General features: G+C 37.5%; 5 protein-coding genes and 1 long non-coding RNA gene across 10 annotated transcripts; 2 read left to right on the top strand and 4 right to left on the bottom strand.

The window, feature by feature from the left end:
- Nucleotides 1-15354: 15354 nt before the first annotated feature.
- LOC102076696 (A-agglutinin anchorage subunit) lies at nt 15355-19076 on the bottom strand. The gene is made up of 9 exons (XM_025904476.1): nt 18868-19076; nt 18288-18452; nt 17711-18046; nt 17200-17319; nt 16680-16790; nt 16500-16583; nt 16293-16321; nt 15994-16062; nt 15355-15898 (listed from the first exon to the last, which is right to left on the bottom strand). Exons 2-9 carry the CDS (start codon nt 18346-18348, stop codon nt 15776-15778), a joined length of 933 nt encoding a protein of 310 aa, XP_025760261.1. The 5' UTR covers nt 18349-18452; nt 18868-19076; the 3' UTR covers nt 15355-15775.
- A 14449-nt stretch (nt 19077-33525) lies between these two features.
- LOC109200537 (uncharacterized) lies at nt 33526-43227 on the bottom strand. Its single transcript, XM_025904477.1, has 10 exons — nt 42891-43227; nt 38107-38433; nt 37599-37709; nt 37419-37502; nt 37211-37239; nt 36912-36980; nt 36695-36816; nt 35004-35216; nt 34808-34923; nt 33526-34631 (listed from the first exon to the last, which is right to left on the bottom strand). Coding segments are annotated over exons 1-8 (804 nt in total). The 5' UTR covers nt 42952-43227; the 3' UTR covers nt 33526-34631; nt 34808-34923; nt 35004-35215.
- Nucleotides 43228-51170: 7943 nt separating this feature from the next.
- LOC106097568 (uncharacterized) lies at nt 51171-73336 on the bottom strand. Of its 2 annotated transcripts, XM_025904475.1 has the most exons (8): nt 73164-73336; nt 72587-72922; nt 66939-67058; nt 66302-66481; nt 66115-66201; nt 66013-66041; nt 65637-65768; nt 65097-65397 (listed from the first exon to the last, which is right to left on the bottom strand). In XM_025904475.1, exons 1-8 carry the CDS (start codon nt 73222-73224, stop codon nt 65284-65286), a joined length of 1059 nt encoding a protein of 352 aa, XP_025760260.1. In that variant the 5' UTR covers nt 73225-73336; the 3' UTR covers nt 65097-65283. The 2 variants fall into 2 exon arrangements, 1 of the variants encoding a protein (XP_025760260.1); XR_002060700.2 differs by lacking the exons at nt 65097-65397; nt 65637-65768; nt 66013-66041; ... (3 more) ...; nt 72587-72922; nt 73164-73336 and adding exons at nt 51171-51303; nt 51549-51577; nt 51651-51738.
- A 9285-nt stretch (nt 73337-82621) lies between these two features.
- LOC109200536 (sterile alpha motif domain-containing protein 3) lies at nt 82622-87415 on the top strand. 3 transcript variants are annotated; one of them, XM_025904474.1, is made up of 10 exons: nt 82900-83070; nt 83688-83713; nt 83805-84000; nt 84169-84327; nt 84486-84573; nt 84769-84924; nt 85390-85596; nt 85861-86032; nt 86159-86238; nt 86343-87415. In XM_025904474.1, exons 3-10 carry the CDS (start codon nt 83852-83854, stop codon nt 86637-86639), a joined length of 1308 nt encoding a protein of 435 aa, XP_025760259.1. In that variant the 5' UTR covers nt 82900-83070; nt 83688-83713; nt 83805-83851; the 3' UTR covers nt 86640-87415. The 3 variants fall into 3 exon arrangements, with proteins under 3 accessions (XP_019211677.1, XP_019211678.1, XP_025760259.1); XM_019356132.2 differs by lacking the exons at nt 82900-83070; nt 83688-83713 and adding an exon at nt 82622-82871; XM_019356133.2 differs by lacking the exons at nt 82900-83070; nt 83688-83713; nt 84769-84924 and adding an exon at nt 82622-82871.
- Nucleotides 86826-88323, bottom strand: LOC112844875 (uncharacterized). Its single transcript, XR_003217633.1, has 2 exons — nt 88213-88323; nt 86826-87973 (listed from the first exon to the last, which is right to left on the bottom strand). It is a non-coding gene; the product is annotated as an uncharacterized LOC112844875 (long non-coding RNA).
- A 10097-nt stretch (nt 88324-98420) lies between these two features.
- LOC109200538 (uncharacterized) lies at nt 98421-99908 on the top strand. Of its 2 annotated transcripts, none has more exons than XM_019356139.2 (2): nt 98421-98561; nt 99020-99908. In XM_019356139.2, exon 2 carries the CDS (start codon nt 99026-99028, stop codon nt 99665-99667), a length of 642 nt encoding a protein of 213 aa, XP_019211684.1. In that variant the 5' UTR covers nt 98421-98561; nt 99020-99025; the 3' UTR covers nt 99668-99908. The 2 variants fall into 2 exon arrangements, with proteins under 2 accessions (XP_019211684.1, XP_019211683.1); XM_019356138.2 differs by lacking the exon at nt 98421-98561 and adding an exon at nt 98820-98928.
- Nucleotides 99909-116295: the final 16387 nt, after the last annotated feature.

Below are 116295 nucleotides of genomic sequence, written 5' to 3'. Positions count from 1 at the left end.
AAAGAATTTAAACACCATTAGATAACCTGTTATTCTGATAGCTGGTCTTCCTAACGTCACTCAGTAAATTCAAAATAAAACAGCTTTCTTATCTGAGCCTTCCTGAAAATATTTGATTGTTTAGAGAGCTGTATAAACTGCCTTATAAACAAAGACTGAAGCAAGCATACAAAAGAATATGTTTTTCATTACTTCCCTCTTGCAGAACTAATAAAGTGTCCTTCTCCACCCTCATCTGCCCGCCTATTTTTCCTGCACCAGTAGGTGACATTATTGAACTGAAAAACAGGGGACATGAAATACAGACACCATGACTTTATCTCAGTGTGTTACCTTAAACTGTACAACAAAGAACACAAAGAAAAAACAAAGAAAGGAAAAATATGTGATTTTACTGTATGTATTTGTTTATTGCTGCATCCTTCACTGGCTTTCAGTGAGATTCAGAATCCACTTTAAAATTCTGTTATTAACATATAAGGGTCTACATGGACAGGCCCTGCTTATATAGCAGAGCTTCTTACAGCTTATCAATGCAGTCGGCCTCTCTGATCATCTAACCAGGACCCTCTAACCTGATTTTGAAACCAGAGGTGATGTTCTGAGGTTGTAGCGCCCAAACTGTGGAAGTCTTCCTCAGTCAATCAGGTTGGCTGACTCTTTATTGTTTTAATCCATTCACTTCATTTGTAACCATAGTTTTAAACCATGCATGCATCTATGTGTGTATATTGGATGAATGTCTGTCTGTATGGCTGATTATGTGTGTGTTTATGTTTCTGTATGTTTTAACATGTTATTATTGTTATAATAAATCAAACTGCACATGAAAGAGGTTTGGCTTCTAAATATGAGAATAAATCAAAACTTAAATGTTTTAAACAGCAGTGGATTCATTTCTGTGCTGAGTTGATGATGTCATTGATCAGTGGAGTCTGACAGAAGCAGAAGAGTCTCCAATGTTTTCATAATTCATAAAGTCTGGACCTTCTTGTGTCCTGTTGCTGTTTTGTACTGTCTGCAGGTGTAACGACCAACATCCTGATCTGTGACCTTCTTTATAACCAGAGAACAGTCTGCAGAAAGACTCAGTCTGTCTGATTTAGGTTTGACTTGTTTAGTCTGTCAAAATTCAAAGATTGATACTGAGCTGTTTGATTCACTAAAGATCAGGTAGTACTGTTACAGTTATGCTGATCTTCTATCACGTTATAAGAAATATATGAATATGAGTGTTGTGTTTATAATGTGAAGTTTATTTAAATACAACACAAGTTTAATTTTCACCTTGAGTTTCCAAGAGTCAGTCAAGTCAAAAAGTTAATCATGTCTCTCTCAGTCTCTGTTCTTGCTCTCACGTTCACAAATGAGACTCAGAGATGAATACAGCATCAACTTCCTGCTCACTTCCTCATAGTGACATCACTCCTTTTTCTCCTCTTGCTGAATTAATTCAGTTCATAGTGTTTAAGCAGCCACATCTTCCTCTCTCTCTTAATGTAGATATTAAATGACTAAAAACTTTTTAAAACTTTTCAGTATCTTCTGTAATTAATTTATTTTGCAGACTTTCCTGCAGGATCGCAGAACAGTGTAAAATGTTTTGATCAACAGGAGAAAGAGAAGTTAAATGTGTGAAGACTGTTAGATGAAGTGTTTGGATTAATGCAGCTGTTCTGTACATTTGGTTTATTATTAGAAACAGTGTTCATGGTGATGTTTGTCTGCACACATGAAAAGAGGTCAAGATTCAAACTTATTACACATCAGAAATTGAGTCGTGATGTTCACAATGATGACACTGCAGCAGTGACCACTGTTAGCAGCTAGATGAGATGTATTAGTGGTCTGAGAGCTGATTGTTCCTCTTTACACCTCTGAAGTCGTTTTTTTCTGATAAGTGAAGAGGAAGTGTTTAGCATTCACTAACAAATTCAAACTGTACTTACCAAGAAGCTGGAAAGCCAGTCAGCACAGCACAATAAGAAAGTTAGCCTGTTAGCATCAGAGCTCTTGAACAGCATCAACAACTTGAGCATTTTGGTGCACACTAATCTTTAAAACTAAGTGTGCACAATCAGACATGTTATTGTCAACCTTATTCTTTTCTTTTAATGTTTTTAAAGTGTCTGAAAGCTGAAATTGAGTGCAGCACACAGGCTAGAGAGCACTGCGTAGCCAAGTATGAACAAACTGTGGATTACAGTTTTTTCTGATTGTTTAAGCACATTTTTTGTAACTATTGGCTATTTTTGCAAAACTCTACACACAAATAAGAAAACCTGTCACCCAATTATCAAAACATTGTAGTTCTCTTGCAAAAGCGAACACAGCTAGATTAACTCTTCACACCTTCGTAAAAATGGTGTTTTCGTATCAAACAGTACACACAAGCCATCATCTACTAAGCACACAATCCGGCAACTGCACACTGATGGTATGAATACAAAACACATCTGACTTTTGCTTTCTCTGTGCACAAGGTAGGCCATGTCAGTTTGAGCTCATACTTTTGTCATAGATCCGTAAGCATAGAGGGATCCAAATTTCAAGACTGGTTTTTATTCACACACATCAAACAACACAAGTGTTTATTTCCAAGTATAGGATTATTTGCAATCACCATATTGACTATATGGGTTTCTTGGTCTGCAGTGAACATGCTTCTCTGCCCCAGCATCTGGTCGTCTAGCAATTCTGTAAAGTAACAATTTCAGTATTTTTACATCTATGCTATTGTTGTGTTTCTCATTAGCATGGCAGTGCTACAAGTCTTAGTGCAAAGTGACTGTACTAACCAACTGTCATTTCAAAATGTCTTATGATGCTTGCTACAGTGTAGCGGCTCAAGTTAGGCTGAACCCGTTGGCGAGCTTCCTCAGCGTCACTCCATGGTTGATTACATCGTCCACTATGTAGCTCTGATGTCATCAGCATTCTATTTCTTACTCTTCTTACCCTTCCTCTCCCCCTCCTCTCCCCCTCTCGTCCTCCTCTCCTCCTCCTCGTCCTCCTCTGCTCCTCCTTGTCCTTGTCGTCCTCTTCATCCTACTTCTTCCCCTCCACGTCTCTTCCTCGGCCTCCTCTACTTCTCACTCTTCCTGCTCCCTCCATTGTACTCCACACACAGAGCTTACCTGTAGCTTATTCATAGTGCTTAGGCTGATTGCAAGTGAACTAATATCTAAAAAGTTTTCACATGTGAAAGTGTGCCAGACAGTTGGCAAATAGTGTAAATAATGGCCATAAATGTGTATAGTTTTGCTAGGAGTGTGTTGAAATTTGGTAATTGAGTGTAAGCAGTGAGTTGTGTTTAAAGTCTGCAAGTGTGTCTTACAAAATGGCAAACTGAGTGCAAAGCAGTGTTTGTGCTTTTGTTTTGCAAACTCAGTGAGTGGTTTTGCTATAAGTATGATAGTTTAGAATTGTGCTATAAGAATCACAGTTAGGGTTTAAGCATTCAGAAAAAACTGTAATAGAGAGGACACCAAAGTTAGGGTTTTGCTCAGGCCGGAGCTCATTTACTTCTGAGCTGCGCATGCACGGATCCTAAAGCTGGAGTCTCTCTGGTTGTTCCACAGCAGTGCAAGATCACCATCTACTGGCATAGTGAGATATAACCTGGTCTGGCAACGCAAACAATGTCAAAATAAGTCACAATAATAAACAAAAAATAAGGGGGTATTTGGTTTTCTTACAAAAATAAACATGTAGCCTTTTCCAACCTGCTACACTGTACAAAAATTTATATTACACCCAACATTAAATCATATGACATTACTTTAAAAGGAACAAAAGGAAGTTACTCTGTGATTCAAACATTGATGCAGCATCCAGAAAAACAATAGGAAACATTTTATGAGTAACATCCTATTTCTTTGGTTGCAGGTTAAATCAACAGACAGGTACACAGGTGCGTAGTCACTTAAATCTATGCCCAATTTCACAGTGTTTTTTTTTTTTTTGTCTTTCCCAAATATTATAAATAATCTGTTCTTGTATATAAAGACTGGGGTGAAGAAAATCCCTTTGATAGGGATGTAAGTTTCTCCATATATCAATTAGACCAACCTCCTCAAATAATGTATTAATTTTCTTAATTAATGTTTATGCATCCTGTGCGTTTTTATTAGAAATATCTAGTTTTTGTTGTACATGTATATTTAAATATCCTCCACAAATTAGAAGACCTACTGTCTCTGATATCATCATATCTATGATTTCTTGAGGAAATAAATTTCACTTCCGCTCTTTATGTCTTTAAGACATTCCTGCAGTTTAACTAACTGGTGTGTGTTATCCAGTGTTGAAAAGAGGAAACTCTAATGGAGTGAAATCTGGGGAATCTGGGGAATGAAGTCTAATAGACTAAGTTTCATCATCCGAGCGACATACGATGTGCTGCCTCCCCAATAAATTGCAGCTGTGGTTTGGACAGGACCCATCCTGCCCCCTGTGTACAGTCCCAGCAACACTCAAGCACATCTTGGTTGGTTGTAGGACTAGCCTTACTCAGGGCAGATACACATGGAGACACAACCAGGTCCTCAGTTGTCTGGCTGAGAAAGTTGAGCACTAAAGAAAATCCATCAACGCTCAACCTTTCACGAACCAAGAGGAGCGTCAGTTTTCATCAGCATTTGTCCGGGAGAGGGACAGCCGAGGACAAGCCCCTCAACCCTGGACCTGGGCCCACTGAAGATCAGGGATTGGCAGATGCAGTGTACTTGGATCAGGGCTAATTTTTCCCACAGAGATTGTAACAACTACTCTGCAACCAGACCTCATCCTTTGACGAGGACCTCCCAAAAACTTGCGTACGTCTTTGAGCTGGCAGTACCATGGGAGGAAGTAATTGAGGAACCATTTGAGCGTAAGAAGCTGCGGTATGCCAACTTGGCAGCTGAGACGAGGACAAAGCTGGAAGATCAAGGTGCGCCCGGTGGAAGTGGGGTGCAGGGGCTTTGTTGTCAGTACAACAGCAAAACTGCTTGGAGAGATTGGGCTCAGAGGACAGACACAACGGGAGGCTATAATAGAATTAGCTAACACTGCTGAGAGGACCAGTTAGAGAGGCTATGGCTAAAAGAGCTGACATCACTTGGGCAGCTAAGGCAGTCAGCTAACCGCGAGACACACGCCCAGGATTGATCGAGTCGTGGTGGGCCTGCCTCAGCAGGGGGCGTCAAAGGGTAAAACCTAACATTAGAAATTTGCTGGTTGACTGATACAGCTGTCTCAGGGCCTCCTGGGGACTGTGCAGGTAATCTCATGGTAGTGAAACCAAAGGAGGAACGAAAGAAAAGAAAAGAAAAATATTCAACTCTTCTTCCCTTTTCTGGGAGGCATGGGGAGGTAGAGCATACAGCCCGATCCAGCGGGGAGGTGTGGGAAGCCAGATCAGGCGCCCCCCTTCTGGCTCTCCTCTCTGCTCTCTCCTATCTTGTCCCTTTTGTCTTACTTTTCTCTGTCACCTTTTCTATTCCTTTGAAGAAGTGAGGCTCCTTAAATGTCATAGAGGAAGTTTACTGCTCAGTTGCAGTGAATAGATAGAATAATTGTAGAAAACTAGAGTTGGGTGTCATCTGCATAGCAGTAAAAATGTATGCTATGTCTTCTGATGATACTGCCTAAAGGAAGGATGTATAATGTAAACAGAATTGGTCCTAGCACTGAACCATGTGGAACTTCAGTGTGTGAAGAGGACTCTGCATTTACATGAGCAAATTGGAGTCTATTAGATAGATGTGATACAAACCTCTGCAAGGCAGTACCTGTAATGCTCTAATCGCGCTAATAGGATATTATGGTCAACAGTATCGAACGCAGCACTGAGGTCTAACAGGACAAGCACAGAGATGAGTCCACTGTCAGAGGCCATAAGAAGATCATTTGTAACCTTCACTAAAGCTGTTTCTGTGCTGTGATGAGCTCTGAAACCTGACTGAAACTCTTCAATCTGCCACTCCTCTGCAGATCAGAGGAGTGGCAGATTTTTATATGAAAGGAAGGTTGGAGATTAGCCTATAATTAGCTAAACAGCTGGGTCTAGAGACGGCTTTTAAGCAACGGTTTAACTACTGCCAGCTTGAAGGCCTGTGGTACATAGCTGATTATTAGAGATAGGTTGATCATATTTAAGATTGAAACAATAATTAATGGCAGGACTTTTTTTGAGCAGTCTTGTAGGAATGGGGTCTAAAAGACACGTTGATGGTTTGGAGGATCTTTCTGAAGTTAACTCAGAAAGATCAATTGGAGAAAAAGACTCTAAATGAATATCAATGGTACTCAAAGTAGCTGTAGATAATGTCACATCTGTGAGATGATTATGAGTAATTTTTTCTCTAATGGTTAAAATTTTATTTGTGAAGCAGCTCATGAATCAATCAATCATTACTAGTTAACGTTAAAGGAATGGTTAGCTCAACAGTGCTTTGACTGTCAGCCTGGCTACAGTGCTGAAGAGAAACCGAGAGTTGTTCTTATTTTCTTCAATCAAGGATGAATAGTAAGATGTTTTAGCTTTACAGACGGCTTTCTTATGAAACAGTTTCTTATAAAGGCTTTCTTATAAAGCACATTATAAAGCAGCAGACTATCATCATCCCAACATTCATGCAGCATACAGAAAAACAACTTGTAACCTTGCATGAGCAACATCCCATTTCTTTGGTTTGTTAATGGTGGAATAGAGGTCACTGGGATCAGTGGAAACTTCAGAGGTAGAGGAGGAAGCTTTCACAGTGATGTAAGTCATAGTGTTGCCACCATCATCATCACCAAATGACTATAAGAAAACACTATTTGTCATTAAAACCTTCCTTTCATGTTCGGGTCAAATCTGACGATTTACAACTTAAAACACTCATAAATATTGTGTTTTACATCTGATTGCCTCAAGGCCTTATGACATCCTCCACACTATGCACTTAAACATATAAAAGTGATGATCACCTCTTTCATTGAATTTTGAGTGTTTTAATCATCCTTGTTACATCTGTGGTGTTCCCGGTCAAAAGTGACCGAAATACAAAATGAATGGGAATCCACTCATTCACATTCAGCTTTATTGATGGATTTGCAACAGTTAAAAACAGGTGAAAATCATTTGTTTTGCAAAACTCTAAATTAGCTGATCACAATAAAAGAAACACAATAAAACAGCATATTTTATATATGTGCAAAACACCAAAATGAACACATGTCTGTCGATATAATGATAATAATCAGGTCACAGTTACTCATCAGCCTGATAGCAGTTGGAAAATGGCTCTGTATCCTCCTCATGTAACAGAGGCCTTAACATCCAGCAGGCTGACAACAATACCCCATCAGCATTTTGCTATTGAGGGGTAAAAAATTGTTCTTTCACCACGCATCATAAGCATCCTGCTGCACTCTCTCCTTTCTCATCTGTCCAACATTTCTGTAGCCTCTGCACCAGTAGGTGGCAGTGTTGCACTGAAAAACAAAGGTTTATGAATTTATTTGTTAGGACATGACAGAGAGAGGCCATGACAGTAGCTCAGTGTGTTACCTGTAATTGTACATTAAAAAAATTCATTTGAATAACACTTCCATCTGCTCACCTTTAGTTTTTGTATATGCATAAAGAAAGCTGACACCTGATTTTGGTACTCAAAAAAACGAAAAACAAAACTGGCATTGAAACATTTAAAATGAAGCTGAAAAGGAACCAGTGACTGAATAAAAGTCTTTTTTTCTTGGTTTTTGTTAAAATCAGTTTACATTTGCAGTTTTTTTTCTCGAGACTAGCTTGTAGTCTATTGTGGTTCAGGTGTGTGAGGAGTCAGAGAGAAACAGAGCAAGAAAACAAACAAAAAAAACCCCTTGTATTAAAATATTCAAGTCATTTAAGTCTTTTACAGCCAAAACAAAGACAAATAGGTAAAGATAACATAAACGTTATGAAATTGAAAACAACATTGGTTATTGTGTCACAAATAAACATAAAGAGTAAAACAATCAAATACATCAAAATAAATTTAAAGAGCAACAAAGCTGGCCTCCCCCTTCATGTCTGAAGCAGTTTACTTTGTCATAACCTGACTTCTCAGTCAACCTCCTGAATGCAACATCCTCAGTCTGAGAGTCTTTTCTTTATGTAACTGGACAAACTGTTTCAGACACACAGAGTTTAAGTTATTTTTAACTAGCTAACCAACTGCACATGAAAAAGATTTTGATTCTTAATATGTGATAAAAGCAAAATGTAAATGTTTTAAACATCAGAGGATTCATTTCTGTGATCAGTTGATGTTGAAGTTGTTGGTCCGTGGAGTCTGACAGAAGCAGAAGAGTCTCCAATGTTTTCATAGTTCACTGTACCTTCATCCTCATCATTATCCACCTGTGGAAAACAACATAACACACCTTAGATTATCTCTCATATTCATACATTATGATACTTTTTTCTGATATTTTCCATTTTGTGTTAATATTTTTGTTACATTTTTGAGATTTGTAAAGATAATGCAGTAGGTTCAAAACTGGTGCATGTTTGGTATGGTTGGAATGGTTATGTTTGGAAAATCAAACATTCCCCCCTTTTTTTATTATTGTGACCTGTTCTATACCTCATTATGTCAGTAGATGGAGCACTTCAAGCCCTTCAGCTCAGAAATAAATGTGAATATAGGTTAAATTATCTGAATTCATATACATTTTTTTTTTTTTTTTGGTTTGGTAAGAATGCTTTAAATAACTTATTTACTGTTGTTACTGAAATATATTTTTATTTGGAGAGTAATTGGGATTAATTTGATTTGTACTGTCTATATGAGTGAATGACTGAATTGTAGCTCAGAAATAAAAGAGCTCCGGCCTGAGCAAGACACTTGCTTCGGTGTCCTCTCTATTAATCCACAGTTTTTATATGAATGGCTTTGCAGTGCTCCCAGGCCTGTGTGTCACTTGCTGTCGGTCCAGATTTCCCCCTAACAGTAACAAAACTTAGAGTAAATTGAGTGTTCAGACTCACAGTGTTTTCTTCAGTCTGTGTTTTGTTTCCTGAAATGACAAAAAAAAAAAAAAATTGTTACAGCAAACAGTAAAACTCAAATCTTTTTATGTATAAAGTTTCATCTGTGATGTTCTCACCTTTAGTTTTTGTCCACATGGTGACTGTAACAGCAGATATTAAGAGTGCTGCTAAACCCACAGACACAATGATGCATCTCAACAAATACAGACAATCTAAAAATGATTAAGAACATTTTGGCTTCAACTTTTTGTTGAGTGCGAAACTCAAAAGATTTCAAATGTGATAAAAACAGTCAGTTTTCTAACATGTAGTGATAAGATTTGAGTGTTTTTTTAGACTGTGGAGTTTCTACAGTATTCATTCTTATAAGTTAAACGTAATGCTGAATTTTCCCACAAAGATTCAACTGTCAGTCTGACATTCAGAGAGAAATTCAGTCACTACCTCCTGATGGATTATTTGATGTCTCTTCTAACAGTGTTGATGTTGTGGATTTTCTAGTTAATGATGTTTTTGTGGTAAACTCCACTGTTGTTGGTTGTGTTGTTGCCGGCTCTTCACAAAAAGAAATACAATAACAACATTAAAGACACCAACAGTAAGAAAAGACTTGAAAGTAAGTGAACAACAACAGAGAGGAAACAGTGGTGAGATGTTTAACAGTCTAACAAGTCTCATTTTTGATGATGTCTCATGTCTGAGGATATGTTCTCTTTATCTTCATACAGCCACTCAACTGTGAGTCTACAGTGTTCATATGTCAACACAGAGCTGTTCAAGATGCTTTATCATTGTTCTCATGTACATACACTGGTGAAGATGGAGATATTGTAAGAGAAAAGCAACAATAGAAAAATGAACTTCATCACTGTGATCATAATTATTGTGGTGTTTCAGTTTGTTGTTCTAACAGGACAGTTTGAGCTGAAAACATTAAGATGTAAATACTCACTGTTAATAACAGACAGATGAATAAAACAGTCTGGACCTTCTTGTGATCCTGTTGGTGTTTTGTACTGTCTGCAGGCGTAACGACCAACATCCTGATCTGTGACCTTCTTTATAACCAGAGAACAGTCTGCAGAAAGACTCAGTCTGTCTGATTCAGGTTTGACTTCTTTATTCTGCCCAAGGTTAAAGAGTTCTACTGAGCTGCTTGAATCACTGAAGATCCAGGTAGTACTGATACAGTTATGCTGACCTTGTATCACATTTTTACAAGGCAGAGTAACATCATGTCCACGTTCAGCTGTGACAGTTTGAACAGTTTGATGTTGCTCAGTTGTTCCTGTTGAGAAAAAGAGAGAGAGAAATGTGAAACATCAAATATGTTATGAATATGAGTGTTATGTTTATAATGTAACATTTATTTTAAATACCACATAGGTTTATGATTCGACTTTAGTTTTTAAGAGTCAGCTCAAGTCAAAAAGTTAATCATGACTGTCTCAGTTAAAGGAAGAATAAAGAAGTAACACTTGTAATAATAATGCAGTTTATTAATTGAATGTGTTTCTATGTACACTTACCTTTAAACTGAAGCATCAGTATCAGTAATGAAGACATTTGAATCCATGTGAATGCAGCCATCGTGCTTCTCTGTCTCTCTCAGTCTCTGTTCTTGCTCTCACGTTCACAAATGAGACAGTCTCAGAGATGAATACAGCATCAACTTCCTGCTCACTTCCTCATAGTGACATCACTCCTTTTTCTCCTCTTGCTGAATTAATCCAGTTCATAGTGTTTAAGGATCTGTATCTGTATCTCCCCCTCTCTTAATGTTGATATCAAATGATTAAAAGTTTTTTAAATATTCAATAACTTTTATATTTAATCTGTAATTATATATATATATATATATATTTATATTTTGTAGTTACCAAGTTCAATTTGTAGCATTCTAGCAGCAGCCTGATAAGAACACAGATGAGATGTGTTAGTGGTCAGAGACCTGCTGCTTCCTCATTTCACCTCTGAAGTCATTTATTTCTGAGAAGTGAAGGGGAAGTCTGAGAATGTGGCTACAACAGCAGCTCTGGAGCTTTCATGATGACCAGATGAACCTAAAACAGATAAATGGTTAACACATCGATGAGGATTAGACTGACGTGTCTTTAGGTTTCCCATCATTTTCAACACATAGCAGATCATTTTATCTTGTTTTTTTGATGTAATTTGAATAATAGGCACTAATTCTTCTGCAAAACAAGCAATAATATTATTACATATATTTTCTGTTTATCTTTGGTTCAGTGTTATTATCATACAGCCAATACAAAGAGACATAATTAAAGATAAAATTAAAAAAATTGTAATATGGAGTATAAGATCAGTTACTGTCACTTTTACACACATTTAGTAGTAATCTCTCCACAGTTAAACCATCACTGTGGGACGATCACTACTGTCATGGTTCATGTGTTTGTATTTATCCTAATATAGTGCAGTGTTAATTTATTTATATCAGCAAGTAAAATACTTGCTGTGGTGTGTCATGTGTGGGTCTGTACATTTAATATGTCACCTGACAACAATGTTGTCATTTCCTGTTTCTTTTAAAAGAGTGATTTAAAAACCTTTTAAATATATTTAATGAGTAAATATGCACTAGACCTCATATCACTGGCCAAAATCTGTAGATGACTCTTACAGAACTAAACTAGAAGCAGGTTCTCTCCAGTAAGTTTCTGCGCGACTGTGGTTGTTTCAGGTTTACTCAAAACTTTTTGTTTATGATTTAAATTTTTCCTCACACCCCCTTTTTAGTACTTTTAGCAGTTACTGAATAGTTGCATTTACCTGAAGAAAAAAGTAATTATGTTCATATTTCTGGACGGAAATGAACACAAAAGACGGACTGACTCGTTAAAAAGCCTTTATTTCTACTGATGAAATGTCCAAAACACAAAGTCCACTGATAGAATAAACAGAGTTCAAAACCAACTGTGAAATCACAGGCAAGATAAGAAACATTAAGGTAAAGAGTGAAAGAAAGACAACACTACTTATAAATGAGAGTATCATAATTACAGGAAGTGAACACGGCTGGTTGATGAAATGTAAGTGAAACTAATCAAAGACAATTTAATTAGTAAAACTAAACACAAAGACAATAAAACAGGAAGTGAGAACCATAACTAAATGTGGGAACAGACACATGAATGAACCTAACATAAGAAAATTGGCACAAGAAGATGTGACAGGAAACTCTAAGGGAACAAATTCAAGAGTAAAACTGAGACTAAACTATAACAAGAACTAAAGTCCAAAATACTCAATATTATGTTTATATAATGAATAAAGGCAGCAAACAAGACACATAATAAACTACTGTAAACTATGTCATTCAGTAACACAGATCATATTTACAGTGCACATACAGGTATATTTATACTAGAAAGTTTAGTATGGACTAAAAAAGCTCAGACTCTGTTGGCATCAGAGCCCTTAAAACACTCACTGCTACTTGAGGAGTTTGGTTAATAACAACTACAACTACAACTAAAACAAACTAATCAAACTGTAGAAAGTAAATCAACCAACTGCAGAGACTGTTTGAGTTTACTGAACTGAGACGCTACATGTTGTAACAGCTGAGATGAAGTAGTTTAATCAAAGCGCTCTGTGAAGGCATCAAATTAAAGATGAATATTTAGCTCTAATAATGTGCTTAAACTAAACAACAGTAATTTTCTTTTAAAAAACATGACATGTGATGTGTATAACTTTATACCAAATATATTTTTCAAAGGGAAGAAAAAGGAAGTTACTCTATCAAACAAACATTCATCAGCATCAAGGAAAAACAGCACGCGACCTTTCATTAGCAACATACTGTTTCTATGGTTTGTCCGTGGTGGAAGAGAGGTCACTGGGATGAGTGGGAACTCCAGTGGGAAAGGAGGAAGCTTTCACAGTGATGTAAGTCACACTGTCGCCACCACCATCATCATCATGATCATCATCATCATCATCATCACCACCAGGAAACTATAAATAAATATTATGTGTTATTAAATACATAAACCTGGCAGGAGCTTTAAAATCACAAGCTTCCTGCTAACATCATCTCTGTAAATATCAAAATCATTCCTGGGTTTTATTCTTGGTTTTCTTTGTGAAGCTGATAGAGACGTACGAAACACCATCATCATCTTCATTCTTCACAGTGAAGACAACATAATGACTGCTCAGTAATATGTGGATTTATAACAGGTGAGTTTCACATTTATTTAAGCAAATTCATTTTCAGCTTATCCTCATCACATCATGGCTCCTTCCTCTTTTCTGTTGAACTAGATATAATACTGAGTGTTACTTTATACTGAGAGTAGTGTGTGATCTTACCGTCTCCTAACTGGTTCCTGGACCAGACTCAGTGTCTGCAGGGTTTAAACTCAGTCACTGCAAAACTTTTGTGACCAAAGTAGTCATCAGAGTCATCTCGCAAGAAAAAACATCAGCTGCAAATGAAAAATAAAGATGTAACAATTATGATAATAATGCAGTTTATTAATTGAATTTGTTTTCTATGTACACTTACCTTTAAACTGAAGCATTGGTTTCAGTAATGAAGACATTTGTATCCATGTGAATGCAGCCATCGTGCTTTCAATGTAATCTGACTTTGACCAATGAGACAGTCTCAGAGATGAATGCAGCGTCAACTTCCTGCTCACTTCCTCATAGTGACATCACTCCTTATGCTGAATGAATTCAGTTCATTGCTTTTAAGCATCATTACTTCCGTCTCTTTCTTAACGTAAATATTAAATGAGTAAAAAAAAACACATCAAAATGCTTTAAGTTGATATGTAATGCATTTTGCAGATTGCCTTGGGTTTTTTTTTAAAGGACTGTACAACAGTGTAAAATGATCAGTAATAGAATAGAGGAAGTTAAATGTGTGAAGATAATTAGTTGACATGTGTCTATTATTGCAGCTCTTGTTGACGGTTTATTTTTGAAAACAGTTTTGATGGTGATGCTTGTCTGAACGTGAAAGAGATCAAAACTCTTTACACCATTGCAGATCACTTTGTTTTATTTGTTCATTTTTAATAAAATTTGAAATCATATAGTAGGAACATCCTGCGATAGACTGGCGACCTGTCCAGGGTGTGCCCTCCTTCTCGCCCAATTTTTTTTTCTGTTTATTTTTAGTTCATTCTTATTATAATTCAGGCAACACAAAGAGAAGTAGTTGCAGAAAATACTGAAGTTGTAATATGGAGCATAACATCGGTCTGTATTTATCTTTTGAACTGAGCTCAAAGCTCAAGAAGTACAAAGGAGGAGAGATAAAAATTAAAATACATAGATGACAAAATTAAAACAACCAGTGATTTTGATCTGTGTGTTGCATTTAATTGTAAAATTAAAAATCAGAAACTGGAGCTTTAAGAAAAATAAAAGAAAAAAGGTGTGAATCTTAATCTGTGCTCAATTATTCTTAATTCAGCTGTAGTTTCATAATAATTTCAGTTTGCAGCATTCAGTTTTTTTCCTGATCTTTGGGACCGGATAAACAGATGCAGTGGGACTGTCAGACCACTGCATCTGACAATGCGCTTGAAGCTCAAAACGCAAATATACTGATTATGCAGAGTAACAGAAATAGTAAAATATTTGTGTTTTATCTCAGACACACAGCTACACGCTGCTCTGACTCAGTTGACTCTGAAAGTATTTCTTTGCCTTCTCAGATGAAGCCCCAGCTCTGCTAACAAGCACTCAAACTGATCCACTGACATCCTGGAATGTGTGAATATGATGCAGCTTCGACTTGTGGATAAAACCACGAAATTCTCCCTGCTGCTGCCTGTGTGTGAGAACTGGATGAATATGAGGGGCCGTACAAGCCAAAATTCATTCTTTCACTCTCACACACATATATTTTCACTCTCACATACATATATTTTCATTCTTTCACTCTCACACACATACATTCTTCTTTCACACACATACATTTTCACTCTCACATACATACATTTTCACTCTCACATACATACATTTTCACTCTCACACACATACATTCTTCTTTCACACACATATATATTTTCACTCTCACATACATATATTTTCACTCTCACATACATACATTTTCATTTATGCATTCCTACATTTTGCTCTCATTTACATGCATTCAATATGCATTTAATCTCACAAATAATATATGTATGTAAGAAGAGAATGCATACATGTCAGAAGAAAATATATGTATGTGAGAGTGAAAATATATGTGTGTGAAAGAAGAATGTATGTGTGTGAGAGTGAAAGAATGAATTTTGGCTTGTACGGCCCCTCATAGATGAACTCAGACTCTCCATTTCATCCTTTTGTTGTTTAAAAACATGCAGACTAGCTCATCATCACTTCATTTTTTTCACATTGCATTTTTTAAGATTACTTTTTCGCAACGACCTATCGTGTTTGGTGTGTAATGTAATACTGTCATAGATGATGATGAGAATATGTTTAAGGCATTAAAAAAAATTTAAAATTAAGGAATGGGAAGATTTAGATCTACTAATGTGCTTAAGAAAACAACAGGTAAGTTATTTACTTAAAAACATCTCACATGACTTAATTCAGAAGCTAAATAAACTACCTTGTCTGTACTGACTTGAGTTAAGCTTTCAGAAAAGTGCTTACCTATATATTACACACAAATATTACATTTTAATTTAAAAAATGTAAAGAAATTTACAATCGAAACATTGATGCAGCATCAAGAAAAACAACATGCAGCCTTTCATGACCAACATACTATGTCTTTGGTTTGTTGATGGTGGAATAGAGGTCGCTGGAATCAGTGGAAACTCCAGCAGGTGGAGAGAAAGTCTTCACAGTGCTGTAGGTCATAGTCTCACCATCATCATCGACGCGGGGCTGTAAGAAAACATCGCAAAATCTTCTTAAAGACGAGAACTTTGAAAAGTCTGAACTTACTACTGACATCATTTCTATGAATATCTAAATCTTACCCGGTCTTTATTCTTGGTTTTCTTTGTGAAGCTGATGGAGGCGTAGGAAACTTCATCATCGGCTTCAGCCTGCACAGTGAAGACAACATTATGACTGCTCAGTAATATAAATTTAACCTGAAGAAAACTTAAATGACTACAGGAGGAACTGATTTAAGTTATTTGCCAGCTGAAGTTATGTCACTGGTTTTTCTCTTTATCCTTTTCACTTTATGAACTGAAGTCAAAACTAAAGGTGTAAAATGATTCTGTTATGGAGCAAAAAAACGGCATTTGAGTATTTGAAGATTTGAACTCACAGTGTTGTCGCTCTGTTGTGTTTTGTTTTCTGAAGAAGGGAAAACAATTCTTTAACTTCCCCATTAAAAATCAATGTTTTTTCTGTTTTTAATAATCATAATCTACAGAAATGTAAAACAAAACTGTATTCAACCATATATTTATTTTAAATATTTAAACTTCCTTATTTCCATTTATGATCAACTTTAATCTGTGAGTCTTCTCACCTTTAGTTTTCTTCCATATGATGATCACCACAACAACTAACAGTGCTGCTAAACCCACAGGAACGATGATAAACCATGACTGAACTGAAAATATTATTAATATAAGTTAAACATAATCCTGAATTTTCCCACAAAGATTCAACTGTCAGTCTGACATTCAGAGAGAAATGCAGTCACTACCTCCTGGTGGATTATTTGATGTCTCTTCTGACGTAGTTGTTGATGTGGATTTTCTTGTTGATGATGTTTTTGTGGTAAACTCCACTGTTGTTGATTTTGTTGTTGCCGGCTCTTCACACAAAGAAATGCAAAAACAACATTAAAGACACCAACAGTAAGAAAAGACTTGAAAAAGTTAACAACATCTCAACAAATACAGAAAATCTGAAAATGATCAAAAACGTTTTGGCTTCAAATTTCTGTTCAGTACAAAAGCCAAAGATTTCAAATGTAATAAATACAGTCGGTTTTCTAACATGTAGAGATGACGGTTGATGTGTTTTTGGACTGTGGAGTTTCAGGCTGCAGTATTTATTTAAAAATACAAAATCAAATATTCTAAATAAACACCAGCAATGAAAATGTTAATAATCAACTAAATGTGTTCAAAAATATATTAGTAATAAAATTTCATTTTATCTTTTATAGAAGCTAAACAGTCGATACAGATTTTAAAAACAGAGAGTGATTCAGTCACTACCGTCTGGTTGATTTGATGTTGTTGTCAGCGATGTCTTTACTTCCTCTTCTGTTGTCCATATATTTGTTATTGTTAATGTTGGTTTAATTGTTGATTTGGTTGTCGTTTTCACATCTTCAACTAAAGAAATGCAATAACAACATTAAAGACACCAACAGTAAGAAAAGACTTGAAAGTAAGTGAACAACAACAGAGAGGAAACAGTGGTGAGATGTTTAACAGTCTAACAAGTCTCATTTTTGATGATGTCTCATGTCTGAGGATATGTTCTCTTTATCTTCATACAGCCACTCAACTGTGAGTCTACAGTGTTCATATGTCAACACAGAGCTGTTCAAGATGCTTTATCATTGTTCTCATGTACATACACTGGTGAAGATGGAGATATTGTAAGAGAAAAGCAACAATAGAAAAATGAACTTCATCACTGTGATCATAATTATTGTGGTGTTTCAGTTTGTTGTTCTAACAGGATAGTTTGAGCTGAAAACATTAAGATGTAAATACTCACTGTTACTAACAGACAGATCAATCGTAAAGTCTGGACCTTCTTGTGATCCTGTTGCTGTTTTGTACTGTCTGCTGGTGTAACGACCAACATCCTGATCTGTGACCTTCTTTATAACCAGAGAACAGTCTGCAGAAAGACTCAGTCTGTCTGATTTAGGTTTGGCTTTTTTATTCTTCCCAAGTTCAAAGAGTTCTACTGAGCTGCTTGAATCACTGAAGATCCAGGTAGTACTGATACAGTTATGCTGACCTTGTATCACATTTTTACAAGGCAGAGTAACATCATGTCCACGTCCAGCTGTGACAGTTTGAACAGTTTGATGTTGCTCAGTTGTTACTGTTGAGAAAAAGAGAGAGAGAAATGTGAAACATCAAATATGTTATGAATATGAGTGTTATGTTTATAATGTGAAGTTTATTTTAAATATAACACAAGTTTAAGTTTCAACTTTAGTTTCCAAGAGTCAGCTCAAGTCAAAAAGTGAATCATGACTGTCTCAGTTAAAGGAAGAATAAAGAAGTAACACTTGTGATAATAATGCAGTTTATTAATTGAATGTGTTTCTATGTACACTTACCTTTAAACTGAAGCATCAGTATTAGTAATGAAGACATTTGAATCCATGTGAATGCAGCCATCGTGCTTCTCTGTCTCTCTCAGTCTCTGTTCTTGCTCTCAGAGATGAATACAGCATCAACTTCCTGCTCACTTCCTCATGGTGACATCAGTCTCTTTGTCTCCCCTGTGTCCAGAGGAATTAATTTATTTAAGTCAGCTTGATAACCTCCCTCTCTCTCTTATTGTAGATATTAAATGACTGAACAACTTTTAAACATTTTTACTTTTAGACTTCATGCGATTTGCATGAAATCTTGTCAACCTTTTCAAAGGACTGTACAGAAGTTGAAGATATCTTGATCAAAAATAGGAGAGAGGAAGTTAAAGGTGTGAAGACTGTTAGTAGAGATAAGTGTTTGCAGTACTTTAGCTCTTCTGTGCATATAGTTTATTATTAGAAAACAGTCTCATGATGATGTTTGTAGACACACATGAAAAGAGGTCAAAAGTCAGAAAACTCTTTCTGCAACAGAAACTCTGTTGATGTTAACAATAAAACATGGTGATACTGCTACAGTGATCATTAGCATTAGCATTACCATTAGCAGCTAGAACCCAGGTGAAATGCATTAGTGTCCTGATACAGTGTGGCACTTCGTTTCTTCTTAGAAGTGAAGGGGAAGTGAGAATGTGGGTACAACAGCAGCAGAGCTCAGAGTTTAATACTGAAGATGAAAGAACAGGAAGTCAAACTGGAGACAATAATAACCACCAGCTTGTCCTGTGGTCTGAGGTTGAAGGATCATGTGTTTGAGGTATCAGAGACAGAGCTCCAAAAATCTAATGATACTGATCACAGGTTTTTTTTCTATTTATTCATTATTTAGTCTTCTTATCATACAGCCAAAATGAAGAGAAATAGTTATAGAAAACATTAAAATTGTAATCAGGAGAATAACGTTGGTTACTGTTGTCAGGGTTCCTGTCATGGTCTCCGTGTCTCCCTGGCTGACCTAGGTTGCAGGCCACATGTTGTTTTGAGTTTGTCTCTCTCTCTCAGAGAGCTGAGAGCTCAGCTGGGCTCCCGCCCTTGGCTCACACACCTGCTGTGAATCCACCTGATTACCGGGACTCCTGGGCTGCTATTTAAGCTGAGGGCTCAGAAGGTGTCTTTGCTGGATCGTTGAGTTATTCTCGTCAGTACAGCCCCGATAAACTCTGTTTCTTGTGTTGTTTCTCAGTTTATGCTAACCGCAGCTCTCCTGTACATAGGTTCCTGGACTCGTCCTTATCCCTGATCTACTTCCCTGGCAGCGTGTAGTGGAGTGGAGTGAGAGTGAGAGTGCTGAAGACAAGTAGCAAAGAAGCGAATGAGCAGAGCGTGTTTGGACTTTCTTCCCTTTTCCCCAGGACCATTGAATATCCCTGCCCTGTACACTGTATATACTTTCACGTGGTGTGTTTGTAAATAAACTTGTGATTGCAATCCTAGTTCAGCTGGTCTACGCCTGAGTCCGTTTCCGCCTGCGTGACAGTTCCTGGGTCGTTGATCCAGTGTTTGCAGTTTGTTTTTGTTCTCTGATTATTTTCCACATGTTCACATTTGCTGTTTTATTATGTTATCCATCTGTCTGTGTGCATTATGTTCTGTTCCACTTCCTACGTATCATTAGATTAAGTTCAGCTGTGTACTCACAGGTCTCTAGTCATCATCATTAGCCAGTGTATTTACAGTTTTTCTCGATTGCTTAAACACTATAACCAATCTTGTGAACCCAAATTTCAAAACCATAATGCCACTTTCAAAAAAGCACACCCATTTCCTTGAACTATAAACACTTTGCACCTGCTTTAACACATGAGTCAGATGTGGTGAACTGTTACTGCAAAACTCTACACACAAATTTGTCAGTGCTTACACCATGTGGTCACTTAGAAAGCACTAGCAGTCAATAATGTTAATTCACATCAGCACAGCTTTAGTTCAACTAGCACACAATTAACAAAGTGGAAACACTAGGAGTCAAAATGTATCACACACCAGTAAGAAACTTTAATGGATAAATAAAAGGGCCAAAGTCAACTCATTCAGGTTTGAAACAATGGATCCAAAGACATGAAAAGGAAGAGGTCGAGGAGGAGGAGGAGGTCTAGGACACCAGGGAGGAGTAGGTAGAGATGGAGGAACATAATTGGCCATTGGGCTATTGTAAATGTTCCTGGTCACCGTGGAGAAAATGTCACTATGTGCACAGCCATCAGCCAACGAGGGCTACTCCACCGCCATGCCATTCTTGGACACTATAACACTATGCTCCTCCTTCCTTTTCTTGATTGTCTGAGACAACATATGTCCAGCAGGACTACAGGGAACCAGCACAGCCAGAGCAGCCTCACTACATTGTTGTTTGGGATAACGTCAGCTTCCATTGTGCTGCTATGGTTCATGACTGGTTTACCAATAACCCAAGGTTGTCTAACATGTTTCTGCCTGCATACTCTCCCTTTCTAAACCCGATAGAGGAGTAATTTGTGGCATGGCGGTGGAAAGTGTGCGACAGAGAACCTTATGTCCGTGCGCACCTCTTCCAGGCCGTGGAGAACGCCTGTCTAGACATATCAGTAGATGCATGCCAGGGGTGAATCAGGCATGCAAGAGGATTTTAACCCCGCTGCCTGGCTAGCGCCAATATACCCTGTGATGTGGATGAGATTCTCTGGCCTGACTCAGACCAAAGACAGGATGCTGAGGTGGAATAATGTTTCTGGTGTGTGTTGTACTGTATGCTACATGAATAAGAATGTGCCACTGTATATACATTGGTTGCGTCTTTTGTGTTCATCACGTGAAAAGGTTTTTGAGGGGAAGAACCACAAGCAACATAACTTGCCAGTTTTGTAAATGTTGTTTTACATTTATTGCACCAATGTGTACGACTATGGTGTCGTGTGTGTGTTTTTGAGGTCTTGTGTGTGATGTCTGTGGGCAAAGTTTGGTTTTTCAGTGAATGGTTTTGAGTGTAGAGCTTCATTTTGACCTGACAATACAATGTTTGGGAAATTGGGTGAGACATTATGGATTTGTGTTTATTGTTTGGGGAATACGAGGCATAGTTTCAAGAAATGTGTATAAGCAATCGAGGCAAATGTAAAAGAAGTGAGAAAGGTGAAACCCATTTTTATCTGGTGTAAGACCAGGGAGGCAAACACAGAGCAAACAAACATTTTTTGTTATTTCTGATTTAGTCTGATTATAACACACCCAAAAGAAATATTTACAGATAATAATAATGTTAACACATTAAAAGAAATTTAAACACCATTAGATAACCTGTTATTCTGATAGCTGGTCTTCCTAACTTCACTCAGTAAATTCAAAAATAAAACAGCTTTCTTATCTGAGCCTTCCTGAAAATATTTGATTGTTTAGAGAGCTGTATAAACTGCCTTATAAACAAAGACTGAAGCAAGCATAAAAAAGAATATGTTCTTCATTACTTCCCTCATGCAGAACTAATAAAGTGCCCTTTCTCCACCCTCATCTGCCCCGCCTATTTTTCCTGCACCACTAGGTGAGATTATTGAACTGAAAACAGGCGACATGAACTACAGAGGCCATGACTTTATCTCAGTGTGTTACCTTAAACTGCACAACAAAGAATACAAAAGAAAAAAGAAAGAAAGGAAAAATATGTGAATTTTACTGTATGTATTTGTTTATTCCTGCATCCCTTCATTGGCTTTCAGTGAGATTCAGAATCCACTTTAAAATTCTGTTATTAACGTATAAGGCTCTTCATGGACAAGCCCCTGCTTATATAGCAGAGCTTCTTACAACTTTTCAATGCAGTTGGCCTCTGATCATCAGGTCTCTAACTGTCCCTGATTTTGAAACCAGAGGTGATGCTTTGAGGTTGTAGCGCCCAAACTGTGGAAGTCTTCCTCAGTCAATCAGGTTGGCTGACTCTGTTATTGTTTTAATCCATTCACTTTATTTGTAACCATAGTTTTAAACCATACATGCATCTATGTGTGTATATTGGATGAATGTCTGTCTGTATGGCTGATTATGTGTGTGTTTATGTTTCTGTATGTTTTAACATGTACACTGACCTTCAATGTGCAGCTTTTATTTGAACTGTGAAGCTTTAACTCTGTGTTTTGAAAAGTGCTCTATAAATAAAGTTATTATTGTTATAATACATTAAAATGAATGAAAACAGGTTTGGCTTCTAAATATGAGAATAAATCAAAACTTAAATGTTTTAAACAGCAGTGGATTCATGTCTGTGCTGAGCTGATGATGTCATTGATCAGTGGAGTCTGACAGAAGCAGAAGAGTCTCCAATGTTTTCATAGTTCATAAAGTCTGAACCTTCTTGTTGTCCTGTTGCTGTTTTGAACTGTCTGCAGGTGTAACGACCAACATCCTGATCTGTGACCTTCTTTATAACCAGAGAACAGTCTGCAGAAAGACTCAGTCTGTCTGATTTAGCTTTGACTTCTTTAGTCTGTCAAAGTTCAAAGATTGATACTGAGCTGTTTGATTCACTAAAGATCAGGTAGTACTGTTACAGTTATGCTGACCTTCTATCACGTTATAAAGAAATATATGAATATGAGTGTTGTGTTTATAATGTGAAGTTTATTATAAATACAACACAAGTTTAATTTTCACCTTGAGTTTCCAAGAGTCAGTCAAGTCAAAAAGTTAATCATGACTCTCTCAGTCTCTGTTCTTGCTCTCACGTTCACAAATGAGACTCAGAGATGAATACAGCATCAACTTCCTTCTTACTTCCTCATAGTGACATCACTCCTTTTTTCTCCTCTTACTGAATTAATTCAGTTCATAGTGTTTAAACAGCCACATCTTCCTCTCTCTCTTAATGTAGATATTAAATGACTAAAAACTTTTTTAAACTTTTCAGTATCTTCTGTAATTAATTTATTTTGCAGACTTTCCTGCAGGATTGCAGAACAGTGTAAAATGTTTTGATCAACAGGAGAAAGGAGAAGTTAAATGTGTGAAGACTGTTAGATGAAGTGTTTACATTAATGCAGCTCTTTTGTACATTTGGTTTATTATTAGAAAACAGTGTTCATGGTGATGTTTGTCTGCACACATGAAAAGAGGTCAAGATTCAAACTTACACATCAGAATTTGAGTCGTGATGTTTGCAATGATGACACTGCAGCAGTGACAGCTGTTAGCAGCTAGATGAGATGTATTAGTGGTCTGAGACCTGATTGTTCCTCTTTACACCTCTGAAGTCGTTTTTTTCTGAGACATGAAGAGGAAGTGTTTAGCATTCACTAACAAAATTCAAACTGTACTTACCAAGAAGCTGGAAAGCCAGTCAGCACAGCACAATAAGAAAGTTAGTCTGAAGGCATCAGAGCCCTTGAACAGCATCTACAACTTGAGCATTTTGGTTCACACTAATCTTTAAAACTAAGCTTGCACAATCAGACATGTTATCATCAGTCTTATTCTTTTCTTTTTATGTTTTTAAAGTGTCTGAAAGCTGAAATTGAGTGCAGCACACCGGCACTGCGTAGCCAAGTATGAACAAACTGTGGATTAATAGAGAGGACACCGAAGTTAGCGTCTTGCTCAGGCCGGAGCTCATTTATTTCTGAGCTGCGCATGCACGGAGCCTATAGCGCGAGTCTCTCTGGTTGTTCCACAGCAGTGCAAGATCACCATCTACTGGCATAACGAGATATAACCCTGGTCTGGCAACGCATAACAATGTCAAAATAAGTCACAATAATAAACAAAAAATAAGGGGGTATTTGGTTTTCTTACAAAAATAAACATGTAGCCTTTTCCAACCTGCTACACTGTACATAAATTTATATTACACCCAACATTAAATCATATGACATTACTTTAAAAGGAACAAAAAGGAAGTTACTCTGTGATTCAAACATTGATGCAGCATCCAGAAAAACAATAGGAAACATTTTATGAGTAACATCCTATTTCTTTGGTTGCTGGTTAAATCGACAGACAGGTACACAGGTGCGTGGTCACTTAAATCTATTGCCCCAATTTCACAAGTGTTTTTTTTTTTTTTTGTCTTTCCCAAATATTATAAAATAATCTGTTCTCGTATATAAAGAATGGGGTGAAGAACAATCCCTTTGATAGGGATGTAAGTTTCTCCATATATCAATTAGACCAACCTCCTCAAATAATGTATTAGTTTTCTTAATTAATGTTTATGCATCCTGTGCTTTTCATTAGAAATATCTAGTTTTTGTTGTACATGTATATTTAAATATCCTCCACAAATTAGAAGACCTACTGTCTCTGATATCATCATATCTATGATTTTCTTGAGGAAATAAATTTCACTTCCGCTCTTTATGTCTTTAAGACATTCCTGCAGTTTAACTAACTGGTGTGTGTTATCCACTGTTTCATCATCCGAGCGACATACGATGTGCTGCCTTCGCCAATAAATCTGCAGCTGAGGTTTGGAAAGGACCCATCCTGCCCCCTGTGTACAGTCCCAGCCACACTCAAGCACATCTTGGTTGGTTGTAGGACTAGCCTTACTCAGGGCAGATACACATGGAGACACAACCACATCCTCAGTTGTCTAGCTGAGAAAGTTAAGTGCAAAAGAAAATCCATCAACGCTCAACCTTTCACGAACCAAGAGGAGCGTTAGTTTTCATCAGCATTTGTCCGGGAGGGGGACAAGCCGAGGACAAGCCCCTCAACCCCGGACCTGGGCCCGCTGAAGATTGCCAGGGATTGGCAGATGCAAGTGTACTTGGATCAGAGGCTAATTTTTCCCACAGAGATTGTAACAACTACTTTGCAACCAGACCTCGTCCTTTGACGAGGACCTCCCAAAAACTTGCGTACGTCTTTGAGCTGACAGTACCATGGGAGGAAGCAATTGAGGAAGCATTTGAGCGTAAGAAGCTGCGGTATGCCAACTTGGCAGCTGAGGCAGAGGACAGAAGCTGGAAGATCAAGGTGCGCCCGGTGGAAGTGGGGTGCAGGGGCTTTGTTGCCAGTACAACAGCAAAACTGCTTGGAGAGATTGGGATAAGAGGACAGGCACAACGGCAGGCTATAAGAGAATAAGCTAACACTGCTGAGAGGACCAGTCACTGGCTGTGGCTAAAAAGGGCTGACATCACTTGGGCAGCTAAGGCAGTCAGCTAACCACGAGACACACGCCCAGGATTGATCGAGTCGTGGTGGGCCTGCCTCAGCAGGGGGCGTCAAAAGGGTAAAACCTAACATTAGAAATTTGCTGGTTGACTGCTACAGCTGTCTCAGGGCCTCCTGGGGACTGTGCAGGAAATCTCATGGTAGTGAAACCAAAAGGAGGAACGAAAGAAAAGAAAAGAAAGATATTCCACTCTTCTTCCCTTTTCTGGGAGGCAGTGGGGAGGTAGAGCATACAGCCTGATCCAGCGGGGAGGTGTGGGAAGCCAGATCAGGCGCCCCCCTTCTGGCTCTCCTCTCTGCTCTCTCCTATCTTGTCCCTTTTGTCTTACTTTTCTCACCTTTTCTATTCCTTTGAAGAAGTGAGGCTCCTTAAATGTCGTAGAGGAAAGTTTACTGCTCAGTTGCAGGGAATAGATAGAATAAACTGTAGAAAACTAGAGTTGGGTGTCATCTGCATAGCAGTAAAAATGTATGCTATGTCTTCTGATGATACTGCCTAAAGGAAGGATGTGTAATGTAAACAGAATTGGTCCTAGCACTGAACCATGTGGAACTTCAGTGTGTGAAGAGAACTCTGCATTTACATGAGCAAATTGGAGTCTATTAGATAGATGTGATACAAACCACTGCAAGGCAGTACCTGTAATGCTCTAATCGCGCTAATAGAATATTATGGTCAACAGTATCAAATGCAGCACTGAGGTCTAACAGGACAAGCACAGAGATGAGTCCACTGTCAGAGGCCATAAGAAGATCATTTGTAACCTTCACTAAAGCTGTTTCTGTGCTGTGCTGAGCTCTGAAACCTGACTGAAACTCTTCAAATAAGCCATTCCTCTGCAGATGATCTGTTAGCTGTTTGACAACTACTCTTTCAAGGATTTTTGATATGAAAGAAAGGTTTGAGATTGGCCTATAATTAGCTAAGACAGCTGGGTCTAGAGATGGCTTTTTAAGCAACGGTTTAACTACTGCCAGCTTGAAGGCCTGTAGTAGCCGATTATTAGAGATAGGTTGATCATATTTAAGATTGAAGCAATAATTAATGGCAGGACTTTTTTGAGCAGTCTTGTAGGAATGGGGTCTAAAAGACACGTTGATGGTTTGGAGGATCTTTCTGAAGTTAACTCAGAAAGATCAATTGGAGAAAAAGACTAAATGAATATCAATGGTACTCAAAGTAGCTGTAGATAATGTCACATCTGTGAGATGATTATGAGTAATTTTTTCTCTAATGGTTAAAATTTTATTTGTGAAGCAGCTCATGAATCAATCAATCATTACTAGTTAACGTTAAAGGAATGGTTAGCTCAACAGTGCTTTGACTGTCAGCCTGGCTACAGTGCTGAAGAGAAACCGAGAGTTGTTCTTATTTTCTTCAATCAAGGATGAATAGTAAGATGTTTTAGCTTTACAGACGGCTTTCTTATGAAACAGTTTCTTATAAAGGCTTTCTTATAAAGCACCTTATAAAGCAGCAAACTATCATCATCCCAACATTCATGCCGCATACAGAAAAACAACTTGTAACCTTGCATGAGCAACATCCCATTTCTTTGGTTTGTTAATGGTGGAATAGAGGTCACTGGGATCAGTGGAAACTTCAGAGATAGAGGAGGAAGCTTTCACAGTGATGTAAGTCACAGTGTTGCCACCATCATCATCATCAAATGACTATAAGAAAACATTATTTGTCATTAAAACCTTCCTTTCGTGTTCGCGTCAAATCTGACCGATTTACAACTTAAAACACTCATAAATATTGTGTTTTACATCTGATTGCCTCAAGGCCTTATGACATCCTCCACACTATGCACTTGAACATATAAAAGTGATGATCACCTCTTTCATTGAATTTTGAGAGTTTTAATCATCCTTGTTACATCTGTGGTGTTCCCGGTTGAAAGTGACCGAAATACAAAATGAATGGGAATCCACTCATTCACATTCAGCTTTATTGATGGATTTGCAACAGTTAAAAATAGGTGAAAAACATTTGTTTTGCAAAACTCTAAATTAGCTGATCACAATAAAAGAAACACAATAAAACAGCATATTTTATATATGTGCAAAACACCAAAATGAACACATGTCTGTCGATATAATGATAAATAATCAGGTCACAGTTTACTCATCAGCCTGATAGCAGTTGGAAAATGGCTCTGTATCCTCCTCATGTGACAGAGGCCTTAACATCCAGCAGGCTGACAACAATACTCCATCAGCATTTTGCTATTGAGGGGTAAAAAATTGTTCTTTCACCACGCATCATAAGCATCCTGCTGCACTCTCTCCTTTCTCATCTGTCCAACATTTCTGTAGCCTCTGCACCAGTAGGTGGCAGTGTTGCACTGAAAAACAAAGGTTTATGAATTTATTTGTTAGGACATGACAGAGAGAGGCCATGACAGTAGCTCAGTGTGTTACCTGTAATTGTAGATTAAAAAAATTCATTTGAATATCACTTCCATGTGCTCACCTTTAGTTTTTGTCTAGAAAGGTGACACCTGATTTTGGTACTAAAAAAAAACGAAAAACAAAAAACAAAACTGGCATTGAAACATTTAAAATGAAAATGAAAAGGAACCAGTGACTGAATAAAAGTCTTTTTTTCTTGGTTTCTGTTAAAATCAGTTTACATTTGCAGTTTTTTTTCTTATAAGTTATGTTTTGTCTTTTTTTCTCTCTGCTTTTTTACCTTCAATCAGCTTTTATTTGCTCTTTCTTGTTCTCATTCTCACTGGACTGGTTTAAAGAAGTTCACTCTTAACCAGCTTATTAGTTGTTCAAGCATTCTGCAGGATGCAGATTACATGAAAATTACAACCAGGACTCAGCCATGAAGCTCCGCCTCCCATCACACACCAGAACAGTGACACAGGGTTGAAACTGAACAGCAGAGCTCACGTAACATCTGCTTCCATCTTTTTAAATTCAGCAAAAAGAGAGAAAAGAGTTCAGTACAAACAGATCTGCTCAAACTAGTTTAAGGTTTAATACTGAAGATGAAAGAACAGGAAGTCAAACTGGAGAGAATAATCGAGACTAGCTTGTAGCATATTGTGGTTCAGGTGTGTGAGGAGTCAGAGAGAAACAGAGCAAGAAAACAAACAAAAAAACCAACGTTTTTTAGAAAAAATTCAAGTCATTTAAGTCTTTTACAGCCAAAACAAAGACAAATAGGTAAAGATAACATAAAAGTTATGAAATTGAAAACAACATTGGTTATTGTGTCACAAATAAACATAAAGAGTAAAACACTCAAATACATCAAAATAAATTTAAAGAGCAACAAAGCTGGCCTCCCCCTTCATGTCTGAAGCAGTTTACTTTGTCATAACTCGACTTCTCAGTCAACCTCCTGAATGCAACATTCCCAGTCTGAGAGTCTTTTCTTTATGTAACTGGACAAACTGTTTCAGACACACAGAGTTTAAGTTATTTTTAACTAGCTAACTAACTGCACATGAAAAAGATTTGGCTTCAAAATATTAAATAAAATAAAAATGGAAATGTTTAAAAAAAATCAGTGAATTCTTTTCTGTGATCAGTTGATGTTGAAGTTGTTGGTCCGTGGAGTCTGACAGAAGCAGAAGAGTCTCCTGTGTTTTCATAGTTCACTGTACCTTCATCCTCATCATTATCCACCTGTGGAAAACAACATAACACACCTTAGATTATCTCTCATATTCATACATTATGATACTTTTTTCTGATATTTTCCATTTTGTGTTAATATTTTTGTTACATTTTTGAGATTTGTAAAGATAATGCAGTAGGTTCAAAAATGGTGCATGTTTGGTATGGTTGGAATGGTTATGTTTGGAAAATCAAACATTCCCCCCTTTTTTTATTATTGTGACCTGTTCTATACCTCATTATGTCAGTAGATGGAGCTCTTCAAGCCCTTCAGCTCAGAAATAAATGTGAATATAGGTTAAATCAGTGGTTCCCAAACTTTTTTTGCCAGGCCCCCCTTTGTTTTACAAGAAAAATGTTCACCCTTGTGCAGGTGAAGCCAAAGGGAAGATATGCTTCACCATATTTTCTAGTCTTTGGCTTGGAAGGAAGTTGGTTTGGAAACATATTCAGCGATGCTTCATCTCCTGCTTTGCGTTTGTGTGGGAGCCCCATCAAAAACCTGTCCATTATGCTAGCAGTGTCCAAGCGTTCTTTTCTCTTTTTTTTTCTTTTCATACCGCGCCCCCCCCTGCAATGGCTCTGTGCCCCCCCTAGGGGGCAGGCCCCACACTTTGGGAACCTCTGGGTTAAATTATCTGAATTCATTTACTTTTTTTTTTTTTCGGTTTGGTAAGAATGCTTTAAATAACTTTATTTACTCTTGTTAGTGAAATGTATTTTTATTTGGAGAGTAATTGGGATTAATTTGATTTGTACTGTCTATATGAGGGAATGACTGAATTGTAGCTCAGAAATAAAAGAGCTCCGGCCTGAGCAAGACACTAGCTTCGGTGTCCTCTCTATTAATCCACAGTTTTTATATGAAGGGCTTTGCAGTGCTCCCTAGTCTGTGTAACGCTTGCTGTTGATCCAGATTTCCCCGTAACAGTAACAAAAATTAGAGTATATTGAGTGTTAAGACTCACAGTGTTTTCTTCAGTCTGTGTTTTGTTTCCTAAAAAACCAAAACAAAAAATTGTTACAGCAAACAGTAAAACTCAAAGCTTTTTATGTATAAAGTTTCATCTGTGAATGTTCTCACCTTTAGTTTTTGTCCACATGTTGACTGTAACAGCAGATATTAAGAGTGCTGCTAAACCCACAGACACAATGATGCATCTCAACAAATACAGAAAATCTGAAAATGATCAAAAACATTTTGGCTTCAACTTTTTGTTGAGTGCGAAACTCAAAAGATTTCAAATGTGATAAAAACAGTCAGTTTTCTAACATGTAGTGATGAGGTTTGAGTGTTTTTTTAGACTGTGGAGTTTCTACAGTATTTATTCTTATAAGTTAAACGTAATACTGAATTTTCCCACAAAGATTCAACTGTCAGTCTGACATTCAGAGAGAAATTCAGTCACTACCTCCTGCTGGATTATTTGATGTCTCTTCTAATGGTGTTGATGTTGTGGATTTTCTAGTTAATGATGTTTTTGTGATGGACTCCATTGTTGTTGATTTTGTTGTTGCCGGCTCTTCACACAAAGAAATGAAAAAACAACATTAAAGACACCAACAGTAAGAAAAGACTTGAAAAAGTTAACAACATCTCAGCAAATACAGAAAATCTGAAAATGATCAAAAACATTTTGGCTTCAAATTTCTGTTCAGTACAAAAGCCAAAGATTTCAAATCTAATAAATACAGTCGGTTTTCTAACATGTAGAGATGACGGTTGATGTGTTTTTGGACTGTGGAGTTTCAGGCTGCAGTATTTATTTAAAAATACAAAATCAAATATTATAAATAAACACCAGCAATGAAAATGTTAATAATCAACTAAATGTGTTCAAAAATATATCAGTAATAAAATTTCATTTTATCTTTTATAAAAGCTAAACAGTCAATACAGAATTTTAAAAAAGAGAGTGATTCAGTCACTGCCGTCTGGTTGATTTGATGTTGTTGTCAGCGATGTCTTTACTTCCTCTTTTGTTGTCCATATATTTGTTATTGTTAATGTTGGTTTAATTGTTGATTTAGTTGTTTTCACATCTTCAACTAAAGAAATACAATAACAACATTAAAGACACTGACAGTAAGAAAAGACTTGAAAGTAAGTGAACAACAACAGAGAGGAAACAGTGGTGAGATGTTTAACAGTCTAACAAGTCTCATTTTTGATGATGTCTCATGTCTGAGGATATGTTCTCTTTATCTTCATACAGACACTCAACTGTGAGTCTACAGTGTTCATATGTCAACACAGAGCTGTTCAAGATGCTTTATCATTGTTCTCATGTACATACACTGGTGAAGATGGAGATATTGTAAGAGAAAAGCAACAACAGAAAAATGAACTTCATCACTGTGATCATAATTATTGTGGTGTTTCAGTTTGTTGTTCTAACAGGACAGTTTGAGCTGAAAACATTAAGATGTAAATACTCACTTTTATTAACAGACAGATGAATCTCAAAGTCTGGACCTTCTTGTGATCCTGTTGCTGTTTTGAACTGTCTGCAGGTGTAACGACCAACATCCTGATCTGTGACCTTCTTTATAACCAGAGAACAGTCTGCAGAAAGACTCAGTCTGTCTGATTTAGGTTTGGCTTCTTTAATCTGCCCAAATTCAAAAAGTACTACTGAGCTGATTGAATCACTGAAGATCCAGGTAGTACTGATACAGTTATGCTGACCTTGTATCACATTTTTACAAGGCAGAGTTACATCATGTCCAGCTGTGACAGTTTGATAAGTTTGATGTTGCTCAGTTGTTCCTGTTGAGAAAAAGAGAGAGAAATGTGAAACATCAAATATGTTATGAATATGAGTGTTATGTTTATAATGTGAAGTTTATTTTAAATACAACACAAGTTTAAGTTTCAACTTTAGTTTCCAAGAGTCAGCTCAAGTCAAAAAGTTAATCACGACTGTCTCAGTTAAAGGAAGAATAAAGAAGTAACACTTGTGATAATAATGCAGTTTATTAATTGAATGTGTTTCTATGTACACTTACCTTTAAACTGAAGCATCAGTATCAGTAATGAAGACATTTGAATCCATGTGAATGCAGCCATCGTGCTTCTCTGTCTCTCTCAGTCTCTGTTCTTGCTCTCACGTTCACAAATGAGACAGTCTCAGAGATGAATACAGCATCAACTTCCTGCTCACTTCCTCATAGTGACATCACTCCTTTTTCTCCTCTTGCTGAATTAATCCAGTTCATAGTGTTTAAGCATCTGTATCTGTATCTCCCTCTCTCTTAATGTTAATATCAAATGATTAAAAGTGTTTTAAATATTTAAGACCTTTTATATTTAATCTTTATTTATATATATATATTTTTACATTTCATAGTTACCAAGTTCAATTTGTAGCATTCTAGCAGCAGCCTGATAAGAACACAGATGAGATGTGTTAGTGGTCAGAGACCTGCTGCTTCCTCATTGCACCTCTGAAGTCATTTATTTCTGAGAAGTGAAGGGGAAGTCTGAGAATGTCGGTACAACAGCAGCTCTGGAGCTTTCATGATGACCAGATGAACCTCTGACAGATAAATGGTTAACACATCGATGAGGATTAGACTGACGTGTCTTTAGGTTTCCCATCATTTTCAACACATAGCAGATCATTTTATCTTGTTTTTTTGATGTAATTTGAATAATAGGCACTAATTCTGCTGCAAAACAAGCAATAATATTATTACATATATTTTCTGTTTTGGTTCAGTATTATTATCATACAGCCAATACAAAGCGACATAATTAAAGATAAAATTAAAAAACCTGTAACATGGAGTATAAGATCAGTTACTGTCACTTTTACACACATTTAGTAGTAATCTCTCCACAGTTAAACCATCACTGTGGGACGATCACTACTGTCATGGTTCATGTGTTTGTATTAATCCTAATATAGTGCAGTGTTAATTTATTTATATCAGCAAGTAAAATACTTCCATTGGTGTGTCATGTGTGGGTCTGTACATTTAATATGTCACCTGACAACAATGTTGTCATTTCCTGTTTCTTTTAAAAGAGTGATTTAAAAACCTTTTAAATATATTTAATGAGTAAATATGCACTAGACCTCATATCACTGGCCAAAATCTGTAGATGACTCTTACAGAACTAAACTAGAAGCAGGTTCTCTCCAGTAAGTTTCTGCGCGACTGTGGTTGTTTCAGGTTTACTCAAAACTTTTTGTTTATGATTTAAATTTTTCCTCACACCCCCTTTTTAGTACTTTTAGCAGTTACTGAATAGTTGCATTTACCTGAAGAAAAAAGTAATTATGTTCATATTTCTGGACAGAAATGAACACAAAAGACGGACTGACTCGTTAAAAAGCCTTTATTTCTACTGATGAAATGTCCAAAATACAAAGTCCACTGATAGAATAGACAAAATTAAAAACCAACTGGGAAATCACAGGCAAGATAAGAGACATTAAGGCAAAGAGTGAAAGAAAGACAACACTACTTATAAACGAGGGTATTATAATTACAGGAAGTGAACACGGCTGGTCAATTTAATTAGTAAAACTAAACACAAAGACAATAAAACAGGAAGTGAGAACCATAACTAAATGTGGGAACAGACACATGAATGAACTTAACATAAGAAAATTGGCACAAGAAGATGTGACAGGAAACTCTAAGGGAACAAATTCAAGAGTAAAACTGAGACTAAACTATAACAAGAACTAAAGTCCAAAATACTCAATATTATGTTTATATAATGAATAAAGGCAGCAAACAAGACACATAATAAACTACTGTAAACTGTGTCATTCAGTAACACAGATCATATTTACAGTGCACATACAGGTATATTTATACTAGAAAGTTTAGTATGGACTAAAAAAGCTCAGACTGTTGGCATCAGAGCCCTTAAAACAGTCACTGCTATTTGAGGAGTTTGGTTAATAACAACTACAACTACAACTAAAACAAACTAATCAAACTGTAGAAAGTAAATCAACCAACTGCAGAGACTGTTTGAGTTTACTGAACTGAGACGCTACATGTTGTAACAGCTGAGATGAAGTAGTTTAATCAAAGCGCTCTGTGAAGGCATCAAATTAAAGATGAATATTTAGCGCTAATAATGTGCTTAAACTAAACAACAGGAATTTTGTTTAGAAAAAGGAAGTTACTCTATCAAACAAACATTCATCAGCATCAAGGAAAAACAGCACGCGACCTTTCATTAGCAACATACTGTTTCTATGGTTTGTCCGTGGTGGAAGAGAGGTCACTGGGATGAGTGGGAACTCCAGTGGGAAAGGAGGAAGCTTTCACAGTGATGTAAGTCACACTGTCGCCACCACCACCATCATCATCATCATCACCACCAGGAAACTATAAATAAATATTATGTGTTATTAAATACATAAACCTGGCAGGAGCTTTAAAATCACAAGCTTCCTGCTAACATCATCTCTGTAAATATCAAAATCATTCCTGGGTTTTATTCTTGGTTTTCTTTGTGAAGCTGATAGAGACGTACGAAACACCATCATCATCTTCATTCTTCAAAGTGAAGACAACATAATGACTGCTCAGTAATATGTGGATTTATAACAGGTGAGTTTCACATTTATTTAAGTAAATCCATTTTCAGCTTATGCTCATCACATCATGGCTCTTGCCTCTTCTCTGTTGACCTAAACATAACACTTTGAACTGGTAGTATGGTGTGATCTTACCGTCTCCTGACTGGTTCCTGGACCAGGCTCAGTGTCTGCAGGGTTTAAACTCAGTCACTGCAAAACTTTTGTGACCAAAGTAGTCATCAGAGTCATCTCGCAAGAAAAAGCATCAGCTGCAAATGAAAAATAAAGATGTAACACTTGTGATAATAATGCAGTTTATTAATTGAATGTGCTTTCTAAGGACACTTACCTTTAAACTGAAGCATCGGTATCAGTAATGAAGACATTTGAATCCATGTGAATGCAGCCATCGTGCTTTCAGTGTAATCTCACTTTGACCAATGAGACAGTCTCAGAGATGAATACAGCATCAACTTCCTGCTCACTTCCTCATAGTGACATCACTGCTTATGCTGAATGAATTCAGTTCATTGCTTTTAAGCTTCCTTACTTCCTTCACTCTCTTGACATGGATATTAAATGAGTGAAAAAAACACATCAAAATGCTTTAGGTTCATATTTAGTGCATTTTGCAGACTCCCTTATAACGCCTTTAAAGGACTGTACAACAGTGGAAGATAATCAATAATAGAATAGAGGAAGTTAAATGTGTGAAGATAATTAGTTGACATGTGTCTATTATTGCAGCTCTTGTTGACGGTTTATTTTTGAAAACGGTGTTCAGGGTGATGCTTGTCCACACATGAAAGAGATCAAAACTCTTTACACCATTGCAGATCACTTTGTTTTATTTGTTCATTTTTAATAGGTTTACCCTGCCTCGCGCCCTATTTTGTTTTTTTTTCTCTTTATTTTTAGTTCATTCTTATTATAATACAGGCAACACAAAGAGAAGTAGTTGCAGAAAATACTGAAGTTGTAATATGGAGCATAACATCGGTCTGTAATTATCTTTTGCACTGAGCTCAAAGCTCAAGAAGTACAAAGAAGGAGAGATAAAAATTAAATATAGAGATGAAAAAATTAAAACAACCAGTGATTCTGATCTGTGTGTTGCATTTAATTGTAAAATTAAAAATCAGAAACTGCAGCTTTAAGAAAAATAAAAGAAAAAGGTGTGAATCTTAATCTGTGCTCAATTATTCTTAATGCAGCTGTAGTTTTATAATAATTTCAGTTTGCAACATTCAGTTTTTGGAACCAAGCTCGATTTTTTTTTCCTGATTTTTGTGAACGGATAAACGGATGTGATCACTATACTGATTATGCAGACTTACGGAAATAGTCAAATATTTCTGTTTTACCTCAGACACACAGCTACACGCTGCTCTGACTCAGTTGACTCTGAAATGATTTCTTTGCCTTCTCAGATGAAGCCCCAGCTCTGCTAACAAGCACTCAAACTGACCCACTGACATCCTGGAATGTGGATGAATATGATGCAGCTTCGAGTTGTGGATAAAAACCACGAAAATCTCCCTGCTGCTGCCTGCGTGTGAGAACTGGATGAACTCAGACTCTCCATTTCATCCTTTTGTTGTTTAGAAACATGCAGACTAGCTCATCATCACTTCATTTTTTTCACATTGCTTTTTTTAAGATGACTTTTTCGCAACAACCTATCGTGTTTGGTGTGTAATGTAATACTGTCATAGATAATGATGAAAATATGTTTAAGACATTTAAATTTAAAAAATTAAGGAATGGGAAGATTTAGATCTACTAACATGCTTAAGAAAACAACAAGTTGTTTACTTAAAAACATCTCACATGACTTAATTCAGCAGTTAAATAAACTACCTTGTCTGTGCTGACTTGAGTTAAACTTTCAAAAAAGTGCTTGCTGCATGGTGGTTATCTATATATTACACACAAATATTACATATTACTTTAAAAAAAATTAAAAGAAAGTTACTCTACAATCAAAACATTAATGCAGCATCAAGAAAAACAACATGCAGCCTTTCATGACCAACATACTATGTCTTTGGTTTGTTGATGGTGGAATAGAGGTCGCTGGAATCAGTGGAAACTCCAGCAGGTGGAGAGAAAGTTTTCACAGTGCTGTAGGTCATAGTCTCACCATCATCATCGACGCGGGGCTGTAAGAAAACATCGCAAAATCTTCTTAAAGACGAGACCTTTGAAAAGTCTGAACTTACTACTGACATCATTTCTATGAATATCTAAATCTTACCCGGTCTTTACTCTTGGTTTTCTTTGTGAAGCTGATGGAGGCGTAGGAAACTTCATCATCGGCTTCAGCCTGCACAGTGAAGACAACATTATGACTGCTCAGTAATATAAATTTAACCTGAAGAAAACTTAAATGACTACAGGAGGAACTGATTTAAGTGATTTGCCAGCTGAAGTTATGTCACTGGTTTTTCCCTTTATCCTTTTCACTTTATGAACTGAAGTCAACACTAAAGGTGTAAAATGATTCTGGTATGGAGCAAAAAAACGGCATTTGAGTATTTGAAGATTTGAACTCACAGTGTTGTCGCTCTGTTGTGTTTTGTTTTCTGAAGAAGGGAAAACAATTCTTTAACTTCCCCATTAAAAATCAATGTTTTTTTCTGTTTTTAATAATAATAAGCTACAGAAATGTAAAACAAAACTGTATTCAAAAATATATTTATTTTAAATATTAAAACTTCCTTATTTCCATTTATGATCAACTTTAATTTGTGAGTCTTCTCACCTTTAGTTTTCTTCCATATGATGATCACCACAACAACTAACAGTGCTGCTAAACCCACAGGAACGATGATAAACCATGACTGAACTGAAAACATTAGTAATATATGTTAAACATAATCCTGAATTTTCACACAAAGAGTCAACTGTCAGTCTGACATTCACAGAGAAATTCAGTCACTACCTCCTGATGGATTATTTGAGGTCTCTTCTGACGTTGTTGATGTTGTGGATTTTGTTGTTGATGATGTTTTTGTGGTGGACGTCACTGTTGTTGATTTTGTTGTTGCCGGCTCTTCACACAAAGAAATGCAATAACAACATTAAAGACACCAACAGTAAGAAAAGACTTGAAAGTAAGTGAACAACAACAGAGAGGAAACAGTGGTGAGATGTTTAACAGTCTAACAAGTCTCATTTTTGATGATGTCTCATGTCTGAGGATATGTTCTCTTTATCTTCATACAGACACTCAACTGTGAGTCTACAGTGTTCATATGTCAACACAGAGCTGTTCAAGATGCTTTATCATTGTTCTCATGTACATACACTGGTGAAGATGGAGATATTGTAAGAGAAAAGCAACAATAGAAAAATGAACTTCATCACTGTGATCATAATTATTGTGGTGTTTCAGTTTGTTGTTCTAACAGGACAGTTTGAGCTGAAAACATTAAGATGTAAATACTCACTGTTAATAACAGACAGATGAATCATAAAGTCTGGACCTTCTTGTGATCCTCCTCTTGTTTTGAACTGTCTGCAGGTGTAATGACCAACATCCTGATATGTGACATTCTTTATAACCAGAGAACAGTCTGCAGAAAGACTCAGTCTGTCTGATTTAGGTTTGGCTTCTTTATTCTGCCCAAGGTTAAAGAGTGATACTGAGCTGCTTGAATCACTGAAGATCCAGTCAGTACTGCCACAGTTATGCTGACCTTGTATCGCATTTTTACAAGGCAGAGTAACATCATGTCCACGTCCAGCTGTGACAGTTTGATGTTGCTCAGTTGTTCCTGTTGAAAAAGAGAGAGAGAAATGTGAAACATCAAATATGTTATGAATATGAGTGTTATGTTTATAATGTGAACTTTATTTTAAATACAACACAAGTTTAAGTTTCAACTTTAGTTTCCAAGAGTCAGCTCAAGTCAAAAAGTTAATCATGACTGTCTCAGTTAAAGGAAGACTAAATAACACTTGTGATAATAATGCAGTTTATTAATTGAATGTGTTTCTATGTACACTTACCTTTAAACTGAAGCATCAGTATCAGTAATGAAGACATTTGAATCCATGTGAATGCAGCCATCGTGCTTCTCTGTCTCTCTCAGTCTCTGTTCTTGCTCTCACGTTCACAAATGAGACAGTCTCAGAGATGAATACAGCATCAACTTCCTGCTCACTTCCTCATAGTGACATCACTCCTTTACTCTCCTCTTACTGAATCTGTATGATACAGATCTGAAGGCATCTGTATCTGCCCCTCTGTCTTAATGTAGATATAAAATTTGCTAAATCCTTTTCAACATTTAACAACTTTTATATTTAATGTATTTTGCAAACTCCCCTGTTTTCCCTTTAAAGGGACTGTTCAAAAGTGGAAAACGTGTTGATCAATAATAGAAAAGAGGAAGTTAAATGTGTGAAGACTGTTAGATGAGGTAAGTGTTTACATTAATGCAGCTCTTCTGTACATTGGGTTTGTTATTAGAAAATAGGTTTATTATGATGTTTGTCTGCACACATGAAATAGTTGATTACTCAAATTATTCACACACTAGAATCTGAGTCTTAATGATTGTAATGAAACATGATAAGCAGTGAGCGCTGTTAGCAGCTTGATAAAAACACAGATCAGATGTGTTAGTGGTCTGAGAGTGTTTGTTCTTCATTGAACCTCTGAAGTCATTCTTTCTGAGAAGTGAAGGGGAAGTGTTTTGGTGAGAATGTGGGTACAACAGCAGCAGAGCTCTGGAGGTTTCATGATGACCAGATGAACCTCTGACAGATAAATGGTTAACACATCGATGAACGTGACACTAAACTGTCTTTAGGATTCACAGCAGTTTCTACACACAGCAGATCACCAACTGTTGCACCTGTAAGAAAACTGTAAGAAAATATATAAAAAGCAAACAGCACATCAGGAAAATACAAAGACACACATGTACATGGTCAATTTTGCTATAAATGTGTGTGTGTGTGTGTGTGTGTGTGTGTGTGTGTGTGTGTGTGTGTGTGTGTGTCTCACAAGACGGACTTAATAATGAGGGTCAGAAGCCACAACAACACCCCTGGACCCAGAAGTAGACGAAGAACAATCCAGTTCAGCAGGGCCATCCAAAGCACCCCAGGAGTACTTGAGACCCAAGCCCACACGTCCAGATGACAACCATGTGCAGAAGGAGGAGGGAGGCCCCAGAAAGAGTTCCTAAAAGTTCTCAAGGACAGTGACCAGCAGGGAGTGGTGGGGAGGAGCAACCCTCACCCATCATAACAATGTCCCACAGAGCTCAGCAAGTCTCAGACTTAGACCCAGCCACACACACACACACACACACACACACACACACACACACAGTGTTTCAACAGCAATGGGCTCATTTTTGTCACAAGATGATGTTTGAGTTGTTGATCAGTGGAGTCTGACAGAAGCAGAAGAGTCTCCAATGTTTTCATAGTTCACTCCATCTTCACCCTCATCATTATGTTCCTGTGGAAAACAACACAACACACTTTAGATTCTCTCTGATATTCATACTTTGTGATGTTGTTTTCCTGTTTTGTTCGATGTTTTCAGTCTTATGCATTTTTATTACATTTTTTACATTTCTTATGATTACAGTTAAGCTTGGAACTTATAAATATTATTATTATTTTATTAATTAGTGTTATTAACTTAAATATTACTAACATATTTCTCATATATTGGCTTCTTTTCATTGTCTTCTGTTATATTCTGGAATTAAATTTAAAATCCTGGCCTCACATAAAATGTCTTGAATAATCAGTAATACTGATACGGTATCACCCTCATAAGAGCACTTCCCTTTCAGATTGTGAGCTTCCTTGTGGTTCCTTGAGTATTTTACAGTCGAACTGGAGGAAGAGCCTTTGAAGATTAGGCCTAAAACTTTCCTTTTTGCTCAATCATATAGTTAGGGCTGGATCAGGTGACCTTGAATCCTCTCTTAGTTATGGTGCAATGGCTGCTGGGGGATTCTCATGATGCGTGGAGTATTTCGTCTTCAGTCACCTTTTCACCCGCTATGTGTTAATAGCCCTCTCTGCATTTAATGATTGCTTGTTATTAATCTCTGGCTCTTTTCCACAACATGTCTTTTGTCCTGTGGCAGATGGACACGACCAGTTGTGGCAGTTGGTGTTTTGTGTCATGTGTACTCAACACCTTTTGTTTATGGTTTAAAACAACTAATAATAAATTTCATGAACTTAAGAAAGTAAATCAAGCAGCTGCAGAGTCTGTTTGAGTTTACTGAACTTAGACATACCTGCTGTAACATCTAAGTGAATCAGCATCAATCAGCTTTTATTTGCTCTTTCTTGTTATCACTCGACCTGGGCTGGTTTAAAGAAGTTCACTATTAGCTAGCTTATTAGTTGTTCAAGCATTCTGAAGCCATGAAGCTCCGCCTCCCAGCACACGCCAAAACAGTGACATAGGGTTGAAACAGAAAAGCAGAGCTCATGTAACATCTGCTTCTATCTTCTAGCTTTGGTGTCCTCTCTATTATTCCACAGTTTTTATATAATTGGCTTTGCAGTGCTCCCTAGTCTGTGTATCGTTTGCTGTCGGATTTCACCTAGATCTGGCACCAGTAATAGTAACAAAAGTTACAGAGGAATATTGAGTGTTCAATCTTTTCTTAAGTCTGTGTTTTGTTTCCTGAAATAACAAAAATAAAAAATAAAAATAAAAAATTACAGTAAAACTCGAAGCTTTTTATGTATGAAAGTTTCATCTGTGAATGTTCTCACCTTTAGTTTTTGTCCATATGTTGACTGTAACAGCAGATATTAAGAGTGCTGCTAAACCCACAGACACAATGATGCATCTCAACAAATACAGACAATCTGAAAATAATAAAAATATTTTGGCTTCAAATTTCTGTTCAGTACAAAAACCAAAGATTTCAAATCTAATAAATACAGTCGGTTTTCTAACATGTAGAGATGACGGTTGATGTGTTTTTGGACTGTGGAGTTTCAGGCTGCAGTATTTATTTAAAAATACAAAATCAAATATTCTAAATAAACACCAGCAATGAAAATGTTAATAATCAACTAAATGTGTTCAAAAATATATTAGTAATAAAATTTCATTTTATCGTTTATAGAAGCTAAACAGTCGATACAGATTTTTAAAAAACAGAGTGATTCAGTCACTACCGTCTGGTTGATTTGATGTTGTTGTCAGCGATGTCTTTACTTCCTCTTTTGCTGTCCATATATTTGTTATTTTTAATGTTGGTTTAATTGTTGATTTTGTTGTCGTTTTCACATCTTTACCTAAGGAAATACAATAACAACATTAAAGACACTGAGAGTAAGAAAAGACTTGAAAGTAAGTGAACAACAACAGAGAGGAAACAGTGGTGAGATGTTTAACAGTCTAACAAGTCTCATTTTTGATGATGTCTCATGTCTGAGGATATGTTCTCTTTATCTTCATACAGACACTCAACTGTGAGTCTACAGTGTTCATATGTCAACACAGAGCTGTTCAAGATGCTTTATCATTGTTCTCATGTACATACACTGGTGAAGATGGAGATATTGTAAGAGAAAAGCAACAATAGAAAAATGAACTTCATCACTGTGATCATAATTATTGTGGTGTTTCAGTTTGTTGTTCTAACAGGACAGTTTGAGCTGAAAACATTAAGATGTAAATACTCACTGTTAATAACAGACAGATGAATCGTAAAGTCTGGACCTTCTTGTGATCCTGTTGGTGTTTTGAACTGTCTGCAGGTGTAACGACCAACATCCTGATCTGTGACCTTCTTTATAACCAGAGAACAGTCTGCAGAAAGACTCAGTCTGTCTGATTTACGTTTGGCTTCTTTATTCTGGCCATGTTCAAAGAGTGATACTGAGCTGTTTGAATCACTGAAGAGCCAGGTAGTACTGATACAGTTATGCTGACCTTGTATCACATTTTTACAAGACAGAGTAACATCATGTCCACGTCCAGCTGTGACAGTTTGATGTTGCTCAGTTGTTCCTGTTGAGAAAAAGAGAGAGAGAAATGTGAAACATCAAATATGTTATGAATATGAGTGTTATGTTTATAATGTGAAGTTTATTTTAAATATAACACAAATTTAAGTTTCAACTTTAGTTTCCAAGAGTCAGCTCAAGTTGAAACTTTAACCATGACTGCCTCAGTTAAAGGAAGAATAAAGAATCCAGTTTATTAATTGAATGTGTTTCTATGTACACTTACCTTTAAACTGAAGCATCAGTGTCAGTAATGAAGACATTTGAATCCATGTGAATGCAGCCATCGTGCTTCTCTGTCTCTCTCAGTCTCTGTTCTTGCTCTCAGAGATGAACACAGCATCAACTTCCCGCTCACTTCCTCATAGTGACATCACTCCTTTTGTCTCATGTTGCTGAATGAATTATTTCACTTCATAGCTTTTAAACATCCTTAGCTCCATCTCTCTCCCAGTGTACATATACAATGAATAATTTTTTTTAAATTATTTTTTATATTTAATCTTTTTTGCAGACTCCCCTTTCGTCCCTTTAAACAGACTGTACAACAATGGAAACATTTGTGATCAACAACAGAAACAAGGAAGTTAAATGTGTGACTGTTAGATGAGGTAGGTGTGGCATTAATGAAGCTGTTGTTTACATGTTGACTTATTATTAGAAAACAGTGTTCATGGTGGGTTTTTTCAGGACACATGAGAAGAGGTCAAAATACAAATTCTTCACAAACCAAAGTTTTATTCTTAATGTTCACAAGGAAACAAGATAATATTGCAGCAATGACCACTTCCGCTCGATAAGAATACTACTGAAACAGAGAGAGGGTGGATAAATCTAGAGCTAAGGAGAGGCTACATACCCACACAGTAGCATGGACCTCACAGCACAAGCATACTCCCAAACTATTATAAGAGTGTTTTATATGATTATGAAGAATGTTTTGTCAGTTATGTTTTCAAATATTAAGATGTCAAACAAAGGGAGAACACACTATGGCTCATGTTCAAACAAAGAAAGTTTGTTCATCAAAAATGTATCGATCAGTGATCAGAATGTCCCAAAGCTGCCCGGGGCACAGAGCAATAAGCATCTTTTAAAGTGGTGTAACTGTGATCCAGTATGATGCTGTCCCTGGTGGGGCAGTCTATATGCTGTCTGTATTTAGGGAGTTCGTGGTTTAGGTTTGCTCTGTTAAAATCCCCAAGGATAATTGTAAACGAATACGGGAATTTGCTTTCCAGGGTGGTAATCTGGTCAGCCAGCTCGCACAGTGCGTTGTTCGCGTTGGCCTGAGGAGGGATGTAAACTCCGACCAGCATGAAGGAAGAAAACTCCCGCGGTGAACGAAACAGTTTACAATTGATGAAAAAACTTTCCAAGGAGTGCCGTGCGTAATCCTCGCCGACGTAGTTTCACCAGCGCACCAGCGCGAGTACCCCGTCTACGTCTCCTCCAGGAGCCACAGAGAGCTTCTGCGCCTCCAACTAAAATCTCCAAAAAAACTTTCTGGGTTTGTGAAAAATGGATAAGAACTATAGTGAGACAACTGCCTGATGTTTAGCAGTTGATCTCCGGAGAAAGTGATGTGGTCTGAGTGACCAAAGGTGCAGAAAATAAACAAAAACAAGAAAAGTGCGAGAGAGCGCAGTACCGAGGCTGCCATCCGCGGCGCCATCTTCGCCATTGATATCATTGACATGATAGAAGCTGTAAACTCAGCTCTGTAGAGTTGAGTTTACTCTCATCTGAGCCTTCCTGAAAATACTTGATTGTTTAGCTTGTTGGATAAACTACCTTAGAAACACAGACTGAGGCCAGCATAAAAAAGAATATGTTCTTCGTTACTTCCTCTCATTCCCCCACTTCTCTCATGTGTCCCACCTTTTTTCCGACACCAGTAGATGGCAGTATTGAACTGAAAAACAGGGGACATGAACTACAGAGACCATGACTTTATCTCAGTGTGTACACCAAAGAACACAAAAGAAAAAAGAAAGAAAGGAAAAATATGTAAATTTTACTGTATATATTTATTTATTCCTGCATCTCTTCACTGGCTTTCGGAGAGATTCAGAATCCACTTTAAAATTCTGTTATTAACATGAAATGCTCTGCAGGGACATGACAGGCCCCGCTTATATAGCAGAGCTTATAACACCTTTTCAATGCAGTCGGCCTCTCCAATCGTTGAACCACGGTCCTCTAACTCACCCTGATTTTGAAACAAGAGGTAATGATGTTTTGAGGTTGTAGCGGTCACACTGTGGAAATCTTCCTCAGTCAATCAGGTTGGCTGACTCTGTTATTGTTTTAATCCTTTCACTTCATTTGTGACCATAGTGTCAAACCACACATGCATCTATGTGCGCATACTGGAATGAATGTCTGTCAGTATGACTGATTATGTGTGTGTTTATGTTTCTGTATGTTTTAACACTTGTACACTTATGTTCTAGACTTTTAGTCAAGACCGCCTAAACCAAGACCAAGACAATACCAAGACAGACCGAGTCAAGACCAGGACAAAGTCGAGACGAGACCAAGACTGAGACCGATGCAAAAAAGTCTTTAAACTGCAGCCAGATGCTGCTTCGTTTACGGCTGTCAGGCATATTTATGTGTATTTGCGATGCACATGCACAGCCCTCCTCACCGTCTCACTCACTTACTGAGAGGACAGACGCACGCTCCACTTGACTGTCGCGTCTCTCACCCTCTCTGTTTTTCACCTAATGATATTATCCTATATCCTCACATGTGATTGGCCAAAATATGGAGCGATTGGAGCATAGCTGAGCCACTGTGTGAGAGCTGAGCAGCGAAAGGAAAATAAGTGAGGAGCCGGCTCTCGCTCAATGGGAGTCGACTCTTCTGATTCACTACAAAGCACTCTCTAAGCACGGGTCTTAGAGCTGAAGCTTTTGCGCATGACACATTATCAAACGTTACGTTGTGTGTCATGGATACTGTTAACTCCAAATCTCCCGACCACTATGTTGATCTGAGACAGCAAGACCGAGACAGCGAGACCAAGACGAGACCAAGACGTAAAAGTGGTCTCGAGACATCCAGCTCTATTATCTTTAGTGTGCAGCTTTTAAATTCAAATTCAAATTCAAATTTTTATTTGTCACATACACAGTCATACACAGTACGATATGCAGTGAAATGCTTACACAACTGCTCGTGACCTAAGGAAAAAAAGAAAAGGCTATGAATAAGATAGGAAATAAATATGAAAATTAAAAAGGGTAAATTTAACTAGGAAGGAATAAAATAAAATATATATATGAATTTGTTGAAAATAAAATAACTGTACAACACAAATTAGAATGAAGGGTAAATTTAGCTGGGAAGGAATGAGATAAAATATATATGAATTAAAGTTTAAAATAAAATAACTGTACAGCAAAATACACAATACAATACAAATTAGAATGAAGGGTAAATTTAACTGGGAAAGAATAAGATAAATATATATGAATTAAAGTTGAAAATAAAGTAGCTGTACAACAAAATACACAATACACAGTATAGAAATATATAAGAATGTATGAAGAAATATAAATATATATACAATAACAGTAGCATTTTACAAGTATTAAATGGAAATGGAGAAATGTAATGTCCAGTGTTGTGCAAACCACATTGTAGGTGTCTTGTGCAGTGCAAATATGCTTAAAGTGATTAAGTGTAAACAAAGTCCAGACTGTCCAGTGTGTGTGTGTAAGAACCATATATGTGGGTCCGTTCTATGTGGTGGTGTGATGATTGAGAGACCGTATCGCCTGCGGGAAGAAGCTCCTCCTCAGTCTCTCTGTGTTGGTCTTAAGGGAGCGGAATCGCTTTCCTGACCTCAACAGATAGAACAGTCCGTTGTTGGGATGGCTGCGGTCCTTCACGATCTTCCTGGCCTTGGTCCAGCACCGCCTGCTGTAGATTGAGTGCAGGTCAGGGAGCTCGGAGCGGATGGTGCGCTCAGCTGATCGCACAACCCTCTGTAGAGCTCGTCTGTCCTGCATGGTGCTGTTCCCGAACCAGGTTAAGATGTTTCCCGTCAGGATGCTCTCTATGGTGCACGTGTAAAAGTTCCTGAGCACCTTGGAGGGCAGTCGGAAGTCTCTCAAGCGTCTGAGGTGGTAGAGACGCTGTCGGGCCTTTTTCACTATGGTGTTGATGTGACAGGACCATGACAGGTCCTGCGTGATGTGAACTCCGAGGTATTTGAAGCTGTCCACTCTCTCCACTGGGCCCTCGTTGATGACGGGGGTCTGGTAGTTCCTCTCCTGCTTAGTACTGAAGTCCACTATCAACTCCTTTGTTTTACTGACGTTTAGAAGGAGGTTGTTCCTCTGGCACCAGGTCTCCAGATTCCTAACCTCCTTCAAGTAGGCCGTCTCATTGTTATCAGAGATAAGGCCCACCACGACGGTGTCGTCAGCAAACTTGATGATGGTGGTGGAGCTGGTAGTGGCCACACAGTCATATGTGTACAAAGAGTACAGCAGGGGGCTCAGAACACACCCCTGGGGGGCTCCAGTGCTGAGAGTGGTGGAGGCTGAGACATGTCCGCCCATCCTTACTGCCTGTGGTCTGCCAGTTAGGAAGTTGGAGATCCACTGACACATAGATGAGCTGAGTCCCAGGTGCTCCAGTTTGGTGGTGAGTGTGGAGGGAATTATGGTATTAAATGCAGAGCTGTAGTCGATGAAGAGCATTTTAACTTTTATTTGAAGTGGCGTTTGAAAAGTGCTCTATAAATAAAGTTATTATTGTTTTAATACATTAAAATGCACATGAAAACAAGTTTTGGCTTCTAAATATGAGAATAAATCAAAACTTAAATGTTTTAAACAGCAGTGGATTCATGTCTGTGCTGAGCTGATGATGCCGTTGATCAGTGGAGTCTGACAGAAGCAATTCAATTCAATTCAATTCAATTCAATTCAATTCAATTTTATTTATATAGCGCCAAATCACAACAAAAGTCACCTTAAGGCGCTTCATAGATACAGAGAAAAACCCAAAAATCACTTTGGCGACAGTGGGAAGGAAAAACTCCCTTTTAACAGGAAGAAACCTCCGGCAGAACCAGGCTCAGGGAGGGGCGGGGCCATCTGCTGTGACCGGTTGGGGTGAGAGAAGGAAGACAGGATGAAAGACATGCTGTGGAAGAGAGACAGAGGTTAATAACAGATATGATTCGATGCAGAGAGGTCTATTAACACATAGTGAGTGAGAAAGGTGACTGGAAAGGAAAAACTCAATGCATCATGGGAATCCCCGGCAGCCTACGTCTATTGCAGCATAACTAAGGGAGGATTCAGGGTCACCTGGTCCAACCCTAACTATATGCTTTAGCAAAAAGGAAAGTTTTAAGCCTAATCTTGAAAGTAGAGATAGTGTCTGTCTCCCAAATCCAAACTGGAAGCTGGTTTCACAGAAGAGGGGCCTGAAAACTGAAGGCTCTGCCTCCCATTCTACTTTTAAATACTCTAGGAACAGCAAGTAGGCCTGCAGAGCAAGAGCGAAGTGCTCTAATAGGGTGATATGGTACTACAAGGTCATTAAGATAAGATGGGGCCTGATTATTTAAGACCTTGTATGTGAGGAGCAGGATTTTGAATTCAATTCTGGATTTAACAGGAAGCCAATGAAGGGAAGCCAAAACAGGAGAAATATGCTCTCTCTTTCTAGTCCCTGTCAGTACTCTTGCTGCAGCATTTTGGATCAGCTGAAGGCTTTTCAGTGAGTTTTTAGGACATCCTGATAATAATGAATTACAGTAGTCCAACCTGGAAGTAATAAATGCATGAACTAGTTTTTCAGCATCACTCTGAGACAGGATATTTCTAATTTTAGAGATGTTGCGCAAATGGAAGAAAGCAGTCTTACATATTTGTTTAATATGTGCGTTGAAGGACATGTCCTGGTCAAAAATGACTCCAAGGTACCTCACAGCATTACTGGAGGCCAAGGTAATGCCATCCAGAGTAAGAATCTGGTTAGATACCATATTTCTAAGATTTTCAGGGCCGAGTACAATAACCTCAGTTTTATCTGAATTAAGAAGCAGAAAGTTAGCGGCCATCCAGGTCTTTATGTCTTTAAGACATTCCTGCAGTTTAACTAATTGGTGTGTGTTACCTGGCTTCATGGACAGATAGAGCTAAGCAGAAGAGTCTCAGAAGAGAACTTGAAAATTATATACTGTGCAAAACAACATACGAAGTCAAAATTGAAGGGAAGGACATTATCACTTACTTTGAAACCAAAGAAAAATCATTTTTGTGCCATTTTCAACCTTTATATCTTACTGGGGAAGATCCAGATTCATAAATGTAATTTTCAAAACTTATCCCCATTATTTAATTTGTTTTTAATTACTTAAACTCTCTTAAATGAACTTTAAATAAAAAAGGTTTATCACTGATTGAAATTCACTCAGAAATTTTCAACAAAGCTGTCACAGATACAATTTTCAAGTACAAAGTACGAAGCTATTATGAAGTCTGTCACATCCCATCCAAAGTCTGTCATTCTTTTAAAATCTTTATTTATTTATCGTTTCTTATTTTCATTATGTTGCTTATTGTTCCTCTTATTTGTCCTGTATGTCTTTTTTTTTTCTTTTGTCCTGTATGTCTACTGTACAAAGTGAACTGGAATGACTGACTGTTCACTTTACAATTTTCAATAAAGTTCTGGAAGAAAAAATAGCAGAAGAGTCTCAGATGTTTTTACAGTTCATAAAGTCTGGACCTTCTTGTTGTCCTGTTGCTGTTTTGTACTGTCTGCAGGTGTAACGACCAACATCCTGATCTGTGACCTTCTTTAAAGGTTTAGGTTTTAAATTTGACTTCTTTACTCTAAGTTCAAAGAGTGATACTGAGCTGTTTGATTCACTGAAGATCCAGGTAGCACTGATACAGTTATGCTGACCTTGTATCAAGTTTACTATATGAAGAAATATAAGAATAAGAGTGTTATGCTCTTGCTCTCAGTTTCACAAATGAGACAGTCTCAGAGATGAATACAGCATCAACTTCCTGCTCACTTCCTCATAGTGACATGAGTCATCTTGTCTCCTTTTACTGAATGAATTCAGTTCATAGTGTTTAAGCAGCCACATCTCCCTCTCTCTCTTAATGTAGATATTAAATGAGGTAAGTGTTTACTTTAATGCAGCTCTTCTGTACATTTGGTTCATTATTAGAAAACAGTGTTCATGGTGATGTTTGTCTGCACACATGAAAAGAGGTCAAGATTTAAACTCTTCACACACCAAAATTTGAGTCGTGATGTTCATAATGATGACACTGCAGCAGTTAGATGAGATGTGTTAGTGGTCTGAGACCTGATTGTTCCTCGTTACACCTCTGAAGCCATTTTTTTCTGAGACATGAAGAGGACGTGTTTAGCATTCACTAAAAAAAGTTCAAACTGTACTTAGCAAGAAGCTGGAAAGCCAGTCAGCACAGCACAATAAGAAAGTTAGCCTGTTAGCATCAGAGCCCTTGAACAGCATCTACAACTTGAGGATTTTGGTTCACACCAATCTTTAAAACTAAGCGTGCACAATCAGACATGTTGTCATCATTTGTATTCTTTATTTCTTTTGTTTTTAAAGTGTGAAAGCTGAAATTGAGTGTTTTTTCTGTCAAATATGTTTTTTGAATGTCACAAACAGGAAGTTTGATATCATCATAGACACAGTGAGATACACCGCTCCTTTTTTGTATTGTTAAAAATGTCATGCACCAAATTAAACAAAAAAAAGTTACTGTGCAGTGTCACTTAATATACAGGTAAATGTCACTAGATGACAGTAACAATGAAGTCTTCTTCATTTCCAGGCCAATCCTGAAGCATAACGATTGTTACCTCAGTACAAATATACAGTCAGTTACATGTTTTAAAGATTTCTTCAGTAACTAAGGAGTTACATGATGTATTAACTGAGGTTAAGTAGTTCACTTAAAGTTTTTTGTGAAGACATCAAATAAAAGATGAATATTTAGATATATTAATGTGCTTCAGCCAATAATTCTTATGATATATTAAAAAAAACATTTCTTTGGACTTACTGCAGTAGCTAATTCTGACTCAATTCACACTCATGCACACCACTGCTTGATCCATGGTCTACATACCTTTGGATTACACTCAACATTAAATCATACAAAATTACAAATTTACTTTAAAAAGAACAAAAATGAAGTTACTCTATCATCCAAACATTGATGCAGCATCAGAAAAACAATAGGAAACATTTTATGAGTAACATCCTATTTCTTTGGTTTGCTGATGGTGGAATAGAGGTCACTGGGATCATTGGTAACACCAGCAGGTGAGGCAACTGTTACTGTGCTGTAAGTCACAGTGTCATCATCATCACCAGCCTGTATCAAAACATTATAAGATGTTCTTAAAGATAAAAGCTGACATGGAATTTAAAAATCACAAACTTACTGCCAACATCATCCATAGAAAAGTCAAAATCTTACCCGGGCTTTATTCTTGGTCTTCTTGGTGAAGCTGATGGAGGCATATGACACACCATCATCAGCATCAGTCCACATCGTGTCCTGATTGGTTCCTGGACCAGATTCAGTGTCTGCAGGGTTTAAGCTCAGTCCCTGCAAAAATACAGTTTTATATTTAAAATCTGCTCAATGTAAACAACAACTTTGTCATAAACAATATTTAATTTACTGATTCAACTTATTTGCAAATCATTTTCCTTCCTTTCAATCTTTGAACTATTTTACACTGAACTCATCACTAAAGGTCATTTAAAGACTCAATCTGGTATAAAACTATAGAGTTCAAAGATGATGACATAAATGACTGAATAAGAACTTATTGGAAGATTTGAACTCACCGTGTTGTTGCCACATTGTGTTTTGTTTTCTGAAAAGAGGAAAAAAGATGAATTTACTTATGAGTCAACTTATCATAAACTTTAATCTGTGAATGTTTTCACCTTTAATTTTCTTCCATCTGATGATCACCACAACAGTTATTAAGAGAGCTGCTAAACCCACAGGAATGATGATAAACCCTGAATGAACTGGAGAGATTATTAAACATGTTAAACATGATACTGAATTTCTCTACAAATAGTCAAGTCTCAGTCTGACATCCAGATTGCGAAAACAGAGAGATTCAGTCTCTACCTCCAGCTGGAATATTTGATGCTGTTGTCAGTGTCCCTGCTGATTTCTTTAATTCCTCTCTTGTTGTCCTTGTGTTTCTTTTCACGGTTGGTTTAATTGTTGATGTTGTGGATTTTGTTGTCGATGATGTTTTTGTGGTGAACTTTACTGTTGTTGATTTAGTTGTTTTCACATTTTCACATAAAAGAAATACAATAACAACATTAAAGACACTGACAGTAAGAAAAGACTCACCTTTAGTATTTGTCTACATGTTGACTGTAACAGCAGATATTAAGAGTGCTGCTAAACCCACAGACACAATGATGCATCTCAACAAATACAGACAATCTGAAAATAATAAAAACATTTTGGCTTCAAATTTCTGTTCAGTACAAAAACCAAAGATTTCAAATCTAATAAATACAGTCGGTTTTCTAACATGTAGAGATGACGGTTGATGTGTTTTTGGACTGTGGAGTTTCAGGCTGCAGTATTTATTTAAAAATACAAAATCAAATACTCTAAATAAACACCAGCAATGAAAATGTTAATAATCAACTAAATGTGTTCAAAAATATATTAGTAATAAAATTTCATTTTATCTTTCATAGAAGCTAAACAGTCGATACAGATTTTAAAAAAACAGAGCGATTCAGTCACTACCGTCTGGTTGATTTGATGTTGTTGTCAGCGATGTCTTTACTTCCTTTCTTGTTGTCAATGTGTTTATTGTCACGGTTGGTTTAATTGTTGTTGTTGTGGATTTTGTTGTCGATGATGTTTTTTTGGTGGACTTCACTGTTGTTGATTTTGTTGTTACCGGCTCTTCACACAAAGAAATACAATAACAACATTAAAGACACAAACAGTAAGAAAAGACTTGAAAGTAAGTGAACAACAACAGAGAGGAAACAGTGGTGAGATGTTTAACAGTCTAACAAGTCTCATTTTTGATGATGTCTCATGTCTGAGGATATGTTCTCTTTATCTTCATACAGCCACTCAACTGTGAGTCTACAGTGTTCATATGTCAACACAGAGCTGTTCAAGATGCTTTATCATTGTTCTCATGTACATACACTGGTGAAGATGGAGATATTGTAAGAGAAAAGCAACAATAGAAAAATGAACTTCATCACTGTGATCATAATTATTGTGGTGTTTCAGTTTGTTGTTCTAACAGGACAGTTTGAGCTGAAAACATTAAGATATAAATACTCACTGTTAATAACAGACAGATGAATCCTAATGTCTGAATATTCTTGTGATCCTGTTGCTGTTTTGAACTGTCTGCAGGTGTAAAGACCAACATCCTGATCTGTGACCTTCTTTATAACCAGAGAACAGTCTGCAGAAAGACTCAGTCTGTCTGATTTACGTTTGGCTGCTTTAATCTGCCCATGTTCAAAGAGTGCTACTGCACTGCATAAATCACTGAAGATCCAGGTAGTACTGATACAGTTATGCTGACCTTGTATCGCATTTTTACAAGACAGAGTAACATCATGTCCACGTCCAGCTGTGACAGTTTGAACAGTTTGATTTTGCTCAGTTGTTCCTGTTGAGAAAGAGAGAGAGAGAAATGTGAAACATCAAATATGTTATGAATATGAGTGTTATGTTTATAATGTGAAGTTTGTTTTAAATACAACACAAGTTTAAGTTTCAACTTTAGTTTCCAAGACTCAGCTCAAGTCAAAAAGTTAATCATGACTGTCTCAGTTAAAGGAAGAATAAAGAAGTAACACTTGTGATAATAATGCAGTTTATTAATTGAATGTGTTTCTATGTACACTTACCTTTAAACTGAAGCATCAGTATCAGTAATGAAGACATTTGAATCCATGTGAATGCAGCCATCGTGCTTCTCTGTCTCTCTCAGTCTCTGTTCTTGCTCTCAGAGATGAATACAGCATCAACTTCCTGCTCACTTCCTCATAGTGACATCACTCCTTTTCTCTCCTCTTGCTGAATTAATTCAGTTCATTCAGCTTTTAGGCATCTGTATGTGCCCCTCTGTCTCAATGTAGATATAAAATTTTAACATTTAATAACTTTTATATTTAATCTATTTTGCAAACTCCCCTGTTTTCCCTTTAAAGGATTGTTTAACAGTGGAAAATATCTTTATCAATAATAGAAAAGAGGAAGTTAAATGTGTGAAGACTGTTAGATGATGTAAGTGTTTACATTAATGTAGCTCTTCTGTACATTTGGTTTGTTATTAGAAAATAAGTTTATGGTGATGTTTTTCTGCACACATGAAATAGTTGATGACTCAAATTATTTACACACTAGAATCTGATTCTTAATCATTGTAATGAAACATGGTAATACTGCCGCAGGGGCCACTGTTAGCAGCTCGATAAGAACATAGATGAGATGTGATAGTGATCTGAGACCTGTTTGTTCCTTGTTGAACCTCTGAAGTCATTCTTTCTGAGAAGTGAAGGGGAAGTGTTTTGGTGATAATGTGGGTACAACAGCAGCAGAGCTCTGGAGGTTTCATGATGACCAGATGAACCTCTGACAGATAAATGGTTAACACATCGATGAACGTGACACTAAACTGTCTTTAGGATTCACACCAGTTTCTACACACAGCAGGTCCTTATACCTTTTTTAATGTTGTGTAAGTATAATTCAGCTATCAAAAATAAAAGCAGATGTTTGCACATGTTTGGAAATGTTATAATACAAGTTCAGTACAAACAGAGCTGTTCAAACCAGCAGAGTAAAAGTTTAATACTGAATATGAAAGAACAGGAAGTCAAACTGGAGACAATAATAGATGGTAGTTTGTACTGTGGTCTGTGGTGGATGGATCAGGTGTGTGTGAGAGAGAGAGTTTGAAAACACACAATAAAGTGGTTCACAAATATGTTTTTCATTTATTCGTATTATCATCCAAAACATGAAAAAGAAAAATGTAACATTGACGTTATAATTTGAATCATAACATCTTTTACTATTTTTAAATGTCTTTAAAACTCACCTCCTCTCCACATCTCAAAAAGAGAGAGAAGAGCTCAGGGATAAAAATAAAGTATAAAGACAAACAATCAAAAGAGAAAAATTTATGAAGCAATAAAAAAACCTGTGATTCTGATCTCACTGTTTTACCTTCAGTAAACATCAGCAGCTACAGATTTACACAACAAAAGATCCTGTTTATCATAACTAAATGAAGGATAAAATATTGTTTTAAGTTAGATTTATCTAAAAACAAATCTAACTGCACATGAAAAAGGTTTTAGCTAAACATGAGATAAAATCAAAACTTTTTTTTTGTTCCTTTTTTGAAACCTCTTTTCTGACAGGAGAAACATGATCTGAATGCTCTGTTGTGCCAAACACATTTGTTTTGCCCAAAGGAGCAATATGAAATGTCTGTAGCCTTCCGTTCTTAGTTTTTCTTTCTTTTTTGCTTTTATTTATTTTCATTCTTATTCACTTTGTTTATGTGTAATTTAGCAATACCAGAGCTGACAGGCAATGAAAGGTAAGAAGGGGTAAAGAGAAGGGAAAAGGGAAAAGGGAAAAAGAGAGTGACACAAAAATAAAAAGCAGAGAAATCTTAGAAAAGAGACAAATAAAAGTACAAAGCACTCATAGTTAAACTCAGCAGATCACCAACTGTTGCACCTGTAAGAAAACTGTAAGAAAATATATATAAAGCAAACAGCACATCAGGAAAATACAAAGACACACATGTACATGGTCAATTTCGCTTTAAATGTGTGTGTGTGTGTGTGTGTGTGTGTGTGTGTGTGTGTGTGTGGTGTGTGTGTGTGTGTGTGTGGTGTGTGTGTCACAAAACGGACTTAATAATGAGGGTCAGGGGCCACAACAACACCCCTGGACCCAGAAGTAGACGAAGAACAATCCAGTTCAGCAGGGCCATCCAAAGCACCCCAGGAGTACTTGAGATCCAAGCCCACACGTCCAGATGACAACCATGTGCAGGAGGAGGAGGGAGGCCCCAGAAAGAGTTCCTTAAGTTCTCAAGGACAGTGACCAGCAGGGAGTGGTAGGGAGGAGCAACCCTCACCCATCATAACAATGTCCCACAGAGCTCAGCAAGTCTCAGACTTAGACCCAGCCACACACACACACACACACACACACACACACACACACCACACACACACACACACACACACACAGTGTTTCAACAGCAATGGGCTCATTTTTGTCACAAGGTGATGTTTGAGTTGTTGATCAGTGGAGTCTGACAGAAGCAGAAGAGTCTCCAATGTTTTCATAGTTCACTCCATCTTCACCCTCATCATTAAGCTCCTGTGGAAAACAACACAACACACTTTAGATTCTCTCTGATATTCATACTTTGTGATGTTGTTTTCCTGTTTTGTTCGATGTTTTCAGTCTTTTGCATTTTTATTACACTTTTTTAGATTTCTTATGATTACAGTTAAGCTTGGAACTTATAAATATTATTATTATTTTATTAATTAGTGTTATTAACTTAAATATTACTAACATATTTCTCATATATTGGCTTCTTTTCATTGTCTTCTGTTATATTCTGGAATCAAATTTAAAATCCTGCCCTCACATAAAATGTCTTGAATAATCAGTAATACTGATACGGTATCACCCTCATAAGAGCACTTCCCTTTCAGATTGTGGGCTTCCTTGTGGTTCCTTGAGTATTTTACAGTCGAACTGGAGGAAGAGCTTTTGAAGATTAGGCCTAAAACTTTCCTTTTTGCTCAATCATATAGTTAGGGCTGGATCAGGTGACCCTGAATCCTTTCTTAGTTATGCTGCAATGGCTGCTGGGGGATTCTCATGATGCGTGGAGTATTTCGTCTTCAGTCACCTTTTCACCCGCTATGTGTTAATAGCCTCTCTGCATTTAATCATTACTTGTTATTAATCTCTGGCTCTTTTCCACAACATGTCTTTTGTCCTGTGGCAGATGGACACACCAGTTGTGCAGTTGGTGTTTTGTGTCAGGTGTACTCAACACCTTTTGTTTATGGTTTAAAACAACTAATAATAAATTCATGAACTTAAGAAAGTAAATCAAGCAGCTGCAGAGTCTGTTTGAGTTTACTGAACTTAGACATACCTGCTGTAACATCTAAGTGAATCAGCATCAATCAGCTTTTATTTGCTCTTTCTTGTTATCACTCGACCTGGGCTGGTTTAAAGAAGTTCACTATTAACTAGCTTATTAGTTGTTCGAGCATTCTGAAGCCATGAAGCTCCGCCTCCCAGCACACGCCAAAACAGTGACATAGGGTTGAAACAGAAAAACAGAGCTCATGTAACATCTGCTTCTATCTTCTAGCTTTGGTGTCCTCTCTATTATTCCACAGTATTTATATAATTGGCTTTGCAGTGCTCCCTAGTCTGTGTATCGTTTGCTGTCGGATTTCACCTAGATCTGGCACCGGTAATAGTAACAAAAGTTACAGAGGAATATTGAGTGTTCAATCTTACAATGTTTTCTTTAGTCTGTGTTTTGTTTCCTGAAATAACAAAAATAAAAAACAAAAAAAATTACACTAAAACTCGAAGCTTTTTATGTATGAAAGTTTCATCTGTGAATGTTCTCACCTTTAGTTTTTATCCACATGTTGACTGTAACAGCAAATATTAAGAGTGCTGCTAAACCCACAGACACAATGATGCATCTCAACAAATACAGACAATCTAAAAATAATAAAAATATTTTGGCTTCAAATTTCTGTTCAGTACAAAAGCCAAAGATTTCAAATCTAATAAATACAGTCGGTTTTCTAACATGTAGAGATGACGGTTGATGTGTTTTTGGACTGTGGAGTTTTGGCTGCAGAATTTATTTAAAAATACAAAATCAACTATTCTAAATGAACACCAGCAATGAAAATGTTAATAATCAACTAAATGTGTTCAAAAATATATTAGTAATAAAATATCATTTTATCTTTCATAGAAGCTAAACAGTCGATACAATTTTTAAAAAAACAGAGTGATTCAGTCACTACCGTCTGGTTGATTTGATGTTGTTGTCAGCGATGTCTTTACTTCCTCTTTTGTTGTCCATGTATTTGTTATTGTTAATGTTGGTTTAATTGTTGATTTTGTTGTCGTTTTCACATCTTCAACTAAAGAAATGCAATAACAACATTAAAGACACCAACAGTAAGAAAAAACTTGAAAGTAAGTGAACAACAACAGAGAGGAAACAGTGGTGAGATGTTTAACAGTCTAACAAGTCTCATTTTTGATGATGTCTCATGTCTGAGGATATGTTCTCTTTATCTTCATACAGCCACTCAACTGTGAGTCTACAGTGTTCATATGTCAACACAGAGCTGTTCAAGATGCTTTATCATTGTTCTCATGTACATACACTGGTGAAGATGGAGATATTGTAAGAGAAAAGCAACAATAGAAAAATGAACTTCATCACTGTGATCATAATTATTGTGGTGTTTCAGTTTGTTGTTCTAACAGGACAGTTTGAGCTGAAAACATTAAGATGTAAATACTCACTGTTAACAACAGACAGATGAATCATAAAGTCTGGACCTTCTTGTGATCCTGTTGGTGTTTTGAACTGTCTGCAGGTGTAACGACCAACATCCTGATCTGTGACCTTCTTTATAACCAGAGAACAGTCTGCAGAAAGACTCAGTCTGTCTGATTTAGGTTTGGCTTCTTTATTCTGCCCAAGGTCAAAGAGCGTTACTGAGCTGTTTGAATCACTGAAGATCCAGGTAGTACTGTTACAGTTATGCTGACTTTGTATCACATTTTTACAAGGCAGAGTAACATCATGTCCACGTCCAGCTGTGACAGTTTGAACAGTTTGATGTTGCTCAGTTGTTCCTGTTGAGAAAAAAAGAGAGAGAGAAATGTGAAACATCAAATATGTTATGAATATGAGTGTTATGTTTATAATGTGAAGTTTGTTTTAAATACAACACAAGTTTAAGTTTCAACTTTAGTTTCCAAGAGTCAGCTCAAGTTGAAACTTTAACCATGACTGTCTCAGTTAAAGGAAGAATAAAGAATCCAGTTTATTAATTGAATGTGTTTCTATGTACACTTACCTTTAAACTGAAGCATCAGTATCAGTAATGAAGACATTTGAATCCATGTGAATGCAGCCATCGTGCTTCTCTGTCTCTCTCAGTCTCTGTTCTTGCTCTCAGAGATGAACACAGCATCAACTTCCCGCTCACTTCCTCATAGTGACATCACTCCTTTTGTCTCATGTTGCTGAATGAATTATTTCACTTCATAGCTTTTAAACATCCTTATCTCCATCTCTCTCCCAGTGTACATATACAATGAATAATTTTTTTTTAAATTATCTTTTATATTTAATCTTTTTTGCAGACTCCCCTTTCGTCCCTTTAAACAGACTGTACAACAATGGAAACATTTGTGATCAACAACAGAAACAAGGAAGTTAAATGTGTGACTGTTAGATGAGGTAGGTGTGGCATTAATGACGCTACTGTTTACATGTTGACTTATTATTAGAAAACAGTGTTCATGGTGGGTTTTTTCAGGACACATGAAAAGAGGTCAAAATACAAATTCTTCACAAACCGAAGTTTTATTCTTAATGTTCACAAGGAAACAAGATAATATTGCAGCAATGACCACTTCCGCTCGATAAGAATACTACTGAAACAGAGAGAGGGGATAAATCTAGAGCTAAGGAGAGGCTACATAGACCTCACAGCACAAGCATACTCCCAAACTATTATAAGAGTGTTTTATATGATTATGAAGAATGTTTTGTCAGTTATGTTTTCAAGTGTTCTCACACTATGGCTCATGTTCAAACAAAGAAAGTTTGTTCATCAAAAATGTATCGATCAGTGATCAGAATGTCCCAAAGCTGCCCGGGGCACAGAGCAATTAGCATCTTTTAAAGTGGTGTAACAGTGATCCAGTATGATGTTGTCCCTGGTGGGGCAGTCTATATGCTGTCTGTATTTAGGGAGTTCGTGGTTTAGGTTTGCTCTGTTAAAATCCCCAAGGATAATTGTAAAGGAATCCGGGAATTTCCTTTCCAGGGTGGTAATCTGGTCAGCCAGCTCGCACAGTGCGTTGTTCGCGTTGGCCTGAGGAGGGATGTAAACTCCGACCAGCATGAAGGAAGAAAACTCCCGCGGTGAACGAAACAGTTTACAATTGATGAAAAAACTTTCCAAGGAGTGCCGTGCATAATCCTCGCCGACGTAGTTTCACCAGCGCACCAGCGCGAGTACCCCGTCTACGTCTCCTCCAGGAGCCACAGAGAGCTTCTGCGCCTCCAACTAAAATCTCAAAAAAAACTTTCTGGGTTTGTGAAAAATGGATAAGAACTATAGTGAGACGACTGCCTGATGTTTAGCAGTTGATCTCCGGAGAAAGTGATGTGGTCTGAGTGACCAAAGGTGCAGAAAATAAACAAAAACAAGAAAAGTGCGAGAGAGCGCAGTACCGAGGCTGCCATCCGCGGCGCCATCTTCGCCATTGATATCATTGACATGATATTAAACAGAAGCTGTAAACTCAGCTCTGTAGAGTTGAGTTTACTCTCATCTGAGCCTTCCTGAAAATACTTGATTGTTTAGCTTGTTGGATAAACTGCCTTAGAAACACAGACTGAGGCCAGCATAAAAAAGAATATGTTCTTCGTTACTTCCTCTCATTCCCCCACTTCTCTCATGTGTCCCACCTTTTTTCCGACACCAGTAGATGGCAGTATTGAACTGAAAAACAGGGGACATGAACTACAGAGACCATGACTTTATCTCAGTGTGTACACCAAAGAACACAAAAGAAAAAAGAAAGAAAGGAAAAATATGTAAATTTTACTGTATATATTTATTTATTCCTGCATCTCTTCACTGGCTTTCGGAGAGATTCAGAATCCACTTTAAAATTCTGTTATTAACATGAAATGCTCTGCAGGGACATGACAGGCCCCGCTTATATAGCAGAGCTTATAACACCTTTTCAATGCAGTCGGCCTCTCTGATCATTGAACCACAGTCCTCTAACTCACCCTGATTTTGAAACAAGAGGTAATGATGCTTTGAGGTTGTAGCGGTCACACTGTGGAAATCTTCCTCAGTCAATCAGGTTGGCTGACTCTGTTATTGTTTTAATCCTTTCACTTCATTTGTGACCATAGTGTCAAACCACACATGCATCTATGTGTGTATACTGGAATGAATGTCTGTCAGTATGACTGATTATGTGTGTGTTTATGTTTCTGTATGTTTTAACACTTGTACACTTATCTTCTAGACTTTTAGTCAAGACCGCCTAAACCAAGACCAAGACAATACCAAGACAGACGGAGTCAAGACCAAGACAAAGTCGAGACGAGACCAAGACTGAGACCAATGCAAAAAAGTCTTTAAACTGCAGCCAGATGCGGCTTCGTTTACGGCTGTCAGGCATATTTATGCGTTTTTGCGATGCACACGCACAGCCCTCCTCACCGCTGTCTACTGTCTCACTCACTTACCGAGAGGACAGACGCACGCTCCACTTGACTGTCGCGTCTCTCACCCTCTCTGTTTTTCACATAATGATATTATCCTATATCCTTGCATGTGATTGGCCACAATATGGAGGGATTGGAGCATAGCTGAGCCACTGTGTGAGAGCTGAGCAGCGAAAGGAAAATAAGTGAGGAGCCGGCTCTCGCTCAGTGGGAGTCGACTCTTCTGATTCACTACAAAGCACTCTCTAAGCACGGCTCTTAGAGCTGAAGCTTTTGCGCATGACACAATATCGAACGTTACGTTGTGTGTCATGGATACTGTTGACTCCAAATCTCCCAAGCACTATGTTGATCTGAGACAGCAAGACCGAGACAGCGAGACCAAGACCACGTAAAAGTGGTCTCGAGACATCCAGCTCTATTATCTTTAGTGTGCAGCTTTTATTTGAACTGGCTTTTGAAAAGTGCTCTATAAATAAAGTTATTATTGTTTTAATACATTAAACTGCACATGAAAACAAGTTTTGGCTTCTAAATATGAGAATAAATCAAAACTTAAATGTTTTAAACAGCAGTGGATTCATGTCTGTGCTGAGCTGATGTCGTTGATTAGTGGAGTCTGACAGAAGCAATTCAATTCAATTCAATTTTATTTATATAGCGCCAAATCACAACAAAAGTCACCTTAAGGCGCTTCATAGATACAGAGAAAAACCCAACAATCACTTTGGTGACAGTGGGAAGGAAAAACTCCCTTTTAACAGGAAGAAACCTCCGGCAGAACCAGGCTCAGGGAGGGGCGGGGCCATCTGCTGCGACCGGTTGGGGTGAGAGAAGGAAAACAGGATGAAAGACATGCTGTGGAAGAGAGACAGAGGTTAATAACAGATATGATTCAATGCAGAGAGGTCTGTTAACACATAGTGAGTGAGAAAGGTGACTGGAAAGGAAAAACTCAATGCATCATGGGAATCCCCGGCAGCCTACGTCTATTGCAGCATAACTAAGGGAGGATTCAGGGTCCCCTGGTCCAGCCCTAACTATATGCTTTAGCAAAAAGGAAAGTTTTAAGCCTAATCTTGAAAGTAGAGATAGTGTCTGTCTCCCGAATCCAAACTGGAAGCTGGTTCCACAGAAGAGAGGCCTGAAAACTGAAGGCTCTCCCTCCCATTCTACTTTTAAATTCTCTAGGAACAACAAGTAGGCCTGCAGAGCGAGAGCGAAGTGCTCTAATAGGGTGATATGGTACTACAAGGTCATTAAGATAAGATGGGGCCTGATTATTTAAGACCTTGTATGTGAGGAGCAGGATTTTGAATTCAATTCTGGATTTAACAGGAAGCCAATGAAGGGAAGCCAAAACAGGAGAAATCTGCTCTCTCTTTCTAGTCCCTGTCAGGACTCTTGCTGCAGCATTTTGGATTAACTGAAGGCTTTTCAGGGAATTTTTAGGACATCCTGATAATAATGAATTACAGTAGTCCAGCCTGGAAGTAATAAATGCATGAACTAGTTTTTCAGCATCACTCTGAGACAGGATATTTCTAATTTTAGAGATGTTGCGCAAATGGAAGAAAGCAGTCTTACATATTTGTTTAATATGTGCATTGAAGGACATGTCCTGGTCAAAAATGACCCCAAGGTTCCTCACAGCATTACTGGAGGCCAAGGTAATGCCACCCAGAGTAAGAATCTGGTTAGATACCATATTTATAAGATTTTCAGGACCGAGTACAATAACCTCAGTTTTATCTGAATTAAGAAGCAGAAAGTTAGCGGCCATCCAGGTCTTTGTCTTTAAGACATTCCTGCAGTTTAACTAATTGGTGTGTGTTACCTGGCTTCATGGACAGATAGAGCTAAGCAGAAGAGTCTCAGAAGAGAACTTGAAAATTATATACTGTGCAAAACAACATACGAAGTCAAAATTGAAGGGAAGGACATTATCACTTATTTTGAAACCAAAGAAAAATCATTTTTGTGCCATTTTCAAACTTTATATCTTACTGGGGAAGATCCAGATTCATAAATGTAATTTTCAAAACTTATCCCCATTATTTAATTTGTTTTTAATTACTTAAACTCTCTTAAATGAACTTCAAATAAAAAAGGTTTATCACTGATTGAAATTCACTCAGAAATTTTCAACAAAGCTGTCACAGATACAATTTTCAAGTACAAAGCTATTATGAAGTCTGTCACATCCCATCCAAAGTCTGTCATTCTTTTAAAATCTTTATTTATTTACCGTTTCTTATTTTCATTATGTTGCTTATTGTTCCTCTTATTTGTCCTGTATGTCTTTTTTTTTTCTTTTGTCCTGTATGTCTACTGTACAAAGTGAACTGGAATGACTGACTGTTCACTTTACAATTTTCAATAAAGTTCTGGAAGAAAAAAAAGCAGAAGAGTCTCAGATGTTTTTATAGTTCATAAAGTCTGGACCTTCTTGTTGTCCTGTTGCTGTTTTGTACTGTCTGCAGGTGTAACGACCAACATCCTGATCTGTGACCTTCTTTAAAGGTTTAGGTTTTAAATTTGACTTCTTTACTCTAAGTTCAAAGAGTGATACTGAGCTGTTTGATTCACTGAAGATCCAGGTAGCACTGATACAGTTATGCTGACCTTGTATCAAGTTTACTATATGAAGAAATATAAGAATAAGAGTGTTATGCTCTTGCTCTCAGTTTCACAAATGAGACAGTCTCAGAGATGAACACAGCATCAACTTCCTGCTCACTTCCTCATAGTGACATGAGTCATCTTGTCTCCTTTTACTGAATGAATTCAGTTCATAGTGTTTAAGCAGCCACATCTCCCTCTCTCTCTTAATGTAGATATTAAATGAGGTAAGTGTTTACTTTAATGCAGCTCTTCTGTACATTTGGTTCATTATTAGAAAACAGTGTTCACGGTGATGTTTGTCTGCACACATGAAAAGAGGTCAAGATTTAAACTCTTCACACACCAAAATTTGAGTCGTGATGTGCGCAATGATGACACTGCAGCAGTGACCACTGTTAGCAGTTAGATGAGATGTGTTAGTGGTCTGAGACCTGATTGTTCCGCTTTACACCTCTGAAGCCGTTTTTTTCTGAGACATGAAGAGGAAGTGTTTAGCATTCACTAAAAAAAGTTCAAACTGTACTTAGCAAGAAGCTGGAAAGCCAGTCAGCACAGCACAATAATAAAGTTAGCCTGTTAGCATCAGAGCCCTTGAACAGCATCTACAACTTGAGGATTTTGGTTCACACTAATCTTTAAAACTAAGCGTGCACAATCACACATGTTGTCATCACTTGTATTCTTTATTTCTTTTGTTTTTAAAGTGTGAAAGCTGAAATTGAGTGTTTTTTCTGTCAAATATGTTTTTTGAATGTCACAAACAGGAAGTTTGATATCATCATAGATACAGTGAGATACACCGCTCCTTTTTTGTATTGTTAGAAATGTCATGCACCAAATTAAACAAAAAAAGTTACTGTGCAGTTTGTCACTTAATATACAGGTAAATGTCACTAGATGACAGTAACAATGAAGTCTTCTTCATTTCCAGGCCAATCGTGAAGCATAACGATTGTTACCTCAGTACAAATATACAGTCAGTTACATGTTTTAAAGATTTCTTCAGTAACTAAGGAGTTACATGATGTATTAACTGAGGTTAAGTAGTTCACTTAAAGTTTTTTGTGAAGACATCAAATAAAAGATGAATATTTAGATATATTAATGTGCTTCAGCCAATAATTCTTAAGATATATTAAAAAAAAACGTTTCTTTGGACTTACTGAAGTAGCTAATTCTGACTCAATTCACACTCATGCACACCACTGCTTGATCCATGGTCTACATACCTTTGGATTACACTCAACATTAAATCATACAAAATTACAAATTTACTTTAAAAAGAACAAAAATGAAGTTACTCTATCATCCAAACATTGATGCAGCATCAGAAAAACGATAGGAAACATTTTATGAGTAACATCCTATTTCTTTGGTTTGTTGATGGTGGAATAGAGGTCACTGGGATCATTGGTAACACCAGCAGGTGAGGCAGCTGTCACTGTGCTGTAAGTCACAGTGTCATCATCATCACCAGCCTGTATGAAAACATTATAAGATGTTCTTAAAGATAAAAGCTGACAGGAGGTTTAAAAATCACAAACTTACTGCTAAGATGAGGGGGTAGGGACTAATAAGTGTAAACTTCTGCCTACTCCTTTTGAAACAAAAGAACGGAATGATATTTTGTAATGATTGTGAATGCACATGTTTGAAATAAAAATGAACAGAAACCAAACCGAACCGAACATCATCCATAGAAAAGTCAAAATCTTACCCGGGCTTTATTCTTGGTCTTCTTGGTGAAGCTGATGGAGGCATATGACACACCATCATCAGCATCAGTCCACATCGTGTCCTGATTGGTTCCTGGACCAGATTCAGTGTCTGGAGGGTTTAAGCTCAGTCCCTGCAAAAAATAGTTTTATATTTAAAATCTGTTCAATGTAAACAACAACTTTGACCTAAACAATATTTAATTTACTGATTCAACTTATTTGCAAATCATTTTCCTTCCTTTCAATCTTTGAACTATTTTACACTGAACTCATCACTAAAGGTCATTCAAAGACTCAGTCTGGTATAAAACTATAGAGTTGAAAGATGATGACATAAATGACTGAATAAGAAGTTATTGGAAGATTTGAACTCACCGTGTTGTTGCCACATTGTGTTTTGTTTTCTGAAAAGAGGAAAAAAGATGAGTTTACTTATGAGTCTGCTTATAATAAACTTTAATCTGTGAATGTTTTCACCTTTAGTTTTCTTCCATCTGATGATCACAACAACAGTTATTAAGAGAGCTGCTAAACCCACAGGAACGATGATAAACCCTGAATGACCTGGAGAGATTATTAAACATGTTAATCATGATACTGAAATTCTCCACACATAGTCAAGTCTCAGTCTGACATCCAGAAAAAAGAGAGATTCAGTCTCTACCTCCAGATGGAATATTTGATGCTGTTGTCAGTGTTCCTGCTGATGTCTTTAATTCCTCTCTTGTTGTCCATGTGTTTATTTTCACAGTTGGTTTAATTGTTGTTTTTGTGGATTTTGTTGTCGAAGATGTTTTTGTGGTGAACGTCACTGTTGTTGATTTATTTGTTTTCACATCTTCACCTAAAGAAATGCAATAACAACATTAAAGACACCAACAGTAAGAAAAGACTCACCTTTAGTTTTTGTCCACATGTTGACTGTAACTGCAGATATTAAGAGTGCTGCTAAACCCACAGACACAATGATGCATCTCAGCAAATACAGAAAATCTGAAAATAATAAAAATATTTTGGCTTCAAATTTCTGTTCAGTACAAAAGCCAAAGATTTCAAATCTAATAAATACAGTCGGTTTTCTAACATGTAGAGATGACGGTTGATGTGTTTTTGGACTGTGGAGTTTCTGGCTGCAGTATTTATTTAAAAATCAAATATTCTAAATAAACACCAGCAATGAAAATGTTAATAATCAACTAAATCTGTTCAAAAATATATTAGTAATAACATTTCATTTTATCTTTCATAGGAGCTAAACAGTCGATACAGATTTTAAAAAAACAGAGTGATTCAGTCACTACCGTCTGGTTGATTTGATGTTGTTGTCAGCGATGTCTTTACTTCCTCTTTTGTTGTCCGTATATTTGTTATTTTTAATGTTGGTTTAATTGTTGATTTTGTTGTCGTTTTCACATCTTCAACTAAAGAAATACAATAACAACATTAAAGACACTGAGAGTAAGAAAAGACTTGAAAGTGAACAACAACAGAGAGGAAACAGTGGTGAGATGTTTAACAGTCTAACAAGTCTCATTTTTGATGATGTCTCATGTCTGAGGATATGTTCTCTTTATCTTCATACAGACACTCAACTGTGAGTCTACAGTGTTCATATGTCAACACAGAGCTGTTCAAGATGCTTTATCATTGTTCTCATGTACATACACTGGTGAAGATGGAGATATTGTAAGAGAAAAGCAACAATAGAAAAATGAACTTCATCACTGTAATCATAATTATTGTGGTGTTTCAGTTTGTTGTTCTAACAGGACAGTTTGAGCTGAAAACATTAAGATGTAAATACTCACTGTTAATAACAGACAGATCAATCGTAAAGTCTGGACCTTCTTGTGATCCTGTTGCTGTTTTGAACTGTCTGCAGGTGTAACGACCAACATCCTGATCTGTGACCTTCTTTGTAACCAGAGAACAGTCTGCAGAAAGACTCAGTCTGTCTGGTTTAGGTTTGGCTTCTTTATTCTGCCCAAGTTCAAGCAGTGCTAATGCACTGCTTGAATCACTGAAGATCCAGGTAGTACTGATACAGTTATGCTGACCTTGTATCACATTTCTACAAGGCAGAGTAACATCATGTCCACGTCCAGCTGTGAATTTTTCAACAGTTTGATGTTGCTCAGTTGTTCCTGCTGTGAGAAATAGAGAGAAATGTGAAACATCAAATATGTTATGAATATGAGTGTTATGTTTATAATGTGAAGTTTATTTTAAATACAACACAAGTTTAAGTTTCAGCTTTAGTTTCCAAGACTCAGCGAAAGTCAAAAAGTTAATCATGACTGTCTCAGTTAAAGGAAGAATAAAGAAGTAACACTTGTGATAATAATGCAGTTTATTAATTGAATGTGTTTCTATGTACACTTACCTTTAAACTGAAGCATCAGTATCAGTAATGAAGACATTTGAATCCATGTGAATGCAGCCATCGTGCTTCTCTGTCTCTCTCAGTCTCTGTTCTTGCTCTCACGTTCACAAATGAGACAGTCTCAGAGATGAATACAGCATCAACTTCCTGCTCACTTCCTCATAGTGACATCACTCCTTTTCTCTCCTCTTGCTGAATTAATTCAGTTCATTCAGCTTTTAGGCATCTGTATGTGCCCCTCTGTCTTAATGTAGATATAAAATTTTAACATTTAATAACTTTTATATTTAATCTATTTTGCAAACTCCCCTGTTTTCCCTTTAAACGAATTGTTCAACAGTGGAAAATGTGTTGATCAATAAAAGAATACAGGAAGTTAAATGTGTGAAGTCTGTTAGATGAGGTAAGTGTTTACATTAATGCAGCTCTTCTGTACATTTGGTTTGTTATTAGGAAACAGGTTTATTATGATGTTTGTCTGCAAACATGAAATAGTAGATTACTCAAATTATTTACACACTAGAATCTGAGTCGTAATAATTGCAATGAAACATGATAACACTGCCACAGTGAGCGCTGTTAGCAGCTCGATAAGAACACAGATCAGATGTGTCAGTGGTCTGAGACCTGTTTGTTCCTCTTTGAACCTCTGAAGTCATTCTTTCTGAGAAGTGAAGGGGAAGTGTTTTGGTGAGAATGTGGGTACAACAGCAGCAGAGCTCTGGAGATTTCATGATGACCAGATGAACCTCTGACAGATAAATGGTTAACACATCGATGAACGTGACACTAAACTGTCTTTAGGATTCACAGCAGTTTCTACACACAGCAGGTCCTTATTATTTTTTTAATGTTGTGTAAGTATAATTCAGAAGAATAATATTAACAATAAAAGCAGATGTTTGCACATGTTTGGAAATGTTATAATACAAGTTCAGTATAAACAGAGCTGCTCGAACCAGCAGAGTAAAAGTTTAATACTGACTATGAAAGAACAGGAAGTCAAACTGGAGACAATAATAGATGGTAGATTGTACTGTGGTCTGTGGTGGATGGATCAGGTGTGTGTGAGGTGTGAGATGGAGAGAGTATAAAAACACACAAAGTTGTTCACAATCATATTTATATTTATTCTTATTATCATACAGCAAAAAAAAAGCAATAGTTAGAAACTGAAGTTATAATTTGGATCATTATTTCTGTTACTGTTTGTAAATCTCATTAAAACTCACCTCAGGAATAAAAATAAAGTAAGAAGACTAACAATCAAATAAATAACACAACATTTTAACAGCAATAAATAACCTGTCATTTTTAACTCAGTGGGTTACCTTTAATAAAAATCATCAACAGCAAATTTAAAAACAGACTAAAGATTCTGTTTATCATAATTAAATAAAGGATAAATAATTGCTGTATGGTATTTTACTTGTTAGAATAAAGCTAAATGTACATGAAAAAGTTTTTAGCTAAATATGAGATAAAATCAAAATGTAATTTTTGTTTCCTTTTTTTAAACCTGTCTTGTTCGACAGCATTCACAATCAGAAACATGATCTGAATGCTCTGTTGTGCCAACACATTTGCTTTGCCAAGAGGAGCTTTATGAGATGTGTATAGGTTTCTTATCTTAGTCTTTCTTTTTATTCTATTTGATTTATTCATTTTCATTGTTATTCACGTTAACTTATGTGTAATTGATCAATACCAGAGCTGACAGGTAGGGAGAGGTAAGAATGGGTGGAGAGGAGAAAGGGAAAAAAGAAAAAACAGAGAAAAATTGAGAGAAGACAAAATCAAAAGGACACAGCACACATAGTTCAACACAACAGATCACCACCTGTTGCACCTGTAAGAAAAAACATATACAAAAAACAAACAGCACCTTAGTAAAATAGTAAAATGCACAATCTTGCATGTGTGTGTGAAAGAGAAACACAGAGTTTAGTTGGGCCCTCCACAGCACCCCAAGAGTCCTGCAGACCCAAGCCCAAACATCCAGATGAAAACGACCATGTACTGACACAAGTAGAAGGAGGAAAGAATGACAAGGGAGGCCCAGAGGGAGCTTGCATGGCGAACGTTTAAGAGCCAGAACCATCCCAGCATGAGCTCAGGACTGTTCTCATGGGCAATGACCAGAAGGGAGTGGTAGGAAGGAGCAACCCTCACCTTCTATAATCATGTCCCACAGGTGTCAAGGCTCAGCAAGTCTCAGACTTAGACCCAGTCACACACACAGACACAGTGTTTTCAACAGCAGTGGGCTAATTTATGTGATGAGATGATGTTTGAGTTGTTGATCAGTGGAGTCTGAAAGAAGCAGAAGAGTCTCCAATATTTTCATAGTTCACTCCATCTTCACCCTCATCATTATGCTCCTGTGGAAAACAACACAACACACTTTAGATTCTCTCTGATATTGTCACGTCTGATGAGGCAGACGGCATGAAGAGGAGAGAATATGGACCCAAATGCAGACACAGAGATGCAGGAGAATGTTTAACAAAAAGCGAGCCTTTATTGCAAAAAACACCAAAAAGAAAAGACGATCGGAGATTGTGAAAAACTAACACAAACCTAAACTGGGAAAAACTAGAAACAAATATAAAGAATCCAAACCTGAGACAAAAGCCTGAATATGAAACATGAAAATCTGAGACGAGGGCCAAGGAAAACAGAAATAGCAGAAGGAGAAACACAGACGACCCAGCAACAAACAGAGGAACACAAAGGTAACGAAGGAATGAGACACAGGAGGAAAACACAGCTGGAGAAACCACACGCAACGAGACCTGGAAGAAGGAAAACGGAAAACCTAACATGGCACACAAGACTGTCAAAGTCAAACAAGAAGACACGGACTTTACACGGAAACAAGGAGACATGACTGACAGGGGAGACAAAGGGAACATGGATCACAGGAAGAGCGCAGAAACCAAGAGACTAAAAATTCTAAATAATAATGAAAACAAAGACTATTAATAATTCAAAACACAAAACACTGGGTCACCCCCACAGGACCGTGACAGATATTCATACTTTGTGATATTATTTTGCTCATTTGTCTGATGTTTTCGCTCTTGTGATTATTTTTTAGATTCCTTATGATTACAATTAAGTTTCAGTTGAACATGGTCAGCACAGGATATCCTTATCTTTCACTATGTCCTATCTTTGTATGTCAACCGTGTCAAACAGGAACAGATACCACAAAGAGATTTTGCTCTATAAAGTTAGAGAGGACTACTGAGTGTTCAAACTCACAGTGGTTTTTTCCATCTGTGTTTTGCTTCCTGAAAAGACAAAATAATAATTTAAAAAAAGAGTACAGTAAAGAGTAAAACTCAAAGCTTTTTATGTGTAAAAGTCTCATCTGTGAATTTTCTCACCGTTACATTTTATCCACATGTTGACTGTAACAGCAGATATTAAGAGAGCTGCTAAACCCACAGGAACGATGATAAACCCTGAATGAACTGGAGAGATTATTAAAACATGTTAAACATGATACTGAATTTCTCGACACATAGTCAAGTCTCAGTCTGACATCCAGACTTCGAAAACAGAGAGATTCAGTCTCTACCTCCAGATGGAATATTTGATGCTGTTGTCAGTGTCCCTGCTGATGTCTTTAATTCCTCTCCTGTTGTCCATGTGTTTATTTTCACAGTTGGTTTAATTGTTGATGTTGTGGATTTTGTTGTTTTCACATCTTCACCTAATGAAATAAAATAACAACATTAAAGACACCAACAGTAAGAAAAGACTTCAAATTTCTGTTCAGTACAAAAACCAAAGATTTCAAATCTAATAAATACAGTCGGTTTTCTAACATGTAGAGATGACGGTTGATGTGTTTTTGGACTGTGGAGTTTCAGGCTGCAGTATTTATTTAAAAATACAAAATCAAATATTCTAAATAAACACCAGCAATGAAAATGTTAATAATCAACTAAATGTGTTCAAAAATATATTAGTAATAAAATTTCATTTTATCTTTCATAGAAGCTAAACAGTCGATACAGATTTTAAAAAAAGAGAGTGATTCAGTCACTACCGTCTGGTTGATTTGATGTTGTTGTCAGCGATGTCTTCCTCTTTTGTTGTCCATATATTTGTTATTGTTAATGTTGGTTTAGTTGTTGATTTTGTTGTCATTTTCACATCTTCACCTAAAGAAATACAATAACAACATTAAAGACACCAACAGTAAGAAAAGACTTGAAAGTAAGTGAACAACAACAGAGAGGAAACAGTGGTGAGATGTTTAACAGTCTAACAAGTCTCATTTTTGATGATGTCTCATGTCTGAGGATATGTTCTCTTTATCTTCATTCAGACACTCAACTGTGAGTCTACAGTGTTCATATGTCAACACAGAGCTGTTCAAGATGCTTTATCATTGTTCTCATGTACATACACTGGTGAAGATGGAGATATTGTAAGAGAAAAGCAACAATAGAAAAATGAACTTCATCACTGTGATCATAATTATTGTGCTGTTTCAGTTTGTTGTTCTAACAGGACAGTTTGAGCTGAAAACATTAAGATGTAAATACTCACTGTTAATAACAGACAGATGAATCGTAAACTCTGGACCTTCTTGTGATCCTGTTGCTGTTTTGAACTGTCTGCAGGTGTAACGACCAACATCCTGATCTGTGACCTTCTTTATAACCAGAGAACAGTCTGCAGAAAGACTCAGTCTGTCTGATTTAGGTTTGGCTTCTTTATTCTGCCCAAGTTCAAAGAGTGATACTGAGCTGCTTGAATCACTGAAGATCCAGGTAGTACTGATACAGTTATGCTGACCTTGTATCACATTTTTACAAGGCAGAGTAACATCATGTCCACGTCCAGCTGTGATAGTTTGAACAGTTTGATGTTGCTCAGTTGTTCCTGTTGAGAAAAAGAGAGAGAGAAATGTGAAACATCAAATATGTTATGAATATGAGTGTTATGTTTATAATGTGAAGTTTATTTTAAATACAACACAAGTTTAAGTTTCAACTTTAGTTTCCAAGACTCAGCTCAAGTCAAAAAGTTAATCATGTCTGTCTCAGTTAAAGGAAGAATAAAGAAGTAACACTTGTGATAATAATGCAGTTTATTAATTGAATGTGTTTCTATGTACACTTACCTTTAAACTGAAGCATCAGTATCAGTAATGAAGACATTTGAATCCATGTGAATGCAGCCATCGTGCTTCTCTGTCTCTCTCAGTCTCTGTTCTTGCTCTCACGTTCACAAATGAGACAGTCTCAGAGATGAATACAGCATCAACTTCCTGCTCACTTCCTCATAGTGACATCACTCCTTTACTCTCCTCTTCCTGAATTAAACAGTTGATTCAGCTTTTAGACATCTGTATCTGCCCCGCTGTCTCAATGTAGATATAAAATTTTAACATTTAATAACTTTTATATTTAATCTATTTTGCAAACTCCCCTGTTTCCCTTTAAAGGACTGTTTAACAGTGGAAAATATCTTTATCAATAATAGAAAAGAGGAACTTAAATGTGTGAAGACTGTTAGATGAGGTAAGTGTTTACATTAATGCAGCTCTTTTGTACATTTGGTTTATTACTAGAAAATAAGTTTATGGTGATGTTTGTCTGCACACATGAAATAGTTGACGACTCAAATTATTTACACACTAGAATCTGAGTCGTAATGATTGCAATGAAACATTGACACTGCCACAGTGAGCGCTGTTGGCAGCTCGATAAGAACACAGGTCAGATGTGTTAGTGGTCTGAGACCTGTTTGTTCCTCTTTGAACCTCTGAAGTCATTCATTCTGAGAAGTGAAGGGGAAGTGTTTTGGTGAGAATGTGGGTCCAACAGCAGCAGAGCTCTGGAGGTTTCATGATGACCAGATGAACCTCTGACAGATAAATGGTTAACACATCGATGAACGTGAAACTAAACTGTCTTTAGGATTCACAGCAGTTTCTACACACAGCAGGTCCTTCTTATTTTTTTAATGTTGTGTAAGTATAATTCAGAAGAATATTAACGATGAAAGCAGATGTTTGCACATGTTTGGAAATGTTATAATACAAGTTCAGTACAAACAGAGCTGCTCGAACCAGCAGAGTAAAAGTTTAATACTGAATGAACAGGAAGTCAAACTGGAGACAATAATAGATGGTAGATTGTACTGTGGTCTGTGGTGGATGGATCAGGTGTGTGTGAGGTGTGAGATGGAGAGAGTTCAAAAACACACAAAGTTGTTCACAAACATATTTACATTTATTCTTATTATCATACAGCAAAAAAAAAGCAATAGTTAGAAACTGAAGTTATAATTTGGATCATTATATCTGTTACTGTTTGTAAATCTCATTAAAACTCACCTCAGGAATAAAAATAAAGTATGAAGACTAACAATCAAATAAATAACACAAAATTTAAACAGCAATAAATAACCTGTCATTTTTAACTCAGTGGGTTACCTTTAATAAAAATCATCAACAGCAAATTTAAACAAACTAAAGATTCTGTTTATCATCATTAAATAAAGGATAAATAATTGTTGTATGGTGTTTTACTTTTTAGATAAATCTAAATGTACATGAAAAAGTTTTTAGCTAAATATGAGATAAAATCAAAATGTAATTTTTGTTTCCTTTTTTTAAACCTGTCTTGTCCGACAGCTTTCACAATCAGAAACATGATCTGAATGCTCTGTTGTGCCAACACATTTGCTTTGCCAAGAGTTTTATGAATTTTGTATAGGTTTCTTATCTTAGTCTTTCTTTTTATTCTATTTGATTTATTCATTTTCATTGTTATTCACATTAACTTATGTGTAATTGATCAATACCAGAGCTGACAGGTAGGGAGAGGTAAGAATGGGTAGAGAGGAGAAGGAAAAAAAGAAAAAAAAAGACAAAAATTGAGAGAAGACAAAATCAAAAGGACACAGCACACATAGTTCAACTCAACAGATCACCACCTGTTGCACCTGTAAGAAAAACATGTAGAAAAAACAAACAGCACCTCAGAAAAACGCACAATCTTGCATGTTAGTGTGAAAGAGAAAGACACAGTTTAGTTGGGCCCTCCACAGCACCCCAAGAGTCCTGCAGACCCAAGCCCACACGTCCAGGTGACAATGACCATATGCTGGCACAAGTAGAAGGAGGAAAGAATGACAAGGGAGCCCATGAGAGATCGCAAGGCGAATGTTTAAGAGCCAGAACCATCCCAGCATTAGCTCAGGACTGTTTTCATGGGCAATGACCAGAAGGGAGTGTTAGGGAGGAGCAACCCTCATCTTCTATAATCATGTCCCACAGGTGTCAAGGCTCAGCAAGTCTCAGACAAAGACCCAGTCACACACACAGACACACAGTGTTTTCAACAGCAATGGGCTAATTTATGTGATGAGATGATGTTTGAGTTGTTGATCAGTGGAGTCTGACAGAAGCAGAAGAGTCTCCAATATTTTCATAGTTCACTCCATCTTCACCCTCATCATTAAGCTCCTGTGGAAAACAACACAACACACTTTAGATTCTCTCTGATATTGTCATGTCTGATGAGGCAGACGGCATGAAGAGGAGAGAATATGGACCCAGATGCAGACACAGAGATGCAGGAGAATGTTTAACAAAAAGCGAGCCTTCACTGCAAAAAACACCAAAAACAAAAGGCGATCGGAGACTGTGAAAAACTAACACAAACCTAAACTGGGAAAAACTAGAAACAAATATAAAGAATCTAAACCTGAGACAAAAGCCTGAATATGAAACATGAAAATCTGAGACGAGGGCCAAGGAAAACAGAAATAGCAGAAGGAGAAACACAGACGACCCAGCAACAAACAGAGGAACACAAAGGTAACGAAGGAATGAGACACAGGAGGAAAACACAGCTGGAGAAACCACACACAACGAGACCTGGAAGAAGGAAAACGGAAAAAACTAACATGGCACACAAGACTGTCAAAGTCAAACAAGAAGACACGGACTTTACACTGAAACAAGGAGACATGACTGACAGGGGAGACAAAGGGAACATGGATCACAGGAAGAGCGCAGAAACCAAGAGACTAAAGAATCTAAATAATAATGAAAACAAAGACTATTAATAATTCAAAACACAAAACACTGGGTCACCCCCACAGGACCGTGACAGATATTCATACTTGTGTTTTCACTCCTGTGATTTTCTTTAGATTCCTTATGATTACAGTTAAGTTTCAGTTGAACATGGTCAGCACAGGATATCCTTATCTTTCATTATGTTCTATCTTTGTATATCAACCGTGTCAAACAGGAACAGATATCACAAAGAGATTTTGCTCTATAAAGTTAGAGAGGACTATTGAGTGTTCAAACTCACATTGTTTCTTTCCATTTCTGTTTTGTTTCCTGAAAAGACAAAATAATAATAAAAAAAGAGTACAGTAAACAGTTAAACTCAAAACTTTTTATGTGTAAAAGTCTCATCTGTGAATTTTCTCACCGTTACATTTTATCCACGTGTTGACTGTAACAGCAGATATTAAGAGAGCTGCTAAACCCACAGGAACGATGATAAACCCTGAATGAACTGGAGAGATTATTAAAACATGTTAAACATGATAGTGAATTTCTCCACACATAGTCAAGTCTCAGTCTGACATCCAGACTTCGAAAACAGAGAGATTCAGTCTCTACCTCCAGATGGAATATTTGATGCTGTTGTCAGTGTCCCTGCTGATGTCTTTAATTCCTCTCTTGTTGTCCATGTGTTTATTTTCACGGTTGGTTTAATTGTTGATGTTGTTGATTTAGTTGTTTTCACATCTTCAGCTAAAGAAATACAATAACAACATTAAAGACACCAACAGTAAGAAAAGACTTGAAAGTAAGTGAACAACAACAGAGAGGAAACAGTGGTGAGATGTTTAACAGTCTAACAAGTCTCATTTTTGATGATGTCTCATGTCTGAGGATATGTTCTCTTTATCTTCATACAGCCACTCAACTGTGAGTCTACAGTGTTCATATGTCAACACAGAGCTGTTCAAGATGCTTTATCATTGTTCTCATGTACATACACTGGTGAAGATGGAGATATTGTAAGAGAAAAGCAACAATAGAAAAATGAACTTCATCACTGTGATCATAATTATTGTGCTGTTTCAGTTTGTTGTTCTAACAGGACAGTTTGAGCTGAAAACATTAAGATGTAAATACTCACTGTTAATAACAGACAGATGAATCATTAAGTCTGGACCTTCTTGTGATCCTGTTGCTGTTTTGTACTGTCTGCAGGTGTAACGACCAACATCCTGATCTGTGACCTTCTTTATAACCAGAGAACAGTCTGCAGAAAGACTCAGTCTGTCTGATTTAGGTTTGGCTTCTTTTTTCTGCCCAAAGTCAAATAGTTCTACTGAGCTGTTTGAGTTACTGAAGATCCAGGTAGTACTGATACAGTTATGCTGACCTTGTATCACATTTTTACAAGGCAGAGTAACATCATGTCCACGTCCAGCTGTGACAGTTTGAACAGTTTGATGTTGCTCAGTTGTTCCTGTTGAGAAAAAGAGAGAGAGAAATGTGAAACATCAAATATGTTATGAATATGAGTGTTATGTTTATAATGTGAAGTTTATTTTAAATACAACACAAGTTTATGTTTCAACTTTAGTTTCCAAGAGTCAGCTCAAGTCAAAAAGTTAATCATGACTGTCTCAGTTAAAGGAAGAATAAAGAAGTAACACTTGTGATAATAATGCAGTTTATTAATTGAATGTGTTTCTATGTACACTTACCTTTAAACTGAAGCATCAGTATCAGTAATGAAGACATTTGAATCCATGTGAATGCAGCCATCGTGCTTCTCTGTCTCTCTCAGTCTCTGTTCTTGCTCTCACGTTCACAAATGAGACAGTCTCAGAGATGAACACAGCATCAACTTCCTGCTCACTTCCTCATAGTGACATCACTCCTTTTCTCTGCTCTTCCTGAATTAATTCAGTTCATTCAGCTTTTAGGCATCTGTATCTGCCCCTCTGTCTTAATGTGGATATAAAATTTGCTAAATCCTTTTTCACATTTAATAACTTTTATATTTAATCTATTTTGCAAACTCCCCTGTTTCCCTTTAAAGGATTGTTTAACAGTGGAAAATATCTTTATCAATAATAGAAAAGAGGAAGTTAAATGTGTGAAGACTGTTAGATGAGGTAAGTGTTTACATTAATGCAGCTCTTATGTACATTTGGTTTATCATTAGAAAATAGGTTTATGGTGATGTTTGTCTGCACACATGAAATAGTTGACCACTCAAATTATTTACACACTAGAATCCGAATATTAATTATTGTAATGAAACATGGTAATACTGCCGCAGGGGCCACTGTTATCAGCTCGATAAGAACACAGATCAGATGTGTCAGTGGTCTGAGACCTGTTTGTTCCTCTTTGAACCTCTGAAGTCATTCTTTCTGAGAAATGAAGGGGAAGTGTTTTGGTGAGTGTTTACTATTTTTAAATGTCTTTAAAACTCACCTCCTCTCCACATCTCAAAAAGAGAGAGAAGAGCTCAGGGATAAAAATAAAGTATAAAGACAAACAACCAAAAGACAAAATTTAAGAAGCAATAAAAAACCTGTGATTCTGATCTCACTGTTTTACCTTCAGTAAACATCAGCAGCTACAGATTTACACAAACAAAAGATCCAGTTTATCATAACTAAATGAAGGATAAAATATTGTTTTAAGTTAGATTTATCTGAAAAAACAAATCTAACTGCACATGAAAGAGGTTTTAGCTAAACATGAGATAAAATCAAAACTTTTTTTTTTCCTTTTTTGAAACCTCTTTTCTGACAGGACAAACATGATCTGAATGCTCTGCTGAGCCAAACTCATTTGTTTTGCCCAAAGGAGCAATATGAAATGTCTGTAGCCTTCCGTTCTTAGTTTTTCTTGTTTTTCTTTTTTTCTTTTATTTATTTTCATTCTTATTCACTTTGTTTATGTGTAATTTAGCAATACCAGAGCTGACAGGCAATGAAAGGTAAGAAGGGGTAAAGAGAAGACAGGGGAAAAAGAGAGTGACACAAAAAATAAAAAGCAGAGAAAATCTTAGAAAAGAGACAAATAAAAGTACAAAGCACTCATAGTTAAACTCAGCAGATCACCAACTGTTGCACCTGTAAGAAAACTGTAAGAAAATAAAAGCAAACAGCACATCAGGAAAATACAAAGACACACATGTACATGGTCAATTTTGCTATAAATGTGTGTGTGTGTGTGTGTGTGTGTGTGTGTGTGTGTGTGTGTGTGTGTGTGTGTGTGTCACAAGGCGGACTCAATAATGAGGGTCAGAGGCCACAACAACACCCCTGGACCCAGAAGTAGACGAAGAACAATCCAGTTCAGCAGGGCCATCCAAAGCACCCCAGGAGTACTTCAGACCCAAGCCCACACGTCCAGATGACAACCATGTGCAGAAGGAGGAGGGAGGCCCCAGAAAGAGTTCCTAAAAGTTCTCAAGGACAGTGACCAGCAGGGAGTGGTGGGGAGGAGCAACCCTCACCCGCCATAGCAATGTCCCACAGAGCTCAGCAAGTCTCAGACTTAGACCCACACACACACACACACACACACACACACACACACACACACACACACACACACAGTGTTTCAACAGCAATGGGCTCATTTTTGTCACAAGGTGATGTTTAAGTTGTTGATCAGTGGAGTCTGACAGAAGCAGAAGAGTCTCCAGTGTTTTCATAGTTCACTCCATCTTCACCCTCATCATTATGTTCCTGTGGAAAACAACACAACACACTTTAGATTCTCTCTGATATTCATACTTTGTGATATTGTTTTCCTGTTTTATTCGATGTTTTCAGTCTTATCCATTTTTATTACATTTTTTAGATTTCTTATGATTACAGTTAAGCTTGGAACTTATAAATATTATTATTATTTTATTAATTAGTGTTATTAACTTAAATATTACTAACATATTTCTCATATATTGGCTTCTTTTCATTGTCTTCTGTTATATTCTGGAATCAAATTTAAAATCCTGCCCTCACATAAAATGTCTTGAATAATCAGTAATACTGATACAGTATCACCCTCATAAGAGCACTTCCCTTTCAGACTGTGGGCTTCCTTGTGGTTCCTTGAGTATTTTACAGTCGAACTGGAGGAAGAGCTTTTGAAGATTAGGCCTAACACTTTCCTTTTTGCTCAATCATATAGTTAGGGCTGGATCAGGTGACCCTGAATCCTCTCTTAGTTATGGTGCAAAGGCTGCTGGGGGATTCTCATGATGCGTGGAGTATTTCGTCTTCAGTCACCTTTTCACCCGCTATGTGTTAATAGCCCTCTCTGCATTTAATCATTACTTGTTATTAATCTCTGGCTCTTTTCCACAACATGTCTTTTGTCCTGTGGCAGATGGACACGACCAGTTGTGACAGTTGGTGTTTTGTGTCAGGTGTACTCAACACCTTTTGTTTATGGTTTAAAATGACTAATAATAAATTTCATGAACTTAAGAAAGTAAATCAAGTAGCTGCAGAGTCTGTTTGAGTTTACTGAACTTAGACATACCTGCTGTAACATCTAAGTGAATCAGCATCAATCAGCTTTTATTTGCTCTTTCTTGTTATCACTCGACCTGGGCTGGTTTAAAGAAGTTCACTATTAACTAGCTTATTAGTTGTTCGAGCATTCTGAAGCCATGAAGCTCCGCCTCCCAGCACACGCCAAAACAGTGACATAGGGTTGAAACAGAAAAACAGAGCTCATGTAACATCTGCTTCTATCTTCTAGCTTTGGTGTCCTCTCTATTATTCCACAGTTTTTATATAATTGGCTTTGCAGTGCTCCCTAGTCTGTGTATCGTTAGCTGTCGGATTTCACCTAGATCTGGCACCGGTAATAGTAACAAAAGTTACAGAGGAATATTGAGTGTTCAATCTTACAATGTTTTCTTAAGTCTGTGTTTTGTTTCCTGAAATAACAAAAATAAAAAACAAAAAAAAATTACAGTAAAACTCGAAGCTTTTTATGTATGAAAGTTTCATCTGTGAATGTTCTCACCTTTAGTTTTTGTCCATATGTTGACTGTAACAGCAGATATTAAGAGTGCTGCTAAACCCACAGACACAATGATGCATCTCAGCAAATACAGATAATCTGAAAATAGTAAAAATATTTTGGCTTCAAATTTCTGTTCAGTACAAAAGCCAAAGATTTGAAATCTAATAAATACAGTCGGTTTTCTAACATGTAGAGATGACAGTTGATGTGTTTTTGGACTGTGGAGTTTCAGGCTGCAGTATTTATTTAAAAATACAAAATCAAATATTCTAAATAAACACCAGCAATGAAAATGTTAATAATCAACTAAATGTGTTCAAAAATATATTAGTAATAAAATTTCATTCTATCTTTCATAGAAGCTAAACAGGCGATACAGATTTTTAAAAAACAGAGCGATTCAGTCACTACCGTCTGGTTGATTTGATGTTGTTGTCAGCGATGTCTTTACTTCCTCTTTTGTTGTCCATATATTTGTTATTGTTAACGTTGGTTTAATTGTTGATTTTGTTGTCGTTTTCACATCTTGACCTAAAGAAATACAATAACAACATTAAAGACACCAACAGTAAGAAAAGACTTGAAAGTAAGTGAACAACAACAGAGAGGAAACAGTGGTGAGATGTTTAACAGTCTAACAAGTCTCATTTTTGATGATGTCTCATGTCTGAGGATATGTTCTCTTTATCTTCATACAGCCACTCAACTGTGAGTCTACAGTGTTCATATGTCAACACAGAGCTGTTCAAGATGCTTTATCATTGTTCTCATGTACATACACTGGTGAAGATGGAGATATTGTAAGAGAAAAGCAACAATAGAAAAATGAACTTCATCACTGTGATCATAATTATTGTGGTGTTTCAGTTTGTTGTTCTAACAGGACAGTTTGAGCTGAAAACATTAAGATGCAAATACTCACTGTTAATAACAGACAGATGAATCATAAAGTCTGGACATTCTTTTGATCCTGTTGGTGTTTTGAACTGTCTGCAGGTGTAATGACCAACATCCTGATCTGTGACCTTCTTTATACACAGTCAGAAATAGGGGTACGGAAGGGGTACATTACTGTGCCCCAAGGTACAAAAATGACATTAAGACAGTCTAAGGACAAATATTGGACCTCGGGGTAACTATCTGTACCTTTTTTAGCGTCTGAAAGGTACATACATGTTCCTTAATTGTGAAAAGTACTTATTTGTACCCATTCTTTCAAAAGATAAAGTACAGGTTGATTAAGCTCTTTTTGATTAGAGGTTGTTTTTTTTAATTCTTTTTGACAGTAATTTATTTGCAACTGTATTGATTTAAGCATATATTTTAGTGTTTTTATTTTATTTTTTATTATTTTCATTGCTGTTGTTGTTTTTGTATTCCCTGAACCCCCCTTATTTTTAAGCTGCTTTAAGAACAATGAATTTATTTGAAAGAAAAAAAGTAAAAATGCATTTAAACATTTTTTTTAAGAGTGATTTTTTTAAAGTATAACTATTTGGATGAATTGCAAAAAAGCACCCTAATTGAACTCTGAGTGCGAGTTGAGCCCATCCTCACAACATCAAACAAAAAGTAGAAGAAGAAACTCAACGAATAGCTGGTGGATTCTAGAACTTTCTGTAAATGCAGCAGGTGCCATTTTGTTTTATCAACGGACGGAGATGGATTACGAACTTGCAAGTCCTGGTGTGCTCTGTTCACTTTCAACCGAGGAACTCTTAACAAAAATACAAGAGTGGGGCTTAGATGTCACCGAAGCTGAAGCTCAGCGTTTCAGAGGTAAGTTTTATTTAAAGAAAAATGTAGCGTAATTACTAATTATTGGTTTAGCCTAGCTTAACGTATATTAGCAATTTAGCTAGTTTCGGCACTCTCTTAGCTCAAATTATGTCTTTTTACAAACGTTTCATGTGTAAAGTTGAGGTCACAGTTCTGAAAAATGAAAAATGTGTACACATAGTATTTGTATAAGTTTGAACTTATATATGTGGTTCGGCCACAGTCTATGGGTTCGGTAACCCCTGCGCAGCGGAACGGCGCGAAATTTGATTCCCTGGTAGCTGAATGCAGTTTACCGTTAGTGTATTAATGGTTTAATAAAATCACGTTTTTACATCCATTCCAAGGCCATCAACACACATGGGCGGCTGAATATAACGTTTAAAGGAAATATCTTGACGCCGCATTTGTTTAAAATATAACAAGGGTGTCGCAGCTGGGGTTTGATAGTCGCGTTTTAAGCAATGTGGGAACTTTTTCAGCATGTAATCTGAGCTTGTAATACAGTCCTGCGGGTGTTATCGCTATAAGTAATCGGTCTGAAAGAACAGACGGCAGAAACTGTCGGAAATCTGGAGAAAGGAGTCACCTTAGTAGTGAATATTAACAAATTACAGCATTCTAGTCTTTTTTTTTCTTCCAAACTTGAAAGGGCACAAAAGCATGCTCAGACTCTGCTCTCCTGTGTCCAGTAGTCCCAAACAAACATCTAAATTTAAAAATGAAAACTTTGCATATCGAGAGGATTCACTCTAAAAATTTGGTTTATTTTATTTAATTTACTGATTTTTTTTTAATGAATATTTCTTTGAACTGAAAGAAGTTGTACAAAAGGTTTTAATGTGTGTGATATACGGTTTTTACCCATGTAAAAATGTGGTGATAAATATCCTTACATGGAATTTAGAGTTTGTACTACCATTTATCTTGCAGACAATGAGGTTGATGGTGACACAGTTGACTGCGGTCTTACTGAGACTATGGTTGCATACCTTTTCCAAGGATCCTTCAAAAAGCAGGTTAAATTCAACCAATTTGTGTCAAGGATGAAGGAATCTTCAGTGACGCTGACTCTACAGACTGTCTCTCCAGAAGACTGGCAACCATCTACTTCGTCAACTTCAATAAGGTATTTTCTTATTTATAATGAAGTTAGTATGTCTGAAGCATACATGTTGGCCGTTATGCACTTTTAGGATTTAGTTAATATGATCATTGTTTCTACCATATGTATTGTTACTGTAGTGTTTTATACTTCAATTCATGCAATAAATCAAACACTTAACTGTTTTCACAGCAATGAAAATACTTTGAGACTGCCAGCCTCTTTTGAAATTCCAAGATTTCCCAAAAATCTGCAACTAAAACTGGACAACAAAGAACCGTGCCATAAAAATCCAAGGGACAGACACACAATAATCAGAGTTCTATATGAAGCTGTGGCACAGTATACTATGTAAGTTAATCAGGGTAATGTTAGCTTGTTGCTTTAGAAAAAGCTGAATCTGTCATATTGAAAATAAACGCTACATTACTAAGAAACAATAACTGACACTTGATAAAGTTTGTTTGTCAGCAGTTGCTCTAACACTTATGTTTCTTCTGATATTACAGGTATCCCACAAATTCTGAATATGTGCAAGCTGTGAAGACGCTGGTAATGAAGTATCCTTTCCTCAAGGATCGTGAGGGAAATGGTTATGTAAGTTAAATTTAAAATTTGCACAAGGTTCCTTCAAGATTACAAAGTAAAAGTGAAGCTTTTTTCGATCTTGTTTTGTTAGTAAGACAATCTGTAGCCTCTCAGTAGGTTTGTATGAAGTATGTTTACTGATTCTTTGTTGGGTGTATTTTGTGTAGATTGTTTTTACAGTAACTTATGTTTCTGTTCAACAAGCACACATGGCATATGTCTTTGAGACGTAAATTCAAATCAGAGCGGGCACCACTAGTCGACAGTGAGGCAGTGAGGCGTTGTAAGGAGAAGTTTGGTTCTACGAGGAGAGGGCAGCCTAATAAATGTCAACGAACAAGTCAGAGAAATGTTTGTCAGGTTGGTGTGAGGGACATCTTGAGCTATAAAATGTTCTTGCATCTGTTATTACATCTAAAACTAAGGATTAGGGATGCAACTGTACCCCTTTTTTCAAACCGAAACAATACCAATACTTGGATTAGAGCACTTGCTAATACAAAGTACCAGTGCTAATACTTCTACCTCACAAAAAATTATTAATTGGAAGGCGCTAAAAGAGGGTGAACTAGACTAAAAAAAATAAAAAAAATTTTTTTTTAAATATGACTCCAAAACTAAAATTTCAAGTTAACAATTAAGATTTTATGTGAAATTATTTCAGAGTTTCCATATTTTAAATATTGGTTCATGGTATCGGTTAACTTTAACCGATACAAGTTCTTTGTGATGCACAGATCGTGTCAGCTCTAATTGTATATTTAGTCTTATGTTGGGTTTCTAATCTGTTTTGACTTTCTCTTCTCACTCTTGCTTTCTTTCAAGGGACCATGCGTCCAAGGAGAGGATTTATTATCCATAGACGCCCACTTAAAGGTCTTACAGTGCCAATATCAGAAGATGCAACCAGATACCATGGTGGTTCATAACCGTATGCAGCAAATGTTTGCTTGGCGGCAAAAAGAAATTGCAGATGGTATGCCTGTGGAGGATGTGTTGAAGAAGTACCCCTTCTTAGGGATGCCTACTGGTGTAAGTCAGAAAGCTGAATTGAACTTGGAAATAGCTGTCACATTTAACATGTTTATAGTAGTAAATTTTATTTGCCCTTGACCTTGCTTTCTTCATCTGTCCCTCTTTCCTTTTTTTGTATGTTCATGTAACTTCTTACAGTATTGTTGTTAAATTCTATAAAAAAATAATTATGCAGCACCATACATAATTAATATCAACTTTAGATTATTTCATTTTCATACACTGTTATTTTGTACTGAAAATGAATTTTTTTACTTGTAGCTGTGCAACGAACTCGGGTGGATCCAACCAACAACGGGTAATGTAAGCCAGCGATTTCGTGAAGGGCTCTCATGTGTTGCAGCAAAGGTGATTGACCTTACACGAGGGAAAACCCCACTCTACCAGCTCTACCTTGATGCAAGAGAGGAGGCTCTCACTGATGACCTACCAGGTATTTGCTTTTTTTTTTAACTTCAAGGCTTCCATTTTATATAATTTTTATAGGTAACTGGAAATGCCAGATAAAATGCATGGGTGATATTGTGGGGTTTTTTTGTTTTGTTTTTTTTTTTGGCAGATCTTGACACAAGGGCTGCACTTTTATTCCTGCCATACGTCTTCAAGGAGAAACTGGATCTCTTTGTCATACTTGGAGAGGTGTGTGTATTAAAATATTTAGTCTATATAAAAGGAAAACAAATGTATCTTTTGTTAAGAGACTAAGATATTGCTTTCCTCTACCTTCTCTTTTGACTTCAAAGGTTCATCCTAAAACCCCCTATCCAACTGTTCAGCTACTTCATGAAGACTGGAAACCAGTGTTCTCCAGAAGCGCTCCAAACATTGTGAAGTTGGATGGCAGTGAAGTGTGCAGAACCTCGTGTATTTTTGAAGGAATCATCTCTTCTTTCTGCTTGTATTTTGTCTTCAACCTTGCTTACCCAAAACATCTGAAGAACACCCTGATTTTTCTCCAAAAGTACATTGTGAAAATAGATGAGGGTGAGGACCGGCCTCTGCCAATCACAGTCACCAGACAAATAAATCTTCTGTATTGACCACCATGCCTCAGCCATATCAGTGCTCCAAATGTGGCAGAAGAACCTTTAGTTTGATAAAGCTTATTCAGCACATAGGACTTATTCATTCCCATGATGCCAATTTTGATATAACTTGTGGACTCAGTGACTGCTGTTCTTCTGTTACACCAAAGTGTCATTATTTAATCCACTATGCAAGACTGATTGAAATGTTCGGCCCTCTACGTTTGTTATGGTGTATGAGATTTGAAAGTAAGCACCAGTATTTCAAAATGTTGTCCCGCAATTGTAGAAATTTTATGAACATTGCTACAACTTTGAGCAACAGACATCAGTTCAGACAGTGCTGGGAGTTTTCTAACAAAAGTTTACTTGGTGAATTTGAAAATGTTTTTGGAAAAAGTGTGACTACACCATTTTTGTCATTACCACTGGAACTGCAACAAGCACTGACAGTCTATTGTGGCTTTTCTGAAGTTGATAGTGCTAAGACCTAAGAAAGCTTTCCAGCGTGTGTCAGAAGTAATTGTGAACAGTGTCAAATACTGTGTAAGAGATGTGTTTGTCATTGATGTACTGCATTCAGAGAAGATTCCTCTGTTCTGGCAAATTAAGTACATATTTAATATTGACACAATGTGGGTCTTTTGTGGAAAAATTCTCATTCCTCTGTTATATGACAACCATTTTCATTCATACAGTGTTAGAGTTGATAGTGAATGGACGTTGCTAAAACCTGGACAGGAAATTGATGTTGCAGCTTATGACACATACTCTGTTGATAACAGTCTGTATTTAAGAAGGTAATAAATGTGACAAGTATTTTTGACTTTGTATCTTCAATTTTTCAAATCTTGAGAGGAAAAATATAGGAAATCTGTGTGTAGATACTGAACCTTTAGAAAGACATTTTTGTACTCCTTTTAAGGGTTCTTTTTTGTACTTTATACTAAGGGTACAACTTTGTCCTTTAAAGTACAGGTTTGACGTGTAAAAAGTACAAATTACAAGGGTACAAATCAGTACCCACAGTTTAGGGTACAGAACGGTACCTTAGAGGGTACCACCCCAGTGACAAGCCATTGTACCCCTATAGGTACATTTCTGTACTTTAATTTCTGAGTGTGTAACCAGAGAACAGTCTGCAGAAACACTCAGTCTGTCTGATTTAGGTTTGGCTGCTTTATTCTGCCCAAGTTCAAAGAGTGATACTGAGCTGCTTGAATCACTGAAGATCCAGGTAGTACTGCTACAGTTATGCTGACCTTGTATCACATTTTTACAAGGCAGAGTAACATCATGTCCACGTCCAGCTGTGACAGTTTGATCAGTTTGATTTTGCTCAGTTGTTCCTGTTGAGAAAAAGAGAGAGAAATGTGAAACATCAAATATGTTATGAATATCAGTGTTATGTTTATAATGTGAAGTTTATTTTAAAAACAACACAAGTTAAAGTTTCAGCTTTAGTTTCCAAGAGTCAGCTCAAGTCAAAAAGTGAATCATGACTGTCTCAGTTAAAGGAAGAATAAAGAAGTAACACTTGTGATAATAATGCAGTTTATTAATTGAATGTGTTTCTATGTACACTTACCTTTAAACTGAAGCATCAGTATCAGTAATGAAGACATTTGAATCCATGTGAATGCAGCCATCGTGCTTCTCTGTCTCTCTCAGTCTCTGTTCTTGCTCTCACGTTCACAAATGAGACTCAGAGATGAATACAGCATCAACTTCCTGCTCACTTCCTCATAGTGACATCACTCTTTTTCTCTCCTCTTGCTGAATTAAACAGTTCATTCAGCTTTTAGACATCTGTATCTGCCCCTCTGTCTCAATGTAGATATAAAATTTTAACATTTAATAACTTTTATATTTAATCTATTTTGCAAACTCCCCTGTTTTCCCTTTAAAGGACAGTTTAACAGTGGAAAATATCTTTATCAATAATAGAAAAGAGGAAGTTAAATGTGTGAAGACTGTTAGATGAGGTAAGTGTTTACATTAATGTCTTGATGCATTCTCAATCATCCAGGAAAGTAAATCTCCAAAAGTTGAATCTGTTCATCTGGACGTAGCGTTTTGTGGGAGAAACGTTTCGTCACTCATCCAAGTGACTTCTTCAGTCTCAGCTGACTGCAGGTTTCCCCAAACCTTATAAACAGTACATTTGCATAATGACTGAAACCAGCCCACTGAAGGAACAATGGGCTGTGAGGTCAGTTCCTTAATCATAATTATGCAAATTCCCATGACCATTGATCAACAATCACTGACCAAAACCCACTGATCAAAGAACACTGATCAATGGCCATGAGGATCCTCACAGTTCTGACTCTTGGTGGCGCTGTCACTTAGTGTTCGCTCGCTTTGTGGTAGAGTATCACTTCCTGTTCCTGCTCAAACACAGTGGTGTTTCTGAGTAGCTTTTCTGCTTAGCAATTTAATTTAAATCTTTTGATACATCCCTTCTTCATAGTATAATCTTAACGTGCTTCATCTGAATCACCCTTTCTGTGTACTCACTACCTAATTTGTAGCCAAAGTATTCACTCACTGTCTCTTTACTGTTTCGCTAGCTTAGCTTAGCTCGTAGCCGACTCGTTAGCACCATGGCTACTTCACCTGTCCCTCCTGCACTTTCCTGCTCATTGTGTCAGATGTTTAGTTACTCCTCGGCCTCCTTTAGCAGTAATGATACCTGTAACAAATGTAGCATATTTGCAGCTCTGGAGGCCAGGATTACTGAATTGGAGACTCGGCTTCGCACCCTTCATTCACCCGTAGCTAGCCAGGCCCCTGTAGCTGGTGCAGCCGAAGATAGCGTAGGCCCCGCTAGCTGTTCCCCGGCAGACCCCAAGCAGCTGGGGAAAGAGGGCGGCTGGGTGACGGTGAGGAGGAAGCATAGTCTTAAACTGAAGCCCCAGGTACACCACCAACCTGTTCATGTGTCTAACCGTTTTTCCCCACTCGGCGACACACCCGCCGGGGGTCAAACTCTGGTAATTGGTGATTCTGTTCTCAGACATGTGAAGCTAGAGACACCGGCAACCATAGTCAATTGTCTTCCAGGGGCCAGAGCAGGCGACATTGAAGGAAATTTAAAACTGCTGGCTAAGGGTAAACGTAAATACAGTAAGATCATAATTCACGTCGGCAGTAATGACACCCGGTTACGCCAATCGGAGGTCACTAAAATCAATATTGAATCGGTGTGTAACTTTGCCAAAACAATGTCGGACTCTGTAGTTTTCTCTGGTCCCCTCCCCAATCAGACCAGGAGTGACATGTTTAGCCGCATGTTGTCCTTAAATTGCTGGCTGTCTGAGTGGTGTCCCAGAAACGATGTGGGCTTCATAGATAATTGGCAAACCTTCTGGAGGAAACCTGGTCTTGTTAGGAGAGACGGCATCCATCCCACTTTGGATGGAGCAGCTCTCATTTCTAGAAATATGGACCAATTTATTAAACCCCCCAAAATATGACTATCCAGAGTTGGGACCAGGAAGCAGAGTTGCAGTCTTACGCGCCTCTCTGCAGCTTCTCTCCTCCTGCTACCCCCCCAAAAACCCATCTCCATTGAGACTGTGTCAGCTCCCAAAAAGACAAAAAACAAACTAAAAACCAGCAATAAACAACTTAAACATAAAAAATCACAAAGAAAGAACAATACAGTATCCACATCTGAACCAAAGAGTAAAACAGTGAAATGTGGATTATTAAATATTAGGTCTCTCTCCTCCAAGTCTCTGTTAGTACATGACTTAATAATTGATCAACAAATCGATTTACTCTGCCTTACAGAAACCTGGTTGCAGCAGGATGAGTATGTTAGTTTAAATGAATCAACACCCCTGAGTCATTCTAACTACCAGAAATCCCGAAGCACAGGCCGAGGGGGCGGTGTGGCAGCAATTTTTCACACCAGCCTATTAATTAACGAAAGACCAAGACAGACTTTTAATTCATTTGAAAGCCTGATGCTTAGCCTCGTCCACCCCAGCTGTAAAACTCAGAAACCAGTCTTACTTGTTATCATCTATCGTCCACCTGGGCCTTACACAGAGTTTCTCTCTGATTTCTCAGACTTTTTATCTGATTTAGTGCTCAGCTCAGATAAAATAATTATTGTGGGTGATTTTAACATCCATGTAGATGCTAAAAATGACAGCCTCAACATCGCATTTAATCTGTTATTAGACTCAATTGGCTTCTCTCAAAATGTAAAAGAACCCACCCACCACTTTAATCACACTCTAGATCTTGTTTTAACATATGGCATAGAAACTGGACATTTAACAGTGTTTCCTGAAAACCCTCTGCTGTCTGATCATTTCCTGATAACATTTACATTTACAATAATTGATTACACAGCAGTGGAGAGTAGACTTTATCAAAGTAGATGTCTTTCTGAAAGTGCTGTAACTAAGTTTAAGAATATAATCCACCCACTGTTATCATCTTCAATGCCCTGTACCAACATAGAGCAGAGCAGCTATCTGAACGCTACTCCAACAGAGGTCGATTATCTTGTTAATAATTTTACCTCCTCTCTACGTACGACTCTGGATACTGTAGCTCCTGTGAAAACTAAAGCCTCAAATCCGAAGTACCTGACTCCGTGGTATAATTCTCAAACACGTAGCCTAAAGCAGATAACTCGTAAGCTGGAGAGGAAATGGCGTGTCACAAATTTAGAGGATCATCATTTAGCCTGGAGAAATAGTTTGCTGCTTTATAAGAAAGGCCTCCGCAAAGCCAGAACATCTTACTATTCGTCACTGATTGAAGAAAATAAGAACAACCCCAGGTTTCTCTTCAGCACTGTAGCCAGGCTGACAAAAAGTCAGAGCTCTACTGAGCCAACAATCCCTTTAACGTTAACTAGTAATGACTTCATGAACTTCTTCACAAATAAAATTTTTATCATTAGAGAAAAAATTACCAATAATCATCCCACAGATGTAATATTATCTACAGCTACTTTTAGTACCATCGGTGTTAAGTTAGACTCTTTTTCTCCAATTGATCTTTCTGAGTTAACTTCAATAATTACTTCCTCCAAACCATCAACGTGTCTTTTAGACCCCATTCCTACAAAACTGCTCAAAGAAGTCCTGCCATTAATTAATTCTTCGATCTTAAATATGATCAACCTCTCTCTAATAATCGGCTATGTACCACAGGCCTTCAAGGTGGCTGTAGTTAAACCTTTACTTAAAAAGCCATCTCTAGACCCAGCTGTCTTAGCTAATTATAGGCCAATCTCCAACCTTCCTTTCATATCAAAAATCCTTGAAAGAGTAGTTGTCAAACAGCTAACAGATCATCTGCAGAGGAATGGCTTATTTGAAGAGTTTCAGTCAGGTTTCAGAGCTCATCACAGCACAGAAACAGCTTTAGTGAAGGTTACAAATGATCTTCTTATGGCCTCTGACAGTGGACTCATCTCTGTGCTTGTCCTGCTAGACCTCAGTGCTGCGTTTGATACTGTTGACCATAATATCCTATTAGAGCGATTAGAACATGCTGTAGGTATTACAGGTACTGCACTGCAGTGGTTTGTATCATATCTATCTAATAGACTCCAATTTGTTCAAGTAAATGGAGAGTCCTCTTCACACACTAAGGTTAAATATGGTATTCCACAGGGTTCAGTGCTAGGACCAATTCTATTTACATTATACATGCTTCCCTTAGGCAGCATCATTAGAAGACATAGCATAAATTTTCACTGCTATGCAGATGACACGCAGCTCTATCTATCCATGAAGCCAGGTAACACACACCAATTAGTGAAACTGCAGGAATGTGTTAAAGACATAAAGACCTGGATGGCCGCTAACTTTCTGCTTCTTAATTCAGATAAAACTGAGGTTATTGTACTCGGCCCTGAAAATCTTAGAAATATGGTATCTAAGCAGATTCTTACTCTGGATGGCATTACTGTGACCTCCAGTAACACTGTGAGGAACCTTGGAGTCATTTTTGACCAGGACATGTCCTTCAATGCGCATATTAAACAAATATGTAAGACTGCTTTCTTCCATTTGCGCAACATCTCTAAAATTAGAAATATCCTGTCTCAGAGTGATGCTGAAAAACTAGTTCATGCATTTATTACTTCCAGGCTGGACTACTGTAATTCTTTATTATCAGGATGTCCTAAAAACTCACTGAAAAGCCTTCAGCTGATCCAAAATGCTGCAGCAAGGGTACTGACAGGGACTAGAAAGAGAGAGCATATTTCTCCTGTTTTGGCTTCCCTTCATTGGCTTCCTGTTAAATCCAGAATTGAATTCAAAATCCTGCTCCTCACATACAAAGTCTTAAATAATCAGGCCCCATCTTATCTTAATGACCTTGTAGTACCATATCACCCCATTAGAGCACTTCGCTCTCGCTCTGCAGGCTTACTTGTTGTTCCTAGAGTATTTAAAAGTAGAATGGGAGGCAGAGCCTTCAGTTTTCAGGCCCCTCTTCTGTGGAACCAGCTTCCAGTTTGGATTCGGGAGACAGACACTATCTCTACTTTCAAGATTAGGCTTAAAACTTTCCTTTTTGCTAAAGCATATAGTTAGGGCTGGACCAGGTGACCCTGAATCCTCCCTTAGTTATGCTGCAATAGACGTAGGCTGCCGGGGATTCCCATGATGCATTGAGTTTTTCCCTTCCACTCACCTTTCTCACTCACTATGTGTTAATAGACCTCTCTGCATCGAATCATATCTGTTATTAATCTCTGTCTCTCTTCCACAGCATGTCTTTATCCTGTTTTCCTTCTTCACCCCAACCGGTCGCAGCAGATGGCCGCCCCCCCCGAGCCTGGTTCTGCCGGAGGTTTCTTCCTGTTAAAAGGGAGTTTTTCCTTCCCACTGTCGCCAAAGTGCTTGCTCATAGGGGTCATATGATTGTTGGGCTTTTCTCTGTATTTATTATTGTGCTATCTACTGTACAATATAAAGCGCCTTGAGGCGACTTTTGTTGTGATTTGGCGCTATATAAATAAAATTGAATTGAATTGAATTGAATTGAGTACCATTCACAGAGAGTTGGGGAATGGCTGCAATCACAGCATTGTAAGATGGCGAAAGATGTACCCTTAGGCCCCCTCCTCGATTCAGAGATGGTCTTTCCCTTTTCACGTAAATGGCCTCCTTGACTCCGCGCTCAAACCAGCGTTCTTCCCTGTCCAGGATGTGTACATCCTCATCGTTGAAAGAGTGTCCACTGGCCTGTAGGTGTAAATAAACTGCAGAGTCCTGGCCTGATGAGGTTGCTCTTCTGTGTTGTGCCATCCGCTTCGCTAGAGGTTGTTTGGTTTCCCCGATGTATAAATCCTGGCAATCCTCCTGGCACTTAACAGCGTACACTATGTTACTCTGTTTGTGTCGGGGGTCCCGATCCTTGGGGTTTCTAAACACCGGGTCTCTGTGGCTTTTAAACCCCAAAATACGCTGCGCCAAAAACTGGTCCACCCCAACTCTCTGTGAATGGTACTCATGGCCATTGATCAGTGTTCTTTGATCAGTGGGTTTTGGTCAGTGATTGTTGATCAATGGTCATGGGAATTTGCATAATTATGATTAAGGAACTGACCTCACAGCCCATTGTTCCTTCAGTGGGCTGGTTTCAGTCATTATGCAAATGTACTGTTTTTATAAGGTTTGGGGAAACCTGCAGTCAGCTGAGACTGAAGAAGTCACTTGGATGAGTGACGAAACGTTTCTCCCACAAAACGCTACGTCCAGATGAACAGATTCAACTTTTGGAGATGTTGACATTAATGCAGCTCTTTTGTACATTTGGTAAACATTTTTACTTTTAGACTTCATGCGATTTGCATGAAAACTTGTCCACCTTTTCAAAGGACTGTACAGAAGTTGAAGATATCTTGATCAAAAATAGGAGAGAGGAAGTTAAAGGTGTGAAGACTGTTAGTAGAGATAAGTGTTTGCAGTACTTTAGCTCTTCTGTGCATATGGTTTATTATTAGAAAACAGTCTCATGATGATGTTTGTAGACACACATGAAAAGAGGTCAAAAGTCAGAAAACTCTTTCTGCAACAGAAACTCTGTTGATGTCAACAACAAAACATGGTCACTGCTACAGTGATCATTAGCATTAGCATTACCATTAGCAGCTAGAACCCAGTTGAAATGCATTAGTGCCCTGATACAGTGTGGCTCTTCGTTTCTTCTTAGAAGTGAGGGGGAAGTGAGAATGTGGGTACAACAGCAGCAGAGCTCAGAGTTTAATACTGAAGATGAAAGAACAGGAAGTCAAACTGGAGACAATAATAACCACCAGCTTGTCCTGTGGTCTGAGGTTCAAGGATGATGTGTGTGAGGTATCAGAGACAGAGCTCCAAAAATCTAATGATACTGATCACAATTTTTTTTCTATTTATTCATTATTTAGTCTTCTTATCATACAGCCAAAATGAAGAGAAATAGTTATAGAAAACATTAAAATTGTAATCTGGAGAATAACGTTGGTTACTGTTGTCAGGGTCATGGTCTCCGTATCTCCCAGGCTGACCTAGGTTGCAGGCCACATGTTGTTTTGAGTTTGTCTCTCTCTCTCAGAGAGCTGAGAGCTCAGCTGGGCTCCCGCCCTTGGCCCACACACCTGCTGTGAATCTACCTGATTACCAGTGATGGGAATAACGGCGTTACTTTTTTCAGTAACGAGTAATCTAACTAATTACTATTCCTATCGTTACAACGCCGTTACAGTTACTAACAAGGAAACGCGGTCCGTTACTATTTTTCAACAAACAGACGGTTGAAGCTGTGTTCAGCTTACCGCATCTTATATCAGCTGCAGGAAGTAGCTGTCAGTAATCTGGACACTACAGCTTTAAGCAGCTGCGCGCTACCGCGGACGGTAATCACGATCACTGTCTAGCACAGGGGTCGGCAACCCGTGGCTCTTTAGTCCTTATAGTGCGGCTCCGCGTGGTTTGGGAAAATAAATTAGAAGTATTTAGCTGAAGTGTATTTTATTTATGTTAGTTCTTTTTAACTCGTAGTTCTAAATTGGAAGATTGTTGTGATTTTGAAATATAAAAATAAAATTATATTCTATTATTTTTTCATCGCTCAAAATAAGAGTCACACTCGCGGAAGCCGGTATACCCGCCGAAACGCCATGCATTTATCGAGACTTTCAACCCTACGGATCTTCGGATCCACATTATGTCAGCAGCTGTTCTCCACCGTGAACTATGTTAAAGACAAACACCGTGAGTAAACTGAGTTCGTATAGCCCCGATTTGCGGACTCTGTGCACAGAGGTTCAGGAGCAAAGTCCCATTGTAAACAAATCACGGCAGACCCGACGATGTTTCCATGAACACGCTTTTGAGCATCTCTTTATTGAGCACTTTTCACACACGGTTGCTGTACGCATACAGCCGGCTGTAGCTTTTCAACTCACAGCCCGACATACACCACCAACAACACAACAGCACAGATAGCGCAGACGTAAAGGCGGCGAGGCGTGATTGCGGGTGTCGCTCAGGTGCGTCCCACTCCCCTGCAGCGGCGCTGCAAACCACGCCTCGCCGCACGCATTAACCAGGTAAAATACATATTTAGGCAGAATTTTGCAAATATCTATTTTTCATCTTTTACCAGCACAGTGCTTTTTTCCAATTATTTTTTAAGAGTCAGGTCAAGGCTCCAACAGCCCAAAGGCGATATAAGGGTGGCGGCTGACAACAGTTTTTGTTTGCTACATGGATCATTTTAGTTCAGCTGGGTGTCTTTCCTTTTGTTATATTTCTTTAAGAGTTCAAAATGTGTTAATTACGTAAATAAAATGTAATTTTCTCTGTAGCAGTTCATGGATTTCATAAGCAACACACCTTAGTTTTTCACACAAAGCACAAAGGTAAAAAACAACAAAGATAACAATACAGTGTTATCTTCATTTTAGATGTCAAAAAGTATTTGCGGCTCCCAGTGTTTTCTTTTGCGTGGAAACCGGGTCCAAGTGGCTCTTTGGGTGTAAAAGGTTGCAGACCCCTGGTCTAGCACAACACCTGGAGCTCAGGGGGCAAAACAATCGAGTGCTGCTGTTTGACTGAGGAAGAATAAAGTAGTCGTGGTAAGTCAATCACGTGACCACTTAATGACAAAGCAACAAGGTGCCAGTTTTTAAATTGTGTCGATAGGCCACGTAAAACCAGAGTCGTGATAAACAATATATACGCGGCGTTTTTTCCTCAATAGTTTCGCCACGTTAGCGCTAGCAAGCACTCTCTGCTTATGAGCAAAAAAACAAAACAAAACAGGGGAAGTTTTAGGAGTGACGTAGAGAGAGAGAGAGAGAGAGAGAGAGCAGAAAGAGAGAGCGAGTTTTGAGATGTGAGATTTGTGACGTTTAGCGTGTTTGGAGTGTGTAGTTAATGTGCTGTCTTGTGTAGTTAGTGTGTAGTGTTGTGGATAGTTTTGTGTTGTGTGTCAGAACAATGAGGCGACTGCTGTCTCCAGGTAGAAACAGCAGTGATACACCTGCTGCTGTCAGACCTGCAGGTATCAGGCTGTGATGTTCTCCTTTGTAGTGGACACAAAATATTTTTTTGGAGTGGCACAAATAATTTGTGGCATCTTATTGAAGAACAGCTGATTGTTCTGTAAATAGTTTGAAATGGTTATTTAAAAAATCAAGGTAAATGGATGCAATTAAATTTGTTGTTTGCAAAACTTGTGCATAGGATTTTAAAATTGACAATTAATATTTGCATTTGAAGTTATGAAATATGATTCATTAAACATGTTTGTGGTTGTTACAGTAAAAATATAACTTTTTCTACTCTGATTTTATGGTTTTTGTCTGATTTTAGATCAATTCTGGTTATACAGTATGACAAAATGAGAACATAACTGTAAATTCAGGCACGCGAGGTTGTGCTAAAAAGAATGATACCAAACAAGGCAAAGTAAATAGTTTTTAAAGGTAAAATGTGGAGAGAAAATCAAGAGTAGTAAAAAAATGGCCAATTACACCCTGGACGCCAGAGGGTTAAACGTTCTTTGTTTTTTTTTTTAAGTAACGCAATAGTTACTTTTCCAAGTAATTAATTACTTTTAGAATATTGTAACTCAGTTACTAACTCAGTTACTAACTCAGTTACTTTTTTGAAGAAGTAACTAGTAACTATAATTGAATTACTTTTTCAAAGTAACTTGCCCAACACTGCTGATTACCGGGACTCCTGGGCTGCTATTTACAGTTTTTTCTGAATGCTTAAACCCTAACTCTGATTCTTATAGCACAATTTCTAAAACTATTAATACTTATAGCAAAACCACTCACTGAGTTTGCAAAACTAAAAGCACAAACACTGCTTTGCACTCAGTTTGCCATTTTGTAACACTCACTTTGCAAAACTGTAGGCACAATTCACTGCACAACACTCTTTTTGCAGAACTGTAAACACAACTCACTGCCTACACTCAATTACCAAATTTCCAACAAACTCCTAGCAAAATTATACACATGTATGGCTATCATTAACACTATTTTGCCAACTGTCTGGCACACTTTCACATGTGAAAACTGTTTTAGATAATTAGTCCACTTTGCAATCAGCCTAAGCACTATAAACAGGCCACAGGTAAGCTGTCTATGTGGAGTGGAATGGAAGGAGCAGCAAGAGTGAGAAGAGTGAGAATCAGAGGAGGCCGAGGGAGAGGACGTGGAGGTGAAGAAGTTGGAGGAAGAGGACGTGGAGGAGCAAGAAGAGGACGAGGAGGGGAAAGAGGAAGGGTAAGAAGAGTAAGAAACAGAATAACTGATGACATCAGAGCTACAATAGTGGACCATGTCACCAACCATGGGATGACCCTGAGGGAAGCTGGCCAACGGGTTCAGCCTAAACTGAGCCGCTACACTGTGGCAGGCATCATTAGGACATTTCGAAATGAGAATCGGTAAGTACTTTGTAGCACTGCCATACTCTAATGAGAAACACAACAGTACCATACATGCAAAAATACTGAAATTGTTACTTTACAGAATTGCTAGACGTCCAGATGTTGGACGCAGAGGCAGAATGTTCACTCCAGAGCAAGAGACCCATATAGTGAACATGGTGATTGCCAATAATGCAATAAGACTGCGCGAAATACAGCAGCGCATAATTGATAATGACACATCTTTCAAAATATACACAGTGCAAGCATTTCTGCACTAAGTCGTGTACTTGCACGCCACAGAATAAGAATGAAGCAAATTTACAGAGTTCCTTTCGAGAGAAACACAGAACGTGTAAAGCAACTGCGATATGACTATGTGCAGGTAAGCTAGTGTCATTGGTTCTGAATTTGGAAGTGCATACTGTAGTGCTGTGCATGGGCCTGATGTGTTGCATTTGTTTTGTCTTGTCCAGAGAGTGATGGAACTAGAAGCAGATGCAATGGGACATGAGCTACTTTTTGTGGATGAGGCCGGTTTTAACCTCAGTAAAACCAGGAGACGTGGCCGGAACATTATTGGACACCGTGCCATCATCAATGTCCCAGGACAACGTGGTGGTAACATAACCATGTGTGCAGCTATAAGCCAAAATGGTGTTGTTCACCATCATGCAACCATAGGCCCATACAACACTGCACACATTATTGCATTCCTGGACACCTTGCATGACATGCTCACTGTTCAGAGACCAGAGCAGACCCGATATGTCATCATATGGGACAATGTTAGTTTCCATAGGGCTGCTTTGGTCCGCAACTGGTTTACAGACCACCCATCCTTCATGGCACTCAACCTCCCTCCATACTCTCCATTCTTAAATCCCATCGAGGAGTTCTTCTCTGCCTGGCGCTGGAAAGTGTACGACCGTCATCCTCATCAACAGGTAGCCCTTTTACAGGCAATGGAGGAGGCATGTGGAGATATTGACCAGGCATCATGTCAGACCTGGATACGGCATTCAAGGAGATATTTTCCCCGGTGCCTTGAACTGGAGGATATCGCATGCGATGTGGACGAAATTTTGTGGCCGGACCCAGAAAGACGACATGATGTCGGCTGATTGTCTTTTTTTTCCCTTTTTTTTGTGAAATTCCTATTTTGTGTTCTGACTTTGTCTTGGTTTTGATGAGTGTGAATAAACACCAATACTTGAAGTTTGGATCCTTGTATGTTTACATGACACTATGACAACAGTGTGACCTCAAATTGACATCTGTACACAGAGAATGCAAAAGCCAGATGTGTTTTGTATTCATACCATCAGTGTGCAGTTGGCGCATTGTGTGCTTAGTAGATGATGGCTTGTGTGTACTGTTTGATACGAAAACACCATTTTTATGAAGGTGTGAAGAGTTAATCTAGCTGTGTTCGCTTTTGCAAGAGAACTACAATGTTTTGATAATTGGGTGACAGGTTTTCTTATTTGTGTGTAGAGTTTTGCAAAAATAGCCAATAGTTACAAAAAATGTGCTTAAGCAATCAGAAAAAACTGTAAGCTGAGGGCTCAGAAGGCATCTTTGCTGGATCGTTGAGTTATTCTCGTCAGTACAGCCCCGATAAACTGTTTCTTGTGTTGTTTCTCAGTTTATGCTAACCGCGGCTCTCCTGTACATAGGTTCCTGGACTCGTCCTTATCCCTGATCTGCTTCTCTGGCAGCGTGGAGTGGAGTGGAGTGAGAGTGAGAGTGCTGAAGACAAGTACCAAAGAAGCGAATGAGCAGAGCGTGTTTGGACTTTCTTCCCTTTTCCCCAGGACCATTGAATATCCCTGCCCTGTACACTGTATATACTTTCACGTGGTGTGTTTGTAAATAAACTTGTGATTGCAATTCTAGTTCAGCTGGTCTACGCCTGAGTCCGTTTCCGCCTGCGTGACAGTTCCTGGGTCGTTGATCCAGTGTTTGCAGTTTGTTTTTGTTCTCTGAGTATTTTCCACATGTTCACATTTGCTGTTTTATTATGTTATCCATCTGTCTGTGTGCATTATGTTCTGTTCCACTTCCTACGTATCATTAGATTAAGTTCAGCTGTGTACTCACAGGTCTCTAGTCATCATCATTAGCCAGTGTATTTACAGTTTTTCTCGATTGCTTAAACACTATAACCAATCTTGTGAACCCAAATTTCAAAACCATAATGCCACTTTCAAAAAAGCACACCCATGTCCTTGAACTATAAACACTTTGCACCTGCTTTAACACATGAGTCAGATGTGAACTGTTACTGCAAAACTCTTCACACAAATCCCTACATTTGTCAGTGCTTACACCATGTGGTCACTTAGAAAGCACTAGCAGTCAATAATGTTAATTCACATCAGCACAGCTTTAGCTCAACTAGCACACAATTAACAAAGTGGAAACACTAGGAGTCAAAATGTATCACACACCAGTCAGAAACTTTAATGGATAAATAAAAGGGCCAAAGTCACCTCATTCAGGTTTGAAACAATGGATCCAAAGACATGCAAAGGAAGAGGTCGAGGAGGAGGAGGAGGAGGAGGAGGAGGTCTAGGAGACCAGGGAGGAGTAGGTAGAGATGGAGGAACATAATTGGCCATTGGGCTATTGTAAATGTCCCTGGTCACCGTGGAGAAAATGTCACTATGTGCGCAGCCATCAGCCAACGAGGGCTACTCCACCGCCATGCCATTCTTGGACCCTGTAATACTATGCTTCTCCTTGCTTTTCTTGATGGTCTGAGACAACATATGTTCAGGGGGACTACAGGGAACCAGCACAGAGCAGCCTCACTACATTGTTGTTTGGGATAACGTCAGCTTCCATCGCGCTGCTATGGTTCATGACTGGTTTACCAATAACCCAAGGTTGTCTAACATCTTTCTGCCTGCATACTCTCCCTTTCTAAACCCGATAGAGTAATTTGTGGCATGGCGGTGGAAAGTGTGCGACAGAGAACCTTATGTCCATGTGCACCTCTTCCAGGCCGTGGAGAACGCCTGTTTAGACATATCAGTAGATGCATGCCAGGGGTGGATCAGGCATGCAAGAGGATTTTAACCCCGCTGCCTGGCTAGCGCCAATATAGCCTGTGATGTGGATGAGATTTCAGGCCTGACTCAGACCACAGACAGGATGCTGAGGTGGAATAATGTTTCTGGTGTGTGTTGTACTGTATGCTACATGAGTAAGAATGTGCCACTGTATATACATTGGTTGCGTCTTTTGTGTTCATCATGTGAAAAGGTTTTTGAGGGGAAGAACCACAAGCAACATAACTTGCCAGTTTTGTAAATGTTGTTTTACATTTATTGCACCAATGTGTACGACTATGGTGTCGTGTGTGTGTTTTTGAGGTCTTGTGTGTGATGTCTATGGGCAAAGTTTGGTTTTTCAGTGAATGGTTTTGAGTGTAGAGCTTCATTTTGACCTGACAATAAAATGTTTGGGAAATTGGGTGAGACATTACGGATTTGTGTTTATTGTTTGGAGAATACGAGGCATAGTTTCAAGAAATGTGTTTAAGCAATCGAGGCAAATGTAAAAGAAGTGAGAAAGGTGAAACCCATTTTTATCTGGTGTAAGACCAGGGAGGCAAACACAGAGCAAACAAACATTTTTTGTTATTTCTGATTTAGTCTGATTATAACACACCCAAAAGAAATATTTACAGATAATAATAATGTTAACACATTAAAAGAAATTTAAACACCATTAGATAACCTGTTATTCTGATAGCTGGTCTTCCTAACGTCACTCAGTAAATTCAAAAATAAAACAGCTTTCTTATCTGAGCCTTCCTGAAAATATTTGATTGTTTAGAGAGCTGTATAAACTGCCTTATAAACAAAGACTGAAGCAAGCATACAAAAGAATATGTTTTTCATTACTTCCCTCTTGCAGAACTAATAAAGTGTCCTTTCTCCACCCTCATCTGCCCCGCCTATTTTTCCTGCACCAGTAGGTGACATTATTGAACTGAAAAACAGGGGACATGAAATACAGACACCATGACTTTATCTCAGTGTGTTACCTTAAACTGTACAACAAAGAACACAAAAGAAAAAACAAAGAAAGGAAAAATATGTGAATTTTACTGTATGTATTTGTTTATTGCTGCATCCCTTCACTGGCTTTCAGTGAGATTCAGAATCCACTTTAAAATTCTGTTATTAACATATAAGGGTCTACATGGACAGGCCCCTGCTTATATAGCAGAGCTTCTTACAGCTTATCAATGCAGTCGGCCTCTCTGATCATCTAACCAGGACCCTCTAACCTGATTTTGAAACCAGAGGTGATGTTCTGAGGTTGTAGCGCCCAAACTGTGGAAGTCTTCCTCAGTCAATCAGGTTGGCTGACTCTGTTATTGTTTTAATCCATTCACTTCATTTGTAACCATAGTTTTAAACCATGCATGCATCTATGTGTGTATATTGGATGAATGTCTGTCTGTATGGCTGATTATGTGTGTGTTTATGTTTCTGTATGTTTTAACATGTTATTATTGTTATAATAAATCAAACTGCACATGAAAAGAGGTTTGGCTTCTAAATATGAGAATAAATCAAAACTTAAATGTTTTAAACAGCAGTGGATTCATTTCTGTGCTGAGTTGATGATGTCATTGATCAGTGGAGTCTGACAGAAGCAGAAGAGTCTCCAATGTTTTCATAATTCATAAAGTCTGGACCTTCTTGTGGTCCTGTTGCTGTTTTGTACTGTCTGCAGGTGTAACGACCAACATCCTGATCTGTGACCTTCTTTATAACCAGAGAACAGTCTGCAGAAAGACTCAGTCTGTCTGATTTAGGTTTGACTTGTTTAGTCTGTCAAAATTCAAAGATTGATACTGAGCTGTTTGATTCACTAAAGATCAGGTAGTACTGTTACAGTTATGCTGATCTTCTATCACGTTATAAAGAAATATATGAATATGAGTGTTGTGTTTATAATGTGAAGTTTATTATAAATACAACACAAGTTTAATTTTCACCTTGAGTTTCCAAGAGTCAGTCAAGTCAAAAAGTTAATCATGTCTCTCTCAGTCTCTGTTCTTGCTCTCACGTTCACAAATGAGACTCAGAGATGAATACAGCATCAACTTCCTGCTCACTTCCTCATAGTGACATCACTCCTTTTTTCTCCTCTTGCTGAATTAATTCAGTTCATAGTGTTTAAGCAGCCACATCTTCCTCTCTCTCTTAATGTAGATATTAAATGACTAAAAACTTTTTAAAACTTTTCAGTATCTTCTGTAATTAATTTATTTTGCAGACTTTCCTGCAGGATCGCAGAACAGTGTAAAATGTTTTGATCAACAGGAGAAAAGAGAAGTTAAATGTGTGAAGACTGTTAGATGAAGTGTTTGGATTAATGCAGCTGTTCTGTACATTTGGTTTATTATTAGAAAACAGTGTTCATGGTGATGTTTGTCTGCACACATGAAAAGAGGTCAAGATTCAAACTTATTACACATCAGAAATTGAGTCGTGATGTTCACAATGATGACACTGCAGCAGTGACCACTGTTAGCAGCTAGATGAGATGTATTAGTGGTCTGAGAGCTGATTGTTCCTCTTTACACCTCTGAAGTCGTTTTTTTCTGATAAGTGAAGAGGAAGTGTTTAGCATTCACTAACAAAATTCAAACTGTACTTACCAAGAAGCTGGAAAGCCAGTCAGCACAGCACAATAAGAAAGTTAGCCTGTTAGCATCAGAGCTCTTGAACAGCATCAACAACTTGAGCATTTTGGTGCACACTAATCTTTAAAACTAAGTGTGCACAATCAGACATGTTATTGTCAACCTTATTCTTTTCTTTTAATGTTTTTAAAGTGTCTGAAAGCTGAAATTGAGTGCAGCACACAGGCTAGAGAGCACTGCGTAGCCAAGTATGAACAAACTGTGGATTACAGTTTTTTCTGATTGTTTAAGCACATTTTTTGTAACTATTGGCTATTTTTGCAAAACTCTACACACAAATAAGAAAACCTGTCACCCAATTATCAAAACATTGTAGTTCTCTTGCAAAAGCGAACACAGCTAGATTAACTCTTCACACCTTCGTAAAAATGGTGTTTTCGTATCAAACAGTACACACAAGCCATCATCTACTAAGCACACAATCCGGCAACTGCACACTGATGGTATGAATACAAAACACATCTGACTTTTGCTTTCTCTGTGCACAAGGTAGGCCATGTCAGTTTGAGCTCATACTTTTGTCATAGATCCGTAAGCATAGAGGGATCCAAATTTCAAGTACTGGTTTTTATTCACACACATCAAAACAAACACAAGTGTTTATTTCCAAGTATAGGATTATTTGCAATCACCATATTGACTATATGGGTTTCTTGGTCTGCAGTGAACATGCTTCCTCTGCCCCCAGCATCTGGTCGTCTAGCAATTCTGTAAAGTAACAATTTCAGTATTTTTACATCTATGCTATTGTTGTGTTTCTCATTAGCATGGCAGTGCTACAAGTCTTAGTGCAAAGTGACTGTACTAACCAACTGTCATTTCAAAATGTCCTTATGATGCTTGCTACAGTGTAGCGGCTCAAGTTAGGCTGAACCCGTTGGCGAGCTTCCCTCAGCGTCACTCCATGGTTGATTACATCGTCCACTATTGTAGCTCTGATGTCATCAGCAATTCTATTTCTTACTCTTCTTACCCTTCCTCTCCCCCCTCCTCTCCCCCCTCCTCGTCCTCCTCTCCTCCTCCTCGTCCTCCTCTTGCTCCTCCTTGTCCTTGTCGTCCTCTTCATCCTACTTCTTCCCCTCCACGTCCTCTTCCTCGGCCTCCTCTACTTCTCACTCTTCCTGCTCCCTCCATTGTACTCCACACACAGAGCTTACCTGTAGCTTATTCATAGTGCTTAGGCTGATTGCAAAGTGAACTAATTATCTAAAAAAGTTTTCACATGTGAAAGTGTGCCAGACAGTTGGCAAAATAGTGTAAATAATGGCCATAAATGTGTATAGTTTTGCTAGGAGTGTGTTGAAAATTTGGTAATTGAGTGTAAGCAGTGAGTTGTGTTTAAAGTTCTGCAAAGTGTGTCTTACAAAATGGCAAACTGAGTGCAAAGCAGTGTTTGTGCTTTTTGTTTTGCAAACTCAGTGAGTGGTTTTGCTATAAGTATTGATAGTTTTAGAAATTGTGCTATAAGAATCACAGTTAGGGTTTAAGCATTCAGAAAAAACTGTAATAGAGAGGACACCAAAGTTAGGGTTTTGCTCAGGCCGGAGCTCATTTACTTCTGAGCTGCGCATGCACGGATCCTAAAGCTGGAGTCTCTCTGGTTGTTCCACAGCAGTGCAAGATCACCATCTACTGGCATAGTGAGATATAACCCTGGTCTGGCAACGCATAACAATGTCAAAATAAGTCACAATAATAAACAAAAAATAAGGGGGTATTTGGTTTTCTTACAAAAATAAACATGTAGCCTTTTCCAACCTGCTACACTGTACAAAAATTTATATTACACCCAACATTAAATCATATGACATTACTTTAAAAGGAACAAAAAGGAAGTTACTCTGTGATTCAAACATTGATGCAGCATCCAGAAAAACAATAGGAAACATTTTATGAGTAACATCCTATTTCTTTGGTTGCAGGTTAAATCAACAGACAGGTACACAGGTGCGTAGTCACTTAAATCTATTGCCCCAATTTCACAAGTGTTTTTTTTTTTTTGTCTTTCCCAAATATTATAAAATAATCTGTTCTTGTATATAAAGACTGGGGTGAAGAAAAATCCCTTTGATAGGGATGTAAGTTTCTCCATATATCAATTAGACCAACCTCCTCAAATAATGTATTAATTTTCTTAATTAATGTTTATGCATCCTGTGCGTTTTTATTAGAAATATCTAGTTTTTGTTGTACATGTATATTTAAATATCCTCCACAAATTAGAAGACCTACTGTCTCTGATATCATCATATCTATGATTTTCTTGAGGAAATAAATTTCACTTCCGCTCTTTATGTCTTTAAGACATTCCTGCAGTTTAACTAACTGGTGTGTGTTATCCAGTGTTGAAAAGAGGAAACTCTAATGGAGTGAAATCTGGGGAATCTGGGGAATGAAGTCTAATAGACTAAGTTTCATCATCCGAGCGACATACGATGTGCTGCCTTCCCCAATAAATCTGCAGCTGTGGTTTGGACAGGACCCATCCTGCCCCCTGTGTACAGTCCCAGCAACACTCAAGCACATCTTGGTTGGTTGTAGGACTAGCCTTACTCAGGGCAGATACACATGGAGACACAACCAGGTCCTCAGTTGTCTGGCTGAGAAAGTTGAGCACTAAAGAAAATCCATCAACGCTCAACCTTTCACGAACCAAGAGGAGCGTCAGTTTTCATCAGCATTTGTCCGGGAGAGGGACAAGCCGAGGACAAGCCCCTCAACCCTGGACCTGGGCCCACTGAAGATCAGGGATTGGCAGATGCAAGTGTACTTGGATCAGAGGCTAATTTTTCCCACAGAGATTGTAACAACTACTCTGCAACCAGACCTCATCCTTTGACGAGGACCTCCCAAAAACTTGCGTACGTCTTTGAGCTGGCAGTACCATGGGAGGAAGTAATTGAGGAACCATTTGAGCGTAAGAAGCTGCGGTATGCCAACTTGGCAGCTGAGACAGAGGACAAAAGCTGGAAGATCAAGGTGCGCCCGGTGGAAGTGGGGTGCAGGGGCTTTGTTGTCAGTACAACAGCAAAACTGCTTGGAGAGATTGGGCTCAGAGGACAGACACAACGGGAGGCTATAATAAGAATTAGCTAACACTGCTGAGAGGACCAGTTAGAGAGGCTATGGCTAAAAAGAGCTGACATCACTTGGGCAGCTAAGGCAGTCAGCTAACCGCGAGACACACGCCCAGGATTGATCGAGTCGTGGTGGGCCTGCCTCAGCAGGGGGCGTCAAAAGGGTAAAACCTAACATTAGAAATTTGCTGGTTGACTGATACAGCTGTCTCAGGGCCTCCTGGGGACTGTGCAGGTAATCTCATGGTAGTGAAACCAAAAGGAGGAACGAAAGAAAAGAAAAGAAAAATATTCAACTCTTCTTCCCTTTTCTGGGAGGCATGGGGAGGTAGAGCATACAGCCCGATCCAGCGGGGAGGTGTGGGAAGCCAGATCAGGCGCCCCCCTTCTGGCTCTCCTCTCTGCTCTCTCCTATCTTGTCCCTTTTGTCTTACTTTTCTCTGTCACCTTTTCTATTCCTTTGAAGAAGTGAGGCTCCTTAAATGTCATAGAGGAAAGTTTACTGCTCAGTTGCAGTGAATAGATAGAATAAATTGTAGAAAACTAGAGTTGGGTGTCATCTGCATAGCAGTAAAAATGTATGCTATGTCTTCTGATGATACTGCCTAAAGGAAGGATGTATAATGTAAACAGAATTGGTCCTAGCACTGAACCATGTGGAACTTCAGTGTGTGAAGAGGACTCTGCATTTACATGAGCAAATTGGAGTCTATTAGATAGATGTGATACAAACCTCTGCAAGGCAGTACCTGTAATGCTCTAATCGCGCTAATAGGATATTATGGTCAACAGTATCGAACGCAGCACTGAGGTCTAACAGGACAAGCACAGAGATGAGTCCACTGTCAGAGGCCATAAGAAGATCATTTGTAACCTTCACTAAAGCTGTTTCTGTGCTGTGATGAGCTCTGAAACCTGACTGAAACTCTTCAAATCTGCCACTCCTCTGCAGATCAGAGGAGTGGCAGATTTTTTATATGAAAGGAAGGTTGGAGATTAGCCTATAATTAGCTAAAACAGCTGGGTCTAGAGACGGCTTTTTAAGCAACGGTTTAACTACTGCCAGCTTGAAGGCCTGTGGTACATAGCTGATTATTAGAGATAGGTTGATCATATTTAAGATTGAAACAATAATTAATGGCAGGACTTTTTTTGAGCAGTCTTGTAGGAATGGGGTCTAAAAGACACGTTGATGGTTTGGAGGATCTTTCTGAAGTTAACTCAGAAAGATCAATTGGAGAAAAAGACTCTAAATGAATATCAATGGTACTCAAAGTAGCTGTAGATAATGTCACATCTGTGAGATGATTATGAGTAATTTTTTCTCTAATGGTTAAAATTTTATTTGTGAAGCAGCTCATGAATCAATCAATCATTACTAGTTAACGTTAAAGGAATGGTTAGCTCAACAGTGCTTTGACTGTCAGCCTGGCTACAGTGCTGAAGAGAAACCGAGAGTTGTTCTTATTTTCTTCAATCAAGGATGAATAGTAAGATGTTTTAGCTTTACAGACGGCTTTCTTATGAAACAGTTTCTTATAAAGGCTTTCTTATAAAGCACATTATAAAGCAGCAGACTATCATCATCCCAACATTCATGCAGCATACAGAAAAACAACTTGTAACCTTGCATGAGCAACATCCCATTTCTTTGGTTTGTTAATGGTGGAATAGAGGTCACTGGGATCAGTGGAAACTTCAGAGGTAGAGGAGGAAGCTTTCACAGTGATGTAAGTCATAGTGTTGCCACCATCATCATCACCAAATGACTATAAGAAAACACTATTTGTCATTAAAACCTTCCTTTCATGTTCGGGTCAAATCTGACGATTTACAACTTAAAACACTCATAAATATTGTGTTTTACATCTGATTGCCTCAAGGCCTTATGACATCCTCCACACTATGCACTTAAACATATAAAAGTGATGATCACCTCTTTCATTGAATTTTGAGTGTTTTAATCATCCTTGTTACATCTGTGGTGTTCCCGGTCAAAAGTGACCGAAATACAAAATGAATGGGAATCCACTCATTCACATTCAGCTTTATTGATGGATTTGCAACAGTTAAAAACAGGTGAAAATCATTTGTTTTGCAAAACTCTAAATTAGCTGATCACAATAAAAGAAACACAATAAAACAGCATATTTTATATATGTGCAAAACACCAAAATGAACACATGTCTGTCGATATAATGATAAATAATCAGGTCACAGTTTACTCATCAGCCTGATAGCAGTTGGAAAATGGCTCTGTATCCTCCTCATGTAACAGAGGCCTTAACATCCAGCAGGCTGACAACAATACCCCATCAGCATTTTGCTATTGAGGGGTAAAAAATTGTTCTTTCACCACGCATCATAAGCATCCTGCTGCACTCTCTCCTTTCTCATCTGTCCAACATTTCTGTAGCCTCTGCACCAGTAGGTGGCAGTGTTGCACTGAAAAACAAAGGTTTATGAATTTATTTGTTAGGACATGACAGAGAGAGGCCATGACAGTAGCTCAGTGTGTTACCTGTAATTGTACATTAAAAAAATTCATTTGAATAACACTTCCATCTGCTCACCTTTAGTTTTTGTATATGCATAAAGAAAGCTGACACCTGATTTTGGTACTCAAAAAAACGAAAAACAAAACTGGCATTGAAACATTTAAAATGAAGCTGAAAAGGAACCAGTGACTGAATAAAAGTCTTTTTTTCTTGGTTTTTGTTAAAATCAGTTTACATTTGCAGTTTTTTTTCTCGAGACTAGCTTGTAGTCTATTGTGGTTCAGGTGTGTGAGGAGTCAGAGAGAAACAGAGCAAGAAAACAAACAAAAAAAACCCCTTGTATTAAATATTCAAGTCATTTAAGTCTTTACAGCCAAACAAAGACAAATAGGTAAGATAACATAACGTTATGAAATTGAAAACAACATTGGTTATTGTGTCACAAATAAACATAAAGAGTAAACAATCAATACATCAAAATAAATTTAAAGAGCAACAAAGCTGGCCTCCCCCTTCATGTCTGAAGCAGTTTACTTTGTCATAACCTGACTTCTCAGTCAACCTCCTGAATGCAACATCCTCAGTCTGAGAGTCTTTTCTTTATGTAACTGGACAAACTGTTTCAGACACACAGAGTTTAAGTTATTTTTAACTAGCTAACCAACTGCACATGAAAAAGATTTTGATTCTTATATGTGATAAAAGCAAATGTAAATGTTTTAAACATCAGAGGATTCATTTCTGTGATCAGTTGATGTTGAAGTTGTTGGTCCGTGGAGTCTGACAGAAGCAGAAGAGTCTCCAATGTTTTCATAGTTCACTGTACCTTCATCCTCATCATTATCCACCTGTGGAAACAACATAACACACCTTAGATTATCTCTCATATTCATACATTATGATACTTTTTCTGATATTTTCCATTTTGTGTTAATATTTTTGTTACATTTTTGAGATTTGTAAAGATAATGCAGTAGGTTCAAAACTGGTGCATGTTTGGTATGGTTGGAATGGTTATGTTTGGAAAATCAAACATTCCCCCTTTTTTTATTATTGTGACCTGTTCTATACCTCATTATGTCAGTAGATGGAGCACTTCAGCCCTTCAGCTCAGAAATAAATGTGAATATAGGTTAAATTATCTGAATCATATACATTTTTTTTTTTTTTTTGGTTTGGTAAGAATGCTTTAAATAACTTTATTTACTGTTGTTACTGAAATATATTTTTATTTGGAGAGTAATTGGGATTAATTTGATTTGTACTGTCTATATGAGTGAATGACTGAATTGTAGCTCAGAAATAAAAGAGCTCCGGCCTGAGCAAGACACTTGCTTCGGTGTCCTCTCTATTAATCCACAGTTTTATATGAATGGCTTTGCAGTGCTCCCAGGCCTGTGTGTCACTTGCTGTCGGTCCAGATTTCCCCTAACAGTAACAAACTTAGAGTAAATTGAGTGTTCAGACTCACAGTGTTTTCTTCAGTCTGGTTTGTTTCCTGAAATGACAAAAAAAAAAAAAATTGTTACAGCAAACAGTAAAACTCAAATCTTTTATGTATAAAGTTCATCTGTGATGTTCTCACCTTTAGTTTTTGTCCACATGGTGACTGTAACAGCAGATATTAAGAGTGCTGCTAAACCCACAGACACAATGATGCATCTCAACAATACAGACAATCTAAAATGATTAAGAACATTTTGGCTTCAACTTTTTGTTGAGTGCGAAACTCAAAAGATTTCAAATGTGATAAAACAGTCAGTTTCTAACATGTAGTGATAAGATTTGAGTGTTTTTTAGACTGTGGAGTTTCTACAGTATTCATTCTTATAAGTTAAACGTAATGCTGAATTTTCCCACAAAGATTCAACTGTCAGTCTGACATTCAGAGAGAAATTCAGTCACTACCTCCTGATGGATTATTGATGTCTCTTCTAACAGTGTTGATGTTGTGGATTTCTAGTTAATGATGTTTTTGTGGTAAACTCCACTGTTGTTGTTGTTGTTGCCGGCTCTTCACAAAAAGAAATACAATAACAACATTAAAGACACCAAAGTAAGAAAAGACTTGAAAGTAATGAACAACAACAGAGAGGAAACAGTGGTGAGATGTTTAACAGTCTAACAAGTCTCATTTTGATGATGTCTCATGTCTGAGGATATGTTCTCTTATCTTCATACAGCCACTCAACTGTGAGTCTACAGTGTTCATATGTCAACACAGAGCTGTTCAAGATGCTTTATCATTGTTCTCATGTACATACACTGGTGAAGATGGAGATATTGTAAGAGAAAAGCAACAATAGAAAATGAACTTCATCACTGTGATCATAATTATTGTGGTTTCAGTTTGTTGTTCTAACAGACAGTTTGAGCTGAAAACATTAAGATGTAAATACTCACTGTTAATAACAGACAGATGAATAAACAGTCTGGACCTTCTTGTGATCCTGTTGGTGTTTGTACTGTCTGCAGGCGTAACGACCAACATCCTGATCTGTGACCTTCTTTATAACCAGAAACAGTCTGCAGAAAGACTCAGTCTGTCTGATTCAGGTTTGACTTCTTATTCTGCCCAAGGTTAAAGAGTTCTACTGAGCTGCTGAATCACTGAGATCCAGGTAGTACTGATACAGTTATGCTGACTTGTATCACATTTTACAAGGCAGAGTAACATCATTCCACGTTCAGCTGTGACAGTTTGAACAGTTTGATGTTGCTCAGTTGTTCCTGTTGAGAAAAGAGAGAGAGAAATGTGAACATCAAATATGTTATGAATATGAGTGTTATGTTTATAATGTAACATTATTTTAAATACCACATAGGTTTATGATTCGACTTTAGTTTTTAAGAGTCAGCTCAAGTCAAAAAGTTAATCATGACTGTCTCAGTTAAAGGAAGAATAAAGAAGTAACACTGTAATAATAATGCAGTTATTAATTGAATGTGTTTCTATGTACACTTACTTTAAACTGAAGCATCAGTATCAGTAATGAAGACATTTGAATCCATGTGAATGCAGCCATCGTGCTCTCTGTCTCTCTCAGTCTCTGTTCTTGCTCTCACGTTCACAAATGAGACAGTCTCAGAGATGAATACAGCATCAACTTCCTGCTCACTTCCTCATAGTGACATCACTCCTTTTTCTCCTCTTGCTGAATAATCCAGTCATAGTGTTTAAGGATCTGTATCTGTATCTCCCCTCTCTTAATGTTGATATCAAATGATTAAAAGTTTTTAAATATTCATAACTTTATATTAATCTGTAATAATATATATATATATATATATTTGTAGTTACCAAGTTCAATTTGTAGCATTCTAGCAGCAGCCTGATAAGAACACAGATGAGATGTGTTAGTGGTCAGAGACCTGCTGCTTCCTCATTTCACTCTGAAGTCATTTATTTCTGAGAAGTGAAGGGAAGTCTGAGAATGTGGCTACAACAGCAGCTCTGGAGCTTTCATGATGACCAGATGAACCTAAAACAATAATGGTTAACACATCGATGAGGATTAGACTGACGTGTCTTTAGGTTCCCATCATTTCAACATAGCAGATCATTTTATCTTGTTTTTTTGATGTAATTTGAATAATAGGCACTAATTCTTCTGCAAAACAAGCATAATATTATACATATATTTCTGTTTATCTTTGGTTCAGTGTTATTATCATACAGCCAATACAAGAGACATAATTAAAGATAAATTAAAAAATTGTAATATGGAGTATAAGATCAGTTACTGTCACTTTTACACACATTTAGTAGTAATCTCTCCACAGTTAAACCATCACTGTGGGACGATCACTACTGTCATGGTTCATGTGTTTGTATTTATCCTAATATATGCAGTGTTAATTTATTTATATCAGCAAGTAAAATACTTGCTGTGGTGTGTCATGTGTGGGTCTGTACATTTAATATGTCACTGACAACAATGTTGTCATTTCCTGTTTCTTTTAAAAGAGTGATTAAAAACCTTTAATATATTTAATGAGTAAATATGCACTAGACCTCATATACTGGCCAAAATCTGTAGATGACTCTTACAGAACTAACTAGAAGCAGGTCTCTCCAGTAGTTTCTGCGCGACTGTGGTTGTTTCAGGTTTACTCCAAACTTTTTGTTTATGATTAAATTTTCCTCACACCCCTTTTAGTACTTTAGCAGTTACTGAATAGTTGCATTTACCTGAAGAAAAAAGTAATTATGTTCATATTCTGGACGGAATGAACACAAAGACGGACTGACTCGTTAAAAAGCCTTATTTACTGATGAAATGTCCAAAACACAAAGTCCACTGATAAATAAACAGAGTCAAAACCAACTGTGAAATCACAGGCAAGATAAGAAACATTAAGGTAAAGAGTGAAGAAAGACAACACTACTTATAAATGAGTATCATAATTACAGGAAGTGAACACGGCTGGTTGATGAAATGTAAGTGAAACTAATCAAAGACAATTTAATTAGTAAAACTAAACACAAAGACAATAAAACAGGAAGTGAGAACCAAACTAAATGTGGGAACAGACACATGAATGAACCTAACATAAGAAAATTGGCACAAGAAGATGTGACAGGAAACTCTAAGGAACAAATTCAAGAGTAAAACTGAGACTAAACTATAACAAGAACTAAAGTCCAAAATACTATATGTTTATATAATGAATAAAGGCAGCAAACAAGACACATAATAAACTACTGTAAACTATGTCATTCAGTAACACAGATCATATTTACAGTGCACATACAGGTATATTTATACTAGAAAGTTTAGTATGGACTAAAAAGCTCAGACTCTGTTGCATCAGAGCCCTTAAAACACTCACTGCTACTTGAGGAGTTTGGTTAATAACAACTACAACTACAACTAAAACAAACTAATCAAACTGTAGAAAGTAAATCAACCAACTGCAGAGACTGTTTGAGTTTACTGAACTGAGACGCTTACATGTGTAACAGCTGAGATGAAGTAGTTTAATCAAAGCGCTCTGTGAAGGCATCAAATTAAAGATGAATATTTAGCTAATAATGTGCTTAAACTAAACAACAGTAATTTTCTTTTAAAAACATGACATGTGATGTGTATAACTTTATACCAAATATATTTTTCAAAGGGAAAAAAGGAAGTTACTCTATCAAACAAACATCATCAGCATCAAGGAAAACAGCACGCGACCTTTCATTAGCAACATACTGTTTCTATGGTTTGTCCGTGGTGGAAGAGAGGTCACTGGGATGAGTGGGAACTCCAGTGGGAAAGGAGGAAGCTTTCACAGTGATGTAAGTCACACTGTCGCCACCACCATCATCATCATGATCATCATCATCATCATCATCACCACCAGAAACTATAAATAAATATTATGTGTTATTAAATACAAAACCTGGCAGGAGCTTAAAATCACAAGCTTCCTGCTAACATCATCTCTGTAAATATCAAAATCATTCCTGGGTTTTATTCTTGGTTTCTTTGTGAAGCTGATAGAGACGTACGAACACCATCATCATCTTCATTCTTCACAGTGAAGACAACATAATGACTGCTCAGTAATATGTGGATTTATAACAGGTGAGTTTCACATTTATTTAAGCAAATTCATTTTCAGCTATCCTCATCACATCATGGCTCCTTCCTCTTTCTGTTGAACTAATAATACTGAGTGTTACTTTATACTGAGAGTAGTGTGTGATCTTACCGTCTCCTAACTGGTTCCTGGACCAGACTCAGTGTCTGCAGGGTTTAAACTCAGTCACTGCAAACTTTGTGACCAAAGTAGTCATCAGAGTCATCTCGCAAGAAAAAACATCAGCTGCAAATGAAAAATAAAGATGTAACAATTATGATAATAATGCAGTTTATTAATTGAATTTGTCTTCTATGTACACTACCTTTAACTGAAGCATTGGTTTCAGTAATGAAGACATTTGTATCCATGTGAATGCAGCCATCGTGCTTTCAATGTAATCTGACTTGACCAATGAGACAGTCTCAGAGATGAATGCAGCTCAACTTCCTGCTCACTTCCTCATAGGACATCACTCTTATGCTGAATGAATTCAGTTCATTGCTTTTAAGCATCATTATTCCGTCTCTTCTTAACGTAAATATTAAATAGTAAAAAAAACACATCAAATGCTTAAGTTGATATGTAATGCATTTTGCAGATTGCTTGGGTTTTTTTTAAGGACTGTACAACAGTGTAAATGATCAGTAATAGAATAGAGGAAGTTAAATGTGTGAAGATAATTAGTTGACAGTGTCTATTATTGCAGCTCTTGTTGACGGTTTATTTTTGAAAACAGTTTTGATGGTGATGCTTGTCTGAACGTGAAAAGATCAAAACTCTTTACACCATTGCAGATCACTTGTTTTATTTGTTCATTTTAATAAAATTTGAAATCATATATAGGAACATCCTGCATAGACTGGCGACCTGTC

The sequence above is a fragment of the Oreochromis niloticus genome, unplaced genomic scaffold (genome assembly GCF_001858045.2).
Source record: "Oreochromis niloticus isolate F11D_XX unplaced genomic scaffold, O_niloticus_UMD_NMBU tig00001878_pilon, whole genome shotgun sequence".
Classification (NCBI taxonomy): Eukaryota; Metazoa; Chordata; class Actinopteri; order Cichliformes; family Cichlidae; genus Oreochromis; species Oreochromis niloticus.
The sequence above is the reverse complement of the archived record's forward strand: the minus strand, read 5'-3'. Positions and strand labels throughout refer to the sequence as shown.

Bases quoted from the DNA above. Each gene is read 5' to 3' on its own strand.
- LOC102076696 (XM_025904476.1), bottom strand. From the start codon at position 18,348: ATGGCTGCATTCACATGGATTCAAATGTCTTCATTACTAATACTGATG. The intron at 16,322-16,499 runs GTGAGAAGACTC...TCCCTTCTTCAG, and splicing joins CATATGGAAGAAAACTAAAG to AAAACAAAACACAACAGAGC. The intron at 15,899-15,993 runs GTAAGATTTAGA...GTTTTCTTACAG, and splicing joins AAACCAAGAATAAAGACCGG to CCCCGCGTCGATGATGATGG.
- LOC109200537 (XM_025904477.1), bottom strand. From the start codon at position 42,951: ATGGCTGCATTCACATGGATTCAAATGTCTTCATTACTGACACTGATG. The intron at 38,434-42,890 runs GTAAGTGTACAT...CTTTTTCAACAG, and splicing joins ACTGATGCTTCAGTTTAAAG to GAACAACTGAGCAACATCAA. The intron at 37,240-37,418 runs GTGAGAAGACTC...TCCCTTCTTCAG, and splicing joins CATATGGAAGAAAACTAAAG to AAAACAAAACACAACAGAGC.
- LOC106097568 (XM_025904475.1), bottom strand. From the start codon at position 73,224: ATGGCTGCATTCACATGGATTCAAATGTCTTCATTACTGATACTGATG. The intron at 66,482-66,938 runs GTAGTGACTGAA...GCATTTCTTTAG, and splicing joins AACATCAAATCAACCAGACG to GTGAAGATGTGAAAACAAAT. The intron at 65,769-66,012 runs GTGAGTTCAAAT...TATTTTTTGCAG, and splicing joins CACAATGTGGCAACAACACG to GGACTGAGCTTAAACCCTCC.
- LOC109200536 (XM_019356132.2), top strand. From the start codon at position 82,754: ATGGATTACGAACTTGCAAGTCCTGGTGTGCTCTGTTCACTTTCAACC. The intron at 84,328-84,485 runs GTAAGTTAATCA...CTGATATTACAG, and splicing joins GCTGTGGCACAGTATACTAT to GTATCCCACAAATTCTGAAT. The intron at 86,033-86,158 runs GTATTTGCTTTT...TTTTTTTGGCAG, and splicing joins TCTCACTGATGACCTACCAG to ATCTTGACACAAGGGCTGCA.
- LOC109200538 (XM_019356138.2), top strand. From the start codon at position 98,854: ATGAAGCAAATTTACAGAGTTCCTTTCGAGAGAAACACAGAACGTGTA. The intron at 98,929-99,019 runs GTAAGCTAGTGT...TGTCTTGTCCAG, and splicing joins TGCGATATGACTATGTGCAG to AGAGTGATGGAACTAGAAGC.